This window comes from Ursus americanus, chromosome 15, assembly GCF_024610735.1.
Source record: "Ursus americanus isolate L20-20 chromosome 15, mUrsAme1.1.p, whole genome shotgun sequence".
Lineage (NCBI taxonomy): Eukaryota > Metazoa > Chordata > Mammalia > Carnivora > Ursidae > Ursus > Ursus americanus.
The window spans coordinates 33,744,678-33,866,573 of NC_142141.1; the positions used below are offsets into that span (position 1 = coordinate 33,744,678).

General features: G+C 39.5%; 4 protein-coding genes and 2 non-coding genes across 12 annotated transcripts in view; 4 read left to right on the plus strand and 2 right to left on the minus strand.

Moving 5' to 3' along the window:
* Positions 1-22,465, minus strand: part of C7 (complement C7) — a 52,977-nt gene extending 30,512 nt beyond the window's left edge. The window contains exons 1-7 of the mRNA XM_045787342.2: positions 22,065-22,465; positions 17,879-17,934; positions 15,896-15,971; positions 12,147-12,288; positions 9,879-10,026; positions 8,371-8,509; positions 1,477-1,647 (exon numbers count right to left, since the gene is read on the minus strand). Coding sequence (XP_045643298.2) covers positions 1,477-1,647; positions 8,371-8,509; positions 9,879-10,026; positions 12,147-12,288; positions 15,896-15,971; positions 17,879-17,934; positions 22,065-22,070 — 738 coding nt within the window. The 5' untranslated portion in view covers positions 22,071-22,465. The remainder of the gene's footprint in view (positions 1-1,476; positions 1,648-8,370; positions 8,510-9,878; positions 10,027-12,146; positions 12,289-15,895; positions 15,972-17,878; positions 17,935-22,064) is intronic.
* A 24,630-nt stretch (positions 22,466-47,095) lies between these two features.
* On the minus strand, positions 47,096-62,618 carry CARD6 (caspase recruitment domain family member 6). Its single transcript, XM_045787341.2, has 3 exons — positions 59,506-62,618; positions 57,828-58,394; positions 47,096-52,378 (listed from the first exon to the last, which is right to left on the minus strand). The coding sequence occupies exons 1-3, from the start codon at positions 59,786-59,788 to the stop codon at positions 49,989-49,991; spliced, it is 3,240 nt and encodes a 1,079-aa protein (XP_045643297.2). The 5' UTR covers positions 59,789-62,618; the 3' UTR covers positions 47,096-49,988.
* Positions 62,619-64,286: 1,668 nt separating this feature from the next.
* On the plus strand, positions 64,287-66,900 carry RPL37 (ribosomal protein L37). The gene is made up of 4 exons (XM_045787340.2): positions 64,287-64,444; positions 65,091-65,226; positions 65,448-65,532; positions 66,781-66,900. Exons 1-4 carry the CDS (start codon positions 64,442-64,444, stop codon positions 66,848-66,850), a joined length of 294 nt encoding a protein of 97 aa, XP_045643296.1. The 5' UTR covers positions 64,287-64,441; the 3' UTR covers positions 66,851-66,900.
* On the plus strand, positions 66,621-66,701 carry LOC123785586 (small nucleolar RNA SNORD72). The gene has a single exon (XR_006777681.1). It is a non-coding gene; the product is annotated as a small nucleolar RNA SNORD72 (small nucleolar RNA).
* A 384-nt stretch (positions 66,901-67,284) lies between the features above and the next one.
* On the plus strand, positions 67,285-67,403 carry LOC123785583 (small nucleolar RNA SNORA28). Its single transcript, XR_006777678.2, has one exon. It is a non-coding gene; the product is annotated as a small nucleolar RNA SNORA28 (small nucleolar RNA).
* A 20,577-nt stretch (positions 67,404-87,980) lies between these two features.
* On the plus strand, positions 87,981-121,403 carry PRKAA1 (protein kinase AMP-activated catalytic subunit alpha 1). 7 transcript variants are annotated; one of them, XM_045787334.2, is made up of 12 exons: positions 88,000-88,134; positions 89,372-89,495; positions 89,801-89,891; positions 102,948-103,089; positions 104,750-104,843; positions 105,284-105,328; positions 108,496-108,640; positions 109,984-110,071; positions 112,210-112,434; positions 113,821-114,307; positions 114,421-114,547; positions 118,378-121,403. In XM_045787334.2, the coding sequence occupies exons 3-12, from the start codon at positions 89,879-89,881 to the stop codon at positions 118,620-118,622; spliced, it is 1,611 nt and encodes a 536-aa protein (XP_045643290.1). In that variant the 5' UTR covers positions 88,000-88,134; positions 89,372-89,495; positions 89,801-89,878; the 3' UTR covers positions 118,623-121,403. The 7 variants fall into 7 exon arrangements, with proteins under 7 accessions (XP_045643288.1, XP_045643287.1, XP_045643290.1 ...); XM_045787338.2 differs by lacking the exon at positions 89,801-89,891 and having other exon boundaries at positions 89,372-89,503; XM_045787337.2 differs by lacking the exon at positions 89,801-89,891.
* The last annotated feature ends 493 nt before the right edge of the window (positions 121,404-121,896 follow it).

Consider the following 121,896-nt stretch of genomic DNA (forward strand, 5'->3'; position numbering starts at 1 on the left):
CATATGGCATTTGTCTTTCTCTGACTGACTTACTTCACTTAATATCCTACTTTCTGGATCTATCCAGTTGCAAATGGCAAGATTTCATTCTTCTTTCTGGCTGAGTAATACCCCATTGTATAAACATGCCACATCTTCTGTATCCATTTGTCTATCAATAGACACTTGGGCTGCTTCCATAACTCAGCTATTGTAAACAATGCCGCAATAAGCATAGGGGTGCATCTCTCTTTTTGGATTAGTGTTTGTATTCTTTGGGTAAGTACCCAGTAGTGGACACAATGAGGTCTTTGAACACTTCCTAAGCATCTTGTAATGATGTCCAAGACAGATCTAACCTTATACCAAATCCTCACTTCTGTGAACAATACAGTATAAAGACAATAAATGTTCCTACAGCTTCCATCTCCATAGTCAGCTTCTTAGTCATAAAACAAAGAAACCCACTCTTCCTTCACACCTCCCTGTGATTTATCAATCAAGTTACTGACTTCAAGAGTGAGACGAAATATGCAGATGTGGAATGATGGTCAGCCTGAAACCCTCTTCGGCGGGAGGGGTACCTCAACGAGCGCAATCTATCTCAACTGCTCAGCTTGCCCAAGATAAAAGTTTTAGTATCTCAAAACAACAAAGTATCTACAAATAAGGCTTTCAAGCTCCTCAGATAAAAATTTGGGTATTTCAAAAGTAATAAAGTGTTCCAAAATCTTTTAGTTTTATGCACCTCCCAAGTGTTCGTGTTAAGGAAGCACATATTAATTGGATTTTTTCAATTGTGTATAACATTCATATAACCATGTACAGTAATCATGAATTAGACATTTAAGAAAATTTGGGGTGCCTGGGTGGCACAGCGGTTAAGCGTCTGCCTTCGGCTCAGGGCGTGATCCCGCGTTATGGGATCGAGCCCCACATCAGTCTCTTCCGCTGGGAGCCTGCTTCTTCCTCTCCCACTCCCCCTGCTTGTGTTCCCTCTCTCGCTGGCTGTCTCTATCTCTGTCGAATAAATAAAAATAAAATCTTCAATAAAAAAAAGAAATTTAAGAAAATTTTAACTAGTATATTTGAAAGTAATGCTTTTTTAAGATTTTCAAATAAGAACAAATACTTTAATAATGAAAAGTATAGAGGTATCTGGCTCAGTCAGCAGAGCACTCTTAATCTCAGGGTCCTGAGTTTGAGCTCCACATTCAGTAGGGAGCCTACTTTAAAAAAAGAAAAAAAAGAAGAAGAAGAAGAAAAAGAAAAAGAAAGAAAAAAGAAAATAAAAAGTGTAAATAAATATATTATCCAAGAGAACTAACAAGACACAATCTTACCTTTTAAGACATATATTACATTGTCTCTTCGAAGAAGATACTATTACCGAAATTTTAAAAAGAAAGCTGACCTGTTTGGTAAATACACTTTTGTAAATGTTAGAAATATTTAAGCAGTAAAATATGGAAAAGTCAACTAATATTTCATACTAACCTTTTTCGTGTGGATTTCATTGCTATGTGAAGTATGTGAAGTGTGTGAAGATGATGAAGATCTGAAAAAGGAGCGTTTCCTACTGGATGATGTATGTTCAGCCGAGGTATGCTTTACATAAGACCAGCTACTGTTGTAAAATTCATAATTAAAATCATTATTTATTTTCACCTACAAAGAAAATGAAAAATTTTGCTGTGACCAAATTAAGGCCTTGGAGAGAACCAAAAATCTTTTGCCATGGATCCTTTAACATGGATATTTTCTTCAAAAAGACAAAGCTCTTCATTGACAAAAAATGACAGTGGCTCTCATTACAACCAGGCCCATACAAGTACAAGGAATAGAGTTCATTCTACAGTTAGTCTTTGTTAAGGAGACATGGTGTCAATAACGGCAATTTCAAGTGATTCATAGAACACATCCGTGTACAAACTTCTCCCACTTTCTTTTAATGTCAACAGTTAACACAGTAGTCAGCAAATCAACAAAAGTATGCTAACAGAGAACTGAAAAGCCCTTGGTTCTTGATTTTTCATCTAATAGAGGGGAACAGAGATGCAATTTTTCCCCCTATGATAGAGGGTAGAAGAAAAGGCCATCCCAAAAGAATTTTGAAGCAGACAACAGAATAGTCACATGTGGCTAACAGGAAGTGACAGTTCCAACCCTGACGAAGAAGACATTTATTTATCCCTTATTTTATCCCAGACCAAGTGTCAAAATAAAATGCCCATGGGGGCTGGCAAGTAATATACATGTTGGAGGCATCCCATGGAAGGCAGGGTGATAAAGTGAACATGCATGGTGTCGGAAAGGGACACCAACGCTCAAATCCATCATACAGTTACCATATGTAACTACAAGCTCTAACATTGACAGGTTATCTGTTCTCAAGAAAAGAGAAAAATCTGAAATCTTGACACAAAAATCTCTAGACTTTTTTTAAATCGTAGGCAATTAATTTGCTAAAAAATGTCAAACACCATGAAAATAAAACAAGACGTACAAGATGACTCCCTCTCACAAGTGTCTGCTCTGTATAAATAGTCAAATCAGTAACTGTCCTTCCACAAGCATTGTGTTCTTAGCATGTAGCCATACACATCTGTGTCTGAAATCAAAGTATAAATACGCACAGGGAACATTAAAATGATGGATATGATACACTTTAAACACAAACCTAAAAGGAATGAAAATGACAGAATACCATGTAGCCATTTTAAATGATGCCTATGAAGAAAAATATTCATGTTAAATGAGAAATTGGGTATAAATGTGATAATCCTGTTCATTACAACCATACAAGTTTATTCTCCAGTCAGAAAAGACTAGAAAGGAATTCAGGGGTGCCTGGGTGGCTCAGTCAGTTGAGTGTCTAACTCTTGATCTCAGTTCAGGTCACAGTCTCAGGGTTGTGAGTTCAAGCCCCACATTGGGCTCCACGCTCAGCATGGAGCCTACTTTTAAAAAAAGAAGAAAAGAAAAAACTAGAAAATTTCAGCAAAATGCCAGAAAATATTGTATTACTTTTATCACTACCCATGTTCAAAATTATGCATGCACACTAAGAACATGCCAGAAGACAAGAAAAGATAGATTTATTCATATCTATTGTTAGAGCATTATTTTCATTACATTATGAAATTGATTTGCTTAAAAGTCCAAGGCAAAAATTCAGCTCAAACTGAGATGGAGAATATATGTATTATTATTGACCACAAAGAGGACATTAGTAAGAGTGCCGTCCGAGATTTCCGCAACCACTAGATAGTGTTTCGGTCCTATTTGGTTTCAGATAGACACAGAATTTACTTTTTATCTCTTTTAAGAAAGAGAAGTTATATATCTTCCTTTCAATGCAAGAAAAAAAAAAAGCCTATTCTCCCTCATCTTCAAATCTGCAATTCAAATACTTGATTAATGCAAATAAGCCTCTTTAGCTGCCTTAGTTCAGCATGTCCTCCCTCTCACCTACTCTACACGGAGCTGCAAGAGTCGTCTTTTCCAAGGTATTGTGATCTTCTGAAATGACCCTTAATTAATACTCTCTCCATCCCACTTAGAATTGCCCAGACTGATCCTTCCTCTGAAATCACAAATTCAAACATCTTACGTTCTGCCACCTCTTACTCTTTTGACTCTCATTCTATTATCACCAGAGCCATTATTCAACTTAATAGACACCAGCTCTTCTACTTGGTTTCCCTTCTCTCTCTCTATCAGCACCTTCATTTTTTCACTTCCTTCCTTTTCAGATAGATCTCATGGTTCATGACTTCAACCAGTCTCTCGCCAATGACCTTAACTCCCTTGCCTACATATGCTCTGCCATCATGTTTGCCTGGCAGAATTCCAACCCCGGTTCAATGCTCACAGCTGAGCCGCTTAGCACAATGATAGAAAAATCACACAGCTGAACGATCAGTACCACTGTAAGTCCAGTCATGATTTCCAGTCTCAAGGGACCCTCAATGCCGTGCAACAGCCCTATATTTCCATTCTCTTTCTCTGCCATTCTCTACAGTATCTATTTCAAAAGTTCTGCACCCACCTCAGTCCCCCAGTCTTAGAACCACTTCCCTCACTCTCAGAAAATGACCTTAACCTTTCTTTTTCTTTTTTTTAAAGATTTTATTTATTTATTTGACAGAGACAGCCAGCGAGAGAGGGAACACAAGCAGGGGGAGTGGGGGAGGAAGAAGCAGGCTCCTAGCGGAGGAGCCTGATGTGGGGCTCGATCCCAGAACCCCGGGATCACGCCCTGAACCGAAGGCAAACGCTTAACAACTGTGCCATGCAGGCGCCCCAACCTTAACCTCTTTCTTTACAAACATTCCCATTATCAGACATGAGATCTCCCAAACTTCTGGCTAACAAATCCACAAGCATATTTACATTTCTTCACTTCTTTTCCTCTACAGGTGTCCTTCCTCCACCTAAAGCTAATTTCTGTCTCATCTGTATTGCATTCCCTCCCACCACTTCTAAGGATTTATAAAATTGATTGTTTATTCCTTCTCCCACAGCTTCAATTTTTCTTTCTCTATTGGCTCATTCCTATCAAACGTATATATATTCTAACCCCACCCCACCTAAGTAGAGTGTGCTGCAAGGGCTCTGCGGACACACTTCTTGGGTTCAGATTCCATATTTGTTCTCTATTATCTCTATGATTGTGGGTAAATTCTTCAGCATTTTTTGTCTCAAGTTTCCTCAACTGTAAAATAGAAATGCCAGTACCCACATTTTCAGGTTATTACAAAAAAAAGAAGGGGGTGCCTGGGAGGCTTAGTTGGTTAAGCATCTGCCTTCGACTCAGGTCATTATCCCAGGGTCCTGGGATTGAGCCCTGCATAGGGCTCCCTGTTCTCCCTCTCCCCCTGCCCCTCCCCCTGCTGTGCTCTCTCTCCCTCTCTCTCTGTCAAATAAAAAAATAAAATCTTAAAAAAGAAGCAAAGTGAAAAGAAAAGAAAAAAAAGAAAAGAAAAGAAAAGAAAAGAAAAGAAAAGAAAAGAAAAGAAAAGAAAAGAAGAAGAGAAAATCTGGGGCACCTGGGTGGCTCAATCGGTTGAGCATCTGACTCTTGATTTCAGCTCAAGTCATGATCTCAGGGGGGTAGGATCAAGCCCTGCACTGGGCTCCCTGCTCAGCAGGGAGTCTGCTCGAGATTCTCTACCCTCCCCCCCACTCATGCTCTCTCTCTCTAAAATAAATAAATAGGTCTTTTTAAAAAGAATATGATCTTGTTATTTGATATGCACATAAGATCTCTTTTTCAAAAATATAATGAAGTACATTCAAGACCAAACACAGGAGGATCCAGGAAGTAATTAATTTTCTCCACCCTCATCTTTATTCCCATCTCCAATTCATTCCAAGTTGACAATGAACACAACAGTCCTTCAATAGCCTCCAGGCTGAACTAGCAAAGCGGTACCTTCCCAAAGCAGCCTTGGAGGAGGAATGTGTTTATGTGTCCAAGGCTTCCTTGTGGTATGAAAAATATGAGCAAACAGAGAAAGTGCATATGGCATCAAAGATAGTAGCTTAGTCAACAAGAAACCAGGCTTGCCCTAAATAAACTACAACACTGATAACTGAAACAGAGATTAGAAGATGGACTGACTGATTCTGTTTTGTGTTTTTACTAATATTTATGTGGCAATAAGCCACATAAATACCTCTTCCACTCAGAGGTAGCTGAATACCCGGTGGCCTCAGGTCTACCTGAGCTGCCAAGAGCATTTACCATCCCAATCTCCACACTGGGTTAGCTCTTCAGGGACTGACTCACTGCCTATTGCTTTCACCTCACTTCCCTCAGGCTGGATCCTCAAAACATCTCCATTCTTCACTCAGTAACAGGTTATAATTTTCCTCTACCTCTGACAAACACCTTCAAATTCAGGGACTGGAAAGGCATTTCAGATGTCAACGCAAAATCCAAGCCATGCTGAGGGAATGAACGTCAGGATTATGCTATTATTAAATTATTTCTCTTCTTCAGGAGCTGCAGACTTCCAGAATGTCTGTCTTCCAACGATGTCAGAAATTCTCTCGTGATTGTCTCTGCTCTGTAACTCTCTAAATTTGACCCCAAAATATATACATGCAATGATCTCTCTTATAATTATAAAAGAATTATCAACACATCCTCCAAAGAAGAAGAGAAAAAAAATATTCCCACATATGTCTATGTTACATTCTCCCTTCAGGCCAATGGTTACATTACAGTACATATTATTCACCATGTAGAATTTAGAGTTGAGAAAGCAATTAAATACAAGATATTGGGAGAGTAAAATATGCTAGAAAAAGAAAGGGCTGTGAAATCTGACAGATTGGATCCAAGCACTACTACTTATTAATTTGGTGATTTAGGGCAAGTCAGCTGAAGTCCTCTGAGCCTCAATCTCTACATATATAAAATAGTAAAATATTACTTAGCTCCTAAAGATATTGTAAGGATTAAACCTACACAAACTGCCTAAGACAGTACAGATGCCACAGGAAAGATTCAAAAATTGGCAGCTACCATTATTTTTCAGATCAATTTCACTTTCCATTTCCATGATATAATCATTTTTTAAAGATTTATTTATTTATTTATTTATTTATTTATTTATTTATTTGAGAGAGAGCAAGGGAGGGGCAGAGAGAGACAGACAGGCAGAACCTCAAGCAGACTCCTTTCTGAGCACAGAGCCCAATGCAGGACTCAATCTCATGACCCATGAGATCATGACCTGACCCAAAATCAAGAGTCAGATGCTCAACCGACTGAGCCACCAGGTGCCCCCACGATACAGTAGCTCTTAAATGTGACTTATTCTATTGTAAGTCAGAGGAGGATGCTGTTTGGTATTTATAATCAAAACTGCATTCTGAAGAGGGTTAAGTTTGGTAAACAAAAAGCCCTTCTGTCTTAACACCCTAATAGTTGGCTTACAAATTTGGCAATAATAGGTGAGAAGCACTGAACTGGAAGTTTTCAGAATTCTGGGAAGAAGGGAGGAAAGAAGTCAAAGAGGAGGTCTTGGAAGAAGAGAACAAGAGGCTGAAATGGGATGAGAACAGAAACTTTGCTTCGTTGAGGTTCTAGGACAGATGTTTTATGACAGTGGATGTCAACCTGTTTGTTGAATGTGTTGGCATGACTGCAACAGAAAATCTCTCCTCTATATTCACTTCAGATGTTCAGGATTCTTCCCCTAGAGCCATAACTGTTACTGTGTGAGTGGATTTTGTGTGGAAATCCTGGAACAGAATGAGTTTAGGTGTGTATGACAGGAACAGCTTACAAGAAGCAGAAGTCTGAAACTGAGACCCTGAGACCCTAAGCAAAATGGAAAACTCTGGCAATGCAGACGTTGGCAAAGATAGGGAGCACAGGCCCTCCCCTTAAACACTGCTGATCAGGTATAAATTGATAGCACATCCATTTTGGAAACTTCACTGAGTAGAGTGTAACCTACACATTACCCGCAAGGCAGCAATTCAAGTGCCAGGTGCGTGCCCTAGAGAAACTCCAGCCCGTTTGCATGGAACCCATGCACAAGAATGTGCAAGACATTTTCATAAGAAAAAATTGGAACCAGCAATAAAAATGTCATCTACATCAGCATGAATAAATTTCAAAACCATAATTTTAAGTGAAAAAGAAAAGTCATAGGATATATACTATAGGATTTATTTATATAAGTGGCCAAAAAACAGGCAAAACTGAATCACAAATTTTTACTTAGGGACAAAGACATATGAGATAAATGTACACAGAAAGACAAAGAAGTGATTAATACAAAACAGAAGGTAGTGGTTGTCTAGGGAGTGGGGGTGAGGAGGATGTGGCCAGAGAGGGGTCGATGAGAGCCTTTAAGTCAGTCCTTGGCAATATTCTATTTCTTAAGGCGGGTGGTGGGCATATATGAGTATTTGTTTTATTAGTTTTCTTCAAACTGTATGTTTATATTAGTCACACTCCTTTGTATACATGAAATACTTCACAATTTAAAAATAAAAGCATTTTTAAGTGAGCTGACACTGCGGCAGCGGTAGAGATTTTCATGCCCAGTCACAACCAGGGCCTTGAGTTTTGACACCCATGCAGGGACAGACCATCCAGTTTGGGGCCCATATGGTCCATGGACTCAAAAATGAGACCAAAGAATAGCTCAGCTTAAATGAGACAAATTAAAAGTATCATAGCCCTGTACCCCAGAGTTAAAGAATATGTATCGTTTTTAAGCCCATATAAAACATTTGTAAGAACTGACCAAATATTAAGCCACAAATAAATTCTCAACAAATACCAAAAAATCAATATCATATAAGTAAGGATCTCTGGCAATAATTCACAGATTAAAAATAAATTAAATCAATGAAATTAAGTACCTGGAATGTATAGGAAAGGATATTTCCACTCAGTCTATAGAAATCTTTTCCATCCCCACTAAACACTTTTCTGCATTGACCACCAAAACTTTTAGTGTTGATGACTCTCTTCCTAAACTGGCCGGTGAGTTCATTGTAACTGTTTTAAAAAAAAAGGGGGGGGGGAGGAAAGAAGGAAGAAAAGATGATTAAAAACCAGAAACAGCACTTGCTGAAAAAGGAATTCTAGAAAAACTTGAAATGTATTATAGTTAAGCATCTCTTCGAGAGAGCTCAAATAAAGAGAACAGTATCCTAACACACAGCATACATTATCCAACCTCCCCTGGGGGGATAATAGCTAAAACTAATAGCTGGGAAAATCCAACATCCTTTCAACCCAAGAACGTGTTTGGGAAACACACAATCCTTTTGTATCTATGGCAACAGCTGGTTTTGAGTTGAATCTACAGATAAAACCAATACAATTAAGATTACTCTTGAGGAGAGGGAACTTTTTTTTTTTTAAGATTTAATTTATTTGACAGAAAGAAAGAGAGAGAACACAAACAGGGGCGGGGGTGGGGGGAGAGACTCTCCCGCTGAGCAGGGAGCCCAATGTGGGGCTCAATCCCAGGACCCTGGGATCATAACCTGAGCCGAAGGCAAATGCTTAACTGACTGAGCCACCCAGGTGCCCCGAGAGGGAACTTTCTACAATGAATTTCAACTAAATTGCCTCTTAGAATATTGAATGGTATACTCTTCAGAGTAATTTTACCATTTCTCGGTTAATGAATTTTAAAATATTATAGAAAAACCGCCTCTGACTATCACTCTAAAATAGACTATTTTAAAGCCTTGAAATCTCAACTTGGATCTTACCCTCAAAAGTTCTTCAGAATTCTTTTTGCAAAGACAAACACCGGGTTGTCCCAACTTCACTGGAAATTTTCCAAAGTTTCCAGCTGGTTTAGACAATTACTTTTCAAGCCTAACTATTCCAACACACCACTTTCTCTCTTCTTTCTCTGTTCTATTATCTCTTCATTCTCTTGAGTAGTTCCCCATCACTGTCACTGTACAAGTCCCCCCCCCCCCTACCTCTTTCCCATAAAGTGACCAACTATCCAGGTTTTCCAAGGTCTGAGGGGTTTCCCTGGATGTAGGATTTCTGGTGCTAAAAGCAGGATAGTCCAGGGACTGTTGGACACTCTACTTTTACCACATATATTTTCAGGTGTACAGGAATGAATTAAAAGTGCTGGGGCATCTGGCTGGCTCAGTCGGGGGAGTGTGCGACTCTTGATCTCAGGGTTGTGAGTTTGAGCCCTACACTGGGGGTATAAATTACTTAAATAAATACAACTTCAAAAAAAGTTGTTTTAAATGTGTAGGGAGTTGGCAAAGGGCTCCAAGCCAAAGGCTTAGCTATTATGACTTGTTATTAGACTTACCAACCATAAAATAAAAACAAAATGAAAAACTACAACCCATCTATATGCACAGGAAGCTGCCCAGTACCTTACCCATTTCCAGTAAGTTCTATGTTGGGAGGAGGTTTATCAAGGTCGCAGGAAGGTCTGCTTTCTGAGTCCTCGCATCTGTCTTCATCAGCGCTGTCCTCTTCACAGTCAGAATCCCCATTGCAAACCAAAGATTTGCTGATGCACTGGCCTGTACAAAGATAAGACCCCATAAAAAATAAAAGAGGGAAGAAGGGAAAAACTACCTGGGATCAAAACGGGTTTGCATCTGAGGCACCTGGGTGGCTCAGTCCGTTGAGCTTAGACTCCCGGCTTCGGCTCAGGTTGTGATCTCAGGGTCATGAGTTTGAGCACCGTTCGGAGCTCTGTGCTCAGCAGGGAGTCTGCTTGAAGATTCTCTCCCTCTCCCTCTGCCCCTCCCCTCATTTGTGTTTGCTCTCTAAAATAAATTAATTAATTTAAAAAAAAAAATAAAAGCTTTTGCCCCTGACCCCCAACACTGCACTAATATTCTACTGTGAATGTGAGATCAATCTCAAGGTGTCCAGGAAAGGACTGGTGATTATTTTAGCCCTTGTATTCTAACACACAAAATTGATTCTGACCTCAGCTGGAAGCAAAATTGAAAATAAAACCTGAATTCAGATTCCAGGCTCTCACCCAAAATCAAGCCGTTTGTCTGAATCTTCCCAAAATCAAAAGGTGCCAACCACTGGGAAAATAGATTGACATCCTGCCCTTCAACTTTCAGTTTATTTTTTTGTAAACACTAACCAAGATGCCAAATCCCTGCTTTTTTGGGTGATTTGATGTGTAAGCTTTTGAGAGCATGGAAACTGGGTCAAAAGGTTAAAACTCCACATGTCTTTAGCACCTACTCTGCGCAAGTCACTCTTCCAGATGTTAGGGTACAAATATAAATAAAAATGGTGTGCTGGGCTTTCCATATACTTTACAGTCTAGTAGGAAGGACTATGAAGACACAGACCATTACGACCCCACGATGTAATTGTTATGATAGTTGTACCTCCCAGGCACCGAGGAGGCACTGAAGGGTACCAGATGATCCAACCCTTGCCTACCTCCCCCGCATCGTCTCTGACCATTGTGCTACCTGCTTCCTATGTCCTCATCACACCTACATGAATAAAAGGCCAGGCTTCCTGCCATCTCCACTGACCTTGCACTTAAGTAGTTCTCTCAGCCTAGAAGGGTTTCTCTACCTTGTCACATACTTGTCCTTCAAAAATCAAATTAAATATTATCTCCTCTCAGACACCGTCCCTACACCACAGGCTAGAATACAAGTCCTTTGGTTATGTCCTCAGAGTATGCGTTGCACAGAACGGTTCTGATGGTATAGCGAGCACCCCACTGTGGGCTCACTCAATCCAATGCTATGAACATATGTTGAAAGTCTACTATGTACCAGCTACTTCAGATGCAAAAATTAAAGGAATATTATCCATATCCTCAAAGAGTTCACAAGAGAGATAACCAGGCCAACTCCAGATTACAGGTGGTACGATATACATAGGGAACACGGAGAAGTGATTTGTTAATTATCTCTATCAGTCGAGGAGTTAAGGAATGCTTCCTAGAAGAGGAGTCATCTGATCTGGGTTTTGAAAGGAAAACAGGAGTTTGACAGGTATTGTCGAAGAGCACTTCTAACACAGGGATTATTTATGTACTATGCTGCCCGTAAACTTTAATATTCATGAAGGAAGAGGCTATGTGTTTCATTTACATGTCCACACTTCTCACCACTATATCTGGAACATAGTAAGAATAATAAATATTTGCTAAAGGTTGTTGAATTAATCTGACTGCACAAATGCTACCTAAACAATAGGTCGAATAATATTCAGCACCCAAACTTGAAATTATGTTTCAATCACCCTGTGCATAGGAGTGACCTGTATTGCTTCCTGATGAGCTAATCAGAGCTTCTTTACCTGTAAACATAATAATAATTTGGGCAGTAACACTGTTTTTGCCCAATCTTGAGGTACCAGACTCACTCTGCATCTTCAGCAAAAACGCAATGTCGAGAGCTGTTTGGGTCTGGCAACAGCCATATTTCTTTTCAAAGAACCAAGAAGCATCTCCACCTTTATTACCAGATGAAATAGTGATATTACATTTGAAATAATGATAGCTGAATGTATAATTACTATGTCAATAAAATTAATTTTTAGGCCAATATAAATTCAGTAAAATTGAACAAATACCTATTGAGCAAGTTAATGAAATAGCATTTGAATTTACGCTCTACATGGAGTTTCCAAGCCTATGGAAAACAGATACCTGAGAAACACCTGAACCGCTCTCCACATCCCTCTTCCGTCGGACATCCTAGTGTAGGTTCACACGACTGTGTTTCAAATGCACTTCCAACACAAGGATGGCCCCCATATTGCCCGTAAACAGCAACTGACCGCCTGCGAGTCTAAACACAAAACAGGAAGTGCTTTCTGACATCTCCTTTCCTTTATCTGAGAAACAAAATCTGAGAGAAATTAATTCAATGAAGAAACAGTGTTCAAGAAATTGTTCTGGTGTGCAGATGTAAAACCTTCAAAATCAATAAACCCACTGACCCACTTGCCCTTGAGTCCAGTGACACTTGGATTACTATTTATGAAGCACTCCCAGCTATATATTTACTCTCAGGTTTGAGTGTAAAAAAAAAAGAAATCAGTGATTCTCTAAGAAAGTAACTTGAAAGAGTTAGCTGGGCAGACACATAAGCAAATCGGTTACAATACAGATGATTAATGTTTTTGCTCAAGCTGTGTGCCGGGAGCTGACTAGAAAGGTGAAATGAATTTTGACAGAGGGAGGGAAGGATCCTGGGAACCAGGGTTAAGGAGAAGTAACGTGAGAAAAGCCTTTGGAAAAGTGGTGGTAATTGATTTGAGCTGAATGTTAAGCCTTCTTCAGGAAGACAATCTAGAATCTAGAGAGCGTTATATGTCAATAAAGAAGTCAAATTTACAGCGCCGAAGCCTCGGGAGTGCAAAGATGAAGCTACCTCTGCAATGGAATTCTACTAGACAATCAAAATCATTGGCCTCTGAAAAGGGAAATATGTCAAAGGCAAATCCCTGCGAGAGAAAATGGGAAAAATAGAGGAAATCATCGAACCACTTGAGAAACAAATAATTCATCCTAAAATTCACTTAATCAATACGAAGACATGTATCTAATATTTAAACAAAAAGAGGTCCACAAAATCCTTTTCCTCCCCAACAGCAATCAGATGAGTCATGTAAGCCTCTTCCTGTATTCACCTTTTCCCTATTAAAAAAAAAACAAAAACAAAAACAAAATCTGACATTCCAGAGAATGTAAACCTTGAGCAAAGACCAACAGGGAAGACAGGATATACAAACTGATGTGGGGCCAGGAGTGGAATGAATTGTTGAGATGTTTTTGGTGCAAAAATGTGCTTTTATAGCACGGGGACAAGGGCCCATGGGCAGAAAGAGCTGCACTTTTGCTCTGTGAAGCTGCTGGTTACATACTTAATGCTCAAGGGGGAGGAGACGTGCAGGGAGTATCAGATCATAAATGTCTTTTTCGAATTTCTACTCATAAAACTACTTTTTCAGGATTTCTCTGGTGCTTATCTTTGGGCTCAATATTAACTCGCAGTGAGATGAACAGGCAGTCATGAGACCTCACATATTAGATCCTTATGGGAACTACACAGGCTGTAGGTCAGCCTTCTGGGCAAAATGTGAACACCTTTCTGCTTCTATCCCTCATCACAAACCAAGGTCAAATCTCCTCATCCATCCTGTTGAGTTAGAAGTGGGGATTCTTTCAGACGAAGGGTCACAGTGATGTCGCTTGCTCCGTGAGCCTGGGCCTGACACCGGCAGCTTCCATTGCGTCTACGCAGAGGAACCGCAGAGGAACAGGAGTGGGGAATGGAACTCAGTACAGTTCCTTGATAAGCTTTTAGTCTCTGTGTTTAATTGATGAAGACACCTCTCATATGTGTCTTATTAAGTTGTCCTTTTCTGAAGTTCCAAAGTACAGATTGTGTTGTTTGTCTAAAGAATAGTTCCCTCTCTCTGGATGTGAGCGTGACCTTGATGGCCGCCCACTGCAGTCTCATTCTCACCTGACAAATTCTGATCTTAGAACCCTATTTTCATTTTCACTTGTCTCTTTCTGGATGAAAATTTTGTCGTGATTATCTAGGGATGTAATCATTGCATGATGACCTTCATGCAAAGAAAAAAATCACTAATATGAAAAATACCTCCCATCTCTTTCTTTTTCGCCTTCTTTCTTGACTTGTTGTTAAATTAGAAAAATATTTTCTGTAGTTGGTGTTTGACGTTTGCCTTGTTATTCATGTACCCGTTTGCCTGTAATCAGAGTGGTCGTCTATTTGCCCAGAGCCAAATTCTGCATTTGTGTAACTTGTTTTGTAAATACCACTCATGTAGGTACTAAACGCTTGATGAAAATGATGATTATGATGATGCTTCAAAACAGAAATTATCTTCTGTAATACGGTTCTGTTATTTTAATAATTAAAAAGTGATTTTTAAATACACATTTTTATTCAAGCTGAACCACCTTTAAAATATTTTGCAAATATAGAATCATGTTGTATACCTGGAACTAATATAATGTCATGTGTTAATTATATTTCAATAAAAACATATTTAATCATTCGAATGTTTAGAACCTTCAAAACAAGCATTATATTTTTGGAATTTATCCTAAGAAAATTATCGGAACAGAGGACAGATTTCTATGTACAAAAATGTTCACTGAAGTTTTAGTTATAATAACAAAAATGTACATATCTTAAATCTCAAACAATAGAAAAGTGGATAAATAAGACTGGCATACTCATATAATGGATAATAATACAGCTGTTAAAATTCATGCTGGAAATATAATTTTAAAATAGTACAGGGGCACCTTGGAGGCTCAGTTGGTTAAGCACCCAACTCTTGATCTCAGCTCAGGTGTTGATCTCACAGTCATGAGTTCAAGCCCCATGTTGGGCTCCATGCTGAGTGCGGAGCCTACTTGAAAAAAAAAAAAACAGCAGGATATAGGGACACCTGGTTGGGTCAGTCGGTGGAGCACATGACTCCTGACCTTAGGGTCTTAAGTTCACACCCCACGTGTGGCATGGAGTTTACTTAAAAAAAATTTTTTTAACAAAAAAATATTTTTAATAGTGGAATATAAAACTATAAACAACTCTATTTTAAAAAATTATAAACACACAGAGAATATAAATTGAAAGAATAAATACCAAAATGATGGCATATTCATTTCTTTTAAATGGTGAAATGATAAATAGCATTTTCTTTATGTAGACTTTCCCATGTTTTCTCCAATGACTAGCTTATAATAAGGGGGAAAAACAGACAGTTTTAGAAGTACTCTATTATCTCCACGTCAAGTCCAACATTTTATTTGTATTACTTAGAAATTAAACTTTAAAAAATTTAAAAATGCAGGGGCTCCTGGCTGGCTCAGTCAGTAGAGCATGTGACTCTTCATCTCTGGGTTGTGGGTTCGAGGCCTACGCTGGGTGTAGACATTACTAAAAGTAAAATTTTTTTTTAAAAAGGTGCAAAATATTTCACTCTTCGTGGTCATTCACTCCTTACGTAAAACAAAGCAGCCTTTTTGTACTTGTTAGTGGTTGTTTTAAATAAGAAGAAAAGTTGAGCCCAGTAAGTATGAAACAGATTTTGAACTGCATACTAACTTCATTTCATGCTCTTCTATTTCTCTAATAGAGTTAGTGAATTGCTTTATCCTATGTATAGTTCTAGGCTCAAATGTAAGATTTAGAAAAGTCCTACAAGAAAAATAAGAATGCAGAAATTGCTTTATTACATTATTAATTATTAAAGCTATACTTTACTCCCTCTAAAATTACTTATTATATTAGGAAATGCAAAAAATAACATGTCAAAAGCTAACGTCATTTTTCCATACGTCAGCTATTTTGATATAAACAATATATACAATAAATAAACAATAAACACAAAGTTTTTGTATGGTCCTACCTGAGTCTTGGTACAGCCATTGCATTCTGACCATGAGGCATAGGAATCCCACTGGCAATTGACTGGAGAGGAGGCTCTGTCAAATTGTAATAAATCAGGTAGAAAGATAAAGAGGGGGGAACACAAAGTATAGTCAAAAATAGTAAAAAAAAAAATTGCTTCACAATCTTTTAAGAGGCACCAAAAGCAACCCAAGATATATAAAAATATATGTGGAAGGGACCAACTTTCCTAGAGATTAACGTTTATTAAGCATCTATAATGTACCAGACACTTTGTAGACACAACAAGAGAGAGGTCACTGATTATGGATAGAGAAGAGGACAAAGAGGCAGATGTATAAACAAATAATCATAATACGATCATACAAACATGATCCATACTACAATATATCCCATTTGATCAATTTCATAACAGAAATGTGTACAGTATAATGTGGAAATATAGATAAGGGAGCGTTCCCTTCGGGGAGGGTAAGTGAGAACATATAGGAGGAAGGTATTCTGGCCTTTGAAAGGATTCTGAATAATGAATTGAAGAGTTATGCAGAAACTCTTCATTACAAGACAAAAAGCTCTAAAAAGACCCTAGGAGAAGTGAGAAACTAAAAATTGGCCAAAACTAAAGAGACAGAAATTTATTTTTAGATGTTCCTCCTGTTCATTGAGGCTCAAGAAGGGTCACTTTGAGCTTAAGCAACTCCACTCCACTAAAATACATAAAAAATGGAGAGTTAGTTCTCATGTGATGCTTAACTCCAGCTTGGTCGAGAAGATCATAGGGCTTAGTCCTAAGAGAGGCCTCGCCCAAAAGCACATTTTACAAGGGGTAGAGGAACTCAGACTCCTGCTTTCTGGGTTTCAAGCACATTCCTAGCCTTGGAGACACCTGGAGTCAAGATGATTTGTGCTCATCTTAAGCCTATGAGGTGACCCTGAAAGAAAGGTGTCCCCTCTGTAGTGTGTGTGCCTCACATGCTTTTATGGAACCAACCTTGCTAATCTGTCATCTTGACATGGCCCCCATGATCCAAAGGCCTCCATGTTCATGACCCTTAAAAATTGAAACTTGCCATTTTTCTATGTTGCGTCCCAGGGACAAGCAGAGGCTTTCCCCAAACACCAAGGCTGAGGAAGGGAAGCTAGCTTGGCCTACTCTCCTCCGCGCTCCCACAGTAGGGCGTGCGGGCCTCTCCCATAGACCTTGGCACATCCATATTGAAATCGACTATTTCAAGATCTGAATCCCCCAGTGGACTCTCAGTACCGCGTTGGTCCTCTTTGTGTTCCCATCACTAGCACAGCTCCTGATATATATTCTGGTAGCCCGATAAAGTGAACTGACCTGGTCCTATCCCATCAACTGACAGTGAGAGCAAAACAAGGCCATGGGTAAATGAGGTTGGCTTTTTTCCAGGTCTCAAGAGTCAATAAACCTAATTTCTTAAAAAACAAAACAAACAAACAAAAATAACTCTCAACCAGATGGGAGCTACTCTTGCAGTGAGGCGTAGCATAACGTATAGACTTGTCAAATCACTATGTTGTATTCCTTAAACTAATGTAACATTTCAGTTAAGGAAAGAAAGAAAAAAAAACTTCTCAACCTTTAAAATCCAAAGAATGCTTTGCAATGACTACATTTAAAGATCAAATTCTGCTCTAAGTTGTGTCAATTCTAAGGTTGGTGCAATTCCCTGAATTATAGGTAAAATCACGATACTGGGACAAGAAGAAAAACTTGAGGTATCTTTAGTCTTCAGGTTTCTTCCTTACAGGGAAAAAAATAAAGTAAAATAAGAATAAGAATAAAACAAGCTTTTGCTCTCATTGCCTTTTCTCAAAATGTGGAAAGATAAAGTATTGAATGGACAAAGATGTTCAGACTGCAATGTAAAAATCAGGCCATGTACTAAAGAATTCCTAAAAATAGAAGAAAACAATTTTTAATGATTTCCAACACAATCCCCAAAAAAATTCTCACCTTGAAAAAACTTGGAACTCTCCTGTAAATCCCACCAAGATGAATAAAGCTATTACCTGGGGATGGGGAATAAAGCATTACTTTAGTTTGCATTTCTTTAATGATTTGAAAGTGAATACATTTGTACAAGTCAAGATTTGTGAGTTGGGAATATAAAAAAGGAAAGAACCATGGACCAGGCTCAATGACTCTGCTTGTCCTTTTAATTTCCATTCTAAATAAAAGTTTAATACAGTTCTGTTGAGCTCACCTCCTACTATTCATTTCTGTAAAGACAACTAGGGGCTGGGGAATGTCGTGGCCAAACAAACAGAAAATTTAACTCATTAGAGCATTTCTTTAGGGATCTTTTGATTCCTTTCTCCACTCTCCTTCACTCTAACTTCAACACTCATAAGGACACCCAGACAGGAGGAAGCCTAGAAGAAAGACCAGCCAAGAATAAGGAGTTAGAGGGGAAATAAGCTTCGTAAATGAAGAGTCAACCAAAGTTGAAGCACAGCCCGCCACAGGGCCGGTCATGCTCACCGTGACCCCTAGTTCTGAGGCTGGCTCAGGTTTAAAACACCTCCCAGGCCTTCTGTAATCATCTTCACGTAATAGCACCAACCTAAATATTGAAGATCTGGCAGGTCACAAAATTGTATGTAAAATGGGGTTACGTTTTGTTTGAAAAATCAAACATGTATTAAAAACAAATCTAGAAAGAAATATAATAAAGACTAAGGATCTATTTCTGGTATGAAATTTTAAGTGATTTCAATTATCTTATTTTTACTTTTATGGAAAAATACTTCGACTATTGAAGGTGTCCTTGAATATAATTCAAATCTTCACTGGAGACCCTCTGAGAGTATCAAATGTATTCAATTCATAACCCACTCTAAAAGTCCTTAAAACCATCTTATCCCGCATTTTAAGAGGCCTAGATTCTTTCTCTTCTCCCTGACCTCCACAAAACGTTTTTTCTCTCTGTGTAGTTGTGGAGTGGCTTCCCAACATTTTTTCCAGACTCTTCCACTTCCCTTCCTAGATCACCTACGTCTTATTAGGTATCTTCCTTTCAGTTGTAAAATCCTAGTTGCCTACTTCTGCCTTTTATTGTTCTACAAAGCTTATTATTCTGATTAGCACGACGAAAACCCTAGGAGCTGTGGGCATCCCAGAACTGAGTGAACAATGGTGGGCCAAGCTGTGAATACTTTTCTGACTTTTCAACGAGTAGATAAAGTGCATAACCTAAAGCAACACCCTTTAAAGGGTTTTCTTTTTTTAAAAAACTACAAGGTTTTCTTATTTTCCTTTTTTCAATAATGTCTTTACTCGGTGCTACGTTAACTCATTTTTCCTCCCTCTGGGAAAGCCTGTCTTATAACTTTTTTAGTCACTCCCAGGCACTAACAAAGAGTCACGTTTTCAGAAAACAAAAATTCTGAAACAATCTAAATAGTCAAATTTCAATTCAGTATCCAATTTTAAATTTCTCTCCTACTCCCTGGTCCCGGAGGCTCCTAGCAGGGGTAGGGTGGTGTCTGCCTCAGAATTCCTTCTCCTCGTTCTTCTGCTTTCCTTCCCCACCTCTCCAAGCTGCCTCTGTCTTCTTCAAAGTCACAGCAGCAGGAAGGAGAGGGGCAAGAGCCAAAAAGGGTCTTGTTGACTGATGCAGCTGAGTCCAAGAAGGTAAACCAGGATGTTTGAATGCCAGTTCTTTATCTCCTGCTGTGCTTGCGTGGTTCCTTGGATGGCCCCTCACTGGAGATCTACAACGACTGCCCTCTGGCACAAATGATTCACCTCTTTGTTCATCATTCTTGACTCTCACCAGGCCTCCTGGGAGTCCTTTTCCATACAGGTGTTCCCTGTTGGGGCTGCTTCATCCTGCGGCCTGTTCCTCAGGCAGAATCCCTGACAACCCAAGGCTGGCTCCTTTCAAGGTCCACACTGGGTCCATGGGAGACCTGCACACACCCTCACGCTGTCCAACTCTGAATGTCCGGGATGTAACCAATACTGCCGTGTTGATTTACTCTGCTAAAGGCCAGCCAGTGAAGCAGCCTGTGCCTTTAGATTTTCCCAGACATGACTAGAGTATCATTCCCTGATGTGGAAATGTTGGGGTTCAGAGCAAACGGTCAAGAAAGAATTCTTGAGATGTCTTCAGGGCAAAAAGGTGGTTTTATTAAAGCATGGGGACAAGACCCATGGGCAGAAGGAGCTGTGCTGGGGGTGTGACAGGTGACTGATTATATACTTTCAAGTTGGGAAAGGGATAGGGATATGTAATGTATCTAAGGAATTTTGGAAGTAAGGTTTCCAGGACCTTGAGGGGGCTAGCTATTGTTAGGAAAAGGTCATTTATTACTGTTTAATAATACCTTAGTCTGAGACCCTTCAGATGCATATCAGTGGGAGGACGATTTCTAACATATATATTTTGGGGGTGCGGGGGGAGTAGAGATAAAGGAAGTTCCCAAAGGAATTTTTATATGTTAAAATAGACTTACAGGATCCTGGGGGGTTGGGATAATGTTAAGCTAGGATTGCCCTTTGTCCTTGGCAAAGCATCAACACTGAGGCAGCTGAGCTCCCAGAGGAAGGTCACCTTACCTGTTTCAAGGACTTGTCAGTGATTTGTAGGCAGTAAGGAGATTAAATTTTTTCTTTTGCCTTTGTTTCCCATATCATTCCCTACATCCCCCATCCTCTAAGGGGCATGATCTGGCATACTCGAGGATGCAGATAGTCAAACGGTCACCAGACAGACTTAGAGCTACCTTTTTTTTTTTTTTTTTTTTGAGAGAAAGAGAGAGAGCATGTGAGCTGGGGGAGGGCCAGAGAGAGGGACAAGCACACTCCGCCCTAAGCATGGAGCCCGATGAAGGCTCGATCCCAGGCCCTGAGATTATGACCTGAGCCAAAATCAAGACTTGGCTGCTTAACCAACTGAGCCACCCAGGTGCCCCTGAGCTGCCCTTTTTGTAATATTGCATTGCCTGTCCAGCATCTCACTCTAAAATGTGAGGATACTGAACACTTATTGTTCTTGGCCTTCGACTCTCAGCCAAAACAGACATCATGAAAAAATTCATTCTTAACATTCTATTGCATGTGTTTTAAAAGAATTTCAACCAAGTTTTAGGGAATACACTTTTTTGTCATCAGGACTGCCTTTGCCAACACCTTCCCCATATACGTACTCCTTATTATAACCTATGAAGATCTGCTTATTACAAGGCAGTTTGTTCATGAGCGATACAAGCTGAATCTATTAACCAAGAGATTCCTTGAAATTTGCTAGCTGGGTCCCTGAAAATGAAGTAGGTATCATTTCCCGCCTTCAAGAAGAGTATTTTTTTTTAAGATTTTATTTTAGTTATTTGATGGAGAGAGCGCGCACAGCAGGGGGAGTGGGAGAAGGAGAAGCAGGCTCCTCACGCAACGCAGGGCTTGATCCCAGCACCCTGGGATTATGACCTGAGTCCAAGGCAGACTCTTAACCAACTGAGTCACCCAGGTGGCCCCCAAAAGAGTCTTAACAAATGGACAAGATAGAATGATCACAAATTAATGATAAATGATGCAAAAATAAGTTCAAGTTGCCGTCTTTGTTCCTATCTTTGGTTGAACTGTAATTTTTCTAACATTTGGCTACGTTGCACTGGACCAACACGTGTACTTGCTAAACTTTTAATTGCATTCCATCCATCTGTATCTTCCACTCTCACATTCATGACCCTTTCTTTCATCCAGGATTCCAAATTCTAGAATTCCAAGTCTCCAAACTCCCTTCTATAAAGCTCTTAGATGCGTCAAATCATGGGGTTTCATGGCATGGCCCCAAATCAAACAAATAAACAAGCAAAATACACTGGAAGGAATTTTTCCCTAAGAAATAACAATGGTACTGTTGTGTTTCTTAATGGCTTTCTCAGGACTTTCATAAACATTGTGTCCAATCTCTGATTCCCAGACCTCTGAACCAGTAATTTTACTGCAAAACAAGAAAAGGGAATTCACTTTGTTTGAATTGTTAAATATATTTAAATAAGGATTTTTTAAAAAGTTACCCCCACATCTTTCTCTTTCCTATTATCCCATGTCTTCTCCTCATTTGAGTCATTTTGGTTAAGCCTCACTCCTTTTTGAGATTCCTTCGTTTACAAAAGTAATGAAATTATTATCTTACCTTCATGTTTGGGAAGAAAGGAAGAAAATTTCCACTGAGTGCCCGGTGAATTTTCAACAGCAGGAAGAGACCAGCAGCCGGCTCCCTCCCTGCCTCTCCCTGCTGGGGATTAACTTGGCACTCATAAATAGAGCAAGTGGTTCCGAGACTTAGCTCCAACCCCAACCAGATTCTCTGGGGACACGAAGAGCCTGCCCCTCTATTTGGTCCATGTCTTGAAGCCAGATGCGTCTTATCAATTTGCACAGGCCTTAGCGATAGCCAGCTGGAACTGTTTGGAAGTACAGTTCTAAGAAAACATCTGTAAATCAAGAAAGGCAGCAAATGTTCTCAGTTCGATGTTTAAGTGATTTTCAACCAAAGGAGACTCTGTGTAAGGCAAGGGATAAGCCTCCTTCCTATTTCAATCTTCTAAACTAAGCGGATGTTTTCATGATTCTCTTAAAGGGTGTTGTACGTCAGACTTTGAGATTAAACACTGTGAGAAAAAAAAGATCTAAATGCAGTTCTGTCACTCAGAATATAAATGGAACATTCTGGGGTGGAATTTCCACCCCTCCCCACACACAAAAAAAGGAAAACAAAACAAAACAACAAATACACACACACACACACACACACACACACATATGGCCTAACACAATCTTACGTCCATCTCCTCATGCTTGACTTTCACAGAATGGTCAAAAACAGCATGTTTTGCAAACATATTGAGGAGCATTCACCAATTTTCCCAAGTTCTTCCCCTAATCCTCTGATGTGGAGATCGCTGTTGGGAAGTTCCTACCCTGGTCATCATCCTCTGTCCATTGTCTCCTCTTCTGTTATTGTCTTGGCTAATTCTGCCAGATCCTCGTTCCCCACAGGTTTGCATTGATTCTAGCAGTTCTCAACATCACTTTCATAGTTGGCAGGAACGTTGCATTTTGGGGGCAAGGTTTCAGATTTTCTATGGAAGCTGAGCTATGGTTTGATTCACATGGTTTGGCCAAATATTCTGACACTTGCTGCTAGGGCATTAATAGGAGAGACATAAATGTTAATTGGGAAAGGATTTTTGAGTTGAGAGTAATTTCATAACTAAACATTCCATTATTGAATATTTTCTAGTTTTAATGCTGTATTTCTTTCTTTATCCAAAGAACTTGAATAATAGAGACCAACCCCTACCTCCCCTCATAAATTAATGGGCCTCCAGAGACAAATCTCCCACATCTTCTATTAAAACCATTAGCGATTGGTGTGGAAGAAATTTTGCCACAGAGAAAATGACCCTTAATTCCTGAAAGATTTTTTGTTGTTGTTCAACTCCAGTTGCATGATTTCCAAATGTTATGGACTACTCTTAAGTACTCATTGCGCGGGAGGCTGCCTGGCTCAGTCAGTGGAGCATGTAAGTCTTGATCTCAGGGTTTGAGTTCAAGCCCCACGCTGGGTGTGGAGATTACTGAAAAATGAAATCTTAAAAAAAAAAAAAAAGTATTCATTGTACAATTCCACCTTCAAGGTCTTCATTTGCATTCCCCTGAAAGCAGATTCTGAGACAGGAAATCAATTGCAAGTAGACTTTTTTTGGGGGGTTGGGGTCTTGGGTTGGGGTTTTAGCTGTTTTTTTGTTTTGTTTTTTTGTTTTTTTGGTGGGGTTTTGTTTTTGTTTTGTTTTCTGTTTTGAGAAGTGCTCCTACAAAGCACTGCTGGGGGGTAGAAAAGGGAGAGAAGAAAGGGAGGTAATTAGTAAAAGGTACTTCTTGCAAGATACCACTGTGGCAATTAGAACTCAGTCCCAAAGTGGAAATCTGGGGGACACTGCAGAGCGCTTCTCAGAATTACTCCAACTAGCGGATATATCAACCAACACCCTATCCATAAGACATGCTACTACTCAGGGAGCAGAAGGAAGGGGAAGAACCAAAAAAGAGAGACAGGGTCTATAGAAAGAGAAGGAAAAAGAAAACAGTGCACAGTCAAACCAATTCAGGAGAATCACAGAATCACTACAATGACAAGTGGAGATCAAAGAGAAGGAGCATTGGGGGAAAACCACACCACTCGGCAATTGAAACATAATTAAAACACTGTGGATACACTGAGGGCAGAGTTTCCCCAGGTATTTTCTACTATGGTCCTACAAAATAGCTCAAGAAAAAAATAATTACTTTTACGTTCATTTTTTTTTAAGATTTTGTTTATTTATTTGACGGAGAGAGAGGAAGGGAGCGCACAAGCAGGGGGATCAGCAGAGAGAGAAGCAGGCTCCCCGTTGAGCAGAGAGCCCAACTCTGAACAATCCCAGGACCCCAGGATCATGACCTGAGCCAAAGGCAGAGGCTTAACCGACTGAACCCCTCAGATGCCCCTACTTTTATATTTAAATAAGTGTAAGAAGCTACATATAATACAGAAGGGTTTCTCAGCCTTTGAATTATTCGGGTTTAGGGCGTGATCATTCTTTGTTGGTAGAGAGGGTAGGACACTCAGCAGTATCCTTGGTGTCTACCCACCTGATGCCAGTAACACTCTTCCCTAGTCATGACATTCAAAAATGTCCCCAGATATTGCCAAATACCCCCAGGAGGCAAAATCAGCCCTCCTCCATTGAGAACCACTGTTACGGTGTCTTCCCTTAGCAAATGCTTGGCCTTAGATTCACAAATCATACTGCACAGTGCATTGTAAATCAAGTGTTCTAAAAGTTGTACACCACCATGAGACACTGTGGACTCTGGGAAACAAACTGAGGGCTTCAGAGGGGAGCGGGGCGGGGGATTGGGATGGGCAGGTGATGGGTATTAAGGAAGGCACGTATAGCACGGTGCACTGGGTGTTACATGCAAATAATGAATCATGGAACATTGCATCAACAACTGGGGGTGTACTGTATGGTGACTAATATAACAAAATAAAAATTAAAATAAAATAAAAGTTGTACACCAAGTAACATTTCTTAAAACTTTTTTCAAATCAGAATTTTCCAAATTCATGTGACCTCAAAACTTGTATTTCTGATAAAGCTTCAAAACTGGTATAGCAGACATGCTTTAGCAAATGGATGTCTGAGCCACTACTGAATCCATGGAAGAGGAAAGCAGATTTCTGCCAGACTGGGGAAGTGTCCACAAGGGCTCAGTCCTCTCCCTATCTCCTGCTATGACACACTCTCTATTCCCCATTAGTCTTCACTTCCCTTGACAGCACCTCAAAAACTTTAACGTCCCCAGACCCTAATGAAACAGACCACTGATGATATCAAGAAGCTTTTATGATCCACCTTGGGGAGATATTTGAAAACATTTTAACAAGCCTATTTCATCTGCTAGCCATTTGTTTTATCATGAATTGTTCCACTGATTCTAGGAGCATAAGAGGAATAAACCTGCTGAGGAAGAATAAAGCCTCCTTTTCTCTCTTCTGTGGAGTCTGGTAAGGTCAGAATGGAAACTGCCAGAGATTGGAGCAAAAAAACAACAGTACCCCCTAGTGGCAGGCATGCGGCAGTGCCTTGAGTAATTGACGCATTAGGCTCTGGAGTTAAACCACTCAGTGAGTAAGAAACGTTGAATCTTCTAAGTCTCCCACTCAAGTGCTTGTTAAGCTAATAAGTACTCCAGGTGGTATCTCTTTTTCCGTTAATGTGTCGCGGTGTGAATAGTTTGAGAATGAAAAACAGCTGCTAGGCAATACCTTCTCTAAAGGAATTTTTCAGCAAAACAATGACTGTTAAGTGGCTTTATCATATCCTAATAAGAAGCGGCCCATCTCTGCTGGGAGCACTGCATTCAATACTGCCTTTTGTGCATTATTTAATTAGTTAATTTATTTACTTACTTATTTATTTTAAAGGAGATAGAAGCTTACTGAATACACCACAAGGGAGCGGGCGGCAGGACAGCAAAGGAGAGACTATCTGCCTGCATTGAAGTGAAGTCACCAAAAAAAAAAAAAAAGTGAGGTCCCTAGATTCGTACTTTCTGTTGGTATCCGGTTCCTAAGAACGATGTTTAAGGTTTAAATAGATTAAGAAATATTCCCAGGGCATTACGCTTCCTTGTAGATGGTTGTTGTTGCCGTTTACAACAACATTGGACGAGCCTTTGCGTTGGGGGCCCCTATGGCTGCAGGTGGCAAGGATCCAAATACAATCAGGAAGCGATAAGACGCTTTGCCATTACGGGTGTCAAGGTTTTCGATAGTGCCAGGCACCTGCTAAATTTAGGAGCAGGCCTAGCTTGGTTTGGATCGAACATCTGGGTGTTTCAGTTTTCTGCAATGCACGTTGTGGCGGCAGTCTGCAAGGCTGAGATACATTGCATTTGGCTTAAATTTGAATAAAGTCAAAGAGCTCTGAGAAGGAAGACACAAATGCAAAGATTTTCGTGGTTCCACAACTGCCGTGTGTAAAGACCTGCAGAGGAAGTGTGAATAGCGAAGGGCAAGGTCATGTGTTTGATGTACACAGTAAACTTGGGGTTTATCTGGGGTTTAGTAAACGCTGGTTTATTGTTGTTGTTGTTGTTGTTGTTGTTGTTGTTGTTGTTTTTCCAGATCAAAAGTTCAGCATATTAGAGCTCTAAAATAAAAAGTAGGGGCGCCTGGGTAGCGCAGTGGTTAAGCATCTGCCTTCGGCTCAGGGCGTGATCCCAGCGTTCTGGGTTCGAGCCCCACATCAGGCTCCTCCCCTGGGAGCCTGCTTCTTCCTCTCCCACTCCCCCTGCTTGTGTTCCCTCTCTCGCTGGCTGTCTCTATCTCTGTCGAATAAATAAATAAAATCTTTAAAAAAAAAAAAGTAATCATGTTTGGAAAACATCAGTCTACACCATAATTTTAAGCTTTCTCTCCTTAAGCTGTCTCTACACAGATATATTTTGATATCAGATTTATCATTACATGTTCCACAGGCCAAGAAAAAGTAAAGAATGAGTGGTAGAAAGAAATAAAATCCTGAATTATACAACTCTTCAATGTTTGTGAGAAAGTTTAAGAAAACAGTGAAGAACAGTCACAAATACGTAACTAGAGACTTCTTAAAACTCAGAATTCTCCTGAAAGCAATAAGGCATTAATCTGTGTACAAATACGTGTTCTAAAGGTAGAGAGTCTGGATTCAAAGCTTGGCAAATGGGTCAGCCTCTTTGATCCTCTTGCTTCCTTACCTGAAAAGTAGAAATAATATTATCTAAATCATGGGGTTGTGCTATTAAATAAATCCAGGTAAAGCAATTAGCACTGTGCCTGGAATGTAGTAAGCATCATCCAATAAATGTGAGCTAGAATGCAAAAGATTAGAAACAACACAGGGACGCCTGGCTGGCTCAGTCAGTAGAGCATGTGACCCTTGATCTCAAGGCTGTGAGTTCAAGTCCCACGTAGGGCATAACGCCTACTTTAAAAAAGAAAAGAAAGAAACAACACAAACAAGCATCAATAGTGGATTGGTTAAGTAAATTATAGCATACACATTAAATGGAACATTACGCACCTATAAAAAACTGAAGAGGTTCCCTATGCACTGATATGGAAAGATCTATAAAATACACTGTTAAGGAGAAAAAGGAAAAATACAGAGCAGTAGTTACTTTGGGGTTAAAAGGAATATATATTCATATTGGTTTATACTTGCATGAAGAAACTCTGGAAGAATACACAAGAAACTAATAAAAATTGTTATCTCGGGGCGCCTGGGTGGCACAGCGGTTAAGCGTCTGCCTTCGGCTCAGGGCATGATCCCGGTGTTATGGGATCAAGCCCCACATCAGGCTCTTCTGCTATGAGCCTGCTTCTTCCTCTCCCACTCCCCCTGCTTGTGTTCCCTCTCTCACTGGCTGTCTCTCTCTGTCAAATAAATAAATAAAATCTTTAAAAAAAATTGTTATCTCATGGGGTACACATATGAGAAGGGCATTAGGTGGAAAGATGGAAATAGGATAGAAAAAGAGATGGGACTAAGGCCTTTTACCTTATTCTAGCTTATATTTTTAATACATTAACAAGTGCATTACCTATTCAAAAAAAAGAAATTTAAAATTACTTAATTTTATTTTGTCAGCTGCCATTCTTTTATCTCCTAGTACTGTAGACTAGCATCCTGACGGTTCTCTGTCTTCTCTCGGCTTGTTTACTCATGTGTCTGGAGGAGCGGGGGTGCAGCGTGAGGCTGCACATCGCAGTAAGAGAAACAAGCATCTTAGTGAAACGCTTCGTGAATACCAGGGCGAAAGGTCGGTCTGCAGCCCAGGTAGAGCTGGGTAGATCAGGGCACCGCTGATCTATTGCCGCAGTTTTAGTGTGATCATGTTTACAAGTGTGTGCTGCTTTATTTCACAGTGAGCGTATGAATAACGTACACCACACACGAAGATGTAGTAAGGGCCCCATACTCGTGAAGAGATTCGTTTCTCTCTCTTCTTGCTCCTTCTTCAGCTTTAGCTAGTGTGGGCCTGCTTCTTAGGAGAACGTGGCTTGCCAGGAGGGACATCGGACAAATCTTGTCTCAAATGTAAGCTTTACCATTTGCTGTCTGTGTTATCCTCTTAATTGTCAATTTTCTGTCTTTTTTTTTTTTAGGTTTTATTTTTAAGTCGTCTCTACAACCAATGTGGGGCTCGGACTCACGACCCCAAGATCAAGAGCCACATGCTCTTCCAACTGAGCCAGCCAGGTGCCCCTTACCCCTCAATTTTCTTTAAAAAAAAAAAAAAAGATAACAGAATCTTTGTAGGGCTGATGAAATTCAAACTATGTAAAATGCACACTGAAGCATCCTGAGCGCGTAGAGATACCTTCCACACCCATGAATAAATGGGTTTTTGAAATATATCCATAAACAAATGTGAGCCAAAGAAAACTTTTAGCAAATCAGTCTATCCAGAGATATTCTTTCCATGATACGCAGTTTGAGTGACTTCCTGAGAACAATCAACTTGCAATTAATTAATCAGAAGGAAACTGATTAATAATTAATTACCAGGGAAATTATCAACTATGTGACATTAGATTCATACCGGTCCGTGAAGATAGTCACCAGGACCAAGAGCTATTTTACTGATTGAAATTTACATGATCTAAAATGAGAATGTAAAAAATTTAATTAATTAATTAATTAATTTAATTTAATGAGAATATACAGGCTTATCAAAATATCAAGATCCTTTTCTTTAGATTGAAATTATATCAACTAGCATTGTGAGGGATGGTTCATACCAATGAGAAGTCCCAGTTGACAGTTACATTATTATAACTTTGATTAAGCAAAAAGTGAAATCAATTTACGTTAATAAATGTTTTTGTTGTCAAAAAAATTCTTCCGGGGGCACCTGGGTGGCTCAGTTGGTTAAGCGTCTGCTTTCCGCCTTCTTGCTCAGCAGGAAGCCTGCTTCTCTCCTTCTGCCTGCCACTCCCCCTACTTGTGCTCTCTTTCTCTGACAAATAAATAAATAAAATTAAAAAAAAAATTAAAAAGTCTTCCAAAACGCATGGCTAGGTAAAGTAAAGACAGCACCTCTTTGGGGAAAAGAACATCCAACACTTAATGTGGAGTCAATAAAGGCTAGTGTTTTTCTCATCAAGACTAAAATGGGGAAACCTCAAAATCGTCCAAACACAGGAAGTAACCTCTCTCTTCCCAAGAGAAACTGAGCAACATTCTTGAAGTGTATAGAACAGACCCATGAAAATGGAAATCCTGGTTGATGTTTTATCTGAAGTGTGTCTGAAATTGCCACTCGTTTCCCTTTCCCTGCAGAACGGACTCTATGTATTTAGCCGGGGTAGGGGGAGGAACGTGTATTCTAATAGGGTGGGCAAATGCATAAATAAATCAACGAAATACAAGGTGATAAGGCACCTCTGAATCATTCCTGAATTTCTCCTCCCTCTCACTGCCTCCCACACCCAATCAGTCATCAAGTTCTGTAGAATGTATTTCTGACTTACATACCCCTTCATTCATTCGTACTGTCAGTGTATAGCCACACCCTCCGTAGCATTTGCTCCCTTATCGCCTGTCTGGTGTATTTGTTTTTTGGGATATAATTCACACAACATAAAACTCACCCTGTTAAAGTGCATAACTTAGTGATTTAAAAAAGACTCACATGTGTGCGAAGCCATCACCACTATCTAATTCCAGGGTATTTCCATCATTCCCAAAAGAAATCCCATACCCATTAGCAGTCACTCACCATTGCCCGGGACCTCTAGCTCCTGGAAACCACTAATCTGCTTCCAGGCTCTATAGATTTCCCTCTTTTGGACATTTCATACAAATGGAATCACATAATATGTGCCTTTTTGTGTCTGACTTCTTAGCATAATGTTTTCAAGGTTTGTCCGTTTTGTAGCATGTATCAGTGCATCATTCCTTTTATGGCTATATAATATCCTATGGATGTACCAGAATATATAATAGTCTGTGGATATATAACAATATTTTGTATATATACCACTTCAATTCTTTGAGAATATACAGACATACCTCAGAGATATTGTGAGTTTGGTTCCAGGCCACTGCTATTAAGTAAATATCACAATAAAGTGAACCACATGAATTTTTTGGTGTCCCAGTGCATATAAAAGTTATTTTACACTATACCGTAGCCTATTAAGTATGCAAAAGCTTAAGTCTAAAAACACAATTTGCATACCTTAATTTTAAAATACTTTTTGCTAAAAACGCTAACCGTCACCTGAGCTTTCAGCAATCTATAATCACTGATCACAGAACACCGTAACAAATACAATAATAATGAAAAAGTTTGAAATACCATGAGAATTACTAAAATGTGACAGAGAGACGGAGTGAGCAAATGCTGTTGGAAAATGGTGCTGATTGATTTACTTACTGGAGGGTTTCCACCCACCTTCATTTTGTAAGAAACACAATATCTGTGAAGCACAATAATGTATTATGCAATAAAACAAGGGGTGCCTATACCTAGGACTAGAAATATTGGGTCATATGGTAACTCTTTGCTTAACATTTTAAGGAACTACCAAACTGTTTTCAAAAGCAATTATACCATTTTACATTCCTATCAACAATGTATGAGACTTCTCATGTTTCTGCATCCTCGCCAACACTACTTACTATCTTTTTAATTATAGCCATCTGAGAGGGTACAAAATGGTATCTCATTGTGGCTTTCATTTTCATTTATCTAATAACTAATAATATTGAGCATCTTTTCATGTGCCTTTGGTTATTTGTATTTCTTCTTTGAAGAAATGTCCTTTACCCATTTTCTTAATTGAATTACTTGTCTTTTTGTTATTGAGTGTGAAGAGTTCTTTACATATCTTAGATACTTAGTCATATAATTCACAGATATTTTCTCCCATTCTATAAATTGTCTTTTCACCTTTTTGTCTTTTCATGGACAAAAGTTTTTTATTTTGATGATGTCCAATTTATCTAATTTTTTTTGCCTCCCTTGCTTTTGGTGTCATATCTAAGAATCCCTTGCCAAAATCAAGACCATGAAGATTTAGCCCTATACATTTTTCAGAAAATTTTAAAGCTCTTTTTAGGTCTTTATTTATTTTGAGTTAATCTTGTATATGGTGTGAGGTAGGGGCCCAACTTCATTCTTTTGTGCATGGATATCCTGTTGTCCCAGTATCATTTGTGAAAGAGATTTATTTACCCATTGAATGGTCTTGGCATTCTTGTCTAAAATCAATTAACTAGGGGTGCCTGGGTGGCTCAGTCAGTTAAGCGTCCAACTCTTGATTTCAGCTCAAGTCATGATATTAGGATTGTGAGATGGAGCCCCACATTGGGCTCTGTTCTCAGTACAGAGTCTGCTTGGGATTCTCTCTCTCCCTCTGCCCCTCCCCCTGCTCAAGCATGTGCTCTCTCTCTCTCTTTCTCTAAATAAATAAATCTTTTAAAAAAATCAATTGACTATAGATGTATGAATCTATTTCTGTACTCTCAGTTGTATTCCATTATTCTAGATTTCTATCTTTATGCCAGTACCACACTGTTTTGAGTACTGTAGCTTTGTAGTAAGTTTTGAAATCAGGAATTATGAGTCTTCCAACTTTGTTCTTCTTTTTCAAGTTTATTTTGTTGACTGAGGGCTACTTGTAATTCCATGTGGGTTTTAGGATCAGCTTTCCATTTCTATAGCAAAGGTCATTGAGATTTTGACAGGGATTACATTGAATCTTTAGATATCATTGGGTAGTTACCATCTGAATGGTATTAAGCCTTTCAATCCATGAACACACTATGTCTTTCTATTTATTTAGGCTTTCTTTAATTTCTTTCAGCAGTGTTTTAAAGTTTTCAGTGTACAAGTCGAATCTCCTTGGTCAGATTTATTCCTAAGTATTTTATTCTTTTGAATGCTATGTAAATGGACTTTAAAATTTTTTTTATTTTCAAAAAACTTATTTTCAGATTGTCCATTGCTAGTTTGCAGAAATACAATTGATTTTTGTTTATGAATCATATATTTCATAACCTTGATGAACTAGTTTATTAGGTTGCATAGTTTTTTTGTTGCATTCCTTATAACTTTCTACTTATAACATCATATCATCTGCAAAGAGAAATAATTTTACTTCTCCTTCTCTCCAATCTGGATGCCCCTCATTTCTTTTTCTTGCCTTAGCTAGAATCTCCAGGGCAATATTGAAGAGAAGTAGCAAGCAGACATCCTTGTCTTATTATTTATCTTAGGAGGAAAGCTTTCAGTCCTTTGATATAAAGTGTGATGTTAGCTATGGGTTTTTCATAAATGTTTTTTATAATGCAGTTTTTCATCAATGTTGAGAAAGTTCCCTGCTACTCCTATTTTGTTAAGTGTTTATATCATGAAAGGGCATTGGATTTTGTCGAAAACGTTTTTGCATCTTAAGATGATTGTATGGGTTATGTCCTTTATTCTTTTAATACAGTGTATTACAATGATTAATGTTCATACGTTGAAACAATCTTACATTCCTGGAGTAAATCCCCATTGACCCATGGTATGTAACACTTTTAATGTGCTGCCAAATTTAGTTTGCTAGTTTTTCCTTGAGAAATTTTGCAGCTATACCGATAAGAGATATTAGTCTGTAGTTTTCCTGTGATGTCTTTCTCTAGTTTCTATATCAGGGTAATACAGGCCTCATAGAGTAAGTTGGAGCATGTTCCTCCCTTTACTATTTTTGGGAAGAGTTTGTGAAGGATTGGAAGGACTCCATCTCTGTCCCCCTAGCCTCCTATTAGTAAGCATTTGCGTAAGTAACCATTTGTGTTAGCTTTGGTGTATCTTTCTGGTGTTTCTTTTATGCAAATAAGGAAAATACAAATTTATGCTTTTATTTCCCCTCTTTATTACATATAATTTATATATTTAAACTGTGTGTGTGAATGCGTGAAGAGAGAGAAAGAGGGGGAGGAAAAAAGAGAGAGATTGAATGTATGAGAAGAGGGGAAAAAGATGAAATAGTTATCCACTAGTGTTTCAGTGTAATTCTTACATCCTTTTGATTGAAGCTACCCTAGTCAATTCTCCCCATCTCATCCCATCATTTATCCCTAGCACGTGTGTATGTGTATGTGCATGGGTGTGTACTTATTTACTTATTTATCAGAATCACAAACCCGGTTAAATCCAGTCCAATTCTCTTCCTGTAACCAGTCCAGTCAGTTGTTCACTATGACTATTTCACACTTCCTTTTTTAAACTTCTGTGCACTTGAACTCGCGTCTCTGGTAATAACCTTGTTCTCCACGTCACTGAGCAAACTGGGCTGAGAGAGAGAGCCTCCACATGCTCCCAGGGAACAAATGTACTCTGTGCCCCTCTGGTTACAATACACTGGTTCTTTATGCCCCTGACTCAGTAGCTGATATTCAACCTCATGTAGGATTAGAAGGTCTGAAGAGAAAGAAGGTAACTTTGGACTCGCACTGAGTCTTTTTCATCTCCAGAATCCCCAGAATGCCTGTCAGAGCAAATTGGTTTACAGTATTCAGTTAGGCAGTCTAGCCAGGAAAAGAACCTCTGCCCCAACTTCCACCCCTGGAAATAAACTGGTCTCTTCTGAGGCACTGGGGTAAACATGAAAATGAGTGATTTTAAGTGACAGAAACTGGGCTCTCTCTCAGTCCCTAAGGGCTTGGAAGAAATGATCCTGGGCTTAACCATTCTTTGTCTTGCATGTCTGTCCCCTATGACATTCCTCTCTCATTCATCTTGTCGAGTTTGTCATTCAGTCTTTCTTCATTGGCTTCTGTTTAATATTGATAATTGGGATGCTAGGAGTAGGTAGTGGGTGTAATGGGGAAAGTTGGTGAGTGTGACTTAGACTGAAAAGAATCCAAAACTTCTTACATGGGAACACTTGTAGATAACTACTTCATACTTACTTTTCCCCTCATACCATACCTCTGAGATCTCCTCACACTCATTCTTAACCAACATCTTTCTTGTTTCATTAATGAAACAGAAGGCATTATAAGAGGGCTTCCACATGCTCCCACTGTGTATCTGCCCACCAGCATCTGTGCTCCAATCCTCTGTCTTACCCTCTGTTACCACAGGTGAACTCTATGTGCTCCAAACTGAGGCCAGTTCTTCCCCTTGTTGACCAGATCCCATCCTTTCTACTCTCAATAAGAACCTAAGGAGCCAGACTTCATTATCTTTAAAAACTCTGCTTGGAAACAACCTTGCACTCAGTGAGACTGCATCCCCGTTCCCTTTACAATTAAGCACTGCATGATGGAGTGATTTTGTGACCCTCGTTTCAGCAGAGATATTTAAATGTTTCCCCAAACAAGTGCGTTTCCGAGACCCAGGGACACTCTGCATTTGGGCTCATAGTGAGTGCTGAGGGTATTTGGCAGAAAAACATTCATAGATACAAACCCAGATCCCAGGGCTGCAACTCCAGCCAGAGTTTCTAACACTCTCAAGAAAAGCTTGCCTGGTGTTTCATCAATAATGGATGAATGATCCTGATAGAGTATAAAAAGTATATTGATCAGGTCTATTTCAAGAAAGAAAGCGTATTATACTTTCTAATCCAATATGTTGCCCACACCTTATGCTGGGGGAACTGGTTTTTACTCTCATAGCCACTTAAGTATTCTGCTGAGTGATGTGCCCTTTTGGTTAAAAAAAAAAAAAAAAAAAAGATAAAATTGACCCACTGTTCACCCTAAGTCCCTTCAGCAAGATTATAAAAAATATGATGCTGCCCATTACTAAAATTGGTTTCTAAAGCATTTTACATCCCATCTGAGAGCAGCCTTCAAAAACATACGGAAAGAAAGCCACTGATGAATTACGCTCCCAGGTAATGAAAGGAGCTATTGAGCCGACACTTCTAGGATAGATTCGATACAGGAAAGCAGTGTTTCTCCCGAGGGAGCAGCAACACTAGTGCGTTGCAAAGACTTTTCCAGGTGCCCCAGCCTCTGTCTTCTGCCCTCTCTCTTTGTCGCTTCTCTTTCAACGAAAAAATCGCCCATGCCCGTTTTCATACGCTTATTCAGGGTATATTTTCCAGATATCTTTTATCCAAATATTTATCTGTCATGAGGCATAAAGTTTAGCTTTAACGGTTTATTCTTTCCTTCAAATAATCCTTCTCCAGCCTGGGCCACTTAAAAGTCCTATTTGAAAGGGAAAAGAAAAAAGAAAGGCAAGGAAAAGACATAAGAAAGAAATTAAACAACATAATGTTTCTGTCCCGACAGTGGCAGAGCTGAGCCAGTGATGCCACCGCTCCTGGCTCTCAAAGCCCCACTCTGGCCTCACGGCCTCCTCCAGCCCATTCTGCTGCCATGACTCCACAAGTCATCTGCTTCTTGACGACAGCATTGCCACTGCCATCGCCACGACTGCAGTGGCCGAGCAAGTGGGCGAAGTAACTGTGGCGGATGCAACGTGTGAGCCCACAAGTTGCTACCGACTCCTTGTACGAAGGCATAGGGGATCGTATGTTGCATCTTCACAAAGGGCAAGAGATATTCTCCTTCTGGAAGGGCACCACGACAAGTGTCAACAGATATTTCTTGCTCCAGCCCTTCTCTTTGCTTTTTAGGGTCACTACAAGCAGGTGTTTTGGGGAAGAAGAAGCAAGCACACACAGCACCAGTGGGATTCTGCTGGGAACGTGATCTCTCGTGGAGAGCTAGTACCACTTCACTCTCTTTCATCTACCCAGCAGATTTTCCCAGAACCCATTTGGCAGCTGATGCTAGAAAATCTGCCATGTAAGCAGAATTGAAAAGCCAAGGCAGTTTCCTACCCCTGCGATACTGTGAGCCCGTGGTTGACTTTGCAGTGTGGGCACAAAGGAGCTGACATCACGTGTACTGGGCGCCTGGAATGCTGGAGGAGGATTTCCAAACACACAGGTGGAAGAGCCTTTCTCCAGGTGCATGGTCCAACGTTCTCAAGGGCTGGATGGAGCCCCTTCCAGTGTTCTGAGACTCAATCTGAAAATGGGGCTGGAGGAGTCTTCCCATACAACACCAAGTAATTCTAGGACACAAGTGGGGTGTCCAAGGATCCAACTCAATTCTGACACTGTCTACCAGGAGATTGCACCAGATTCCCCAGGTTGAGGGCTTGGTCCTACAAGCCTGCCCCCATCCCCACCCCACTTTAGCTTCCAGTTGCAAACCCTGGCTGTTATCTGCATTCCGAGCAACTGACTACAAATTGGAGCTTCCAATGAACCCCCTCCAACCCAGGATGCCAACCTCAAGTCCAGGTTTTTCCCTATACTTATGACTGGCTGGTTATAAGCTAAAGGTTTGTATGACCTCTTACTCGGGTCCAGTTAATTTGCCAGAGCAGCTCACAGAACTCAGAGAAACATCTTACTTACCAGATCACAAGTTGACCATAAAAGTGTATATTAACTCAGGAAGAGCTAGATAGAAGAGACACTAGGACAAGGCATGAGGAAAGGACGCAGAGCTTCTATGCCCTCTTCCAGCACCTCGCCTGTTCACCAGCCAGGAAGCTCTCCAAACCCGGTTCTTTTGGGGTTTTATAAAGGCTTCATTACACAGTCATGACTGATGAAATTATTAGCCATTGATTCAACCTCCAGTCCCACTCTCCTCCCCTGTTGCCCTTTTAATGGAAATACCCTTAGTATCATTTAACAGTTTTAAAATATTGTGGTTTAGTAAAGTTGATACCTGGTTATAAATATTATGCCTTTATTTTCGGCTAGAAGAAGAATTATTTTTAGCCTAGATCTAACCATTTTCATACTCTTCACTGACTGAAACAGATTCAAAGAAGTATCAAGTGCTATGCATTGAAACGTGTTTTTAAATGTTAACTGGCACTATGTATAGTAATGTAAAACAATGTTAATTCACTCAAGTTCTCAGCTTGTACTGCCTGGTATGTCTGTGTAAGAAGTCAGTTTATGTGTGCTGTTACGGTTTCGGGTTATTTATATTTGATGTTTTGTAGCACTCAAATACGACTATACTGTACTTATGGACCAAATGAATGGCTTCTGCGTATTTGTTAAAAAAAAAAAAAGGTCAGGGGGTGAGACTGAAAGTTCCAACCCTCTAATCACATGGTTGGTTCCCCTGGAGGTCAGCCCTGACCCTTCGGTAGGGTCTAAAAGCCATTGATTGCATTGACATAACAAGACATAATTCATGGCTTTCATCACAGGAAATTCCAAGAGTTTTAAGGATCTCTGTGTCAGAAAGGGGAAGGAGACCAAATATATATTATGGATCACAATCACAGAGCCCTGGTGCTATTCCTGTATAAGAAATCGAAGAAAGTCATCTAGTTGCAGTCTCACTAGAAATAAGAACCAACGGATTCGTGTAGAATACTCACCATACTTACCCCATGAGCCACTCTCCTTTGAGAAAATTCTGCTGTCTTTTACCCAAGTCAGCTCATATTTGTATGATGGAAGGGAAAACTTTAGGAAAAGGAACCAAGTGCAATCACACCCAACCACTGGCTGTGATGTTCCTACATGTTGGTTATTTCAATTTGGGCAGGGAAAGAACGACTGTGGTTTGGGGTTCAGAGATCAGGCAACTCAACCAATCAGATTTAGAAACCATCTAATTGAAATACTACTTTATAAGACCCCAGATTACGTCTAAGTATTTATTTGGACAAATGACGTTTCCATTTGTACTTAAGTCCTACATACCATTTTGCACAGCAGAATATTTTCGGTTATGTTCTATGTCAGATATTTTGTTGTAAAATAATAGACATGCAAAACACGTTTTTAAAAAGAACAATTGAAAAGGAAAACCTGAGTTACGAAAGAAAAACTGCCTTCCTTACCATTTTGCCCATGATTGGCCCTGGACGAAATAATTCTTTCTGTTCATCTCTCTTGTCCAAATGAGAAAATATATATGAAAGTCTCCAATCAGGTGCCTGGCATATTGCCAGAAATAAATCTTAGTTTCCTTTCTTTTGTGTCAGTGGGAGGAGCAGAGGGAAAGGGAGAGAGAGAATCTTAAGCAGGCTCCACACTCAGCAGAGAGCCTGAGGTGGGGCTCGATCTCACAACCCCAAGATCATGACCTAAGCTGAAATGAGGAGTCGGGTGCTTAAACCAACTGAGCTACCCTAGCGCCTGTCCAACCCCCCCTCCCCCCGCCCCGCCTGCTTTCCTATTCCATTAAACTTCACCGCCCCAGCCTGCCTAGTATGCTATGGAACATATTAAAACCTATAAGTAGGGGCGCCTGGGTGGCACAGCGGTTAAGCGTCTGCCTTCGGCTCAGGGCGTGATCCCAGCGTTATGGGATCGAGCCCCACATCAGGCTCTTCCGCTATGAGCCTGCTTCTTCCTCTCCCACTCCCCCTGCTTGTGTTCCCTCTCTCGCTGGCTGTCTCTATCTCTGTCGAATAAACAAATAAAATCTTTAAAAAAAAAAAACCTATAAGTAAGTTACAAAAATAGCAACCTTTGGAACACTAACTAGAAATTATAAGAGTGGCAAACTATACACAGAAGACTGGAAATAGTTAGTTATCCCACCTAATGTCATCCAGTAACTGGATACGAGAGTGTTTTTGTCCCCTTATGCTCATTCTCCCCTTTTTATGCAGTAATGGAACTCTGACGTTGAACTGCGCCCACGATGGTGCGGAGTGAAGACTACATTTTATAAACTCCTTTGCAGTTAGGCGAGAACATGATGCTAACCTCTGGCCGAGGAGATGCCAGCAAAAGCGGTGTGTGCAGCTTCCTGGAAGAGATCTTACCCCAGTCTGACCCCTAAATCACAATAAAACCCCAAGCCGGCCTCTCTTCCCTGTTCTCACACCATTGTCGGGCCGACTGGGAAGCCTACCCAGGAGGTAGCTATCCCCAGAAAATTCATTATGTATTTTTAATACCCTTTTAATGTGTGCATGGCTTCATTGGTCTTGAGGCCCAAACCAAATCTTGGATAGAGGTGTATTCATCAAGGTACAAAAGTATTTAATGAAACTTTCTGGGGATCTACTTTTTTCAGGTATCTGTATGTTGAACAAGGAAGTTTCATAACCACTAAGACTTGAGAAGCATTACTCTAAAGTGTACATATTATACACAATGGCAGACCAATAGTAGCCCAATGATGTCACAGTCGAAAGAAAGAAAGAAAGAAAGAAAGAAAGAAAGAAAGAAAGAAAGAGAAAGAGGAAAGAAAGAAAGAAAGAAAGAAAGAAAGAAAGAAAGAAAGAAAGAAAGAAAGAAAGAAAAACTTCCAGTTTCCAGTTTGTTTACTAAATATTTGCTGAGCATTTTAGCCTGAGCTGTGACCTAGACGTCGGGGTGTAGCAGCCAACAGAGCAGACCAAAGGCCTGCCCCCATGGGTCTTATGCTGGATACTTGTGTGAAAACATTACAGTGCAGTTGAGATTTTTCAGCGGAAGAGTTGTGGGGGAAGGATGTTTGTCAGTGTCATTCAAGAAAATACCTCGCCTTATTTCCTCTCAGCATAGTAACAGTAACAGCAAGAATTACGGTCAGTATTTTGTGAGTACCTACGATGAGTCCGGCAGCGTGCTCAGCACGTCTTCTATGCTACCATGCATTTCAGTTTAGACACTTGCACTGGCTGATCCCCTTTGACCCTTTTGGGTATAATAGAAAGAGCACAGCATAGGAATTCAGAGTATTTGGACTCAATTCCTGATTTGACCATTTGCTGGCTCTGTGATATTTGCAAGTCAATCAGCTTTCCTTACTTCCAATTTTATTAAATAGAAAAGAATATTATCTTTTATATATACATCTTTGCATACATCAACAAGAATATACGTGGGATTAATTCATAAAGTAAATTTGCTGGGCCAAGAGTTACACGTGTTTTATTTTTATTTCTTATACATGTGGTCGAATTGCCTTCCCAGAGGACTGCAATAACTTATACTCCCACCAGCAATGGAATAGCCTTTTTACCCACGACCTCTATTAACATTAATCTTAAAAATTATCATTGGACGACGCTGAAATTAATGGCCAAAAAGTGGCAGCTGTATTACTTGTCAATTGTTACTGTATATGTTTGTCTCCATCCCCTATAAGGAAAAATAACTGACCTCTGAATACATATACCTTTAGCCTCCCTATTTGATAGGTACTAAGTTGTTAAAGAATTTTTCCAGTTAACTAAAGATATAACTTTAATTATACAAAGTTTAATATGTCTGCACTAGATTAGAAAGAGCTGGACAGAACTGGTTTTAAATTTTCTGTATTGTTGATGTGTTAGCCTTCAAAAGATCCAGAAGATGGCAGCATAATGATGTTTTTCCTAAATTTTGAAGCGAAACTATTTAAGTAGGAAGATCTGAAAATATATGGGGTTTTTTTTTTCCAACGATGAAAATATATGGATTGTTCCCCTTTTTATTTTCTCTTTCCTTGCAATGCAAGATCACAAGATGCAGGGCGCTAAGGAATGAGGACAGAGCCCTCACACAGGAAAGAGGAACAAGGTCTGAGTGGGAAGGACGCCCAACAGGGAATTTAAGGATTCCGGCTTCAAATTTCAGCCCTTTGAGCAAGTCCCTTACTCTCTGAATCTATGTTTTCTTTGTAGGTAAAATCATCTAGTAATGCCCACCCCCCAAACCCATTGTGAAGGCTAAATGAGACAAAATATATAAACATGGACAGCACACTGGGGCAGTAAGAATACAATCAGCATTCTGCTTCTAGTCCTTTTAAAAATCCTTCTCCACGAGACATATCTACTGAAATATTTATGATTGAAACGACATGAATATCTTGGATTTGCTTTTAAAGATTTTTTTTTTTTTTTTAAGAAAAATGTGAAGGTGTGAACATAGGTAAAATGAGATTGACAAATTATTGATCACCTTTGGAGCAGCTGTGATGGGGTGGTTATACCACCCTAATGGAGGGTATGATTTTAAATGGCCATGCATATGCACACCCCTCACTCTGGCTGAAATGCAGAGAACAGGTCGCAGGAAGTCAATGGCAGGGGCGGAGAAGGCAGCTGGCCCAAGCGGGAGGTGATGGTGGGTTAGACTGGCCTCGTAGCAGTGGAGATGTTAGCCAAGTGCAGGGACTCAGAACACTAGGGAGATCAAGTTGACAAGAGTCTTTGGTGACTTGGAACTGGTGAAGGAAGGGGAGGAGGCACTGCCAGGAGAAGTCCTGGCTTGTCAGCTTTATTATGATGAGGGGGTCCGGGGTGGGGTGCGGCTTTGGGATGAGTTCTCTTTTGCCCAGTTTAGGATTCCTATCAGGCAGGCACCATATTAGAAAGGCCAAGTCAACACCTGGATGGAGTTCCTAGCACAGATCAGGGAGTCGGGGTCATGGGGATAACATTTACAGTCGGGAGACTGAGTCATGTCATCAAAGGGGTGAAGACATACAGGAGGAACCTCGGGACAGATGTTTAGAGACTGAACATCAATGTCCCCATCTGTGGAACAGAATCGTCATAGGGCTGTTGGAAGCATTATATATGATTTTTGTATGTAAAACACTGTATGAGGGGCCCTGGTGTGGCTCAGTCGCTTAAGCAACCAACTCTTGATTTTGGCTCAGGTCACGATCTCAGGGTGGAGAGATGGAGCCCTGAGTCTCGCTCCACGCTCAGCAGAGCATTGGCCTGAGATGCTTTCCCTCCCTCTCCCCACTTCTCGAATAAACAAATAAACCTTAAAAAAAAAAAAAAAACCCACAATACTATGTGACACACAGTTAGTGTTCAATAGCTATTAGTCTATTAGCTAATATTAGTCTATTAGCTATTAGTCCTCTTTGCCCCCTTCGTTTTTAGCTGATGACCTCTCCTCTTACTTCCTTGAGGAAAGCGGAAAACAAAGGCCATCAGGAGGCAGCTGCTGTCCTGCCCCCAAATCTGCTTGTAAGTCTATCATACTCCCGTCCAGTGTCATAAGATGACAAATTCCTTTTCTTCTTCAAAGTTCATTTTTCCCCAACAGGTTGTTTGCTCTATCCTTCCCACCACTTCTGGGACATTGCCCTCCCAATTATGACATTCTGTTTTATACTTTCTATTTTTTCCCCTTTATAGTTTTTTCCTCTCAGTCTATAAGCTTGAGTCCATGCCGCTTTTTTTTTAAGATTTTATTTGTTTATTTGACAGAGAGATAGAGAGAGAGAGCACAAGTAGGCAGAGCAGCAGGCAGAGGGAGAGAGAGAAGCAGGCTCTCTGCTGAGCAAGGAGACCAATGTGGGGCTCGATCCTAGGCCCCTGGAATCATGACCTGAGCCGGAGGCAGATGCTTAACCAACCGAGCCACCCAGGTGCCCCTCCCTGCCATCTTTAAAGAAAAAAGTCTTCCTTATTGCTTTTAGTGATTTGTCTGTAGAAAGTGCTTCTCTATTTTTATTGTGCATATGAAATATCAAGGGGTCTTGTTAAAATGCAGACTAGGTTTCGGTAGGTAGAGAGAGGGTGCAGAGCTGGATTCTGTCGGATCCTGATGCTCATGCCACTGGTCCACAGACCCTTGAGTAGCAAAGTCCTGGCACCATGGTTCCCAACTGTGGATCCACCTAGAGAACCTTACAGAATGCTGATATCTGGGTGTCATGTCTTTGACAGGGGCTGTGGACTTGGCATCAGGCCAAAATATTTTTTCTAGATGACTCTAATAAGCAACCAGTATTGAGAACTCCTGCTTTCCAGAAGGTAGAACTAGGAGGGACTTCGAACAACATACATTTTCACAGTGTTTGAAATTTTTTCCAAATATTATGTTACCTTCGATTTTTTTTTTTTTTGATAACAGGAAGATGGATCAGAAGAAAAATAAAGAGGAAGAGGAAGGATGGAAAAAGGGAGGGGGAGTGGGAGGAGGACAATAAAAAGAAAAGACCTTCTTTTTTAAAAAAATTATTTATTTATCTGAGAGAGAGAGAGAGATTACAAGCGCAGGGCGGGGGTGGGGGGTGGACTGGGGCAAGAAGGAGAAGCAGACTCACCCCTGAGTGCAGGGCCTGATGCGGGGCTCCATCCCAGGAGTCTGGGATCATGACCTGAGCTGAAGGCAGATACTTAACCAACTGAGCCCCCCAGAAAAGGCACCCAGAGTCGCCTCAGAAAAGGCTCTCTTGACCAGATAAGTAAAGCACTTTCCTTCTCAATCAAATTACCTGAAGTGTCCACTTCTTCACTTCCCATTACCATCTTGACCCTGCTCAGTCTGGCTCCTGTGCCTTTCTCTTCCTGAAACTGAACGGACCACGAGCACACAACACAAGGGCAGGTGGCTCTGTTCTGACGTCCTGACCTCAGATATTCGCCACAGTACTGAGCGTCCTGACCTCAGGTATTTGCCGCAGTTAGCCCACGTTGTTAGAGATCCGAGGGACCTGAAGCAATATCCTGGCACTCACCATATTATGATTCTTTTCTTCTTTCTTATGGGTTACAAAAGAGAAGAGCAAATTATGAATGATTTTTGTTATCTTGAAGCAAGGAAGAATGCTTAACACCGGGGGACAGATGGCATGCACAGTGCCTGCCAAGATCTGGTAAAAAAAAAAAAAAAAATCTCTCCATGTTCAAAATGAATGTCCAACCTGAAAGAGATCATTAAAGAGAGTCAAAGCTATTCTCCCTCTTTGAAGTAGACTCAGCATTACAGACAACATTCTCCGGGTCTGCTTTCTCATGTAAGGATTGGGGGAGGAATAAGTGTGTCCAAGAATGCACAGACATTTGGAAAAAAGAAGAAACATTTTTCATCAAGAACTTGTGCCGGTGTGAGTCCTTCACGAAGCATATGCTAAGATAGAATCTGCGCGCAAGAGAAGTCTGTGAAGCAAGAGGGAGGAAGGAGAAGGGAGGAGGAGTGGGCGGGAAGGGCCTCCCACTGCCGTGCAGGTCTGACACCTGGAAGGCAGAGAAGAGGGAGCAGGATGGGGGGGGGGGGGGTGGTGAGCATCAGACCACCATGCAGGGACCCCCAGCCCCAGCTCTAGTACCCCCGCCTTGCTGAGTCACTGGCGAGAGCAGCTTGCCCGAGTGTGGTTTCCAGAATGCTGCTGTGGATTCTCAGGGCAGAGCAGCACGATCCCCGGGGAACGGAGAACCGAGCAGCGCAAGCCAGGGCTGCCCAGGACTGAAACTATACGGGCAATTACTTCTCTAGTTTTAATAGGATTGGGGCAGAGTAAAGAGGCAGCATAAGAACCCTTTGAGGGTCTTTCTCTTAGTTTCTGAAACTTTCATTCCTTATCTTAAAAGCATCAAAAGTAAGTCTAGTCTCAAAGTAAGGAAATTGGCTCTGATTGGATAAAATGCTCAAGACAGACTGTGCTGTCCTCTGGAAACACACCTCACCAGGGGCTTCCTCCACACCCCTCTTGGTTCTTCTCCAAGCAGTCCTCCTCCTCTTTGCACCCCACCGATCCTCTGCCTGTCCCTTAAATGCTACCCTTCCTCAAGCTGCTCCTGGCATTGTGTCTCCACTACCCAGGTTCCTCTTGGGGCAGGATGATATTTGAAGGACTGATTAATATACTTTTTAATTAACAGTATTTACTCCTCTCTTACCTCACCCTTTAACCCAATCCAATCATGGGAAATGGGACCGACACAGAAAGGCCCACAGTATTCAAATCTATTTGGGTTGTATTGCTCACCCTAGGGTCCAGAGATGGGACTGGGGAATCTACCAAGGACTGGAGATAGGAGGCAAGGGCCCACCTGGAGGACACACGCAACATCTCAGTGTCTTTATCTATTTTTCTCTCTGCTTTTTCCAACCCAGAGAAGTTTATCTGGTCTGCAAGGCCTAGAGACATGGGAGCGTCAAATCAAGACCCAAGCCAAAAATCATCTGCTTTAATCCCTAGCAAAGTCACTCTGCCATTAGTGAAAGGATAGTATGATATAAACTGGTGACGCTGGGGAAGAAGAAGAAAGGGCCGAGGCTTGAGGGGAAGAAAAATCAAGTCTTAGCCATGGAGTAAAGAGAAAGAAGCACATTTTGAAAAAGAAAAGCATATGTTTTCAATTTAATCAGGTATAAAACTTACCAAAAAATGGGAAGTGTTAGATATAGAAACCTATAGGTAGAACAGAACAGTGCTAATCTTATATGGCTAGAACTTCTTACCTCATTATAGCTTCATTAAACCAGCTTTTTAGTGCCCAATTTTTCAGCAGGAGATAAATAATGAATTTAATGAGAATGATAATGAAGGGAAATTATCCCAGACTGAATTCCTGGTGCAGAGGAAAGTTTCTTTCTCTGCGCACCAGAAAACAAGTTTGCAACCCAGGCTATATCTGAGTTTTCAGAACGTGGCCCCGGGATCTTCTGTGTCAGTGGGAGTCCCTGTTAAGAGGCCATTTCTCAGGCCTACCCCAGACTTACTAAATCACTCTCTAAGGGGAACCCTGGTAATATGCAAATTTAACAACCACCTCACGTGATTTTTATGCATGCTCAGATTATACACTCACTGCTTCAGAATTTAAGGAAACTTGCCAAAAGGGTGTGAAGGATTTTGACACCTTGGATTAGGGAACAGATTATATTTCTATCATAGAATAATTATTTTATTTAAATAAAAAGAATATATAATCTAAAATCTTCTCTTCACTGCAACATCATTCAAAATCCTCCCTTCAATTCAGGTAATTATTATCTCTTCCCATCATTGAAATAATATATCCTATAAATAGCAAAAAATTATTATTAAGGTGGTAGGAATGAACATTTGATGTGTGTTCTAGGATTCTATCTGGTGATTTTATCTTCCTCTTCTGGGCCTCTCTCTGATAATTCTTGATGTTCTGTGATATTTTGACAAAAAGCTGCTTCTCTTTCCTGGTTGCATGGCCACACAGCTGATGACTCCATTTCTCCACATGTGGCTATATGACTGACCAAGTTTGAGCCAATAAAGTGTGATTGAAAGATGTATGCAATTTCCAAATCATCCCTAACTTAAGTCAGGCTGGTCTATCTGGAATTTGGCTTTTCTCACATTCTGTAAATTGCACCAAGGAAATAAGAGAGTGGCTTCAATTGTGCAGAAAAAGACAATGTCCAAGATAGAAGGAACTTAGTTCTTGATTAACCCTAATGAGAAGAGACTCTCCACGAGCTTAGACAGGCTGAATTGTTACATGAGGAAAAATTAGCTCCCATATTATTTAAGCCACTAGACTTTTGCCTTCTCTTTGCTCTAGCATCTTATCCTTTACCCTAACAAACACTAAAAACTACCCTTAGCCAATTACCACTTAGAGCCATGCATTAAATCAGATTTCTGAATCCTTTTAGTCAGTGTCATGTTTATCCTCCCCACTTTGCTTACATGGACCCATAGAGCAAATAAGAAGAGAGCTATACCTTAATCATGAAGGGAACTATAAAAAATATTCAAAGACATGAGGAAATGCAGAAGGTCACTATGTGTGTAGGTAAAACCTAGATTTATGAAGCTTAAGTAGGATTTATGAGGCAGCTTTGTCCCTATGGCCAGTCTTTGTCTCACATTGGAATATACTCCTTTCAAGCATCTCAACAAAGAGCACACTATTTTTTCAAAGTTTAAAAGAAAAAGTAATCTTTATTTGGTTTCTTGTACAAAATATAAATTGATTTAAGGTGTTTAAGAAAGGATTTTCAGGTGTTGGAAAAGGTAAGTCATTGGGTAGACTCTTCAGTCTGCTAACAAAAAAAATCAGGTACAAATTGAATGCTCTCGATTTAGTAAACAACACACATAAAACAAGTGGTTCTGAGTTTTTGCATGTTTGACTTAAAACAATTGAACTTGTGCATTGTATAAAGATGCCCTTAAACTACGTTTCATATCTTGAATTCAGACTTTCTTAAGACATCTGGAAAACCAATATTTCTTCTTTTTTTTTTTTAAGATTTTATTTATTTATTTGACAGAGAGAGAGACAGCCAGCAAGAGAGGGAACACAAGCAAGGGGAGTGGGAGAGGAAGAAGCAGGCTCCCAGCGGAGAAGCCCAATGCAGGGCTCACACCCTGAGCCGAAGGCAGACGCGTAACGACTGAGCCACCCAGGCGCCCCTGGAAAATCAATATTTCATACTGTTTATACCACCTGCCCCAACATTGTACTTGATTTTGCTACATTTGACCCTGATAGAGACTCAAATATGTAACTGAGTGCTGCCTGTATATTTACACAGAAAATATATATATTTACATAGAAATAATATATTTACACAGAAAAAATATAAGCAAATATTATTAGTGAGTTAGAGGACTACATTACCAGTTCCCCGAGTTATGAGGCTACAGACTATTTTTATGTTCCTTTCTTCTTTATCTATTTCTGAATTTTCAAAACTATATATAATGGGCTTATAGTTTTATAATAGAGAGGAAACAGATTTATAGGATCTCACAACTGTAGCAGGATTTCTCATTCTCTTTCATATCTTCTCAGTTCCTACTGCACTGCCTCACACATAATATATGCTCAATAAATAAATGCAAGAGAAGGAAGAAAGGGGAGGAAAAGGGAGGAAGAATAAAATGCAAAGTGCCACCTGTTTGCCCCTCCAGATTCACTCTCTACCCTGCTTTGAACCTGAAGACTGACCAACACGAACTCCCTAGATGAGCTCTTTGTTCTCTTGTGTCTGGTTGTCTTTGGCCAAGGCGATGCACTGGCAGATCAGGGGTGTGGAGTAGCTATTTATTCCCTGAGGCAGCTCCCCGAGGGTCACTGCAGTCTGCTGTCCCCCTCAACCAACCAGACCCAAGACCCTTCCCAAACAGCTCTTCTGGTTGGGGAAAGCACTGTCCCCTCACCCCCTTCGGATCTTAGGGTGTCATTGTGCCTCACTTTTACTAGATCCAGGGTGCTGCACTTTCTTTTGCCCTGTTTTTACATCTTGTCCAGCTCTTCATAAATAGTCCCTTTATGAAATGCTCCTCAGAGTGTCCAAATTGAATGTACCATCTATGTTTCGCAAGACTCAGACTGATACAGAATCTGTTGGTGACAAAGAACCCAACAAGTTCTGTCCTCCAGGAACTAATCTTGAAGGATTCAGAAAAATGTTTTTTAAAATATCACTAAGTATTGCTCATTTCAAAAGTTAAAACAACAAAAAGATTATTCTCATTGAAAAACTCGTTTTACACCAAAGATTTTGTAGTTATGAACGAGTTATTATGCTTTTTCTCTTGAAAAGATAAACATAAACATCTACATACATAGTCCTTTCTTTCTTCATCCTTACAATAACTTTAGAGATTTAACACCCTCCAAATACTCAATATTAATTGTTTAAATCATGCATAAAAGAAGGATGCCTATTATAGTATGAGAATGTTCTCAGAAATTATTCCTTTTTAAAGATCATTTTTCATCTATTTAACAATACAATTTTTTCCCCCTTGGTGTCCTTGAAGGTGAAAAAATTTCTTAACCCAGAAAAGACAATGTGGGGCTATTTTAATACTTAAAATTAGTATTAATTTTATAAAAGTTATGAATTCAAAAAACAGAGATCTTAATCCAATTTACAAATTTTATTATTTTATTTCTACATCTAGTGAATTTTAAAATCAACCTTTAAGTGGCCTTAATTAAACTTCACTTAAATATTCTAAATTTAATGTGTTCCTTTTATTTATGCTTGTAACTGGCAGAACTTACCCAAATGTTTAAGATAGTAATGAATCTAATAAAGTAAAACTGTAAATTTTGTGAATCTTGAGTTCTCTTAGACATTGCAATGCTTTTTAAAGCTTTATAACTCTAAAATGAAAAATTCAATTATACATTTTAAGTTGAAATTATGAAGATATCAGATCTTTTAATAAGCCAAATTACCTTAACTATTACAAATACTTTAAATACAAAACATACACAAATCATAGCCAAGTTAATGCAAAATAATTAATTTCATTGGTTGGTTTTTAGCTCCTTATTTCTGTATATAAAGGTCAAATGAGTGAATTACATCATCCAAGCAAACTGCAGCTGTTATCACAAGTAAATGGATTTAAACATCCCAAACAAGATTATCTGCTTTAGTGGCTGATATTGAACCAAAAAGTTTTGACCAAGACACCTCTGGAGCAGCCAACACCTAGAGCAGTTTTTCTTGCAACAATGAGGCTCCCTGAGCTTCATTTTATGGGATGGTCTCAACAGCCCCATTCCTCGGATTCAGGCGATATATTACCTAATACTCAAGGCTGGGTTCAGCTAATTTATTTATTCCTTGACTCTGTTCTTAATTCTTTTCATATTTTTCCTTTTGGTACACACAATTCTTACAGATATTTTAATGATACCAATTAGGCTGTGCATATCCTTTTTTTTTTTTTTTTTCTGTCATGTTAATGATAGGAGTCTCTTATCATCACTGCCACTTTTCTTTAGGTTACCGGATAATAGCAATGGCCTGGGTGAAGGAGTTGTTTCATAGGTCTCTAGGCTAAGCACTTTAATGTTTCCCTGCCCTCTTGGGCACTGCTCTTGGATTGTATGTCTTAGCCTGTGAAGGACTGGTTCTACATGACTTGGTTTGAGTGGGTCTGGGCTGAGAAGGCTTAGATTGGGAGGCCTGGTGTGGGCCTGGCTTGGGCTGAGAGGGTCTGGGCTGAGAAGGCTTAGATTGGGAGGCCTGGGGTGGGCATGGCTTGGGTTGAGTGGGTCTGGGCTGAGAAGGCTTAGATTGGGAGGCCTGGTGTGGGCCTGGCTTGGGCTGAGTGGGTCTGGGCTGAGAAGGCTTAGATTGGGAGGGCTGAGGTTGAGTGGGTTTGGGTGGAAAGGGTTTAGCTTGGGAAGGCCAGGGTTGAGTGGGTTTTGTGTGAGTGGGTTTGGGTTGAGAGGGCACAGGTTGGAATTGCTTGACCTGGGATGGCTTGGGCTGGTTGGATGTGAGCTGCGAGCTGGGTAGACATTTACTATTAGACCTGGGATAGGATCCCATTTGGAAAGCTGAATTTGAAGCCCCATCCTCTGTCTTCAGTTTGGCTCCTTGCTGAGAAGCAGGTCTTATAGGTTTTTGTATGGCTCCTGGTTGAAAGTCTCGGGGGTAAAGACCTTCAATACGGGATGTTGTTTTCATAAGTTTCCCAGTTGCCCTAGTTGGCTGTGTTCTCTGGGCAAAGGCTTGATTAGGCTGTGGACCCAGGGAATGGAAGTGACCTACATGGGAGACCATGGCCCCAGATCTTTCAAGAGCTCCTGTTGTCTGTGGTCTCCTGGGCCAGGCCTGTACATGCTGAGACATAGGTCTTAGCGGTCTCCCAAATGTTTTATCCATGTGATGTCCCCAAGGAGTTCTTGAAAATTTCATAAATCTTTCAGGTGAATAAAATCTCTGTGGTTGGAAGTATTGAAACCTAAAACTTTTACCTCGACCATGGTCCCTCGTTTTCTGAAAGGGCCAGGGATGGAACCACTTAGACCTCTGCTCTGACCAAAAGTGGGAGCCCATAACCCAGGGGGCTTTCAAAGAAACATGGTTAAAGTTACCTCCAATTCTGGTTGGTAAAGGACAGTTTTCCAGATGAGGCATGAGTACTGGGGTGCAGTGGAAATTCTGAAGATTCCAGCTAGCCTCAGGCTCTCTTACAGGCATCTCAGCTGGGCTTTCAGATGAGCTTTCTGGCTGACTGTGTCTTTGTTGTCTCTCATCTTTAGCTGTTCCAGCCAGGTTCTCACTAGGGGAACTGTGAATTCCCTGAACGTTCTCAAAGTCTTGATCTACCTGGATTCCCAGCTCCCTGGCCAGGGAGCCCATGTCCTCCATGGACACACATCTGAGTGAAGATGACATCACTTCCTGTAGAGCAGCTTGAAGACCCTCCATATTCTTCCCTCTCTCCCCAGCTTCCTCCTCCTCCCAAAACAGTAGCTGTGATGGTTTCAACTTTAGAATCCTCTGGAAAAGCTGAGCCTCTTCACTCTCCTGGGCCTGGGGACTGAGGACAAAGTAGAATCTTTCAGTGGTAGCTTCTCCTAAAAACATTAGCAAGTCCCACTCCTTCTCACCTAGGTAGTCAGTGAAAAAAAACACAGCTGAGGAAACTTCCACCAAAAAACCAAACTGTATCCAAAAACTTTCTAGGTCTCCACGAAGGTTGGCCAGAGCAACAGGCTTTTGGAAAAAACTAGGGTTTGCCTTTAGACCATCGCCCTCGGGAAAATGCCACATTATCTCAACCAGGCCATCAGAGATTTGCCGTGGAAGCACTGGGACAGTACAATCCTGATGGAGAAAGATTTTGTGTGATTTCAGTTGGGCAGGACCGAGCAGTCTGTTGAGGATTCTGGACTTGGAGAAGCTACAGTATCCTAGGCGCACAAAAGAGATGACGGGCATCTTCGGAAACATTTCTGCGTCCCCCATAGGCCCTCCTGAAGAATGTGTTGACCACTTTTTCATAACGTCCTTCATGGCCCCTAGCATTAAGATGCTTTTGTTGTTTTCTGCATCTGGCAGGAGCAGCGGAAGAGCAAACCGGCACTGATACATGTTTGACATGACTTCACGCTGCAACGAGCTGTCTGAACAGAGCAGAGAGGCACAAAGAACATCAAAAGGATGAATGGTTTGTATGTCCCCGATTTCCAAATTCTCTACCCCAGTCAGCAACTCCTCTTCGCCATCCTCAGCCGGAACCTTGTGTCTGAGGACTGTATCTCTGGCTGTCACATCCAGAGCTTGAACTTTCATCAGGAAATTCCAGGCTAAGTCTCCTGGAGTCTCAGGGGTCCACATACATCCTCGATCTAAGGAGAATTGTTTAACAACATCTGGCAGAATCTTTGTGCTCCTATCCATGTTCAAACATGACAGGACATCTTTAAACACGTTTTTTCTTTCTGTAGGGAAAAAGATACTCTGTGAATATCACACTCAGAATTATATAAGCAATTGACATTTTCATTGTAAAAAGATGGAACAACACATAAAGTGAAAGTTCCCTTTCACCACTCTGCCAATTCCACTTTCCTTCTAAGAGATGCCAATATGTTACATATGTTTGCTTCCCATCCTTACTCCATGCAAGTACATAAGCATGCATGCATATATCACTTGGTTTAGTGGGTGCTATTTTATTTTTACATAAATGATATTATACTAAGCAAATGATTCTTCAACTTCTTTCCACTTAATGGTATTCTTTGCAAATTCTTCCAAATCAGTTTATACAGAGATTGACTTAATTCATTTTAGCTAATCCATCATATTTCATGATTTGGATGGACCATTACTTATTCAACCATTGTCTACTGATGATCACTTAGGTTTTCCAACTTTTTGACCAATGTTTATATGCAGCAATGAAAAACATTGTTAATGCTTCATGATATACATGAATGAAGAATTTTCTAGGTTGGTACTGAATTCTTTCTTAATTGTATCTCTTGCTAAAGTTTGGAGAAATGGAAGATTTTATTTCCATTAAAGTTTTCTCAAAATTTATGCGTTGCACCTAATTTCTCCTGATCTCCCATTTCCTAATACACCTCCTAACCACTTCTTGGGAATACAGAGATAGTGCTTAGTAGAGAAAGAAGACCAGAGAGCATTTTTTACTCCTGGTAGATGGCAAACTAGCATAAGATTCTTGGGTCCCCTATAAAAATAACCTGGAAGAAGGGCGCCTGGGTGGCTCAGTTAGTTAAGCATCCGACTCTTGATTTCGGCTCAGCTCATGATCTCAGGGTTGTGGGATCGAGCCCTGTGGTGGGCTCTCAGAGGGGAGTCTACTTAAGATTGTCTCTCTCCCTCTCCCTCTACTCTTCCTCCCACTCTCTCTCACTCCTTCTCTCTCTCTCTCAAATAAATAAATCTTCTTAAAAAATAGCATGGAAGAAACAACAGACGTGAGGAAAAAGTATGGATTTTAAGAATTAACAAAGGTAACTCTAAGAAATCCTAGGGCAGTCTAAAAGTCACTTGAATTGGAATATGTTTTGGGGTAAGAAGGTGAGGGAGGAGTTGAGCAAAAAGGGTTCCCAGAGGAGGCAGTGAGAGGATAGGTTGCAGGTAACCTTTAAGTCCTGCTTTTGCCTATCACCTATTTTGTCTTCGGACAACAATCTACTATTTCTTCAGCACAAAAACCAGTACTCACACAGCCCAGGCCAAGATGTCTAGTATTGACAAGGTAATAATAGGGTTACTATGGAGCTCATTTGGGATACCACCAAGAAGCAGCAGAGTAAATCTCATACGCAGCAGCAATGATACAATCAGTAAGTACAGAGCTGGATAAAAAAGAAAAAGTTAGGGGCGTCTGGGTGGCGCAGTTGTTAAGCATCTGCCTTCGGCTCAGGGTGTGATCCCAGAGTTCTGGGATCGAGCCCCATATCAGGCTTCTCCACTGGGAGCCTGCTTCTTCCTCTCCCACTCCCCCTGCTTGTGTTCCCTCTCTCGCTGGCTGTCTCTCTCTGTCAAATAAATAAATAAAATCTTAAAAAAAAAAGAAAAGAAAAGAAAAAGTTAAGAAGCAATAATATCTAGAACCCAATACATTTTATTTATTTGTCAGAAAGGGAGTGAGAGAGAGTGCATGCACACTAGCAAGGGGAACAGCAGGTAGAGGGAGAAGCAGGCTGCCCCCTGAACAGGGACCCCGACACGGAACTCAATCCCAGGATCCTGGGATCATGACCCGAGCTGAGAGCAGACACTTCACCAACTGAGCCACTCAGGCATTATAAATTTATGTAGATTGAAAATTCATGAAAATAGCCCAGCTAAGGCAAAAAGAAATGATCAGAGATTTTAGCTGCCACCCACTGAAAGGAGAATTTCAAATTTGAGTCCAGTTAGGTTAATTGGAAACTAAAACAGATCAAAAACACTAAGATTCTTAGGAGATATTTAACAATTGAGAGGGTTGCCTAGGTGGCTCAGTCAACTGGGTTAAGTGTCTGCCTTCGGTTCAGGTCATGATCCCAAGGTCCTGGGACAGAGCCCTGCCTCTCCCTCTGCCTGCTGCTCCCCATGCTTGTGCGCGCTCTCTCTCCCTCTCTCTCTCTGTCAAATGAATAAATACAATCTTTAAAAAACAACAACAACTTTAGTCTTAGAAAGAGACTTGTAGTCTCAGAAAGAGAGGAAGGAACACGTGAGACAGAAAAAAAATATTTGGATAAATAGTGGCTGAAGATTTTCCAAATTTGGTTTAAAAGAAGTTTTACAGATTTACAAAACTCTCTAAACCCTAAGGAGGATAAAAACAAAACAGCTAAAAAAAATTTTAAGAAAAAAATCTTGAAATCACCCAGAATAAAAATGACACTTATAGGGAACAATGATTAAAAAAAAACTGCAGGCTTAGCATCAGAAACAATGGAAGCCAAAAGACAAAGGAATGCCATTAATAAAGTCTTGAAGGCAGAAAAATTGCCGATCTATAATTCTGTACCTAGCAGAAATATCCTTCTGGAATGAAAGCAAAATAAAGACATTTTCAATAAACAAAATCTAAGAAAATTTCCCACCAGAAGACCCGCGCTAAAAGAAATAATAAATAAAATTCTTCAGACTAAAGGGAAACGACATCACATTAAAACTTAGACCATCAGGAAGAGAGAAAGGGTGCAGGAAATGGTAAATCTATGGGTTTGTACCACGGGATGAACTCAACTATAAGCTGGAAGGGAAGGGAATAGATTGATACAGTCTATATACAAGCCGACCTTATACACGGCAGAGCGCACAGAGCAACACCATAAGCCATCCTGAGACTTAGATTTGACACTAATATTTTTTTGTCATGAAATTTAACATAACAAAAAGCATGATGACTCTTCTCCTTTGAATCAGATTAATTTGGATTTTTTTTTTCAGTTCCTAGCTGCATAGATAAATAAATATTACAGAGGAAAGAGACAGAGGATAGCCACATGCCTCCAGTCAACTAGAGCAGACTGGTTAGCTGTTAGAATTACATTGCAAGTCATAACTACATTATTACTGAAACTTTTCTTGACCTGTTTTGCTAAAATTGACAAATCTGCTAAAATTTGCTAAATTGCTGAAATTTACTAAAGGTGTTAGATTGATTGCGAAAAATAGCCCCAATTAATGGCTTTCTGGATATATTTTGGCTTTCAGCAATATCACTTTGTAAGAAGTGGTATCTATTTTTCCCTAGTCCTTGAATTTGCACCGTCTTTGTGACATACTTTGACCAACAGAATGTGGCAGAAGTGATGGTGTTATGGGCTGAATTATGTCTACTTCCTACTCCCCCCTGCAAAAAAAAAAAAAATGTGTTGAAGTCCCCAGGTCCTCAGAATGTGGCCTTATCTGTAAATAAAATCTTTACAGAGATCAAGTTAAAATGAGGTCATCAGGGTGGGCCCCGTCCAGTATGACTGGTATCCTTACAAAAAGGGGAAATTTGAAAACAGAGACATGCACAGAGAGAAAATTATTTGAAGACACACAGAGAGAAGTTGGTCTACAAGCCAGGGAATAACTGAGACTACCAGAAACTAGGGAGAGAAGACTGGCACAGCTCCTTTACTAACACCTGCAGAGATGGTATGACCCTGGTAACACCTTGGTTTCAGACCTGTGGCCTCCATAACTGGGAGACCTCCACTGTTAGGCCACTCTTTTGTAGTACTTTAGTGAGCCCTAGGAAACTAATACAGATGGCATGATATTTCTGAGCCGAAGTCTCCTCCTCTCTCTGTCTCTCTTTCTCTCTCTCCCTCTCTCCCTTGCCTTCTCTCTTATACCCCTCTGTCTTCACCATAAGAATATGCCCCTACTGGTCTGAGAATAAGTCCAGACTAGCCTGCCAGGAGATGACAGACTAGCCTATAGCCAGCTGACCACAGACACATGAATAAACCCAGGGAAGACCAGAAGAACTGCCTAGCCAACTACAGACACTCTTATTGTTTTAATAAGCTTTGTCATGCAGCGCTACTGTTGCAATAAATAACTGATAGAGAAAACAAGATTATACAAACCAAACAGTAACAGGCAAGAATCATATTAGAATGTTACCTATGGAGGAATGGAGAATGAAGAAAAAATGGAATAAACAGACAAAAGGGATTTTTTGCAGGATAATGATGATACTATGCAATGAATAATTAAGTCAACCCTATACAATAAGTGAAATATGTAAATAAATAAAAATTAAGAATGAGGCCTAAAAATGATTATGGACTGGGAAGGTATGGGGGTGGGACAAGATTTGTGTCGTAGGTTAAATCACACACCCCTCAAATTCATGTTAAAATCGTTGCAGATATAATTAGTTAAGATGAGGACATTACAGTGGGCCCTAATCCAATATGACTAGTGTCCTTATAAAGGGGGAAATTTGGACCTAGAGGAATGCGCTCAGGGAGACAACTGTGTAAAGACGAAGGCAGATGAGGGGGATATTTTTACAAGCCAAAGAATGCCAAAGATTTCCAGGAAAGCACCAGAAGCTAGGAACAGATTCTCCTTTACAGCCTTCGGAAGTAACCAACCTTATAGTCACCTTGATTTCTGCCTTCTAGCCTCCAAACTGAGATAACACATATCTGTTACTGATTGTTTAAGTTCCCCCATTTGTGGTACTCCGCTACCGCAGCCCTAGCCAACTGATACCAGGTGTGATGAGGAGGACATTACTCCTCTCCTACCTAAAACTGGATGGTGAATCCCCAGGATTTGAACTGAATGGGAGATGATAGTTACCTTTCCCTCCTCTACTCAGAACTTGGCAATCCTATTGTCATAGACAATCTCTCTCCAAATAAAGCATTTCTCAGTTTTCGAATTTTCATTCAGATATATTCCAATTAAAGATACTGATATAATTTCCCTTACCAAGATGGAAATTTATGACTAGATCGAGCCAAGTAACAATATTTTGGGATCTTATCCGTTCATCACAGGCTCCTCTCTGATTTTCACTTCAGTAATTACGCCCATAACCTCCATATCCCATTGGTCATGAAGGCATTAAAATGACTTAAGAACCTTAATTTGAGCAATAGAAGATAACACCTAAAATTAGTGGTTAGCAACTTCTTATATGTATCCTGGAGATGACTGCAGAAACCTATAAGCTAACAATAAGTATTTATTTTTGCTTATACTGTCCACCACTGTGTAGGTCCTGGGTCTTCCTCTCTGTCAACATCCCCCTCTAAGAAAATTCCAGGTTAGGGAGGCAATAAGGAATCTCTGAGTAGCTGCTTTTCTGCTGACATCTGGTGCCCTTCCTCACCCCTTCTCCCCATTATGGTATGGAAACCTAAAAATAAGTTGTTGCCCAACTATCACATATCATTCCCATACCTTCAATCCTTTTCTCCTCCTTGTCCTCCTCCTCCTCCAATGACATGCCAGTTTCTGAATCCTCATAGCTCTGTTCTTCATCAGAGAAGTGTTTACTTTCTGAATCTGCAGAGCCCTCTTCACCATCATAAACACTGTGCTCTGAGTCATTATAATCCTCTTCTTCCACAGCAGGGTCTGCATCTTCAGAGTATCCAAGCGATTCTAGATACTCCTCTTTTCCGAAGTACAAAAAATCATCTGGCTCCTCGTATCTCTGTCCATCCTGTAAATACACAATAGTCTCTGGAATTTCATCTTCAGTGTTCTCCACTGAATGTGGCAGTATGACTTTGGGTGTATTGTATTCCTTCTCATTTTCCCTGGAGGTCCAAGCAGTTTCCTTATGACTCGTTTTCTTGTCCCCGAAGGATTCAGAGGTTCTTATATCCAGGTGTTCTTTCTCTGGGAAGGACACTGTGATCTCAGGACTCTCAGGCTGTTTCTCTCCAGAGGAAAAACGATCTTCTGAATTCTTGCCTACCCCTACAGGTTGAGGAAGTTCTATATTCTCGTGCTTTAAAAATTCTGAAAAGAACAAGAAAGTTGGGGGGGGGGGGAGGTTGTTTCATTTTTCCAAATTAACAAAAAGAAATTTTATAGTAACTTGCATTTCCAAGACCTCGAAGCATCATCTCTCTTCTTTATTTCAAAACTGGAGGATAGGAATACTGAGCATCTCCCACATAAATAACAAGTCAACTGTCATTCTTTCTCTCACTGGAAAAAAATCAGATCACATTCCTACCTTGCTCAAAAGTTTGAGTTCTACATAGCAAACTAAAAAGAGTACATGAGTGAAACAGAAAATGTGAATCCTATGAATAGTGCTTACTTGTGGTTTTACTGTGACCCAAAACCAACTCAGATTTCCTAGGGCCATTGCTAATGAAATCTGATCCTAGTAATTTCTAATCAGGAAGCAAATAGCTCTAATTTGGAATAGTAAGTCCTAGAAATAACAATATCTATTTCTCTAAGCATATGGGTCTTGTCCTACATTAGAGACCATTAACATAAACCTTTTTATCTGAGCCTCTGTCTCTCTAATATCTGTTAAAATAATCTTCAGTATTTTTTAGATTTTTATACAAAGGAGCTACACCTGCCTCTAGTGGTAATCTACAGAATTGCTAAATAATCCATTCTGGAAGAATTACTCCCTCATCTGCCACGAACTATCTTTAAACATAGAAGAATTAACATTTGAATTGCTCCAGAAAAGTAGGCTTCTGCTGGTATTCTTATCACAGAAAAAAATGAAGTTACTGAACCATCATGCCTGTGTGCTAAAAATCATTTCTCTGACATTTCCAAAATGGTTATACTAAGTGAAAGATGCAGCCTTTGGTTAAATATCCATGAATTTACTTACTGAATAGTAAGCAGTTTATACGAGCACTAAAAAAACCCTGCCGGTTTTGGAAACAGTTTCAACAAAAAATTATCAATCCCCTAAACCAATAAGATACATTGTTCCCTACTTTAAAATCCTGGACACTTTTACCCTTTATCATATTTCAGTGAAAATTATCTCCGGGAGATAGACGAATGAAAACAAAAGGCAATCATTTTCTTTTTTCAGGAAATCTGCCTTGTCTCTCTCACCTCCCCAAAAATGTATAGAAATCCAACTTACCATGCTGTAAGCCCCAAATGGTAGCTGACTCTGGAAAAGTACTAAGTAAACACTTGAGAAAATGCTGACAGCTCACTTCTCCCTTTTTCTGTACCAAAATTAACAGCTTTCGACTTTTCTTCAGGGGATCTGTAATATTCTCCAAAGTCTCATATTCTTCCTCAGAAACCAGCCTCCGGGAGGTTAATGTATCTAACACAGAATCAGGATCTTGTTGGAGGATTTCAAGTAAGTTTCTTCGTTCTCTTTCTATGATCTCTGAAGGAACACTCCCCGCAGCCATTGTTCTCCTGTCCTTTAGACCAGGAAGTGGATTATGAAACCGTTCCAACAGCAAATAAATACAGGTTTTTAAAAAAATGGCAAAGAGTAATTATATTTGGCAAAGATTAAACAGGTCAAAGATGCCCAGCATTGGAGAAAGTGGATACAAATAAGCCAAGACAGTGTGGAGATCGAGCCCTGAGCCCACCCAGACCAGGCTCCCTATAGATTATCTATCTACTCTTTTGATGACTCGAGTCAGTCTCATCTTGACTCAGCCCCAGGGTCAATTCCTCCGAGAAGTCTCTCTTGAACTTCAGTTTGGACTAGGTATTCCCTGCTCTGAGCTCTATTTGTCATAAGAATGTGAATTGATTAACTCTTTCCAGAGAGAAATCTGGCAATAGGCAGCAAAAAATAAATAAATGCTGAAAGACAAAAATACAAATTTATACCATTTAATTCAGCAATTTCACTTCTAGGAAATTATCCTAAGGAAATAATCAGACAAAGGCCCAAAGATGTAAGTGCAAGAACCCACATGGCAACATTGTTTATAACAGCAGAAAATTTAAAATAACCAAGATTTCCATAAATTGGGGATTTGTGGAATAAATGTTGATATATCAACAGTGAAACAGAAAAGAACAGTTTAAAAGGATGAAGCAGAGCGCCTGGCTGGCTCAGTCAGCACAGCATGAGACTCTTGATCTCAGGGTCACGAGCTCCACCCCCATGTTGGGGGTAGAGTTTACTTAAAGAAAAATAAACGAAATTTATTCAAAGACATAAATAAATGAAAGGATGTAAGTGTATGTATGTATGTATGTATGAAAGTAAGTGTATGTATATTGACAACTAGTGATATCCATGATATATTGCTATAAAAGGCAGAAAGTTACAGATCCCACTTTTGTTTAAAAAATTAAAATGTGTAGGGGTACCTGGGTGGCTCAGTTGGTTAAGTGTCTGCACTTCAGCTCAGGTCATGATCCCAGGATCCTGGGATCTGGGGATCAAGCCCTGTGTCGGGCTCCCTGCTCGGCGGGAAGCCTGCTTCTGCCTCTTCCTCTGCTGCTCTCCCTGCTTGTTCTCGCTCTCTCTCTTTCTGACAAATAAGTAAATAAAATCTTTAAAAATAAATAAAAAATTAAAATATGTATAGTGTACACATATAAAATGTATATAGAGATAGATATTTAAAAGAAGACAGTCAGGAGAGAGATACCCCAATTGTAACACTGGTTATCTCTAAGCATATGATTACAGAGGGATTCATACTTTCTACTTTAAACACTACTGCATATTTTAATAGTTTATATTTTTTGTTTCTATTAGCAGAATTCAGTTATTTTTTTTTTTAAGATTTTATTTATTTATCTGAGAGAGAGAGTGTGAGCACATGTGCATGCAAGGTGCAGGGCGGGGGGGGCGGGGGAGCAGGGAACGGCAGATTCCGTGCTGAGGACAGAGCCCTAAACAGGGCTCAATCTCAGGACCCTGAGATCAGGACCTGAGCTGAAATCAAAAGTAGGAGGCTTAACCGACTGAGCCACCCAGGCACCCCTGATTTTTTTTTAAGACTATCTAGTTGGTCTTTTTTTTTTTTTCAGATTTATTTATTTATTCGTTTGAGAGAGAGAGAGAGAGCGCGCAAGCACAAGGGTGGGAGGGGCAGAGAGAGAATCCCAGGCCAACTCCATACTGAGCACAGAGCCCTATGCAGGGCCTCTCACTCCCATGACACGAAGATCATGACCTGAGTGGAAACCAAGTCATAGCTTAACCGACTGAGCCACCCAAGTGCCCCTAGGTGGTCTTTATTTACAGTTCCATAGTTCACAAGAATCTGAAAACAATCTAAATAACTATGAACAGGATACTGGATGAATAAACTGTAGTATTTCATGTAACAGTATACACCTTTCAAAAAGAATGAACTTAAGTGACTCACAATATAATCATAAAAATATAAAAGGAAGGGGTGCTTGGGTGGCTCAGTCGGTTATGTGTCTGCGTTCGGCTCAGGTCATGATCCCAGGGTCCTGGGATCAAGCCCTGAGTTGGGCTCTCTGCTCAGCGGGGAGTCTGCTTCTCCTTCTCTCTCCCTCTGTGCTCTGTCTCTCTCAAATAAATAAATAAAATCGTTAAAGAAAAAAAAAACAATTTAAATGCAAACTTAAAGTCCCAAAAGATTATGTACAGCATGATACCCTTTTTAAAAGTTGAATGTAACTTAAATACATACACATGCATGCACACATTTTAGGAATATACATGGAGTCATTAAAATTATGTGAAGTGTGGGTGCCTAGCTGTCTCAGTCGGTAGAGCATGCAACTCTTGATCTCGGGGTTGTAATTTTGAGCCTCTAGAGATTATTTAAAACTAAAATCTTTAAAAAAATTATATAAAATGGAAAGTAATGAAATAATGAATATGAAGTTAAGAAAGATGGTTACCTAGGTTCGGGAGACGTTGGGGATAAGAGGGGATAAGGGGACAGGGAGACATTGGAGTTAGACACAGGATATCATCCAGGGATGAGTATATAGGTCCTTACTATATTATTAAGGGTAATTAAATATGTAAATAAAGGCAGGGACCAATGCTGCAGGCACCAAAGCTGAGAATGTATTAAGAACCAAAGATAATGATTAATTCAATTCCACTGTCCCTGAGGTTGAAAAAAGATTAAGAAAATCCTTATACATTAAAAATTAGTTTTAGGTAAGAGTTTTAACTAAATGTCTCAAAAGTAGGAATTTTGAGATGCATGCTAGCTAATACTGACAGACAATGTCAGTAAGTTTGCCAATCTTTTTTTATTCACCTTGGTTGGTAAGGCATTCTAAGAATAGGCTCCCCAAACCCCATCTCCTCCCCACTGCTCCACCCTAAATACCCTCTTCTCCCGCAATAACCTGCCCTTGGAGATTTCAAAATTGATGGGAAGGAAAGTGTTTAAATGGGATATTTAGTAAAGAAATTTAAACTTATGAAGGAAGTTTAAATTCAGATTTTTTAGGGGTGCCTGGGTGGCTCAGTCGGTAAGCGTCTGCCTTTGGCTCAGATCATGATTCCCGGGTCCTAGAATCCAGCCCCGCATCCGGCTCCCCCCTCAACAGGAAGCCTGCTTCTCCCTCTTCCACTCCCCCTGCTTATTATGTTCCCTTTCTCGCTCGCTTTGTCAAATAAATAAATAAATAAATAAATAAATAAATAGATAGATAGATAGATAAATTCAGTTTTTCGGTAATAGGAAATTACCGTCATGTGTATTTTAATTACGGTTAAGAACACTTAACTAGAGACCTACCCTCTTAACAGATTTTAAGTGTACATATACGGTATTGTTATCTATAGGCACAATGAGGTACAACAGATCTCTAGAATTTATTCCTCTTGAGTAAATAAAAAATTTTTAAAAAAGTATATCTTAATTGTTTTGTTTTAAGCCACTGAGTTTGTGGTAAGTAGTGAGAACAGCAGTAAGAAACTAATTCAGCACCTAATCCAGAAAGCCCCCTGAATTGCAGTTTGTCCAAGCGTTCACAGGTTGGCGGCCTCTTTATCCCCTCGCTGCCCACCGCCCAACCCCTTTACCGCTTCTATGACGACGGGGACTGCCCTGTAAACCCCTGATTCCTAGAGTTCATTTTGTTCTGCCACCTGCTAGTCCGTCAGTTTTGCTAATATTTCACATGTGACACGTAAGGAATTCTCGGTTTACATAGAATATAAGCATATTATTTGGCTCTTTGGTATCTTTTTCCCTATTAACTCTTTAAATATTTGGATTTTTTGTTGTTTTGCGAGGGTGGGGGCTTTGCTAGGTAAGAGGTTACGATCGGATTAGCGTCTATCAAGGAGATCTGGAAACCACCAATTACCAATCTACTTAGAGAGGGCTTCAGTACAGACTTCCAGGCCCTACCTAAAGGGGCCGAATCAGATTCCCTCACATTGGGGCGCAGGAAACTGTATCTGAAGATTCCACGTGTTATCACTTGGCACAATTAAATTTAAAATCAAAACATGTGCCTCTAACCTACTACAGTTAGAAAAAACATAATTCGCCTTTCTTTTTAAGATTCGGAGCCCAGCTTCTCAGAGGCGGGTCCGTGCCTCCGTACCCCCGGCGACCTCTCGGGGAGCCAGCGTCAGCCAAAAGCTTCTAGTCGGGGTGAAGAGCGATCGGAGGAGCCGGTTTCTCCCTGATCGGGATCCCAGTCCCATACCGAACCCTCCACCACACTCCGGGAGTGCGGACTCGGCACGGGTACCCCCACGTTCCCCACCAGCTCCGGGACCGAAATCCGCGAAGCGGCCACATATCTGAGAGCGCGAGGAGGCGGAAAAGCAGGAGCAGCCGCACAAAGAATCGAGTTCCGGCGTCAAGGCTGCTCTCGGCTAAGGCGGGTCCGACGAAAACACGCCCATTCCGACGACAGGAAGCTGTGAGCCCTCCCGCCCGCCGATCGCCGAAATCCCTATTGGCCCAGCCTGGCTCTGGATCCTCCTCTAGACCCCACCCACACTGCGGCTCTGGGCGTTTGAGAACGGTGCACAGCGCCCCGCCGGAAGTACTTTTCTGGGCGGAAGCTTCTGAGAACCATAGAGCGGAAGCACCTCCTCTTCCGGTCTCTTTGGGATCTGCCGCGGAAACAAGATGGTGAGTTGTCTCCAATGGTTCTCGGAATCGCCTTCCATCCTCTTTTTCTGCGTCGCGCTCCCTGCCATCCTGTGGGGGCCGGCAAGGTTCCTGATAGAGGGAGCGGGTGGGCAGGAAAGGGGCATGCGGTGGCCCTCAAGAGCCAGAAGAATGGCTCCTAACTGTACCTGGGGATGCTGAGTCTACAGCCGTGGAGCAGGAGCCACTCTAGGCTCTGTTTTCTTTGGAGAAGCCTTTCCCTCGGATGAGAACTGAAGGAAGAAGCGTGATCTGGGAGTGTTTGGCTCCGTAAGCAAAAAAATTCATTGTTGGCAGGAGCTCTAAGGTTTGGGGTTCCGGGTCGGTAGGAAAACCACCACGTTATTTCGTCTTGCACTTGTCTTTTTTCTCTCTCCTTTAAAAAATGTAGCCGATTTCAGAAGATAGCAACCCCTGCAGCAGGCTTTAGATAACGTGAAATGCTGATAGTGGTCTCTGATTTAACATTTAAGAAGTTAGGATCTGCCGCCACAGTTTCAGCCCCAGATTGTCTTTAAACGTTTCTTTTTAAATTGTTTTTAAATCTTAATCAGTAATTCCTTTCCCTGAAAACGTCGGGATATGTACAGAAATGACTAGATCTCAAAATCGTTTCTCCCCTTTGCAGACGAAGGGAACGTCATCCTTTGGAAAGCGTCGCAATAAGACGCACACCTTGTGCCGCCGCTGTGGCTCGAAGGCCTACCACCTGCAGAAGTCCACCTGTGGCAAATGTGGCTATCCTGCCAAGCGCAAGAGAAAGTGTAAGTGGAATCTGTTTCAGGCCGACTGTCAGGTGTTGGAATGGGTGTCAGTAGTCTCTTGTTCGCGTGGTAGGAAAGCGGGCATGGCTTGGGACATTAGTTGGTACTTAACGTTAAAGTGCATGCATATGCAGATGAAGTGGATTTGAAGAAATAAGGAAGGCACTCTATAGCAGATGTGGGGAAAACCTGTTCAAACCTAATCTGAATTTGTGCTTTAGATAACTGGAGTGCCAAGGCGAAAAGACGAAACACCACTGGGACTGGGCGAATGAGGCATCTAAAAATTGTATACCGCAGATTCAGGTACAGTATTTTGTGTTTCCATCATAAGTGGTTCTGTGAGCTTGGAGAAGAACCTCCTTTATCTGCTGTAAAATAAGGATACTACCCTGGTTAGTGGGGATGAAGTGTTGGAAGGTATTTCTTTCTGCTGCCACTGTAACCTTCAGATCAGTTAATCTGGATTTTTTTAATCTCTCAATGAGCAATAGTATAAACTGTAAATGTCTAGAATGTGGTTTGAGCTAGACATCCCAAAATGTAATGATATTAGGGATAGGCCACACCTGACTCTCACCAAAATTTGTCAGGACAATAGTGGTGAAAGAGGTCTCGGGTCAGGCCTTCACTTTGTGGCTTTGAGCAAATCTGCTATAGAAAACTCATAATTATTGCCCTTGTATAGAGAGATATCTTACTGTCTTGTTAAAGTCAGGCTCTAGAGTTAGAAATGTAGAATTTCAGCCCCACCTTAGAGAAACTACATTTTATGGTGTCTTTTAAGGCGTCAGTCACTTAGGTCTCAAGATAACTCTTTGCTGGGGAGACTTTCCTGTGTTGTGTGATACTTAGCAGAATCCGTGGCCTTTGCCCCCTCAATTTTCTAATTTTAAAAGATGACACAGCATTTTGGGGCTTTGTAAACACAACACCCTTTGATGTGTTTGTGTGCTTAGGAGACCTTCTTTGCACTTAAAAGTATTATGCAGTAGGTGGGCTTGTATTCAGTGGACTGCTACATAATGTAGTTTAAGAGTGTGAACCATACTATGGTGCTTCAATTCACAAAGCTTTAAAAGGGGGATAACAGTACACTGTCTCCTTAGGGGTGTGTATGTATATTAAATGAGTTAAAATGTAAAGCATAGTTAAGCAGTTTAGAAAATGTCAGCGATTGAACATGCGCCCTATTTTGCCTTGACTAAAGGAAACTACTTAGGATCTCTGCCTGATAGTGTAGGGACCCATTTTCACAAATGGCTCTCTCAACAAGCGGGAGAGAAGTACTGGTTTGGTCAGTACAACCAAATTATTGACCTTTTTTACAATTGCAGTTAAGTGTATGTTTAAAACCGGTATCTTGAAGCAGAAGGAAATCAATAAAATATTGCAGCTTATCGATGATGTTGTAAAAATAAATGTCTGAACATATGAATTTGATAACTGATTTCAGCATTTAACTGAGATAAGCTCATTTAAATCTGTATTAATAAAAATTGAAATGCATATATTGTTGCTGAAGTAACGGTTTTCATTTTTAATATGATGCAGGCATGGATTCCGTGAAGGAACAACACCTAAGCCCAAGAGGGCAGCTGTTGCAGCATCCAGTTCATCTTAAGGATTTCAACGATTAGTCACACAATAAACATTCTGTCTGGTTTTAAAAAATATCTGGTGTGCTAAGGTATTTTTAGTAGCCTTGTAGTATCAGTGAATTGCCACAGGATTGGGGATGGGACAACTTAATATTAGATTTACTTGTTAAGTGACTGTTCTGGGGCACTAGCTTTTGAACTGGGTTGTGCTACTGCTTAAGAGGTTAAGAAATAAGCAGAATTCCAGGATTCCTTCAAGCAGACAACACTGGAAGACGATAGAAAGAATGCAGTATAAGCACAGCAGAGCTCATGATACATAATGCTAAGATTAGGGATGCCTGGGTGGCTCAGTTGGAGGAGCATGCAACTCTTGATTTCAGTGTCATGAGTTTGAGCTCCATGTGGTGTAGAGATTACTTATTTAACAGTTTTTAAAAAATGTTAAGAGTATTGCAAGCAACACTGTGGCAGGTGATGGAAGTTGTCTGAAACAATTTGAGCTTGCTATAGCAATAAAGTCTAACCTATTCCAGTGTTCTCCATGAGACCAACTGTTACATAGACTTAAACAGTGTAAAAAAGAAAAAGGAAAAATGTTAGAGTAAATGAAAAAGCAGAACTGCTTTTAGTAACATTCATCTGTTATAGTCTAGTGACTTTGGGGAGTGGTAATCAATCCTATGTGATAGGGTTTGGAGTACCAGTGAGAACATGGAGGATAGTAATTGAATGAGTTAATGTTAACTTATTCTAGTCTCCAAAATGCTTACTTGGTATTCAGCATATAGGCTTGTGTGTGATTTAAGGTGGCCAGCCAAGTGAGTATCTGAAGTTACTTGTTAGATGTGGGTCAAAGAACACTTGAGTGGGCTGGGTTAAGAGAGAGTTGGGCCACATGCAAATGCAGTGGATTGAGTATAAATTAAAAGCCAAATATATGAACTTAACATTTGTAGATGAAAGGCAATGATAAATAGGTCCCCAGTAGAGTTTTTTTAACCCTCAATTGAGTGATCGTTGATTTTTCTGTGTCAAAGGGCTCTGAAATTTTTTGCCATGCTTTCCCAATTTTGGTGGTTTATTGCCAGTTTTTTGCAAGGAGGAGACAACAAGGCCAACATAGTTGGACAGCTGAGTGAGAGAACGGAGAAGATGAAGTGGAGCACAATTGTTAGCACAGTCACCATAAGATAAAGTGGCCAAGTACTGTCTAATTTGCAGCTCCCATTGATGACATCCTGACCTGTAAAGGATTTTCATGATTTTCAGTGCCTTGCCAACCATACCTTTTTACACCCGACAATGCTTTCCCAAGATCCTAGCTAAGTCCTGCCTTCCTGCTTTTCTCTCTTTTTTAAGATTCATTTATTTGAGAGAGCAAGCACAGGTGTACGTGAGCAGGGGTTGGGGCATAGGGAAAGAATGTAAAGCAGACACCCTGCTGAATGATCTCAAGACCATGAGATCGTGACCTGAGCCAAAATCAAGAGTGGGATGTTGAACAGATTGAGCCACCCAGCGCCGCCCTACTTTTTTCTTAAGCTTCTAAAGCATCCTTAAGATTATGGCTTGCGTTCACTTCTACAGGAGCCCCAGCTCATCTAAACACATTGGGCTTCCCAGCGTGATACTAGAGTGACAGCTCTGATTTTCAGGCATATATTGTTAGAGCATGGTTGCTGGAGTCTTGTTGCCATTTGTTATTGTGATTTTACTAACTTATGTGCCTCTGCCCACTGGTAAACTGAAGGGTTAATTGTAACTTTCATGGGCTTTGTGAGCAAATAAGTAAAGGAAGTGAAGGTGCTTTTAGCATAGTCACAAGAATCAAGTTTATGAAATTAAAACAGCAATTTTAATATACAGGTGGCCGTTGAAAAACACAGGTTTGAATTGTGAGTCTTTTTCAATAAATGCTGTATAGTACTATAAACTTCACTGATTTTAACATTTTACCTAGCTTTATTGTAAGAATACAGTGTATAATATATATACACAATGCGTTGACTGTTTTCACCAGCAAGATAAACATAGAAGGTGGTGGTGTGGATGTCATGAGTCTTAAAGCTGGAAGATCAGGCAGCAGGTTCTGAAGTTACGTGAAAATCATGAAAACATGGACTGAGGTGGCAGTGGGGCTGGCTGTAATGGGGAGGTCTCTAATGAGAATACCTGAAATTTGAATCAAAGGGAGTTTCTAAACCCTCCCCCCTTTCCTTCCGTAACGTGGCTTCTGAGGATTCCATGAGGTCACATGCAAAAATATTACCAGGAGGGTAGGAGTCTTGGATGATAGGTTTCTGACCAGGGCAAGGAGGTGGTTTGTGCATTTCCCTGAGATGGATGGAGTAGAGTAGAATGGAGGCAAGAGGGGAAAGTAGTAAAGCTGGTTTTGTTGCAATTCTTGTGGGACATCAGGAGGAGGTATTTAGGAAGAATTGAGTAAACCTGGTGGCAGTTGGAACAGAAGGCGGGGCTGGAGCTCTACGATGGAAGTAGTGAACATAGAGTTGGGAAAGGGATTTTAAGGGTTGGAAAGGTGAAGATAATTTACACAGAGATAAGAGATGAAGAGAAAAGATATAATTTCTTGACTGAGGAACTTCAGTAGCCATCCTTGACAGCTGAAACTTGGAAAATATACAAATTCAAGAAAAAAGACAATGTAGAGAGGCTCAAAGATTTGAGGAGATGTCCATAGACTAGAAAAGAGTTCATTCATTTGTTCAACATACAGTGTGCATGGTAATGTACCTACTATGTGCCAGGCCATGTTAGAGGTGCAGTGGGAACAAATACACGCTCTTGAAATTGACAGTTGACTCCAGTGTTGCAGAATTAATTAGCCCATGAACTAGGACAGGGTTGAGTCCTACAAAGGGGATTTGAGGGGGCATTCAATCACCTGGCTGAGGTCAAGAGAAATGAAGGGGTTTTGTTTTTGTTAATTGAGAATGAAGTTTTGAAAAATAAAGACTTCAGGGGCACTTGGGTGGCTCAGTTGGTTGAGCAGGTTGAGTGTCTGCCTTTGCTCAGGTCATGATCCTAGGGTCCTGGGATCACCTCTGAGTCTTGAGTCGTTCCCTGAGACAGGCTCCATACTAGCAGGCACACACACTCACTCTCAAGTAAATAAAATCTTTAAAAAAAAAAGACTTCCAGATTTGGCAAAAATTAGGTTAGTGTTTACATTCCATAAACTTTATTTCAGTAGAGTATAGAGAATAAAGCCAGTTTTCTAGAGATTCAGCAAAGATCAGGCAATGAAGAATGGAGAGTTTAAAAAAGATGGTTTTCTCTCATTTCTGTTGATGATCTAGTGCCCTTTCTCCTGAACCAAATACCTGTTCAGTGACCTCTGTGTGCCAGAAGCAGTTCCAGGCCTAGGAGATAGGTGGAAAGTAACAAAGGACACTGCTCTGACAGATTTCAATCGTGTGTACATAGGCTTGTGCGTGTGTATGTGTGTGTTGCAGGGTGACTGGGAACAAGCAATTTCAGGTAGTGATAAATGCTGTAAAAACAAAGATGTGCTAAATGATAAGGAGCCACCCCTGCAAAGACAACAGTCATTGGGCAGATTTTCAGCCTTTTTTGAGTTCTGGGTTGGTTGCAAATTTCGCTTAGGCTGTAATTACCTGAAATTTTGTAATACTGTATATTGATATAAGAAAAGCAAAGTTAACAGGGTGCCTGGCTGGCTTAGTTGGTAGAGCATGTGACTCTTGATCTTTGGGTTGTAGGTTCAAGCCCCATGTTGGGTATAGAGATTACTTAATAAATAAATTTTCTTTTAAAAAAGTGTTAAAAACAGGGTGCCTGGGTGGCTCAGTTGGGCATCTGCCTTCAGCTTGGGTCATGATCTCAGGGTCCTGGGATTGAGCCCCACATCGGGAGCCGCCTTCTCCTCCCACTCCCCATTTGTGCTCTCTCTTAAAAAAAAAAAAAAGTTAAAAAAAAAAATGTGGACGCCTAGCTGGCTCAGTTGGTTAAGTGTCCAACTCTTAATTTCGGCTCAGGTCATGATCTCAGGGTAGTGAAAGTGAGCCCCGCCTGGGGCGCCACACCGGGCATGGAGCCTGTTTAAGATTCTTTCCTTTTGCTGTATCTGCCCCACATGGAATCTGAAATAAAAAATGTCCTTGTACAGTAAGGTAGAGGGGAGGGATGTTTTGTCAAGGAAAATTCCAATGAAAAAATGGTTCCTGTGTGTGCAAGTGGTTTGTAGAACAGGCATGGTATGTGGATTGAGATAAAAACATAACTTTTATTTTTGTGTCCTTTCTTTATACAGTGGGAGTATGCTCCAGTGCCCCAGGATGAAGACTTGGTCTCACCCATGTATTTTTAGAACACTCACAGATTAAAACAAAACAAAAAAAAAACTTCGAGTCATTTTTAGTTATAAAACAGTTTTATTTCAATAAGTAAAATGCCCGATCCTATGTAATAAGTCAAAATTCAAAGATGATGTAACCTTACCTCACTTCTTCCAGCTTGGGCTTCCTTTGGGCCAGAAGCTAGCAGTGGAGGAGGAGGTATGGATTCACCTTTCCCTCCTGTACATCTCGGGCTTGTCAGCTGCAATTTTACTCCTCCCCTGGACCTAGCAGAGGATTAAGCTGACTTTTACTCTTGGGCTCTTCTCTCTGGAGATTCCCTACTGAGATCCCTCTCCTGTAGTCCCCATCTCAGTTCAAAATTGTCTTTTGTGACTTCTTCCTCGCCCCTAGTACCTAGCCTCTTTCTCCCAGGGTTTTCTGCACCTCCGAGGGCCCTACTGGCAGGATCCAAAACTATCCCGTGCTCTCTTTCCTTGAATGGCTCACATTTGGTCCACAGGAAACACTATCACATTCCTGGCCTGACCAAATTCTGAAGTGCAGCAGGCCTCTCCTGGCACGCCACCAAAACAGTAGCAGGAAACACATTTCAAAGCTCTGAGTGGTTCCTTTGAAGTTTCCTTCACCAGAAGGTAGCAACCCTCTTTTCCAAGAAGGTTGGATTAAATACTTAAAACTCTTCAAAGGAGTTTTTTTGCCAATCTCTCCCTTGTACCCCTCTTATATCATTGATCTAAGGATTCTAAGAGCTAACCAGGTATTTGGGTATATTTTCTTGGAGGGGTTATGGAATGTATGTCTCATTTGGGTAGTTCCCTGAGGCAAGAAAAGTCCTATTCTGATAGAGTATTATATTTATATAGCTCTGCAGATAAACATCTAGCAAATGTAAAAAGTATTTGTGTTGCCCTTAAAAATGCTTAAAGTGATCTGAACTCCTGAGGGTTATAAGGAGAAAATAAGTCCTAAGAAAATAAGTTCTTTAAAAAAAAAAGACGAATGGTAAAATGGTATCAGAGAAAGGTCCAGCTTCCCCAAGTTAGAGTAGAGATGGTCGAGGTGGCAAATGGTATTATTTCAGGAACAAACTATCTTGGGCAAATGGGAGGAAGGGAGGGGTGGCATATGATTCAGCCACCTCAGAATGGAGAAGGCACAGTCGGGGCAGAAACTGTTTACAGTCTCTGTCACAGAGGAGCAGCCCTCAGAGAAGCAGCAGCTCCCCAGGAGAGGAGACAGGAAGCAGGACGCCTCAGAGAGAAGTACTGTCCAATTAGGGATGGCTCTGGGGAGAGAAACCTCTGGGAACATAGCCCTGTGAGGTAGCACTTCATGGCACGGTGCTTTTACAGTTGCAGGAGCCCTGAGGTGGCATAATGTAACTATTTTGGAGAGAAGAAAACTAAGGCATAGATTATTTATTAAAGGTGTATATTTTCTTTGGTAATAAAAACAACTGTTGAGTGTTACTGGAATGTGTTCCTTTAAAAAGACATTGTACAATGTAAGGTTACTTCTGTAGAAAATGTGTCTTCATTAAGTGGAATCCTTACTCATCTGTGGCCTGGATGTGGAGGCACAGGGCTAATCATATGTCATAAAGTACAGAGATCTAACATACTACTCACATAGTTTTAGCATTAGGTCAGAGCAAATCTGCTCTTTCCTAATCTCCCTCAGAAAAGTCCTATGAGAATATTACAGAGTAAAATCCTCAATAGTTAAATTTTTTAACAGTTTAAAATCTTTGAGTAAATTTCATGAGTGTAAGGAGGTAACTTTGAAAGTCTGAATAGATTAACTCAAGGTAGATTTAAAGGCAGTATCACACACATTCTGCCTTCTGATTTTTTTCAATGTCATGAGTTTACACTAAAATCTGTAGATGCAAGCACAGACAGTCCTTTAGTATTTACAAAATTAGAACACTTACTGTACTAAAACTAGTTTATTACAGAAATAACATGCAGAGTATAAAATGTAAACATCCAGTAAAAATAGCTGGTGTATCAGGCTTCCGCGAGATAAGCCACACAGCAATTTGAACAGGAATCATTTGATGTAATGAGGGATTGAATAGTAAAAATGAAAACGAACTCTATAGGAAGAGTGAAGTAAGGAGGAGCCACTACCCCCAGAAGCTGAGATAGAGCACTAAAGGAAAAGGCCTCCCTTCCCCTGAAGTTGAGATCCAGATGTCTGAGAAGGTAGAGCATAGCTCACTGGATGCTAAAGTGTCTTGCTGCTGGGACTTAGCTGGAAAGCCCAGGGGGGTGCTGATGGGAAAGCTGTTCACGGGGAGGTGCACTGCCCAACAGCCTTCTGTGGAACTGCCTGGAGGGCTGCTGAGGGAAGCTTCTGGTCACTGGCACCTGTGGCCAGTGCAGGAGCCTGACTGCAGAAATCCTAGGCCTTTCTCTGAAGTTAACCAAGAATCATTTTCTTTCTAAGTACCCTCTACAACCAACATGGGGCTCAAACTCACAACTGCAAGATCAAGAGTCACATGCTCTACCAACTGAGCCAGCCAGGTGCCCCCAGCTTAGAGCTCTTTGTCAGATTCAACCTGAGTAGAATTTGTGCTGAATTGGCCAATATAAGTGTCTGTAAAATGCGCTAGACAATCATTGTCTACTAGGAATATGTGAGCCACAAATGCAAACCACACGTGGGGTTTTAAATTTTCTAGCTGCCACCTTTATTTATTTTTAAAGATTTTATTTATTTGAATGAAAGAGGGAGAGAGCACAAGCAGGGGGAGCGGCAGAGGGAGAAGCAGGCTCCCCGCTGAGCAGGAAGCCCTATGCAGGGCTCAGCCCCGGGAGTCTGGGATCATGACCTGAGCCGAAGGCAGCTGCTTAACCAACTGAGCCACCTAGGTACCCCTTAGCTGCCACATTTAAAAATACACAAAATGGGGCGCCTGGCTGGCTCAGCCCATAGAGCATGTGACTTGATCTCAAGCTCATGAATTCAAGTCTCATGCTGGGCGTGAGATTACTTTAAAAATGTAAAAAAAAAAAAAAACTAATTTTAATATTCTTTAAACAATATATCCAACATCATTTACCATGTAATCAGTATAAAACTGGAGATATTTTTCATTCTTTCTCATACCAAGTCTTCAAAATACAGTGTGTATTTTACACTTTCAGCACATCTCAGTTCAGATGTCACATTTCAAATGCTCAATAGCTTCATGTGGCTAGGGGTTACTCTACTGAGTAGCATGAACCTCGACATCAAGTTTACTGTTTTGGGACTGAGTGATTATTTGGTAAAGTTGTCTTCATCAAAAAGAGTGCTGCATCCACCATGTAAAATATGTAGGTAAAATCAAAACACACAAAAGTTACTAACTTTTAGATTAAGCCCAGCTTTTTACCTGTAAAATGGCAAAAAGTTGTACTTACCTCATAATGTTTGCTGCAAAGTGTCGTTATGAGAACAAAATGAGATGTAAGGTGCCAGCACCATACCTGGCACATGGTAAGAGTTTGATAAATGTTAGTGTTCATTATTACCATGTAGGTATCATTCCTGGATAAGGGGTATCACTCTGATAATAGCAGAAAGACAAAACTCTATAAAGACAACGTGTATCTTAGTGAATCTACCACAGTCAATGATCGATGCTGCATGCTATCACTGTAGGCTCTGAAATTTGATTTGATCAGAACAATGAGGTGGCTTATCTCTCAGGTAAACTTCTATTAACCAAGTAACCAAGATGACTATATATCCAATAAACTTGTTTTTAACAACATTCTGTCTACAGAGGTAAACTGAACACTGTGCTAGGCACAGATCTAGGCATTGGGGGTACATCAGTGAACCAAGAGGGGAAGAGGGGAAAGTGGTATGAGTAAGCCAAGTCATGTTTAAACAAAATGACGTCAACTCTTATTATCCAGGTAGGGGTAGTTTAACCATTTGGGAATTATTTCTGATTGAGGATCTACAGCTACTTGATGAGGATTCAGTTCAAAGGCAGAGGGAGCAGGGAAGACATGATCCTGAGATACCTACCACATGGGTTCAGATTCAATCTCAAGGTCATACATTCTCCATACTCAATTTCTCCACCATACCACATACTTCACCTCCACCATACCACATACTTCACCATACCACATACTTCACCTGCCTCCCTTAATCTGCAAACTGATTAACCCACTCCCAGATAATTAAAAATTGTTTGAAAATTGGCTTGCCAACTAACCAAAAATATAACTGTCGAACAGGCAGAATGCTCTGGAAGGCTTGACAAACACTTTAACTCTGAAAGAGCATTCCTTTTCTTTTTTTTTAAAGATTTTATTTATTTGAGAGAGAGTACAGAGGGAGAGGGAAAACAGACTTGCCACTGAGCAGAGAGCCTGATGCAAGGCTTGTTCCCAGGACCCTGGGATCATGACCCAAGCCAAAGGCAGACACTTAACTAACTGACCCACCCAGGCACCCCTGAAAGAGCATTCTTATCTTTGTGTTCTTGAGAAAGCACCTTGCCACAGCTCATGAACTAACCAAAGAAGAAAGCAGGAAACCCTTGCTTTAACACAGCTAGTAGGTTGAAAGACTGTTTAAGATCAGATGCAGTGCCTTGGAACACAGCCAAGATAGTCTAGTTAATTACATTCTAAGGCCACTAAAGTGGATCTGGACCTTAAAGTAGATACAATTACTAGGGAAAAGTGTGGGGGAATACAATCTAACATTCCCAACTCGAAGCATATATACTACCCAAGTACCATCTCAAGGGCACAAAATTCTATGCCCATGGGCATTTGTTGTTGCATTATTTATATATTAAAAAAACCTAAATCCCCTAAGTAAAAATTGAGTTAAATAAATTATAGTACATTCTTACAATGGAATAATAATTCAATAATAATAATAATAATTCAATTCAATTGTTAAAGATAGTGTAGTACTGGTGTAAGAACAGGCATAAATAAGTGGAACATAACATTGAGTCCACAAATAGGCCCACATATATATGGTAAGTTGATTTTTAACAGAGGTGCCAAGGTAATTCAACAGAGAAAGAATAGTCTTTTCAGCAAATGGTCATGGAAAAACTGGACATCAATATGCAAAAAAAAATTTAAATAAAAAGAATCTCAAGCCTTACCTTGTACTATGAAATCAAGATGTGTCAAAGGTCTAAATGTAAAACCTAAAACTGTATGAAAAAACAGAAAAATTCAATGAAAAAAAACAGGAAAAAATCTTTGTGAACTTGGGTTAGGCAAAGATTCCTTAGATATGATATAAAAAGCACAACCCATAAAAGAAAAAAATGGTAAATTGGACTTCATCAAAACTAAGATTTCTGTTCTCCAAAAGGAATAATTAAAATAAAAAGACAAGACACAGCTTGAAGAAAATATATGGAAAACATACATGATTAATGACTTGCATTTAGAAGAAGTTAATAATTTAAAAATAAGTTTACCATTTTTTTAGATGGGCAAAAGATTCGAACAGATAGTTCACTAAAGAATAAATGTGCATGACAAATAAACACAGGAAAAGATGCTCAACATCATTAGTCATCAGGGAAATGCACATTAAAACCACAATGACATGACTCTACATATCTACTAGAGTGGCTAAAATAAAAAGCAAATGAAAACTGACAATACAAACGCTAATGAGGAACAACTGGATTGCTTGCTCACTGCTGGTGGAAATGCAAAATGGTATAGCTACTCAGGAAAACAAGTTTGCTGTTTCTTATAAAGTTAAACATATACTTACTATACAGCCCCAGCAATCTGACTCTTAAGTATTTATTCAAAAGAAATGAGAATGCAAAGACTTGTATGTCAATGTGTATAGCAGGCTATTCCTGCTGTAGGAATTGAAACAACCCAAACACTGTGACTGGAGAATAGATATATAAATTTTGGTATATCCACACAATGGGATACTGTTAATAATAAAAAAGCAATAAGCTACTGACACATGCCACAAGATGGATAAATCTCGAAAGGGTTGGGCTAAGTGAAAGAAGCTGGTTGCAAAAGTCTATATATTGTATGATTTGAATGACTGGATATCATTCTGGAAAGGCAAAATTATGTGGACATAAATCAAAAGGGCATGAGGGAATTTTATGGGGCAGCAGAGGTATTCTATATTTTAAGTGTGGTGGTGGTTACACAACATTATGTATTTTTTCAAAACTAATTGAATTCTATACCTAAAAAAAGGTGACCTTTAAGGGTGCCTGGGTGGCTCAGTAAGTTAAGCGTCTGCCTTCAGCTCAGGTCATGATCCCAGGGTCCTGGGATCGAGTCCTGTGTCAGGATCTCTGCTCATCGGGGAGTCTGCTTCTCCCTCTGCCTCTCACCCCAACCCCTCACTCATGTTCACCCCTCTCTCTCTCAAATAAACAAATAAAATCTTCTTTTAAAAAGGTGACTTTTATTAAATGTAAATCACACTTTAATATACTTGTTTAAAAATAGAAAGAAGGAAAATTAGAAGACAATGGACCAATGCCTTCAAAATTCTCAAGGAAATTCTTAACTTAAAACCCTATATCCAACCAAACTACAAAGTGTGAGGGTGAAATAAAGACATTTTCAAACACATAAGCTCTCAGAAAAATTCACTTCCCTGAACCTTTCTCATAAAGCTACTGATGGGATAGGTTTCACCAAAACCAGAGAAAACAAAAGCAAAAATGGACAAAAAAGGGGAAACCATGGTATACACAAAATAATAAATCCAACACAGAGAAAGGTAAGGGGACTCTTGAGGAAGATGGCGAAGGGGGAGTCTCTGGTGATAATTCTGACACAGGTGTAGAAGGCAAATAAGGTAAGAAAGATCTAGGAGAGTCGTGTGCAAGAAGATCAACTGATAATGCATATCATGTTTTAATGTCTTAAGAGATTTTAGACAATTGGTGTAATTGGGTTGAATCAGTGAAAAGCACATAGAAAACTAAGCAAGTACAAAATCAATGAAAAGCACATAGAAAACTAAGCAAGTAAAAAATATGCAAAGTATGAATACCTCTTGCATGCCATATACCTCATGCATTTTAATGTCAAGAAAAGATTTTAGACAATTGTTAGAAAATTTGCGATGAATTTATGGAAATATGTAGAAATCTAAACAAGTAAAAAAATGACAAAGTATTAGTTCCAGACAAAACAAAGTCTTCTACCAAAGGTTAATTAAAATATATGTAATTGAATAAGATGCCCAGAAGATTTTCTGAGTTAGAATTTCATAGACTCAAGTAATTTAGAACCATTTCAGTAAAATAAAATATACTAGACTTAGAACAAATCTTAACACAAAGAAAATAAAATTCTCACATAAAACCAAAACCATCTTAATTTCTGAAATTAAAAGTTCTATACATTTGATAATGTACTTGAATTTAATTGTGTTTTACTCTATGTAAGTGAAATAACAAAGAATGGGAGAATTAAATTAGTAATTTCAGGTACTGATTACATATGTACAGAATAATATTCTTTACTGAAACAGAAAACAAAATCAGGTCTTTGGTTTTTTTTTTTTCTAAGATTTTATTTATTTATTTGACAGAGAGAGGGAGAGAGAGCACAAGTAACGGGAACAGCAGGCACAGAGTGAGGGAGAAGCAGGCTCCCCGCTGAGCAGAGAGCTCAATAGTGGGGGGGGGGGGGGGCTCCATCCCAGGACCCTGGGATCATGACCAGAGCAGAAGGCAGATGCTTAACCGACTGAGCCACCCAGGTCTTTAACTCTTTTCTTGCCTACATAATTTATTAGTTATTGAGGAAACCACCAAAGATAAATAACAGAGTGGCTGGCTGGCTGTCTAGCTAGCTAATCTCCTCTTGGTACATTCAACATACCTTTTAGCAAAGCTCTACCATTGTCAGATTTTTTTTAAAGTATAGAATATTTTAAAGTATCTGAAGACAATATTTTAGAATGGAAACCAATCTTAAATTTTTAAATATTGTATATTTCCCTTATTTCAAAAGCATTTAAGGGTGACAGAAAAGACAGAAATGAACCTTAAATGGTTATTGCTAAGAGAAAGAAGCCAGTCTGAAAAGACTCCATGCTATATGATTCCAATTAAGTGACATTCTGAAAAGGGCAAAATGATAGAGACAGGAAAAAGAAGACAGAGTTGAATATATGAAGCACAGGGGATCTTTAGGGTGGTGAAAATATTCTGATACCACAATAGTAGATACATGGCATTGAATGGTTGTCAAAATCCACAGAACTGTACAGCAGAAAGTGAACCTTAATGATGCAAATTTTAAAGTCATTTGCAAGGTTGTGGTGTAAGACCTAATATTAAGGTTCAATATTATATGTTGCCTTGACATCTGGTACTATTGAGGGGGGCTCAAATGGCCCAGCTATAAGTTCCCCTCCCCATTCTGCTCCCATAGATAAGTTTCAGTAGCCAAACAACCCTCCTTACCAAAAGGCCAGGCATAGTTAGCGCCCTCCCTGGGCAGTGGGTTAAGTTCCCTGTCAGCTTGTAGAATTATTCAAATAAATAATCACATTTTTCACAGGAACCAGGAGGCATCCCACCCTATTGATACTACAAAGCCTGCCTTCCGAAGCCACTGGTTGTTCATTCTGTTGATGAGTGCCATCCTGAGTGCTATGTTGTGCTCCCCACCCCTAGGCTGTGAGTATATGTGACCAATACACTATTGATACATCTGTCCTGTGTTGGGTGTTGTGTGTTTGGCCATCTGCATAACCTTAGGAAGGGAATTCATCCCTCACCAACACGGTGCACAGGAGATTAACACAAAGATTGGGGCATCCCAGGATGGAATACAGATTGTGACAACAAAATCTACTGGTATTATACCTGTATAAGATGGCCTCACTGAGGAGTGTGGAGGGCAAAGAAATGGTGGAGTCCAGCTTAGCACTCAGAAATGAGGGGGAATCTGTAAGACTAAAGACAAAAGGAACTGCACACAAGCACTGGACTCAAGTTGATACAGTTGTTATCCAGAGGGGTAGGGTGAACAATTCTGATACTTCCATAAATATATAAATAAATATATATGGCACTCTGATTGAGCAATTAAGTAAATGGTTGTTAGATAATGGAAGCTAGGTTTCTCACTGTTGGAGTGGGAGTTTACAGGTAAGCAAAGGGAAGAGACGAGGATAACTTGTGTAGAAATGGATTAGAGTTATGTGGATTAACTCTAATAGATTAGAGTTGTATGAAATCATGTTTAGCTTATTATAGATAGGGGCAGTTGTACATACAGAAATATTCAGAGATATGGGTATATTTATTGGTTAGTATATACACATATATTTCCTTGCTCTGTCAGCTGAGAGGGTCTAGAAGCAATGACATTCCAAATGCCAAATCTTGGGTTCTAATACCACTCTCCAGTAAAAGTAACCAGGACACCTTGGAGAAATGGCTGATTCTAGCCCTGGGGCAGGAAATATACAAGATGATCCTAGGCCATCTTGTAGTGCCAGAAAGTAAGAAAGTGCTAAACAAAAATCAATAAAAACGACGCTGATGGAGGTATGTCAAAAGGATACAGGAGCTAACTGAAAAAGCACCCACTGATCAGAGCTGGGACAATTTGAGAAATAAAATGAAGGAAGTATTGGATTATAACCCAGTTATAAAATAAATATTCATGAGTCCACGCTGCTATAAATAAATGATTGAATAAACAAATAAATGGGAGAGAAGAGGCAAATCTCCTGTGAAGAATGCCAAATAATTTATGTAGATACACACCCGAAAGGAGGGAGAGCACAACTCTCCAATCCTCTCCAATCCTTAAGTGTGAGCTCTGGTTAGCGATTCCCTTCAAAAGAATACAGAAAGGAGTGCAGCGTGGAGAGAAAAAAAGAGAGTAACTCCACAGTAGAGAACCCTGACAAATCCAACCTTTGGCAGGTAATTAAGGTGAACATCAACAGTGATTAACGGTGTGGATAGTATGAACCCTGATATGATGTGATTAGAATCTGTGTTCTTCCTCCCAAATCCGTAACATAGTCTAGCCATGAGAAAAGACAAATTCCAAAAGAGAGGCATTCTACAAAATATCTGACCAATACACCTCAATACTGTCAAGGTCATCAAAACCAGGAATACCTGAGAAATGGTCACAGCCAAGAAGATCCTACAGGGGCAAGATAACTAAATGTCCTGGAACAGAAAAAGGACATTAGGTAAAAATTACAGATATTGGAATGAAGCGTGGAGTTTAGTAAATGATAATGTATTAATATTGGCTCCCTGATTGTTACAAACGTACCAAAGAATGTAAGGTGTTGGGATGCCTGGGTGGCTCAGTCCTTTAAGTATTTGCCTTCCGCTGGGTCATGAATTGGACTCCCTCTCCCTCTGTGATCTCTCTCACTCTTGCTCTCTCTCAAATAAGTAAATAAAATCTTAAAAAAAAAAAGGATGTAAGGTGTTGATAATAGTAGAAACTGGCTGTGGAGTATATGAGATCTCTGTACTATCTTTGCATTTTTTCTGTAAAGCTAAAGCTGTTCTAAAAAATAAAGTCTAGGGGCCCCTGGGTGGCTCAGTTGTTAAGCGTCTGCCTTCGGCTAAGGGCCTGATCCCAGGGTCCTGGGATTGAGCCTCTCATTGGGCTCCCTGCTCCTCTGGAAGCCTGTTCCTTCCTCTCCCGCTCCCCCTGCTTGTGTTCCCTCTCTTGCTGGCCATCTCTCTCTCTGTCAAATAAATAAATAAAATCTTTAAAAATAATAATAAAAAATAAAGTCTACTAAAAAAGCATCTGGGGCAGCACCTGGGTGGCTCAGTCAGTTAAGCGTCCAACTCATCATTTCAGCCAAGCTCATGATCTCAGGTCCTGGGCTTGAGCCCGACGTCAGGCTGCGCACTGAGCATAAAGCCTGCTTGAGATTCTCGCTCTCTCTCCCTCTGCACCTCCCCCCACTCGCGCTTTCTCTCTCTCTCTCTCAAAAAAAAAAAAAAAAAAAAAAAAGCATCTGGGAACCTTAAAGAGTAATGTTTCCCTTAATAATAACTGAGGAATAGGAATTTAGGGGAAGGAAAATATGATAAACCCAGGGATGAGGTTAGAACACTGAAGAACATACCTTTAGTAACTACATCTTTGTTAGAGGCAGGCCGTAAATTTGGGCGAACTGAAGCGAAGAGGCTTTGCACGTCTGTTTCTTACAGCACCCCTTGCATTCTTACAGGACACCCCTGCCCTGAGGACAGGATGGCAGCGCAAGCCCAGAGGGCAGCGGCATAGGAGTCGGTCTGTAAGGGATACTGCACGTCTCTGGGGCACCCAAATATCACCCAAATTTTTATTTACCTGAACTCTTCCTGGAAAGGAGTGGTGAAAAAGAACCACTTTGCTAAGTCACTTGGGGTGGGATAAGAAGTCCCCCGCTACGGAATGCCTGCTTAGACGGAATGCGTGCTTGGAGGGCCTACTGACTGCTGTCCAAGAAATGAGGGTTTGGTAACAGCAGCGTCTTTGCTCCCTGGGACGCTGCTCTAGCAATCCTCTATTCTGTGCCTTTCCACTTAGATAAATGTCAAACAAGCAAAAAAAATTTAAGATTTTCATTTATTTATTTATTTTTAAGATTTTATTTTTTAAAGTAATCTCTACACTCAACATGGGGCTCAAACTCATGACCCAGAGATCAAGAGATGCACGCTCTTCTGACTGAGTCAGCCAGGCGCCCTAATGTTGAACGAATTTTTAAAGAACATTGTTTTGAAGGGAACCAAACTACTGCTCTGAATGGAGAGACAAATTATTAGCCCATTCAAAGTATCCAAGTGTTTATCAGCTCCTTTAATACCAAGTTGAAGAAAAGCAAGTCTAATAGCAACCAGAAACAGGGCAGTCCAATTACTTTTCTCTCCCTTATGGTCTCGGGGATATTATTTCCTTTAGCTGATAAGAACAGGGCAGCAAAGTTTAAAGTCACATTTTTTTGGTGAATGAATACAGTTTTCTGCTGCTGATCATGGATAGATCCATATGCCTGATACTCAGGGAATCAACTGGGAGGTGGGCAGGGTTGACGTTTTCTCATTAATAGTAAGCCAGCCAACCAGGATCAGTCAACCACCTGTACATAGAGATAGGTCAAGGGAGTCCACACAAACGTGCTAAGATTTTCCCTAGAAAACAGTTCTGGGTGTATATCTACAAGGGTAATTGAAGCTTAAAATCTGTCATCATGAGAGAGTTCCAAACATTTTTACCTAAAATGTTTCTAATTAGGAGTTAGGAATCATCTACTCTAAACAGGGTACGATCATCCATAAACTAATTTAAATCACTGTAACTTCTTGGGAGGTTCTGATATAAATTGACTACTTTTTTTTCCCTGTCTTCTTCATAGGTTTATGTTGTTTCTGGACCCTTCTAATTATCCATATTCTCTAAGTAAGTCTTCTATCCTTGGATCCCTTAATTCTATGAACTGGGGAGATCTCATTCATACTCATTGCCCTACCTCATCTGCCATTTGTTTGGTGATGACACCCAATCTGTGTCTCTAGGCTGAACTTTCTTTGGAGTAATAGACCTGTATTACCAGTATCATCCTGGATATCTTTACTTAAATGTCTCTTAGATGTCCTAGTGTTACAAATAGAATTCTTTATTTCTATAGAACTCTATTCCCCATCCCCCCAATAATCCCTCCAGAGGTAGAGAGGTAACTAAGGTTTCTTTCTCACCGTCTCTGTCCACACCAGTCTCTGCACGTTGCTAATTCCATGTCTATGTCTTAAGCCTTTCCTCTGCATACATAGTGCTTGTCTCATCATTTCTTCACTAGATAATCACCAATTCTCCTGTTTTATCACCACTTTGGTCTTCCTCTTTTCCCATCCACCCTCCATACTGAATTCTGAGTTTAATTTTTTTTCTAACAGTTAAATAATTTTCGACCCTATAACATATGCATAAGGTGCAAAACCAAAAAGTTAAGAAGGTTCACAGGGAAAAGTCTGCCCCTTGCACCTGACTTCTTGATCACTCTTTTCCCTTACCAAAGGCACCCATAGCCATCAATTTCTTTGGTAAAGAAAGTAATTCTAAAATGCATCAACTTCACGTCTTCCGTGGCTCATCACTCTATAACGTCCAAATTGAGAAGTACATATGAGGATTTTCAGGATTTGTTCCTGTTTCTCTTTTGTTTCTTCTAACAAGTCCCTCTACATCCAGATTTCATCCTCTGTAACTACTTTGTTCTTCCCTGAAAAGCCAAAGGCTTCTTTCCGTCTGTGATTTTGCATATGCTCTTCCCTCTACCTGGGATGCCTTGTTCCCCAGCTTTCCCTGTACCCCATGCCATCATCCTTCTTTGGGTACAGTGCAATACCCCTGACTATTCCCCTAAATATATTCAAGTTGAAGCCTTTATGGATCTCCACAGATAAAGGTTATGCCTTCCCTTCATGAAACCCTTTTCAAAGGACCATATGTAGGGGGCTCCTGGAAGGCTCAGTTGGTGGAGCATGTGACTCTTGATCTTGGGGTTATGCGTTTGAGCCCCATGTTGGGTGTAGAGAGTACTTAAAAATAAAATCTTAAAAAAAAAAAGGCCATATATATGTTTTTATTATAGCATCTATCACATGGCTTTGCCATGTTGAAGGCAGTACTCTGTTCCTTTGTTTTTTGAGTCCTCAGAGTCCAAAAACGAATACCTCCTTGTTTAATAAATATTGAATATTAGTTACAATGTAACTACAACTAAGCTAAGGACATATCATGCTGCATTCGTAGAGAAGTGTAGTCCTTAGAATTTTTAGTTCTGGCCACCCTATTTAGAGAAAGAGATTGAAAAAGTATAATATCCGCCTGACAGTGTATAGTTTACTAACACTGTGATGGCCTTAACAAGAAAAGACCAAGAGAATGCATAGCTCCCATAGACTCTCTGAAGCACCAGAGAGGAAACGGCTAATTACTTAGCTTCTTTCTGAGACCGGAAGTTCTCCATCAGGGTGTTGGGTCATTGTGGTGTGTCTTCATCGTGCTGAGATGTACTGCAACTTATTTGTACTAATTTAAGTTGAAGTACTGAAATCTGAAAACAATTTACCTTTCCCTCCCTCCTAAATTAGTGTGAAATCAAGGTTGCTTCTGTAAAGTCACTCCTGCCCACTTACATTCTAATATACTGTGCTTGAGATGTGGGCAGGGTCACAACTGATGGGGCTGGAAACTGGATGCAAACCAATTTGCCTTATCTTCTCTTCTACCCTGGGAGAATGTTGAGCATGTGAATACTATCTATCCTGGGGGGGGGGGGGAGGAGGAATATAGAGAATTGTCATCCCAGACTATGTGCTCCTCAAGGGTAGGGACCATGAATTTTCATTTTGTATTTATCCACAGTGTCTGGCAGTGCTTGAGGAAAGAAAGGAGTGAGGGTTTGCAGATGGAGCAATGGGAGAATGAAAGGAAGAGAGGGTGGAAGAAAATGTGACAAATACTATTTTAAAGGAATGAAGGAAAGAGAAAAAGCAAAGGATTAAAGGAGGCTTATCATTACTTTCTCAGAAACTGTTAATTGAATTCAGTTTTTAAGTCATCATAGAAAAAAAAAAGCAGTAAATGCTGCTTAGAGACTCTGGAAGACCAAATAAGGTCACCTCTAAGTTCCTACTCAGTCCTTTGATCTAAGAGTCTAGGTTTTATTTCCCCAACAATGCTTTTGAGTGAATAGTGGCATTTAATGAATATGTATTAAATAAAACTATAAAATATTAGAACAGAAACAAACTGGTTTCTGTTAAAAAAAACAATATTATTTTCTTAATTGGGTTTTCATAGTTTCATGAAGAGACTGGCAATTGGTTTGCAAAATTCAGCTTCAGTTTGCTCCTTTGTAAGATGCTCTGTGGCTTAACCACACAGGGCTGAGGTCCCTCGTGACTTTTTTCTTTTAGGTTAAAAGAAATAACGGAATTTTGCTAGGTTAAATTCTAGACATGATGCAAATTTAAAGTAATTTAAGATGATACTTCTAGGTAAGGGATGAAAGTTTTTTTGTTTTGTTTTGTTTTTCTAAGAGAATCCAGTAAACTATTTCTGCTTTGTAGAGATCCAAAATGTCTGGGCTGCAGAAACTCACAAACAAGTAAAGGTGAAGAAACCAGAGAGCAAAAATTACAACAGTAGGGGCGCCTGGGTGGCACAGCGGTTAAGCGTCTGCCTTCGGCTCAGGGCGTGGTCCCGGCATTCTGGGATCGAGCCCCACATCAGGCTCCTCTGCTATGAGCCTGCTTCTTCCTCTCCCACTCCCCCTGCTTGTGTTCCCTCTCTCGCTGGCTGTCTCTATCTCTGTTGAATAAATAAAAAAAAAAAAAAATAAAAATCTAAAAAAAAAAAAAAAAAAAAAAATTACAACAGTAACCACTGCCCAACCCTCAAATATGTCAGTAACCAAAGACTTCTTAACTTCATGGTCCTTCAGAATATGTGCAGTCCATAATACAATAGAAACTTATTATCCAAGGCTAGTTGTAACTGTTGTAATTCTAAGCTCAAGCTTTTGCTTCTTTTGTAGTGCCTTGCTTGGAACAAAGCAGTACTTAATACATGTTACTTTGATTTCATAAACAGAAAGTATATAAAAATCAGAGGAGCTGGGTAACTTTGATTAGGAACACAAAGGATAACATTTTTAGTCTTATTTTTATATTATCTTCTTGAAGAGTTCAACTCTTTGCCCACTGACACTGGCCCAAATGCTATGACACTGCAAAACTGAGATCATATCTTGTTTTTTTTTGGACACTTCATTTTGCCCATGTCAGCAGAATACAATTGAGTAGTGAACTGGCTTAAAAATTTAATACAAGTAAGCATACTTTCTCTACTTCCCCTGTGATATGGCACATCCCATTTGTATAGATAATAGACTAAATTTTACTCATTGCAAGTACAATATATATTTGATTGACTTGGTTGATGCAATTATAAGCCTTGTTTTCAGTTCAAAGTCTGCATTTTGCCGGTAATCTAAAAATATTAATTCCTATGTCTGTAACATCCCATTCCTGAGCACACATACATTCACAATATTCCCAACCTGCTCCTTCCAATAGAGCTTGCTTTGGGAAGGAAATTTCAGAAAAGCATCCAGAAGGAGGAAAGCCCGACGACGCTACTTGAGCTGTTAGGTGCCCAATAGCAACTTACTGTTTCAAAGTAACAACAACAACAACAAAGAGCAAGGGGGATGGGTGGAAAAAGAGGAAACTCCATCAAAGATGCGAGTGACAACTCCCAGTGGCTTTTAGATGCCATCCGCACAGGAAAAATGAAGAGGTTAGAAAACAGAGACAGGGCGGTGTCCCCTGCCATGTTTCAATTCACGCTGCGTTAGTAACCAGCCACACAACTGCCTCACCCGAGGGGGCTTCCTCAGCGCCCAACTGTCCCCTCGGAATCGCAAGGAGAGCGCTACCCCTCCCCAGGAGTAACGATTAGGGGAGATCACTGCCGGCAGAAACTCCGCCACAGAGGAGAGCAGCCGAGGGGCTGCCGCCCTCCCCTGCGGTTCAGGAAGCCCACTTCCGCGCGCAGGTGGGCGGGCGCCCCAGGCCGAAACGAAGCAGCGCGAGGAAGCGGGGTACCGGTGGCCTTCCCAGCGACCCCCGCCCGCCCCGCCAGGGGGAGCGTCTGCGCCGGACTGCCGGCGGCGGGGACCCGGCGGGCGGCGCTGGGCGGCGGCTTGGCTGCGGGGCTGCCCTCCCGCGTCCCCACCCCCCTCGCTGCCCGCCCCCGGCGCGGCCCTGCCCGCCCCCTCCGCCCCCTCCCGCGGCGCCATGCGCAGACTCAGTTCCTGGAGAAAGATGGCGACAGCCGAGAAGCAGAAACACGACGGGCGGGTGAAGATCGGCCACTACATCCTGGGGGACACCCTTGGCGTCGGCACCTTCGGCAAAGTGAAGGGTGAGGACCCCTGGGCCAAGGGTCGGCCCCAGCCCGCGATCCAGGCGACTTCCGCCTTTCGCACCTCTTCATCCTCCCCCGCCCCGGCGTTCCTTCTCTACCGGGCTCCGCAGCCCCTGTCCTGACTCCGGCGGGAGCGGAGTCAGAGGCCACAGCGGGACTGCGGCGCGACCCTCCCCGGCCGGGTGGGGGTGGGGACTGGTCGCCATGGCGACGGCGCCGCGGCCTGAGGGGCTCGTCGGTGTGAGGGGCGGGGATGCGGAGGTGCGAACTTTCCCAGGTGGGACAACCTAGGGCTGCGCAGCACGCTCGCAGCGCTGGGTGGGGGCGCCGGGATCTCGGCCCGGAGCCCTGGGGAGAGGGCCTGTTGTTCGCTTGGGCTGTGCTCCCTCGGCTCAGGGCCAGCCCATCGCTTCCCTGGCAGTCCTCAGCATTGTCCGTATTTCCGTCCTCTTTAGGAGGTTCTCGACTTACCTGCCCGGGCTGATTCTCAAGTGTGAAATATGTTTCCCCCCCCCCACCGCCTCCCCCAAAAAGTAAGCTTGCTTTGGGGGTAGCTTACAGAATTTTTTAAAAAGGGCCATCTCGTTGGGAAGGATGACTAATTTTTTTCGGAGCAGTTAATGAATGTAAACTGGTCCTGTATTTGCGATGCATGGTTTATGTTCTGAATGAAGACTCCGTGCCTTCAGTGTTTCTGAATTATCAGTTTTGCAGACTCTGTGTGCCAAACCTGGTATGTAGTGCAGATGTTGCCTCCAGATAGCCAGATAGTATTTATTAGCCCATTAGTGTAGTCCATTTCCATTTATTTTCTTAGGATATTTATGTTTTAATAATTTAGTGCACATCATTTGAACTTTTTTTTTTTTTTTAAGTAAAGTGTGCAATCTCTTACCCTTGTGTTTCAGCACAATATTCTGGAAATAACAAACTTGATCACCAGTCCACCAATTCTGGCACAAGAAGTTTAATTGCAAACTTTGTGAGGCATAAATATGTTTTTTTTTTTAAATATTTGACTTTGTTATTAGGGATGTAGAGGAAGGAAGCATGGAACTGAAAAATATAATTCATGCATTGGCTTTGGATATATAATAACCTATGACTTGCATATACTAAGCTCTTGGTAAATATTTGACTTGAAAGAAAAAAAGTTGTGAAAGTCTGTACGGTGAATTAACTAACTGAGCCTTGCTTTACCGGAGCTAAATAAACATTTTCTGATTTTATCTAGGGATGGAAGAGGAGAACCCTTCCTTCTCTTGCTCTTTCTGAGTCATAGAACTGGAAAATTGCTGTATAGCCCACAGGGAAGCAACTGCCTAAGCCTTCTTACGAAAATCAGCAAGGCCAACAATGTAAGAAAGTAAGAAGCAAATGCTAGAATAGGGTAATAAGAGCCATCAGGGTGGGTCTGTATTAGGCCAGTAAGATGTCTCTGTGCCCTCAAAATTATTTATTTTTGGCTATGTTGTCTCTTTACTTGTTAGCAATTACAAACTGCTTTTAATTTACAAATATCTGTAAGAAATGCTCATTAATGCCCCCAAATAGTGATGACAGTCTTGATATCCTCACCCCTCCTAGGGTTCTGCTTGGATTAGGGTGCTCATCATTCTAATAAAGACCTGTGCAAAGTCAGGTTCATTTTCTTACTTGCTAGGTGGCTTTTGGCATGGCAGATAGAAAAGCAAGAGGAAATTTTTCATTTTCTGGATTTGACCTGTGATGTGGCTGTGACATGAATCCTTCCAGTGAGTGCTGTTCCTTAACCTTCATTCTTCCACATGTGCCTCTCTTGAAGTAAATACTATCAAAGTCAACCTCTCCAAATTATAGAAAAGCCAATATTCATCAGAGAATCACAGGTTTCATAGATAGGGTTAAATTTGTTCATAAATACATTAGTTGATATTGGTCAAAATCCTCAACCAGTGCATTTTTAAGTTGTTAAACAGTTGGGATGCTTTTTTTCAAGTACAGTAATAGAAAATCCAGCTCAACCTAGCCAAGAACATCTCTTTCTGTGGTTCTCCAAAGCATGGAAGCTTCAGCATACCTGTCATTGGCTCATCCATTCCCTGGGGCCAGGGATGTCATGTGCCAATTGGTTTAGGCTTGTGTTCCTGAGTACTAGCAAGGGAGATAGCATTACCCTTGGTGGAATATGGCCCACTGTTGAATGTGTGTGTGTGGTGGGGGCATCTTCTTCTGAAGTACTTAGTGTGGGGAGACAGGTTAATACCTATACAGAATGGGTATTCAGTGTTAGGAGAAAGAAAGGTGGACATAGATGCTCAGTGAGCCAGCAAAAACAGCTGTTACAATGGTGATGTTGGTAACTTACATAGCCTTACTTTGACAAGAATTCTTATCAATGATATGATTAGCCATATATTTCAACGGAGATAATTTGGAGTAGCTAGAGCTTTTAAAATTAATTACGTAATGGGGCGCTTGGGTGGCACAGCGGTTAAGCGTCTGCCTTCGGCTCAGGGCGTGATCCTGGCGTTGTGGGATCGAGCCCCACATCAGGCTCCTCTGCTATGAGCCTGCTTCTTCCTCTCCCACTCCCCCTGCTTGTGTTCCCTCTCTCGCTGGCTGTCTCTATCTCTGTCGAATAAATAAATAAAATCTTAAAAAAAAATTCTTAAAAAAAAATTACGTATTGGTAATTTTAACGTGGAAAAAGAGTCTAATAGAAGATATGATATTGATATGCAGAAAAATTCCCAATAGGGTATTACATGCTTAGAGGAAATTTAATTTTGGGGACGAAGGGAACTATAAATTCCCAGTGATTATTTTGTTTCCTATTACAGGCTTAAAAAGTCATTTGGTAATTTAATGATATTGCAATGAGAGAGTTTACACAGACTACTAGGGTTGGTTTGGGATTATGCTTGAATTATCTTTTATTATTCCCAAGTTATCTTTTTTTTTTCTTCCTGGTTATCAAGGTTTTAGTCTCTACTCCCTTGCAGGGTCCACTTGCCTTTCCCCAGGTACAGCAATTATAAAACCATGGGTGAACAGCATCATGTTACTACTGCAATAAATAAAAATGGCAGTTTTTGTTAAGTTTTCCAAGAAAAGAGAAGACGGTCTCTTTAGTGGTATAGGTGGTCTTCAGCAAATGAGTTGTTTATACATGCAGCCTATTTATTAAGTTGGTGAGTATTTTTCTACATAAAACTTCAATTTCAGGTAAATAGGTGACTGTTCTCTTTGTGAATCAATCACAGTAGAAATTATTTAAAAATTTCTTTAAGGAGTACCTGATAATGCAAAAAAAAAATTCTTTAAGGAGAGGGATTCGTGGCTGGCTTAGTCAGTAGAGCATGCAACTCTTTATCTTGGGTCATGAGTTCAAGCCCCACATTGGGTGTAGAGCTTACTTATAAAAAAAATTCTTTAAGGAAAAAAATCTATATATTATATAAATATGTATATATATATCAGCATGGGTAGATCTAAAGTTTATAAGGTCAGGCCACAAAAACCAAAGAAGTAGAAGAACATGTACTGTCATATTATTTATATAAATTTTAAAATCATGTAAAAACACCCAGACATTGCTAGTGAGAGTAAATTGTTGCTACCTCTATAGAGGGTGACAGTGTTTATTAAAGTTAACCCAGAAATTCAACCTCTAGGAAATTGTCCTATGGATATACTCGTGTGTGTGTGTGTGTGTGTGTGTGTGTGTGTGTGTGTATGAAATGATGAGTTATTCATTACCATATTGCTTATAAATACAAAAGGTTGGAAACATTAAGAAAAAAACAAGAGACTTTATGTAATTTAGGAAGCAATTTCCAAGGTGTATTTTTAAGGGGAAGAATAAGAGGGTAGTAAACAAATGTGTATAGTATACCTACCATTCGTGTATAAAAAATAGGGGCAAATAAGGTATTTAAGTGTAACTACTTGCACATGTATGGAGTGTCCCTTTAAAGATACACGTGAAACAGTTGCATTCGTTGTTCAGTTGGGGGGTATCTAGATAGCAGGGGGACATTTCACTGTATATCTTTTTGTGCTCTTCAGTTGTGCAGTCCAGGCATTATGTATTCAAAAGAACATATAAAATTAAATTTGTAGAAATAAACGTAGGGAAAACATTGTTACAATATTGTTTATGGGTTCCTACTTGAGGGGAAGACCAACACCACATGGAAGGAAGTGGTTACCTCTGGGGAGGGAGAAAGGAGAAAGGGATCTGGGAGGAGGCATACAGAGCTTCACTTGGATCTGTGATGCTTTATTGCTTAAGCTGGTGGTGGGTGGAACATGGGTATTTGGTTTGCCTTTTGGGATGCCTGAAATGTTACGTTAAAAAAAACCTGCCTCTCTCAGATTTCCACCTGTAGCTTTTAAAGCTCAACCCTCTGCAGGATTAAGTTATTTCCCTTATACTTTTAGGGGTGAGATTTTTTAAAAAAAATATTTATTAGAGAGCACACACAAGTTGGGGGGAGAGGCAGAGGGAGAAGGAAAGAGAGAATCCTAAGCAGGTTCCATGGCTGAGCAGGGAGACCAACGTGCAGCTCAATTATACAACGCCAAGATCATGACATGAACCAAAATCAAGAGTCTGATGCTTAACCGACTGAGCCACCCAGGCACCCCGAGAGTGAGATATTTTTTTTATTACTCTCTTAATTTTAGAGTGAGAATGAACTAGGTGATCAGTAGATACTCTTTGTGATACCAGAATATCGGTAGATATTCTGCAGTAGATATTTCTTTGTGGCATCTCTTTCCTATTTACAATGTTCTCTTTCAAAGTGTGATCTTGTTTCACTTCAGGATTACATGTCTGATTAGAAGAGTGTTTGTTTCAGTGTCCTACAGGTAGACAGTTCCCTTTAGGAAGCAATAGCAGGTTGCCTGCCAGTAGTTGACTAAGCTGCTGTTCTTTTTTTTTTTTTTTTTTTAAGATTATTTATTTATTTATTTGATACAGAGAGAGACAGCTGGCGAGAGAAGGGACACAAGCAGGGGGAGTGGGAGAGGAAGAAGCAGGCTCCCAGCGGAGCAGGGAGTCCGACGCGGGGCTCAATCCCAGGACCCTGGTGGGATCACGCCCTGCGCCGAAGGCAGACGCTTAACGACTGAGCCACCCAGGTGCCCCTAAGCTGCTGTTCTTGTGAGGGAGACATGGTGAATTCTAGTAACCTTTGCTGTGAGTGACCTGCAGGTCTTCCATGGCAGAAATATCTGACCGTTTTGTTCAAAAGCAGTATCGAGGGGCCCGTGGGTGGCTCAGTCGGTTAAGCAATGGATTCTTGATTTTGGCTCAGGTCATGATCTCAGGATTGTGAGATGGAGCCGCATGTTGGCTCCGCACTGATTGGAGCCTGGTTAGGACTCTCTGCCTGCCTCTCTCTCTGCCCTTTCCCCCCACTCACACTCTCTCTTTTGCTCTCTCTCAAGGAAATAAATAAAATCCTTTAAAAAACCCAATATTTTAGCACTACTGTAAAACAGTGACAGTCTAAAGGGTAAAGTTTTGAGCTTTGGAAAGAGGGGTGGTTCTCTTAATGCATATTCCTGGCAAGGTCCACTTTTACTGATTGGTTGACTCTGGAACAACAATTAATTTGGCTGCAACTGAGTTTAGTTAATGGAGAATCCTTTGCTTAGTTTTGAGAAAACAGTTCAGGCTTTGGGGTTTGATATTGTCCCCAGCTACCCCCCCCCCCCCGCAATCTTCTACTGCATATTGATGGCGCGGTAGAGTAGATAGGTCAGAAGACTTGAAATCAGAAGGCCTATCCCAACTTGATCACTTAATAGCTTTACTTCATCAAATTATATAATCTCTTAGAGCCTCATAATTACCTATATCATAGGTTTGTTGTGAGGCTCAAATGTGATCATGTGTTTTTTCTAAGCTATAAAACACTATTTTCAAAAGTATTGTTACTGAAATTCTAATATTGAAGTTTGTTGGTAATTGGGTTCAAGGCAAAATATCTGTTCCTATAATTAAGGAAAAGAACAGATTATCATATGATAGCTTTAAATTACCAAGATTTTGCTGGGAAGAAAGAGGGAGAAAGACGATGTTCAGAAGGGCTACTGCCTGTTCTGAAAGAGAAAATATTTGAGCCATCAGTGTTGGGACATTATTTGAAGACCTTGGAGGGAAAAGCCTGTATCCAAGTACGACAGGTTAAAAATGTTTAACAGGTTTCTTTACTAGGTGGTCCAGAGCCATTCTTGTGTTAATATGCATAGCGGGTTTCCAAAAGGGAGAGCATACGTCCTTTCCCAGACTTCCTTGCTTACGAAATCTTTTTCTGTGTTGAGGCTTCAGTGCTAGTATTTTGTAGGATGTAATTCTTAAAATTCATTGTAATAATTTTAGTTTTATGATTTTTCTAGCCCATAGAACATTCAAAATCCCAGATTAGAACATTGGAGACGGGGGGGGGGGCTGTAAAAGTTGACTTCTGATAGGTTGTGAAGGGTGAGACACAACTTCAAAAAGCAGAAAACTGGGGAGCTGGAACATAATAGCCTAGGAGCAAGAAGTCCTAGCCAGCCAACTCCCACAGATGTCACTGTGTGAGCACCGGGTAGTAACTGATGCTCATACAAGGTGAAACTTTGCTTGGTTCCCAGTCATTATGTACAGTGTGTTCCATTTAAGAATTCTTGGGGCGTTTGTAGTACAGATTAGAAAACCTGCTTCCAAAAAAGATTACTTTTGTTAACTTGTTAATTTTAATGGTGAATATCATATTTTAGAAAAAAAACTATGTTTCCCAAGGCTGCAATAACAAAGTACCACAAGCTGGGTGGCTTCAAACAACAGAAATTTATTCTCTCAACGTTCTGGAGGCCAAGTATCCAAAATCAAGGGGTTTGTAGGGTTACACTCCCTCTGAAGGTTCTTGGTGAGAGTCTGTTCCTTGCCTCTCCAGCTTTTGGTGGCTCCTGGTGTTCCTTGGCTTGTGGTAGCAAAGCTCCAGTGTCAGCCTCTGTCTTCCCATGGCTTCCTGAGGGCGTGTCTATGTTCTCTCCTCTTACAAAGGATACCTGCCATTCATTACATCTAGAGCCCACTCTAAATCTAGGATGATTTCATCTTCAGATCCTTAACTGATTACATGTACAAATGCCCTATTTCCACATAGAGCACATTCGAGGTTCTGGTGGACATGAATTTGGGGTGCAGGGGCACTATTCAATCCATTACACTTGTCATTTTATATGCTTTTGGTTTTATGCTCTTGGTTTCTCCCTTATAACACTTTAATTTTTGAGAAACTTTTGAATTAGTGTGGTAGAATGAATTAAATGTATTCTTGGTATCTTGTCTTAAAACATTGAAATTGATATGAGGCAGGTTTTTAGTAGACTGAATTAATTTTCTCATATAGGAAAAAGATCGTAGTAGCAGTACCAGGCACATAGTAGGTGCAGGTACTTAACTATTTTTTAAATTAATGATTGAATTTTTAGAATAATTCTTACTGGTATGAGGCAATTTAGTATATTATTCTTTTCAAAACTATTAAGACTATAGGGGTGCCTGGGTGGCTCAGTTGTTAAGCGTCTGCCTTCGGCTCAGGGCGTGATCCCAGGGTCCTGGGATCGAGCCCCACATCAGGCTCCTCCGCTGGGAGCCTGCTTATTCCTCTCCCACACTCCTGCTTGTGTTCCCTCTCTCACTGGCTGTCTCTCTCTCTGTCAAATAAATAAATAAAATCTTAAAAAAAAAGTATATTATTCTTTTCAAAACTATTAAGACTATAGGGGTGCCTGGGTGGCTCAGTCAGTGTCCAACTCTTGATTTGGGCTCAGGTCCCGATCTCAGGGTTGTGGGATTGAGCTCTGCCTTAGGCTCTGCACTAAGTGGGGGTTGGGAGGTCTGCTTGGGGATTCTCTCTCCATCTCCCTGTGTCCCTCTTCCCAATAACAGTCTCTCTCTCTCTCTCTCTTTCTCTCAAATAAATAAATAAATCTTCAAGAAAACCTATAAGACTATAAATTAAAGATTCCTCTGGTATGTTCAACTTCTTAGATTTGTTTTTTAAAAGGACATCTGTATTTGTATTATACTATATGTAATGCTCTTTTGAGGATTATTTTTTTAAAAACTTATCACATTTCACTTACTGTTTTGGGAAAAGCACAAGTTTTTGAGACAGACCGGGGTTCGTGTTTTGATTTTCATCTTCGTGTTCCTCAGTTACCCCAAAAGTGTTACTAATAATGTCAGTCCTCTAGGGTTGGTTACAGTTAGAGCATCACTAGGTTTGGGCACAAAGTGGGTATGTCATGGATATTAACTACACAGTTGTATATGCTAATTGTTACAAATCAACTAGATTCATATTTTTTTAAAAATCTGATTTAAATTCAAGTCTGATTAGCCTGTTTTTTAGCTTTGTGTTCTTGTGTGACTGGATAAACGTTCCTTTAGGTAGTAGGTGAAATCACTGTCAAGGACTTGGTGTTAAGTGTGGATGTTTAGCAATATTATGTTGAAAATTAACCCAAGTCAGGAAAGGGTTGAACTTTGGAAGCTAGAAATCTCAGGATGGGTGATGATGAAAGCGGGGAGGATGGAGCAGGTTGGTGGAATTGAAGCTTATGGGGATGGGAGCTAGATGTATAGAAATTATAGCTGTTAATTATTTAGTACTTATTATGGGCTTAGATAAAGGGATGCTACTGAATCTAAGTGGATAAGGAGGACAAATCAAAAAGCTGATATAATTGACCATATGGGGATTAAAGCAGAAAATTTAGGGCTGATTATATAGGGATAGGGGGCAGGTTTGGGAACAATGGAAAATAAATAGCTCTAAGTAGTGATAGCCACCATTTATTTATCAAGCATTTGCTGTGCCAGATACCATGGAAAGGGCTTTACAAACCCTACTTCATGTATTCCTTACAGTCACTCTTATATGCAGTATGTGGTATTCTTATTTTTACAGACAACTGAATAGAAGGTTGAAGTAATTTAACTTACCCAGGTCAAACATTAATAAATAACCTTCATACTTGAAAGAACCCAGGTCTATGTGGCCACAAAGTCTATGCTTCGTACACAGATTGCCTTCTCATGTAGTAGGAGAATGGGGCATCTTTAGCCCTATTTCTGAAAAAAGGTGAATCTAACACCTGTTACTGGTTTTTTTTCGTTCCCTTTGGGATTTTTTAATTATGAAGAATATAAAACAGTAAAATTTGAAAAAAATCACTGTAGAATAACTATTTTCGTTTTAGCACATTATCATTGTCATATAAATATTTTTGGTATAGCTAGAAAATGTAGAATGCATATATAGTTTTTGTTTGCTCTTTTTTTTTTTTTTTAAGATTTTATTTATTTATTTGACAGAGATAGAGACAGCCAGTGAGAGAGGGAACACAAGCAGGGGGAGTGGGAGAGGAAGAAGCAGGCTCATAGCGGAGGAGCCTGATGTGGGGCTCGATCCCATAACGCCGGGATCACGCCCTGAGCCAAAGGCAGACGCTTAACCGCTGTGCCACCCAGGCGCCCCTGTTTGCTCTTTCATATTTATAAGAACATTTTCTTTTCTTTTCTTTTTTCTTAAAAGATTTTTAAAAATTTATTTGACAGAGTGAGAGAGACAGAGAGAGGGGGAACACAAGCAGGTGCGAGTGGGGAGCCTGATGTGGGGCTCGATCTCAGGACCCTGGGATCATGACCTGAGCCGAAGGCAGACGCTTAACAACTAAGCCATGCAGGCACCTCTGTAAGAACATTTTCTATAGTCTTCCTATGAGAGAGTCTGTTATGTTATAATAGCATAAACTGTTCTCTGAAGTTGATTATTTAGGTTATTTGTAGTCTTTGATCTTAAATAAGACACTATAATAAATATGCACATTTTTTTTGTTTTTTGTTTTTAAAGGTTTTATTTATTTATTTGATACAGAGAGAGCACAAAACAGGGGGAGTGAGAGAGGGAGAAGCAAGCTCCCCACTGAGCAGGGAGCTCAATGCGTGGCTCGATCCCGGGACCCTGGGATCACATCCTGAGCCGAAGGCAGACACTTAACTGACTGAGTCAGGCGCCCCAATTATGCACATTTTAAAAAAGATTTATTTATTTGAGAAAAAGAATGAGTGTGGGGAGGGGCAGAGGGAGAGAATCTTCAGGCAGACTCCCGTGTGTGGGGATCTATCTCAGGACGCATGAGATCATGACCTGAGCCAAACCGAGAGTGGGAGGACTGAGCCACCCAGGTGCCCAATAATTATGCACATTTTTAAATCTGCTTAATTCTAAGTTAAATTCTGAGTAAGGGAACTACATATTTTTAAAAAAATAAATTACTCTTAATGCTATTCTACGATATCAGCTGCCCTTTTATTCCCCTGAAATATTCTGTTGATATACCAGCAATGGAAAAGGAATTAGTGCACCAGTTTTCCCTTAAAAAAAAAAACTGATCGTGTACCCTGCTTATTACTTAGTAGTATGTGTTTTTGTGTGTTGGGGGGGCAGAATTTGATCTTGTTACAGTGGCTGTCATGACACCTCCCCTCTCCTGCTACTATTCAATTTTTGTTTGAATATTGTTTATACAGTCCTACTTCATTTCTCTTCAAAAATGAAGAAGATATGCCTCTCTTTATTCCAATTAATTTATAATTTGACGAAATGTTCATGTATTAGAAAAAAAGTCTTCAGTTGTGCCTTGATTGTTTGGTTATTGATTTTATTCTGTTTATTTAGCCTTTTTTTGGAGCGGACTTCTATTACTCACAGGTGAAATAATATTCTACTCCCTATTACTCATAAGTTGAATTTTACTTGATTCCCTATTCTTTGTCTATCACCATCCCTCCTTTTCTTGCTAAATTTCTTCCTCATTTTTGGTATGTGTTCAATAAAATTTTCTGCATTTTCACATTCTGCAACTTACTGCTTTCTAAATGATTTTAATTGTTCTGTTGTAAAATTCATCCTGCTCTGCTCTTATTTCGTAATTTCTTTATTTCCTTTTTTTTTTAATTTAAAAGTTTTTATTTTTAAGTAATCTTTACACCCAGTGTGGGGCTCAAACTTACAACCCGGAAATCAAGAGTCCCATGCTTTACTGATTGAGCCAGCCAGGTGCTGCATAACTTCTGTATTTCTTATCACCTTGTGATAGTTAATTTTTTCTACAAGATTCATGCAGTTCTTGGACGAGCGTTATTAATGTTTATTCTTTTTGCTTTAGTCTTTTGTACTTTAAAACTTTTTGTTTTTTCTTACTATATTACAGTTATTTTGGTCATCTTCAGAGGCCAGGAATGTCTTAGGGACCCACGTTGCTTTTGGTCAGTACTGTTTTCTGTGGCAGTGTTACTGGCATATAGTAGATGTTCAGTACCTGAATGAATTTGAGAGAATGCTTTGAATTTCCTATTCCAGTTCCTTATTTAATGATAGAATATACATCTGGAGTTGGTTGAAATTAGGTTGAGCAGAGTGGGATATGAGAGGGGACTGTGGCTGATTTGTAATGAATTGGAGTTCAGTCCCAAATGGATTCTGCTTTCACATCCTTTCCAAATCTGAGTCTGCCAGTTGTATCCAGTATTGAGGCTGTTCTCAGTCTTGTTTCAGCTATGCAGTTAATGAGAGAGGGTTTCTACTAAGCTATTGCTTGGAGATTTTGGGGGTAGTTGGACGGATGAGATTACTAGTTGTTCAGGTATCAACACACTAGGTCTAAGAAAGAAGATACTTCCTGAATTGGGGTTTAACAATCAAGTTGACTGCTCTTACCCACATCTGATTGGTATAGGAGATTGGAGAAAGCCTTATCAGAAATTAGAATGTGCTTCTAATTTTCACAGTCTGTTTCAGCTATGATTATAGGCTTTTCTTTGTCACTGATTTCATGTATGTTTTAATGAGCTTTTGATGGACGTATGTCCAGTGCATTCTTACTCTGCCGTCTTTCAGGAAACTTCTATAATTTCTTAGCCATGGATAGTTTTGAGATTAGTTGAGCTATACAAATGGTGGTTATAAGAAATTTAGAGATTCCATAAACATTGTAGTAAGTTTAAAAATTTTTGATTCTGTGATAATGCTTTGGGTTAGGGTAGACTATGGTGCAGTTACACATTTGTTCATTTGCTGGAAAGATTTGCATTGTGGAAGGTTTGTGCAGGTTAAAGAATCTGGACAAAATGGAAGGTGAATTTAGGTGGTAAATTGTATTTTTGAAAAGGACTGAGACTTACTCTGACTTAAATACTTTTCTTGGAGTCTTACTTAACAAAGACTTTTTTCTCCAAATGTGAAATATCTCTATAACCTAACCTTGGATTTAATATTATTAATTAAAACATTTAAGGAAAGTAGCAAATGCTGAAAAAAATTCAAAGTAATGAGGAATTACCTATCCCTGCCCCTCTCAACTGCAGGGGGCAGAAGAGCCCATCACTCATTATCTTGGTTAGGCGATGGGGGGGAGAATGTTGAATTGTTGAAAACCATTGGACCTGATGACCTGTAGAGTTCTCTTTAGTTTAGTTTAGTTTCTAAAATTCTATGCTTTTTATTGTTAAATCATCAAGAGCACATATTAAGTGAGGAGCAAGCAATGAGTCTTTTGTCTTTTAGAAACATAATTTATCTTGTTGCTGCCCTGCTTTAAAAACCTGCAGTGGTTCATAATCCTGGAGGGTTTTTAAAGGGTGGGCAGGCTCAGCTTCATCCCAAATCCCAGATCAAGGGGGAAGGCCTAGTTAGATTGGACTAATGAGGAAGAATTCTTTGTTTAATATAATGTTTCAAACATAAGTTTAAAATATCAATGTTGAGTTTTCAACTTGGAAATAGTAAGAAGTATTGTATTAATCTGCTAAGGGTTTCCATAACAAAATAACCACAGACTGAATGGCTTTAACAACAGATACTTTCTCAACAGTCTGGAGGCTAAAAGTTTGAGATCAAGGTTTTGGTACGGTTGGTGTCTTCTGAGGCCTCTCCTTAGCTCGCAGATGGCTGCCTCCTCCCTGTGTCCTCACACTGTTTCCTGCGTGTACCCTGCTGTCTCTCTGTGTGTCCAGATTTCCTCTTAGAAGGAGATCATGAGTCAGGGTGGATTAGGACCTACCAAAACTGTTTTATTTTAACAGTCATTTCTTTAAAGGCCCTATCTCCAAATACTGTCACATTCTGAGACCAGGGTTAGGGTTTCAACATACGAATTTTGAGGGAGACACAATTTAGTACATAACAAACATAAATAACTAAGAAGGGATTTCTTATTTATCATTATCTTTGCTTTTCATCTGGTAATTACCAAGATTGCCAGGGAAAGCTCTCAGCTATTGGTCTTACAGACTATGTTCTAATTTAGAAGAGAACATTTTCTTCCTAAAAAGCCAAAACCCTAAGTCACTTATTAAAAAAAACCCAAAAAACAAATTTGATACATGTATATTTCAAAAAGTCAAATAGTGCTAAGAGGCATATTTATAAAACAGAATTCCTTACCCTCACTCTCTTTTCTTCCAGTATTTACCTCTAGGTTTTGGTTTTTTTTTAAACCTCCATATTTCTAATTGATCTATGCATGCATACAAGCTATTTCTTAATTCTCGTTGATGGATTTTTGTTGTAGTTGTTGTTGTCTTTCTATTATGGTACATAAGGATTTCAGTTCTCTTACACCTTTTCTTTTACATCCTCATTCTTCTAATATACTTTAAAATCCATATTTAGCATTTCATAATTGTGACTGTGTAAAAACTATTTGCCAAGCCAATACTGTGACTATTTTCTTTATTTATAATTTTTTCTGCAGTTTTTAAATTAGCTTGTTTTTTCCATTTGCTTGGTTTTCTTTGAACCTGAGACTAAATTTCCCATATCTTCAAATGCCTTTGTCAAAATCTCTGTCTGTACAATATTCTGTACTTTCAAACCTGTAAGATAATTTATCAGTCTCCCCTTCCCCCAGCCGTCTTGGATTCTCTGTCGCATTTCTGTCTGGATTTGTTGTCTCCAGGCCTTCTACACATCTGTTACCTAGGATTTTGCCTCATTACCATATTCTCTTAGTTTTTCTCCTGTACTGGATCCCTTCTTTACTGGATATTATCTTTCTTGGTTTATTTTCCTGATTTTGATAGAATATATATTTTACAGTGGGTTCTAGAGAAAGGTAAATAAAAGTAAATTTTTGGAGACTAAATTCTGCTCTCACCATTGATTATCTGGGCATAGCATTCAAAATTGAAAGACAATCACTTAATTTTTTTATTCTTAAAAATAGAAACTGCGTGTCCATGAACTGAAATTTGAAATGTTCAAAGGGTTTATGGGTAGGGGAAGTGTGTCTGTAGCATGAGGGAGTTTTTTGGGATGATGAAACTGTTACGTATTTGATTCTAATGGTGGCTTTACCAATTTCTACATGTTAAAATCCATAGAATTGTTCACCAGAAGAAAATACTTGTTTTTTTTTTTTTTAATTTCAGTTTGTATGTATGATAGCTTAAGAACTAAAAAATAAGTAAGAATTTAAAAGGGCAAAAAGGTATACAGCAAAAAGGAAGTCTCTTTTCTTTCTCTTTCTGTTAGCTTTCCAGTTTTCCTTTCTGGAAGAAACCACTTTTACCAGTTTCCTATATACTCTCCCACTTAATCACTCTTGGACATGTAAACAAGATTTAGGGGCAAATCAGGCAGAACTGAAAGGAACTTAAATTTGCTCATTATTTTCTGAGATACTACTCTTAGAATACATCTAAAATGTTATTAATGAAGCCTGGCACTAATTTGTTAAAATTATTTCTCCTACAGTTGGCAAACATGAATTGACTGGACATAAAGTTGCTGTGAAGATACTCAATCGACAGAAGATTCGAAGCCTTGATGTGGTAGGAAAAATCCGCAGAGAAATTCAGAACCTCAAGCTTTTCAGGCATCCTCATATAATTAAACTGTAAGATCTGATTATATTAAATATAGTCATATCATTTTTTAATCATTTTTGTTAACCTACTTCATCTGACAAGTGAGAAAGATGACTGACATTTCTTGAGTCATCCCTCAAGGTTTTAAAATTTCTGCTTGTTCATGTATTTATCTAACCCCATTCATGGTTCCTTAAACCTATGTCCATGTTTTGCCCTTGTGCTTATCAGCTGTTAACTTTCTCATTCTTTCTTGTCTTCTGGACATGCCATGTGATAGATAACTTTTTGTGCCCCTATTGCTGTAGTACCAACAATGATTTACTAGTAGAAAATGTTGACCTCCAAATTTCACATGATGTCACTTAGTCTCACTAAAGACAGGAGAAAGGCAGTAGAAAGGGTTTTCCCCCAAGCTGCTTATATCTGATAAAACAAATAACAAATGATAGAATTTCAGGAATCCAGTATTCAGAAGGGCAGTTGTAGTATTATGGTGATTTTATAGTTGCCAATTGTAGGATCTACATAGAACTTACTTATTGCTCAGTTTTCTTATGCGGGCTGTCAGTTACAACTGCTCAGGCTTTTATACTGAACTGGCTGGCTCAAAATTTGTTTCACTCTCACCTCTTCTCATTTGCTGAGATGCCATGGTTTTAAGGTGCATATGGGTGCTGATGACCCCTAAGTACACATCTCCTGCTTTCATACCTCTTTCCTGAATCCCAGTTTCATACACCCACTGCCTACTGTACATCTCCATTTGGATGCCAGAACTGAACTTTCTGTTACCCTCCCCCAAACCTGCTCTTCACACCTTCTCACCCTCTGAGTAAATATCCAGTTCCTTAGGGCAGAAACATAGGAACTATACTTAACTTTTTGTTTCTATCACTTCCTAGCATCCATTCCATCTCTTTCTTCAAAATAGATCTAGGATCTGAGTGTTTCTCAGTTCCTTCATTGCCATCAACCTTGTTTGAGCCACCATCATCTCTGTCATGGACTCCTGAAGCAGCCTCCTGCTTCCCCCTTTTCCATCTACAGTCAGTTCTTCACATTGCTGCTATAAATTAAAGCTACCTTTTTAATAGATCAGACCACATGATTACTTCGCTTAAAACCTTCAATAGCTTTGCATCTCCCTTAGAGTAGAAGCCAAAGCTTTACCTTGGCTTGTAAGGTTCTCTGTCCTCTCATCTCCAGTTACCTCTTTGACTCCATATCCTATTTCTCTCTGCCAGCTCACTCTGCTTAGCCTTCTTACCATTCTTCAAACATGCCAGGCAGGCTTCTGCCTTAGGGCCTTTGCACTTGCTGTTCTGTTTGCCTGGTTCACCTTCTTCCTAGACCATGGTGGTATATTTGCTCCTGTCTGTCAGGTTCTGCTCAAATGTTACTTTATCGGAGGGTCCTCCCTTAAGCACCCTGTGTGAGAGATTCCCCTTAGTTTGCTTTGTTTCTCTTCACAGCATGTTCCACCACCTGAGATATTGCTTATTTATTTAGTGTCTGTTTCCTGGCTCCTGGAATATGAACTCCATGAAGGCAGAGAATTTGTTTTGTTCCCTGCAGTTTTCCCAGCTTCTAGCACAGTGCCTGCTATATTATGGCGCTTAGTGAATATTTACTGAATGAATGAATATACATGTTTTAATATTGGTAGATAATGTTTTCTCTCACCAGGTACCAGGTCATCAGTACACCATCTGATATTTTCATGGTGATGGAATATGTCTCAGGAGGAGAGCTATTTGATTATATCTGTAAAAATGGAAGGGTAAGCAGTTCTGATTTAATCCTGTATATATTTCATAACTTCCCTTATTCCTTACTAGCTTCAAGATGTCAGAAAGTGATTTTGTCAAGAGATCTACTTAGAAACTAGTTCCCTTAGTCATATATTTGTCTAGAATCATAGACTCTTTAGAGTTAGAAAAGACCTTAAAGATTATTTCCTTAGCCTGCTTACACAGATGTGGAAGCTGAGACTCACAGTTTATGTGTTTACTCAAAGTCACCTGATTTATTAATGACAGAGTTGGATTGAGACCTCAGAACTCATGATCCTTGTACTCATGCTTTTGGGGTATACAAATACTTGTAACATACATCTTGAAGTATATATTTAATCCTTACAAAATATATTAATACTTAAAGATCTAGGCCTTGCTAGTCAACCCTAGCCACATTTAAATTGCATTCATTTTTTGGTTTCAGAAATCTGATGTACCTGGAGTAGTAAGAACAGGCTCCATGAAGGAGGTAGGAATTAGATTTAAAGAATTTAGAGTTGGAAAGAACTTTAGAAGGCATTTGAAACAGTATCTTAAGTTACAGATCCAAAAAGTGAACACTGCCGCTGCCGCCCATATTTTTTCTCATACCCAGGTTATGTGGTATGCTGAAACGTCTTTCTAGAAGACCTGTATCTAGCAATGAGAAGCCATTTTCACCCCTCACAGTCTGAAGTTCTTTATATCATTCATTCATTTGTTCTATATGGCATATCTGTTTACATTCATCAAAACCAAGCTCATTAAATAACCAAATTAATTTTGATTTTTCCATTTTTAACATGGTTCATTTCCATTTTCAGGTATTCTACCTCTCTTCACTAACCCTCCCTCCCCCCACCATGTTATGCCTAGGAAACAGGCACAAGTTGAATTGGTATCTTGTTTTCTTATCTCTTCCATTTGTCTTTTCTTAGTCATTTTGCTTTACATTATGGGAATTTTCTTCAGTTTTACCTGTTGCATATTAACATTTCAGCTGTCATATTTTCTGTTTCAACAATCTTTCTTGTTTTCTGAAGTTTTCTTTTTTAAATAGCCATTTCTGCTCCGCAGATACAGTAATCTTATCTGTCTGAGGATAACAATTAGGCTTTTTTAAAAGTTTTTAATTTTAATTCCAGTATAATTAACACACAGTTATATTAGTTTCAGGTGTACAATGTAGTGATTCAGCAATTCTGTACATTACTCAGTGTTCATCATGATAAGTGTATTCTTAATCCCCATAACCATTTCACCCATCCCCCCACTCATCTCCCCTCTGGTAACCAACCATAAGTTTGTTCTCTATAGTTAAGAGACGACAATTGGTGTGTGTGTGTGTGTGTGTGTGTGTGTGTGTGTGTGAAGTCTTCATCTGTTTCCTGCATTGTTGTTGTACCTTCTCTGCTCCATTTTATTGGTCTTGGTCTTTTGTCCATGGCCCTTCCTCAGATGTCTGGTGATTCTTGGTTGTCCACTTATATTTATTTGAGTGAGGTACTAAATGCTAAGCTTATGTAGGTGGAATTTATTGATTGGTGGGCCTTCCCATTGGTTGAGTAGGTAGGGATCTGTCCATTTTATTAGGGTATACCAAATGTCCGTAATTTCAAATATTTTTCCTTAGATCAGAGAAACCTTCCAATTCCCTTGAGGGTCTTAGCTTAGCTGTCAGTACTCTGAGAGCTGAATTGGGAAGAGGCCTGTAAGTCTCAGTAGTTAGTAGGTTGACTTCCACTTAATCCCCATGTTTTCCTTCTGGTGCCTCATCCCTGCCTTGGGGTCCTTGAGAACAGAGCTGGTTCAGGCTTCCTAAAGAGTAAATCATGGGTCTTATTCGCCAGTTGGGGTGAGTTTAAAACTTCTTACTTTAGCCGATTGTCCTGTTTTTAGTCCTCCTTTCATTTCTCCCTTCCCAAATTCCCAAGGCTTTCTAAGCTTTTCCAGGGTTCTGTGTGTAGGCTATTTTATTATTGGTTTCCACCCCTGTGGGCTTAGGTTTCTGCACTCTCTGTTTGGTGAAGTCTTTATCACTGTTCATCCATTCTACAGTTTGGTGATTCCTCTTTTTTTCTTTTTAAATTTTTTATTTAAATTCAATTTAGTTAACATATAGTGTATTATTAGTTTCAGGGGTAGAATTTAGTGATTGATCAGTTCTGTATAACACCCAGTGCTCATTACATCAAGTGCCCTCCTTAATGCCCATCAACTCCTCTTGATGACTGTTGTCACTTCTCTTGCTCTTTTTGTCTTTATATGCTGTCATTTTAGTGATGTTTCAAACTGTGACAAAAGGTTCAATCTGCCATGTTTAACTGGAAATATGCTTTAACTTTTCTAATATTCCTTTGTAGACTTCCCCTCCTTCATCTTTTTTACTGTATTGTCAATATAGTATAATTTTAATTTTTGTAGCCTGTTTAGTTTACCTATTATATTTTGTTTAATCAGTTAAGTTTTCTTTCACATTTAGGATACATTCTTTTTTTCCTTTAGTATATTTGATATAAAGTTGTATTAAAAAGTGAACCTACATTTCTTCTAGGAATAAATGAGATTGCTAACACATTGTTATTTTCTCTAGAGGAAGGGTATCTCATAGTACTTTAGTAGTTTAATTTTGCTTTCAAAAGAAATTACTAGTTTATCTTTTCTCCTAGATTGTCCATGCCATGTGAAGTGTAGAAGTCTGGTTTTAGAATGCTAATTTGTGGCCTCTGTTAGAGAATTGCATGTTAGAGTCCTTTGTCTAGAGAATTAATAGGCTGCTTTTTAAATGTGACTTCTTGGTGCAGGCTCATCCAAGTAATGGTTATGACTTTTGGGAAAAAAAATCATGAAACAAGAAATGTGCATGAATGAGAAGTTTGTTTTTGTTTTTGTTTTGAGTGAGAAGTTTTTAAAGAATATTTTTAAAAATGTTAGTTGCTACATAAGATTACTATTTTCAGAAAACAGACTAAAGATACATGCTTTTTATATTTTATAAAACAAATGAATAAAGGTTTTTCTTTTGTTAAAACTAAAATGTCTTTATTTCAGGACATATAATTTGATTGCTTGCTAATTCACTAAAAATCTTGAATGTTACTTCCTCATATAGTCTAAAATAATATCATCTACCCCAACATAATTCTCTGTGCCCTTATTCTGCTTTATATTTCTTCAAAACACTCCTTGATGTTATATTTATTTATTGTCTATTTTCATCAGCTAGATTAGGGCCTTTGTCTTATTCATTGCTGTATCTTGAGTGTCTAAACAGTGCATGGCGCATTGAAGATGTTCAATAAATATTTGTTAAAGGAATGGAGGATTAAACATTTCCAATTTATAGGAGAAAACACATCTAGTTTCAAGTAGAAATTGAAACTATTTGACATAGCTCATGAAATATAGAGGAAAGCAAGCTGTTACAATGTAGTCACAAAGTGGTAACAGAAAGTTGAGTTACTGATTTCGGTTCCAAGATCCTCTTAGCATTTTGTGCTGTATATATCCGTCTCCTCCCCATTTCAAAAGTATCTCAGGATGAGGTTCATTTGGAAGGTTTCATGCATTTTGACAGTCTTATAGTTTGGAGAATTGTAGGTAGAAGAATTTCTTCTGAAAAAACACACCTTTAAAATGCCTCTCTACTTTTCTTAGCTGGATGAGAAAGAAAGTCGGCGTCTGTTTCAACAGATCCTTTCTGGTGTGGATTACTGTCACAGGCATATGGTGGTCCATAGAGATCTGAAACCTGAAAATGTCCTGCTTGATGCACACATGAATGCAAAGATAGCTGATTTTGGTAAGGAGATTCTTACAGTTTCACATATTCATTATGCTCAACAAACGTCAGTAGCATCCTTCAGATAACTTTTACTTCTGTGCAATGGATCGGGTACCCCAAAATAGTGTATCCTCGCCATTTTGTCTATGAGCATACAAAAAGGAGAAGAGATAAGGAATTCTCTTTTTAGCTTTATGTCTTTAAAATTGAGCTGACAGGAGGCAAATAATTTAAGTTGGCAGCCTTTGGAGCATCATTCGATTTGAGACTATTGTTTGTGAAAAAGTTAGTAACCTTGTTTCTAGTGTGTTCTTTTGATCAAGTATAGAGCAAGAGGAAAGAGACTGGAATGGAGTTACTCAAGCTCTGAAAGCCAGAAAGTAAATTAAAATAACAAAATTATTTTTTAAAAAAGTACAATATTTTGAATGATAGAAAAGCATAATTCAGCTTGGAGGAACATTATTTTGATTTTCAAAAATGAACTTATTTTTCCTTTATTTTCTGTGTAAGTTGCAGCTGACATTATTAAATCTAAGAAAATGAATCTCTGCAACTCTCTTTCGCTTAGCTTCAGTTCAAATCAGAGGAGATTGTTAGAACTATTTTCCTCACTTCGGGATATATGTATTTTAATCTATAGAGATTCATTGAGCACTGCCTGTCAGCTCTGAGCTACGGGTTTGCTACTTCTGTTGTAACTGACTAAATTATTTGACTTCCTTATTCCTCAGTTGTCATAATGATGACTATTTGTTTTTTTGTTTTTTTTTTTTAAAGATTTTATTTTTAAATAATCTCTATACCCAAACTGGCGCTTGAACTCACGGTCCTGAGAATAAGAGCTGTGTGCTGGCAACTGAGCCAGCCAGGCGCTCCTGGTGTGATAATTTTTATCCAGTTCATTTTTGAGGAGGCAGAGGTTTCTTCCTGGAGTAAAACTATGAGGAAACTTTGATATTCAAAGTTACTGTTTTTTATTTTTTAAAGAATCAGAACAGAGGTTAATAGAAACTTTGAATTTTAATTCTTCTACTCATCTGTTGTACGTTTTTTTCCCTAGTAGTTTCTGTACTAATAAATTTAAATATGTCAAGTTTATTCTTGTAAGAGAATAACCAGTAGCTTAATATATACTCATCATATTCCAGTAAAGCACTAACTTTAAATGTTGAAATAGATTACAAATTTTAGGGCATAATGGCAAAATATTTGGGAACAGTAAAGACAGAATTTGTTGTAGCAAAGGACAAAATGATGATTTATCACTTCAGTGCAAACTCAATTTTACTGTTCAATGGAGTTTTGTTTTTATTTTTGTCCTTGGGAAGTCTTGAATAGATGGTTTTGTGCGTTTTCAGGTCTTTCAAACATGATGTCAGATGGTGAATTTTTAAGAACAAGTTGCGGCTCACCCAACTATGCTGCACCAGAAGTAATTTCAGGAAGGTAGTATTTGACGCCCTTTCTTCCACCCCAGTACATTTGTAATTGGCTTTTTCTCTTAGACTTTGTCTGTCCTAGTGTCATATTAAATTCTAGTGAAAGGAAAGACATGTAAGGCTTTTTCTTTCCTTATCCAGAAAGTGTTATGTTTTAAGAATAAGACGTGAGTAAGAATTAAGGATTCCATTTATAGAATAGAATATTGGTTTGCAAGTCAATACCATATTTAAAGTAGTTAGATGAGAATACTTCTCACTTTTTTCCCCCGTAGAAGAAATTGAAGGTTTAAAACTAGAAGATTTTTTTTTTCTTTAAAGATTTATTTATTTATTTTAGAGAGAGAGCACACAGGTGTGGACGTGTGAGGGGGCAGGTGGGGGCAGGGAGCCGGAGAGAGAGAATCCTAAGCAAACTCCCTCCAGAGCATGGAGTCTGATGGGGGGGAGGGGTGGTCTCACTCTCAGGACCCTGAGATCACAACCTGAGCCAAAATCAAGAGTCAGAGGCCCAACCGACTGAGCCACAGGCACCCTAAAACTAGCAAGTTTTAAAGGTCAGACATTAAAAACTTGAATATAGAAATACTTGCTAGTTAGAAATGGCTTACGTAGATTAAGAGTTAAAAGTGTAATAGTGTACCTTTAATTTTTCAGATAGAAGGCATTTTTTTAAAGATATATTTATTTTACAGAGAGAGTGTGAGCGAGCTAGCCCACACGTGCCTGAGTTGTGGGTGGGGCAGGAGAGGGAGAGAAATCCTCGAGCGCTGAGTGTGGAGCCCGGAGCCCAGAGCCCAGGGCCCAGAGCCTGATCCCAGAACCCTGAGATCATGACCTGAGCCGAAATAAGAGTTGGATGCTTAACTGACCGAGCTACCCAGGCACACCGATAGAAAGGCATTTTGTAGTAGCTTTTTGTTTATGCTAAGGTGTCTTGGGGAATTGAAGTATGATAAAATCTTCAGACTCATTTATTTTGAATTTTTCATTTTTAAATCTTCTAGAGACTACAACATTATAAGAATTCTAACCTCTCAATTACTGATCACTGGCATTGAGAACATGAGGATCTTTGTACAGTGCAGCTTTTCAAATAGCTTAGATGGCAGGAAAATTTAATTTTCTAAAGAGTAATTGTTCTTCACTCTTCTACTGAGATTGAAAACAGACGGCTAAGTTTGTTTACTAATTTTTGTAATTAACTTTTAATAACTACACTCAAATCATGTTTCTTTGTTTGGATGTTTCACATCCTAATTCAGAATGAGGAAATATTACAGTATTTTCTGTCTGTTTTCATAAGCTTGCTTGCCTAGTCTGCTCAGAGAAATTATATTTGGGTAAAGGCAAGGCTATGAATAATGCAGAAGTATCTAATTTTAAATTTGTCAAGGTTCATTATCTTTTTATATCAGCTTAATGTTAAAAAATGTTTTTAAATTACTTCATTTGTGTCATGTAAATTGTTTTGAAAGAATACAATTCAAGACCTGGCGGCAGTGTTAATTAAATAAACAAAAGAAATGTATTGAAATGTGCATATATACATGGGCCATTACTGAAGTCTACTTTTCCAGTTTGGATAAAGTCTTCCTGTGAGGTCTGGATGAACGGGAACTTTTACTCAAAGCAGTATTTATGGATCAGTTCAACAATTTATTTGATCAGTTTATAGACATCCTTTCCCCAAAACCAGACTTTGACCCAACAGCCTGTGGTAGTTAAGTCAGTTGGCTACAGTATATTGCAAATACCAGTTTAGAATCTTCTGTGAACCAGTCAGCTTGGCTTTATTCCACAGCCTCAGGCCCCTTTTGCCTTGGTAGGAGGTCTTGGGCAATTGGGACAGAGTGGGTTTAGAGTTCATCACTAAAGAACATTCTTAATTGATGTTACAAGGACCATAGTAAGGCAGTAAGAACAAAATTTTAGCTGTAGTCTAAACTTAAAATTCTTGACTTGTTTTAAAAGAAAATACTGATAGAATTAGTATAGAATCTTGATGTGTAGTGTGTAGCAATGACTATAGAAACCATACTCTAATAATTCTTTATGAAGTATCCATATTTAAAATTTTTGGTTAATTGATTGACTCTCAAGTTACTAGTGATTATTTCATCCAATTGATATTTCTTGTTACAGATTGTATGCAGGTCCAGAGGTAGATATATGGAGCAGTGGGGTTATTCTCTATGCTTTATTATGTGGAACCCTTCCATTTGATGATGATCATGTGCCAACTCTTTTTAAGAAGATATGTGATGGGATCTTTTATACCCCTCAGTATTTAAATCCGTCTGTGATTAGCCTTTTGAAACATATGCTACAGGTGGATCCCATGAAGAGGGCCACAATCAAAGATATCAGGTAATAATGCAGCTTGGAGATTATCAGATCTAATAGTTTCAATGATACAAGTTAAGTGAAAGAATAAGTTGCAGACAGAATGTACAATGTAACGCCAATTTTATGTTGAAAAAATATAGTATATAGGCACATTTATTGTATTTTGGTATTTAAAAATACACATTAAACAGGCTATTCGGGTAAGATTAGTAGTAGGGAGGACTTTCACTTTTTACTTATGGATCTTTCTTTGAAATTGTAACAGTGAATATTACATTCGTTTTTAAATTTGAAAAAATAACTAATGTGAAATAAAAAGGACCCTGGTGGGATTTTACATTTGTAGTGGTTCTTTAAGATTTTCTGTAGTATGCCTCATATTTGACTTTTATGTATTCTCATTAGGATTAATGCTTTTCAGTAGTAGTAAATTTCTGTGTCACTATTTGAGTTCTGATCTTTTCAGTTACTCTGTTTTTTCTTTTGTTCATCTCAAGTAATGAGGACAGTTTAATCAATGACGTGTGGTTTTGGGGTAGTATACATTGAATCACATGTGAAATTAACAGGTTTGTAAGTTTTATATGGAGGGGCATGTTTGTACCGCCACTGAAAAAGGACAAATCATTCTCTAAAATTTAAAATATCTAAATGAAAGATGCTGTTTCTTATCTTTTACATGTTTTTTTCCAATTTAAATGTAGTACGTGACGACTGGAAAAGACTTAGAAAACACCCAAAAAATAGAGAACTAAAATGATCTTTAATTCTGTCACCCAGAAGATAGTCATTGTTCTTTGGGTGTTTTCCTTTCTTGATGTTTATCGTTTTAGCAGTTTTTGACACAGTTCAGGTCAAACATATCCTTTTATATATGAAGTTAGGAAACTCTCAGTTCCTTCATTAAAAATGAGGAGATGTTCTTAACTTCATAGAGTTGTTTTATGAGATGAGATAATGTATAGGAAGTGTTTAGCCTAAAACCTACCACATAATAAGCATTCAGTGAATGATACTTGTCTGTTTTGGTTTTTTCACCTAACATTATTTCAAAAGAGAATTACAATGAAGCCGCAGAATATGTTCTTTTTGAGGTGGAAATAAGCTGGTCTTCATCATTTGTTTGTCATTGTCATTTATGCCAAAACTTTAAGGAAAAGTGTAGACGTTTCTTTTCCTGTTGGTACAGCACTGCTTTCTCCCTCTTAAAACCAGAAGGAGGTTGGAGCATTTCCTCCAGTAAACACAATGAAATGTGAGCCAGAAGAGGAAAGTCTCAGTTTGAAAAAATGAAAATACAATATGAATATAAATATAAATGAATCTATATCCTAAATTCCCCAAACTGTTACTTGCAGTCTCATCTCTACTCAAAATCCTCCTCCTGACCCTGCCATTTTCTCTTAGGGAACATGAATGGTTTAAACAAGATCTTCCAAAATATCTTTTTCCCGAGGATCCATCATACAGTTCAACCATGATTGATGATGAAGCCTTAAAAGAAGTATGTGAAAAATTTGAGTGCTCAGAAGAGGAGGTTCTGAGCTGCCTTTATAACAGAAATCACCAGGACCCTTTGGCAGTTGCCTACCACCTCATAATAGATAACAGGAGAATAATGAATGAGGCCAAAGATTTTTACTTGGCGACAAGCCCACCTGATTCTTTTCTCGATGATCACCACTTCACTCGGCCCCATCCTGAAAGAGTACCATTCTTGGTTGCTGAAACACCAAGAGCACGCCACACCCTCGATGAATTAAATCCACAGAAATCCAAACACCAAGGTGTAAGGAAAGCAAAATGGCATTTGGGAATTAGAAGTCAAAGTCGACCGAATGATATCATGGCAGAAGTTTGTAGAGCAATTAAACAGCTGGATTATGAATGGAAGGTAAGAGAGAAAGGGCATTCTGATTATAAGCACATTTGGAAAACCTGTAGCCTATAAAATCTTTTCTAGAGGAATTTCTTTTGATTTTTGTTTTTGTCCATACCATACACTAGGTTGTAAACCCCTATTATTTGCGTGTTCGAAGGAAGAATCCTGTGACAAGTACATACTCCAAAATGAGTCTGCAGTTATACCAAGTGGATAGTAGAACATACTTACTGGATTTCCGTAGTATTGATGGTATGTACGTCCCACAAAACAACATAGTTGACATACTAGACTTGTTACCTAACTTGGCTTTTTAGTCTTTGATTCTTTTGAAGCTTCTTGAATTGTTCCTAGTAATTCAATAGCTAAAGATATAAAATGTGATTTTGTGCCTCTGTGATGTCAACATTTGTGAATCGTGTTTTTCTTGTAATCATACAGTGTATTGTCCTTTTAAGATTGTCTTAAAGCCAGATGCAGTCTGATCTCAAAGTAATAGTTTCTGCCACAATTTCTGTTTTTTGGGTTGGTTCATTTTGGTAAGATGAAATGTTTTATTTGGAAATAAATGTTGACTTTTTATTAAGTATTTTTTTATATCTGATACTTAATATTTTTATTTTTCATTCAAGAATTAAAGTACAGTTAGCTTTTAGAGTTGATTGATAAGGCAATGTGAACAGATTTGATTAGCTCATAGGACAAGAAATTATTTGACAAGTAAGGTTTCTTGCAGGAGACTGAGAGAAAATGTTTTGGACAGGTTAGGGACTCAGGGTTATTTTTCTCCTCTCACCCAGGCTTTTGCTCCCAGCTTGACACTAGAGACATATCAGAGATATGCCTCCTTTATTAGTTTTGTGAGGGTTACATGATTCCAATTTTATCTATCTCTCAGTAAAGTGTTCTTAAATAATAGATCACTTTTTTTTTTTTTTTTAAAGATTTTGTTTATTTGATACAGACAGAGAGAGAGCACACAAGCAGGGGGGAGCGGCAGGAAGAGGAAGAGGGAGAGGGAGAAGCAGGCTCCCTGCTGAGCAGGGAGCCCAATGCAGGGCTCTATCCCAGGACCCTGAGATCATGACCTGAGCTGAAGGCAGATGCTTAACCGACTGAGCCACCCAGGCGCCCCAATAATAGATCACTTTTATATAAAGGCACTATATAAGGATTCCTGGGACTAAAGCATCTTACCTTCAAGATAACTGTCATAATTAGTTTAAAGTGACATTGTTAACCTTAATTTTAGACTTGTGCATTTCTTTTTTTTTTTTTAAAGATTTTATTTATTTATTTGACAGCGATAGAGACAGCCAGTGAGAGAGGGAACACAAGCAGGAGGAGTGGGAGAGGAAGAAGCAGGCTCATAGTGGAAGAACCTGATGTGGGGATCGATCCCATAACGCCGGGATCACGCCCTGAGCCGAAGGCAGACGCTTAACTGCTGTGCCACCCAGGCGCCCCTGTTGTGCATTTCTATTTACCTACAGTCATAAACAATCAGAGACAATCTGATGATCAAATCACTGAAATAGTCAAACTTTTTAAGTTGGGTATTTTAATTGGTCATCAAAATGATGACATTACTGCAGTATAAAATCTTTCAAGTACCTCCTTGAACTTTTTTAAAGAAACGTTACATATTATTTTACTGTTTTAATAGTTTGAAAATGAAAACCTGTACTTAGAAAATATGTCTTTGATTACTGTTATGTATAGTTTGCTAGAATATCTTAACTATTTAGAGTGATTAAGTTGAGATAAATTATTAATAGCAGAAAGCAGACGTTTTTGTTCTTGTTTTTATTTATTTGTATTTTATTTATTTATTTATTTATTTATTTATTTTAAAAGATTTTATTTATTTATTAGAGAGAGAGAATGAACAAGCAGGGGGAATGGCAAACAGAGGGAAAGGGAGAAGCAGTGTCCTGCTGAGTAAGGAGCCGGATGTGGGGCTCAGTCCCAGGACTCTGGGATCATGACTTGGGCTGAAGGTAGCCGATTAACCGACTGAGCCACCCAGGTGCTCCTGTTGTGTTTATTTTTAAATGGGAAAAATATCTTATATGCCAGTGTATGTATATGAGTAGACTATAATAGACTTTTAGTAAATGGTGTGATACCAAACATGGTTTGAAATTTTTTTTTTTAAAGATTTATTTAGGGGTGCCTGGGTGGCTCAGTTGGTTAACGGTCTACTTTTGGCTCAGGTCATGATCCCAGGGTCCTGGGATCCAGTCCCACATGGGCTCCCTGCTCAGCGGGGAGTCTGCTGCTCCCTCTGCTGCTCCCCCTGCTCGTGCTCTCTCTCTCACGTCCTCTCTAATAAATAAAAGCTTTTAAAAAAATGTTGAAAAAGATTTATTTATTTGAGAGTGAGAGAGAGTGAGAGGGAAAGGGGCAGAGGGAGACAGAGAATCCCAAGCAGGCTCCCCATTGATCATGGAGCCCTATGTGGGGTTCAGTCTCATGACCCTGAGATCATGACCTGAGCTGAAATCAAGAGTTGGACGTTTAACCAACTGAGCTCCCCAGGCACCCCTGAAATTTATATTAATTCAGATTTCCATGTGCATACACTCTTAAAGACTAATTTATGTTATCTAGTAAAAAGCCTGATGGAACACAGGTGAGTCATAATTCAAGTAAATACTTGCTCTATCCCAGCATTATAAAAGAGTATAACTGTATATATAAATGTTCTCTCACAAACAGAGCCTTTAATTAAGTACAAGTTTTATGGCAGTTCTTCATTGGACAGATCAATTGAGTTAAGGTATATTACCACTTCTGTTCATCTAAGATTGTATGGACCTATTAGATGAGATTTACCTATGAATTTTTGTCTTCTTTATAAACCAAAGGATAGTACCTTTCTAGTATCAGAAAGACACAGGTTTGAGGTGATATACTGGCTAGAGCTGTTTTTCTACTTAACTCTCTGTCCAGATGCTGTTTATTTGCTAACACGTACTAATGTAGTCTGTGATATGGAATGGATTTTATATTTCTCATTGTATTTGGATCAAATTTATAACCTTAGGTTTATTAGCCCCTGGGTTTGCCAGTTGAATGAGCATTTACTGTTTTGTTTTAAAGATTTCATGTATTTATTTGACACAGAGAGAGAGCGCACACAAGCAGGGGGAGCAGCAGGCAGAGGTAGAGGGAGAAGCAGGCTCCCCGCTGAGCAGGGAGCCCAGTGCAGGGCTTTATGACCCAAGCTGAAGGCAGATGCTTTTTTTTTTTTTTTTAAGATTTTATTTATTTATTTGACAGAGATAGAGACAGCCAGCGAGAGAGGGGACACAAGCAGGGGGAGTGGGAGAGGAAGAAGCAGGCTCATAGCGGAGGAGCCTGATGTGGGGCTCAGTCCCAGAACGCCGGGATCACGCCCTGAGCCGAAGGCAGACGCTTAAGGACTGCAAAGGCAGATGCTTAACCGACTAAGCCACCCAGGTGTCCCGAGCATTTACTGTTTTTGTATTCTGTTCCCAACTTTAGTTTTTCCTTGCTTTCTGTTTATAGGAATCTTTGCTTTTTTATGAGCTCGTAAATCAAATATGAAGAGAAAGTGGGAGAGTGAAAAGCACTGAAATGGTAGGAGATGTAGGTTCTAGATTTACCTCTGTTCATTTATCACCTGTGGCAGTCACTTGACTTTCTGGGGTTTATGTTTTTTTATCAGTAGAACAAAGAGTTGGATGAGGTGATTTCCGGTATTATTTCCAAATTTTAAGTGCATTTATTCTATGATTTTAATATAGGGGGTTAATTTTTATTGCTAGGGAAGGATATTTATTGAGCCCCATGTTATTAGTTTATTGGGCTCCTAACTTTGGATTGCAGGGCTGATTATGTACTGTACGCAATCCTGATTAGCCATCAGGAGAATACACCCTGTAAGGAAAAAAAAGGCAGATGGTTTCACACAGACTCATCACCTCTGTTTTGGAAAGTATTCAACATAAACATGGTCTTGATAGCTGGTCATTGGTCTCAAAGAAGCAAATTAAATACTATTAAACATTTGGGAGGTGTCATGGATTATAATACATTGAAATTTTTTTGTCCAGATGAAATTACTGAAGCCAAATCAGGGACTGCTACTCCACAGAGATCGGGATCAGTAAGCAACTATCGATCTTGCCAAAGGAATGATTCAGATGCTGAGGCTCAAGGAAAATCCTCAGAAGCTTCTCTTACCTCATCTGTGACCTCACTTGACTCTTCTCCTGTTGACTTAACACCAAGACCTGGAAGTCACACAATAGAATTTTTTGAGATGTGTGCGAATCTAATTAAAATTCTTGCACAGTAAACCTAAAACTTTGCTTATTTCTTTGATAGCAATAAGCATGCATAATAAATCATAGCCAAATGCTTCCATTTATAATCAAGTTATACATAATTATAACTGAGGATTGGCCTTTTGGAATGCAGTTTGCACAGGAATTGGAATACGATTAATAGTTAAAAGCCTAATGTGCAAAAATGAATTAAGATAGTTTTGTTGTTCATTGTTTAGTAGGCATATAGCATAATGTAATATTCACAATGAATTATAGGTCTCTCAGGCTCACTTGATATTTGGCTATTTTATATTTAGTGTACACAGGGCTTTGTAGAATATTAATTTACCATAAAGGCCTTCATATATTATTACATGTTGATGTGTTATATAACTTCTTCATAAATTTATTCAATAAATATTTGCCTAGAATCCCCGGAGACCTTTATAGGTGATTTTGTTTTGGGGGCTCCTTATCTTCTTAAATAGCAAGTTATCTTCCAACAGTAGTGACAGTCTGGATGACTCTTCCATATCTCTTCCCTTAATATTCTTTAGCATCTGGTAAGCACATCAAAGATATTAGACACAATTAAAATTTTCTCTCTAGCTTGGTTAGTCCAAAAACGCACAGAACTTATATATTCAGATATTCTAGGCACTAAGGTAAATCTTACAATTTGTGTCACTATATTCTGTACATAAATTTCTCTTTGTGTCACAGAACTGAGTTGCATATGCTATAAATAAATCATGTTTTTGTCAATCTCGCAAATTTCGCTGCTCATGTCAGTCAGTATTGAATGTATATAAAAAATTTCTAGTCATTCAGTTAAGTATCTTTAAATTGATTTAGCACACAGAAAGAATATTTCTTACAAACTGTTTAAGTGCTCAGATAAGACTTTTTCTCCCAAATTTTATCACGAACATTTTTAAAAACAGAAAAATTGAAAGGCTGTAGGGTAATCACATGTGTATCTACCATTTAGATTCCACGCTGGTCAACATGTTGCCATGTTTGGTTTATATCTATATGTGTATATAGATATAGTTGTATATATGTATGTGTGTGCGTGTGTGCGTGTGTGCGTGTGTGTGTGTGTGTGTGTATATATATATATATATATATATATATATATATATATATATATATATATGTATATGCTTTTTCCCCCTGAACCATTTGGATGTTGCTGACATACTTACTCTTAACACTTCAAGTATCTCCTAAAAATAATGACATTTTCCTAAAAACCATAATACTACTATAAAATTAGTAATTCCCAAATGTCATTTAATCATGCATATTTAGGTTTCCCCAGTTGTCCTCCAAATTTCTTATGTAGCTCATTATTTCAAACCAGGATTCAGTGAAAGTTTACACATTGCGTTTGGTTGCGTCTCCTTAGTCAAATATGACATTATTATTTCAGTAAAATATGGAACAGTTAAGTTAGTTCTTCTAATGGTCTAAATAGTTCTTCTGAATGGTCTATCATTTTTTAAAAAGTAGCATTATGGGAACTGCCTAAAGATGCTTAATTAATCTTTGTTAAGGTCTCTATATTTTCTTTTCCTTGCTCTTTCGTTTTTCCTAGTAGCATTCCGTTATAGTTGTAATTGAAGACTTAAAGTCACCTCAGTTAAATAATTGGTGTCATGTGTATGCTAATAAAAAATAAAAAGTACTATATCACCCATAATTGCCTTATACTATTTTAACTTCAAGGTATTGATTTTTTTGGTGTCAGTCATTTTTCGATTGCAAAAGAGCTATCTTATTTCTCCTTTCGTACCTTTGTATTATAGGACTGTTTTTGGCAAATACAGTGAACACCTATGTAACCACAGTCATGTACTCAAGTGTCTTGATAGCTTGCATAGTTAACTGTAGTTGTAGATTGGGCTCCAGCACCCCTAGAAACATGCACTGAATTCAGAAGAAAAATCTTGCTTCTTTTTGTCCAGGGCTTGTCTATTCAACTTAGAACCTGAAAGCTGTATAAAATAATAGGAGTTCAACTTAAATAATAAGTTCAAAACTGTATATATAACTTGTATGTGGCCCTGTGTTTTGGGGATATTGACTTAAGTTAGGGTCTATAAACGCAGCATTATGTTCCTGATGTTAAGAACAGAAGACTGTATTTTTAAAGTTACAGATTTGTATATAGAACTAAGACATCTTCATAATGTCTCTATAAGCTGTTGTGGGTGTGGGGGGAACAAAAGGAGGAACCAATTCAATAGGACCTTCTAAAAATTGTTAATTTTGTAAACTTTGCTTCTTAAGTTATTGCGATTCCTTTTAGTTACTGAGTTTTATTTTGAAGATATTTAAATATTGCACTTGTACAAATAGTATGATAAATGCACAGATTATTGCAGTAAATTCTTTTTTAAGCTGGGATATTTGAAATGACAACTTTTGGTTGAATATGTCAAGGTTGCATCAGGATTTTCAAAAATTTGTAGTTTGCAAATTCTTACTAACTGAAGATAAAAGGGAGTCAATGCAAATGATTTTTAGTCTTTTTTTATTATCTTTTCAGCAATTTATATTTTTTGTGATTTTATGCAACCATATTTTTACTTTGTCTTGACAACTGAAAGATGTATAAGGTTTTTGCCAGAAATGTACTGTATACATAGTTTTAAATATAACAGATTTTACTGATATGTAAAAATTTTGCCATTAAAATAAATGATTTCTCACTGAGAGGAACTTTTCTACCAGGTTGGGGGATATGGGAGCTTAATATATCTAATTTAATTTCACTGAAATAAACTCCATTGCTTTTACTTTGATTATATTTTCTCTTGAGATGCTTTTGTAGTTTTTCAGAGTTTTAAGTGATTCTATACAAAAAGTCCTGTGCTCTCACTCTCCACCCCCCTTCCCTGCTTTTTGACCTTGCAGTGCTACCACTCACGCTGAATGAATGCTTGGTGGGCTGTGGCTGGATGGAGAACTCCATGCATCTGTGTTTGGCACCCTCCGAATGAAAGACACACGTGTGTGGTTTAAATCTTTTCCCCTTAACTCTTGTCCATCTTCTCCACCCACAGCAGAAATCTCCCTTTCATTGTGAATTCCCTTGACAAGATGAATGAAGTTATACACACAACATAACTATAAAGTGGTAATAGAGTAGAAATCAGTCTTTGTAATACAGTATCTCTGAGATGTGTTCATGTATGTTTTGACTGGGGTATATTTAAGCATATAATTTAAAATACTTTGATTTAGAAAATGGATGATAAAAACATTTCTCATGTTACACTGCTTAAATTTTTTAAC

Coding starts and splice junctions, on each gene's coding strand:
- CARD6 (XM_045787341.2), bottom strand. CDS start 59,788: ATGGCTGCGGGGAGTGTTCCTTCAGAGATCATAGAAAGAGAACGAAGA. Junction 58,395..59,505: donor CATTTGGGGCTTACAGCATG/GTAAGTTGGATT, acceptor TGTTCTTTTCAG/AATTTTTAAAGCACGAGAAT. Junction 52,379..57,827: donor GGAGGAGAAAAGGATTGAAG/GTATGGGAATGA, acceptor TTTTCCCTACAG/AAAGAAAAAACGTGTTTAAA.
- RPL37 (XM_045787340.2), top strand. Junction 65,227..65,447: donor TGCCAAGCGCAAGAGAAAGT/GTAAGTGGAATC, acceptor TTTGTGCTTTAG/ATAACTGGAGTGCCAAGGCG. Junction 65,533..66,780: donor ATTGTATACCGCAGATTCAG/GTACAGTATTTT, acceptor AATATGATGCAG/GCATGGATTCCGTGAAGGAA.
- PRKAA1 (XM_045787331.2), top strand. CDS start 88,008: ATGCGCAGACTCAGTTCCTGGAGAAAGATGGCGACAGCCGAGAAGCAG. Junction 104,844..105,283: donor ATATCTGTAAAAATGGAAGG/GTAAGCAGTTCT, acceptor TTTTGGTTTCAG/AAATCTGATGTACCTGGAGT. Junction 108,641..109,983: donor TGCAAAGATAGCTGATTTTG/GTAAGGAGATTC, acceptor GTGCGTTTTCAG/GTCTTTCAAACATGATGTCA.